The following is a 142295-nucleotide window of genomic DNA, read 5'->3' on the forward strand; positions in this document are numbered from 1 at the left end:
AACTTTCTTTGAAAATCCTTTCTTTCAAATGAACCCCTGCATAAAAATTGGCTTTCCGCAGATAAAACCCTAGCCTTATCCTTGATTTTCCCTATGCATTATATTCTGTTTGTACCACCCCCTCCGTGGGTGTGGTTGGACTTGCTGAGTACATTTGTACTCACCCTATTCTTAATTTTTACAGAGGAAGATCCAGACTTCGTTCCCGAAGACGTTGAGTAGAGGTCCCGTCCAGCACCCAACGTTGCCTGTGGATAGGGTCGCCTACAGGAAGTTCCATATGGCGCAAGACTCTGATGACCCCCTCTTCGTAGTTAATATCGTTATGTGGGTGTTAGTTGTTATCCTCGTGATAGTGGCGCTTCACTGCCCACTCCCGCGTAGAGTTGTACGGTGATGTACCATCTGATGTAATAAAAGTGTTATCAGTCTCCTAGGACTGATATTGTATCACTTTTAAGTCTTCTCTTATGAGGGGACGCTTCAGGTGTTATCAGAGCCATAGGTTGGCTGTAGGACGTGACCCTAGGACCGAGACCCCGTTTTCGATTCTTTCCACATTAGGGCTTTTCCTTTCTCAATCCTTCTTTCACACAAACACTCACCGCTGATTCTTGCCCTGTTCCAGATGGTTGACAATGGATGGAGTGGCGGAATCTGCCACACAGAGCCCGCCCTTCCTAAGTTATTGATACTCAGCCTGGAACGCGTCCTTCCTAAGTTATTGATACTCAGCCTGGAACGCGTCGAAGTTGTGGACCCACTAGAGTATGTCTACCGGGAGTACGACTCCAGGGGGACTCTTCGGTGCGACATGATGATCTTCATGGGAAAAAGCATCCGCTACCCTGACGTGGACCCCTGGTTCATCTCCACCACCGGCTTTTGCTTCCCTGACACCTACCGAAAGGCCGCCCGAAAAGCCCTGCGACGTCTGCGTGTGGTCTACAAGCATCATCTCCAGCGGACTCCTATGGGATTTTTCCCGCCTACTGAAGGAAGAGGACACTCATAGATTGCCCAGATGAGAGGACTCGGGAGAGAAGAAGAAGACCTGGAAGATACGGTCTCCCACCTATCCATCTACCTCACCGGCCTGGATGAACTTTACCGCGAACAGGCGGCACAACTGAAGCACCAAATCCACAGGGCAGAAAAGGCAATCCAAGAAATGGAGGAACAATGGACCAGAGCCGTACGAGCCGAGTATTCCCTAGCCGCTCTCCAAGCCCAATGGCAAGAGTACGAGGCTCGTAGATGAATAGGTGGGTGGATAGAGGAGGAACCCAAAGAGACCCATGGGGATAGGGGTACTCAGACCGAAGATGATGTGATGGAGCAGTGTCTCCCACCAAAGAAGCGCCCTATCTAGATCGAGGAAGAGTCCCCATGATAGGAGTAGCACTCCAAGCTAGAACTCTATCCTAATAATCGTGTATTTATGGAAACTGTACCCCACCATGTTGTTATAATAAATACCATCTATCCCCTTTGTACCCAAATAATTGTGCAAAACTTGTTCACTCTATTTTTGTTTTCAGATGGGTGAGGAAGGATGGACCCAGGGCTTTTGCCAAGCTGCACCTGGCTTCCCCAGCCTCTTGATTAATGTCCTGGAAAGCCTTCATGTTACGGAATGCCCAAGGTACTACAGCAGAGAATACGAGCATCATGGTACCCTCCGCTGCAGGGCGATCCTGGTCATCGCCAGAAGTGACCGCTACCCCCGACATTCAGCCATGGCGAGTGACCGCTACAGGGTTTAGGCACCAAGACACCTATCCCTTGGCTGTCAGGAAGGTACTCCGTTATCTGTGCCGGATTTTTGAAGGACACCTCGCTCCCACACCAATAGGGGGGTGAATTGGGCAATTTTCAAATTTCTAAAACAATTAAAGCAATCTTAACCTATGCAATACTAGTAAGGCTCAATTCACCAACCGGCTAACTAAGCAAACTACACAAGCTATCAAAGATACAACAAGATAACAAACTAAGCAAGGTAGAGCTAAGTTATGATCTCTAAGGTCAAGCACATGAATAATTGCATGAAAGTAAGTGCTTGAAAAGAAGGAGTGGGCAAGAGACAACCGGATTTTTTTCCCGTGGTGTCGATGTGTTGGCACACACCCCTAATCCACATTGTGACACTCACTAAGAGTCTTGTCACCTCCCATGTCACCGAGACTTGGGCGCCCACTAAGAGTCTCCGTTCACCATCCTGGTGTGGTGGAGCTCAAGCCACGTACAAACTTCTTCGGGCTCCCATAATCTTTGGCAAGCTCCGGAAGAAACACCTTCAATCACCAAGATCGCCTAGGTGCTGCCAATCACCAAGAGTAACAAGCTAGGGCCTTCACTTGAGCAAGAACCAATCACCAAGAACGGATGCACACAAGCTTCTCTCTACTCAAGTCCTTAGTCTTGCTTCTTGAATGATTGAATGAACAAATGTGTGGAAGATGAAGCTCAAGGTGGCTCTCAACAATATATGAGTGTATGAATGTTGCCTGGTGTCAAGAGAGTGCAAAATGACCCATTGGAGGGGTATATATAGGCAGCTCACACGAATAGAGCCGTTGGAGAAAAGCTGCCAGAAAACTGCTTAACGCCGGTTAATCCGACGTACCTCCAATAGCCAGTGTCGGTTTAACCGATAAATGTAAACTGCCTATTCTGAAAACTAGCCGTTACAACTCAGGCAGATTAACCGATGTATCATCGGTTTAACCGGTGAGTGTAGTTGTCCACTGATCAACTGAAAAACCAAGTCTCTAGACAACTGCACCGACGTTAACTCAAATCCATCGTCGGTTTAACTGGTGAGTACAATTTCTGAAATCCCTGGAAAAACCATCTCACTGGTCAATTGCACCGACATTTCATTTCAAACATCGTCGGTTTAACTAGTGTATAGAACTTGAAATACCCTGGAAAAACCAACTCTGGACTAATGCACCAACGTTAATTCAAACATCATCGGTTTAACCGGTGTATAGAACATGTCCAGACTCTGATAACTGCGTTTAACCGATGTATAGAAAAATGGAAGCGTCGGTTAAACCGGTGTATAGACTTTTTCTGATTTTGCCTTTTCTGATTTGAATCTTGAGTGAAATCCAAATATTATTGAGATATAAGTTGAAAACCACTTATTTGAACTTCTTTAGAACCTGAGTGACCATAGTGTGCATCCATCTTTGATTGATCATGTCCATGCTCAAGTTACTTGACCTTAACCCCTCTTAATAGTGCGATCACTACAAAACTATAAAACCTATACTAACCTAAGTGTCCTTCTCGACCTTACGACACTTAGGACTAGAAAGATCCTAAGTCTTGTTATATATTTGAGTTGATTACTAAGATCGCCTTTTTGAATAACGAAAATGAGGGGCCTCTTTTGACATATGACCAAATGAGCGGTAATGATTCATTAAGCTGCACAAACTCATTAGTCACAATAATGGTTGTCATTAATCACCGAAACATACCTTGAGGGCCTAGATGCTTACAATCTCCCCCTTTTTGGTGATTGATGACAACACAAACATAAATATAATGAGAGAGCGAGAAAGATAAACATGATAAACTCAAGCAAACTCGAAAGAGAACCAAGGAGCTCAACGGCTCAAACGAAATCCATAGATATGTCTCAAAGCACGGCATACTCAAGAGTCAAATGTACATATCCATGAACTAACATCAAATGAGATATAACATCAAAGGTCCTGCAACTACGAGTTCTCTCTCTATCTCTACCCTCCCCCTGACTCCAACTCCCCCTCCAACTCCCCCTAACTCTCTCCCCCTTTGGCATCAAAGCACCAAAAGGCGAGCTACTCATCCGGCTGTCGTGGCACGGCGAGGAAGCGGTCCGGGTCATCGTCGTCGTCGGATGGAGAACCCTCGGTGACGGACGGGAGCTGAGGGTCTGAGCTGACTGGAGGTGTAGCTATCGTGGAGGCTCTCGTGCTGGCACTGCCTGGAAGAGGGTCCGTAGAAGTGGTAGCCGGCTCAGCAGAAGATGTGTCAACATCTGAAGTAGTAAGTGCTGAAGCTGCCGGCTGTGTCGACTGTGGAACTATAGACTCCTCTCCTCCTCCCCCTGAAGGTAGTGTCTGTGGTACAACGGGGAGGCGACTGTCTGAACTGCCGACGGTGAGTCCTGGAAGAGTGTAGTCGCTGACAGTGGTGAGAAGAGCGGACGACCGGCAGACCCAAGGAGTGCGGACATCGAGAACGTGGTCTCTAGTGTCGCTGTAGTAGCTGGAGCTGCAGTGGGCGCTGGAGCTGGAGTGACTGCAAGCTGAGGTGCTCCAACACCCTGAAGGCCTGGCTGCTGCGAGGCGAGTCCGGTGTGAGTGTACAGCTATGTGATCATCCCGAACATCGCCATCATGCCCTGCTGCATCTGCTGGAACTGAGCGTCTGTCCTCTGAGAGACTCTGTCGATAAGCCCGACAAATCGCTCCTCGCCTGCAACACGCTCTCGGGCAGCCTCCCTCTGAATCACTGCAAGCTGAGCCTCATGGGCTCTCCTGGCCTCCTCCTGTGCGATCTGATCCTCTCTCTGCTGAGTGACAAGCTGCTGTAGAAGAGAGGTGAGCTCGGAAGGCTGGGTCACCTGGGACTCTGTGACTGTGGCAGCTGTTGGAGACTCTGGAGCTGGCTCTCTGGACCCCCTCCTGCCTCGTGGTCGTGACTAGCTGGGGCTGCAGGAAAGTACTCGACGTCCTCAGAGGAGTCTGACTCAAGCTCAGACCAGTGTATCTCATCATCTCCTCCGGGAAGCTGTGCCTCTGCTGCCAGAAATGCCTCATCCTCCTTTGCTACTCGAGTCTGTGCCTCAGGTGACAACTATGTCATGGCAGCTCTCTCTGCCTGTCTGCCCCTCCTCCGGTCCTGGGGTGCTGTCGGACGGTAAACTGGGAACCGGGGAGCCTCATCCTGACGGTAGACACTGCTGACAGGTGACTCTGTTGGTACAATCATAGAACAAATATAGCTGATCCAGTGAGCATAAGGGAACTGTCTCACAACCCCCATCCCGTCAGTGATCACATCCTCGATCTCAGCCAAAATAAAGTCAACTATATCAAACGGCTCGTGAGTGAGGATGTGAAGTAGTAGCATCTGCTATAAGCCAGTAAACCCCTCTGGGTAGCCACTCCTCAGTAGCAAAGTCCTTCAGAGGGCCATGTGAACTGCGAACGCCACTGGGGTCAGTAAGCTGTGTACTCTGGCATACGATGCTAGAAACGGCTGGCGGAAGCACTGAGAGATCGCATCGTGAGAAGGTGCAATCCCGCCAATCATAGCTCTGCGTGGTGGGTCTGCGTCTCTGTATACCATCTCGCGTAGGAAGACATCAACCAAATCAACTCCGAGTATCCCTGCAATCTTCGCCCTGGATAAACCAAAGACTTGGCCTCCAAACATGAAGTGTACGGCTCTGCGCTCGGGAGCGATCCAGGCTGTGGCATAAAACACTCTGACCCAGTCCTCTATGTACCTGTTCTACTCCATCTGAAGTAGCCTGGGTAGACCTCTGAAGTGGGCAAAGTGCTCTCTAATATCAGCTCCCCCTGCAGCTGTCCTCAAAGAAACCTAGTCAAGCACCCTGTGCGGAAAGATCCTGTGCCCTCGCCTCTGGTAGGTCTCGTAGAAGCTGGCCTAAAGAAGTGTCCAGAATCTACGGTTGACCCTGCTGTCACGGGTCACGGGGAACCAATCCTCCTCTCCAACACTCCACCTGAGCCTCTTGACCTTTGCCGCATTGGCCTTGGTCAAGTTCTGGAGCAGCACACCTGGCTCCAGACGCACAACAGTGTCCATACGGAACACTGCGCGCTCGGCCTCTAGGGCCTCGGCTCTACGGGCTGCTGCTGCTGCGGACCTGCGAGGCTCCTGTGGCTGGTGACCTCCTCGCGTCCTCGGTCCAATGCGATGCTCGGTCGCCGAAGAAGACTCTGCTGCTGGGGACATCTGCCGAGTGTGGCCAGAACGTCGTAGAGTCGGTGACCCTTGTGTGCTCTGCCCCTGAGACTGCTCAGACTGCTCTGCCTCTGAATCTGCATATGAATCTGTAGCTGTATCTGAGCGATCTGACTCTGCTGCTGCCTCAGTCGTGGCTCTGGTGGCCCTGGCACCTCTGACCCTGCCCATACCTCGACCTCTGCCTCTGCCCCTGACTGGCTGCTCCCTGATCGCGAACGGGCGAGCACGGACTGACGCCTGCTCCTCGACGGCCTTGGCCTTCATCTCGGCCCTCTCGGCCTCTCTCTCTCTCTCTCTCTGCGTGGGTCCGCTTGCGGACGGGCTTCTCGACAACAACCTCGTTTACCTTTCTCTTCTCGCGACCCATCTCGACTGGCGGTGGCTAGAACGTGGCGCGGGAGTGTGCGAAACTCGAACGCGGTGCGAAAACAGCGCAAGAAGCAGCTTGGGCAAAACGTCGAGCACCCTGCGAGCACTGAGTGTGAGGGCTGCGCGGGCGAGGTGAAAGGCGTGCAAGTACTGCTGCACAGGCGGCGTGGAGTGTATGCAGAGGCGTTTCTGAGCGCGTGGCTGCGGCGTGGAAGCGCACGGCGGCGCTTGGCGGCGGCGGTGGCGGCGCGAGCGCAAGGCGGCGGCGGTGCACAACGGCAGCACACGCGGGCGGCAGTGGCAGCGCGTGGATGGAGCGGCGCCGGCTGTGTGGAAGACGCGCGGTGGTGGTGTCGCGGTCCGGCGGCGTGCAGGCGAGCGCGGGCGAGATCGTGGGCGAGCTGCGGCGGCTTGAGTCGGGAGAAATCGGGCGAAACAGGGGAGGAAAAGAGAACGGCAGCACGAGCAAGACACATATATGACAAGTGGGTCCCGCATTTTTCCTTAACGCCGGTTAAACCGATGTCTAGGTCTTGAGCGTCGGTTGATTGCATCGGTTCGGTTCACCCGAGACTCCAGCAGAAATTCATCTGAATGCCGGATGATCCGACGATATGCAATTTGAACTCGCCGGTTGAACGCTGCTAACACCGGTTGATTGCTGGGTCAGATCTGAGTTACGTTCACCGGTTGATCCGATGCTGTGACTTTTATATACGCCGTTTGAACGCCTGGTTTTGACTGAGCTGAGACAGAAACTAGTAACGCCGGTTAAACCGATGAGTATAGATTCATTAAGCGTCGGTTTAACCGGTGAACCCGAAAACCCTTCACTCAGCTCACTCTTCTATGCTAAGTCCAATAAACTTATAAAATTCAACTAAACTCAAGTTAATGTACTTGCATAGGCGACTTTACCCCTCAAAATAAATAGGGTAGCACACTAGCTTAATAGTTTTTCTTTTTAACACAAGGAAAAGCCGCAAAGCGAGACAAAGCGTCAAATAGAATGTATGAGCCTTGTCATAGGAATATTGAAGATAGAGAGCTTCAAACTCATTATGACATGACTCACTAGGCAATAACGCACCTAACACTTTGCTCTTTTCACTTTTCATGAATTAAGATCTTGCATATGAAACAAGTCTCATTTTCATCAAGTGATCTCCTTTGTGACCCTTACGCATGCAATGATGATGCAAGCTACAACCACATGCGAAGGAAGAGTAAATATGAAGTGCACATCTATATGACAAGGAATGCATAACAAGAATTTAAGTTCTACTTGTCAAGTTTGAACCCATGGGAAGCTTCTTCATGATGAGCCTTTCTACAAGCCTAGTGGAAAACAAGTGGACCACCACCTCTAGCTAAACCCTTGCTCATCACTATCTTACCATGGTTAGACAAGTGTCCTATATGTATGCATTTTTCTATATGACACGGCAACTTACATGACGTTTGCCGCATCTAATACATTAAGCTCATTCCTTAGCCTAACAAATGTACTCTCGTCTAATGGTTTTGTGAAAATATCCGCCAATTGCTCCTCGGATCTCACACCTTGAAGAGATATGTCTCCTTTAGCTTCGTGATCACGCAAGAAGTGATGGCGAATATCAATGTGCTTTGTGCGAGAGTGTTGAACCGGATTTTTGGCAATTTTTACGGCACTTTCATTGTCACAAAGGAGTGGTATCCTATCTAGTTTCACACCAAAGTCTAAAAGGGTTTGCTTCATATATAGAATTTGGGCACAACATGCACCGGCCGCTATATATTCCGCTTCTGCGGTGGACAAAGCCACGGAATTTTGCTTCTTACTCGACCAAGAAACTAGAGAACGCCCAAGCAAGTGGCAACCCCCGGAGGTACTCTTACGATCCACACGGCTTCTGGCAAAATTCGAATCCGAGTATCCCAAGAGATCTAAGCTAGCGCCTTTGGGGTACCACAAGCCTATGCTAGGGGTGTGCTTGAGATACCGAAGGATCCTATTCACAGCCGAGAGGTGTGATTCCTTTGGGTTTGCTTGAAAGCAGGCACACAAGCACACACTAAACATTATATCGGGCCTAGATGCGGTAAGGTAAAGCAAAGACCCTATCATAGAGCGATAGAGGGATTGATCAACCGGTTTACCATCCACATCCAAGTTGAGATGCCCATTGGTTGCCATGGGAGTCTTGATCAGCTTGCACTTATCCATCTTGAACTTCTTCAAGATATCTTTAGTATATTTTTCTTGATGGATGAATGTCCCTTCCTTCAATTGTTTGACTTGAAAACCAAGGAAGAAGGTCAATTCGCCGATCATGGACATCTCGAATTCCCTAGACATCATGGTAGCAAACTCATGGCTTAGTGAATCATTAGTTGAGCCAAAGATAATATCGTCAACATAAATTTGACAAATGAAAAGATCCCCGTTGACGTCTTTTGTGAACAATGTGGTGTCCACCCTCCCGATCTTGAAGCCTTGCATGATTAGGAAGTCACGAAGCCTCTCATACCAAGCCCTTGGAGCTTGTTTGAGCCCATAGAGTGCCTTGTGCAACCTATAAACATGGTTAGGATTCCTCGGATCTTCAAACCCGGGAGGTTGCTCAATATAAACAAGTTCGTTAATAACACCATTTAAGAAAGCACTTTTCACATCCATTTGATATAACTTGATATTGTGATGTGAAGAGTAAGCAAGAAGGATGCGGATAGCTTCAAGTCTTGCGACCGGAGCAAAAGTTTCACCAAAATTCAAACCTTCGACTTGAGAAAACCCTTTTGCCACAAGTCTTGCTTTGTTGCGTATCACCACCCCATGTTCATCTTGCTTGTTCCGAAAGACCCACTTAGTGCCGATGATGTTCTTGTCTTTCGGAGGAGCTTTGAGGACCCAAACTTCATTGCGGGTGAAGTTGTTCAATTCTTCTTGCATGGCCATCACCCAATCCGAGTCCTCAAGTGCTTCCTCTATGCTAGTGGGTTCAATACAAGAAACAAACGAGTAATATTCGCAAAATGAAGCATGCTTAGAGCGAGTTCTTACTCCCTTGGAAGGACTACCAATGATTTGACCAATTGGATGATCCTTGGAGATGCGACCATGCTTCACTAGCGGTACTTGCGTGGATGCTTGTTGGGGTGGATCATGGGTGACTTGTGCTTGTGGTGGAACATTTTGCTCTTCTTGTTCTTGGACTTGGGGTGTTGGCGTTGGCACATTTTCTTGAGATTGTGGATCATCTTTTTCTTGATCTTCATCCACTTGGGGTGCCATGGAGGTGCTTGGTGTAGACGAGGAAGGTCCTCCCCCTTGATCATTGCCTACATGCACCTCTTCCGGCTTGATATCCCCAATGGACATCTTCTTCAAAGCTTCATCAATCTCCTCATCACCTACATGGTCATAGCCAACAACCTCCTCTTGGGAGCCATTAGATTCATCAAACTCCACATCACATGTTTCTTCAACTAACCCGGAGGTTTGATTCAATACTCTATATGCTTTGGAGTTTGATGTATAACCAAGAAAGAAACCCTCATCATATCTACTTTCAAACTTACCGAGCCTTTTCTTCTTATAGATGAAGCATTTGCAACCAAAGACTCGAAAGTAGGATATATTTGGTTTCTTCTCGGTGATGAGCTCATATGGAGTTTTCTTGAGGAGTCGGTGGGGATACACTCAGTTGGATGCATGACACGCCGTATTGATTGCTTCCGCCCAAAACTTCTCGGACGTGCCATAATCATCCAACATTGCTCTTGCTAGAGTGATGAGTGTCTTGTTCTTTCTTTCCACCACTCTATTTTGTTGAGGCGTGTAGGTGGCGGAGAACTCATGCTTGATGCCCTCTTCATCGCACCATTCTTCAATCTTCATATTTTTGAACTCGATGCCGTTGTCACTCCGGATCTTCACAATTGGGGAATTGTACTCCCTTTGAGCTCTTATTGCAAATGTCTTGAAGACTTCCGGAGTTTCACCCTTATCGCCTAGAAACATGACCCAAGTATAACGTGAAAAATCATCAACAATTATTAGGCAATAGAGGTTACCACCAATGCTCTTGTATGTAGTTGGACCAAAAAGATCCATGTGTAGTAGTTCGAGCGGCTTGGAGGTAGACAACATCATCTTTTTGGGATGATGTGTTGCAACTTGCTTTCCGGCTTGACATGCTTTACATAACTTGTTCTTGTCAAATGTGACGTCCTTCAAGCCGGTGATCATCCCTCTCTTGTGGGCTTTCTTGAGGTTGCTCATGCCAATATGAGCAATTCTTCTATGCCAAAGCCACCCAAGAGACGACTTGGTGAAGAGGCATGTCATAGAGCTTGTTTGCTTTGAAGAGAAATCCACCAAGTAAATATTGCCATGCCTAAACCCCGTGAATACCAATGACTTGTCTTCTTCAAGAGTTACTACAACACCATTCTTGTCAAAGGTACACGTTAGTCCAAGATCACATAATTGAGCAATTGATATAACATTAAAACTAAGTGCTTCTACAAACAAGACATTAGAAATAGATAAATCTTTTAAAATTACTATTCTACTCAAACCTAAAACCTTTCCCCTTGAGTTATCACCATAGGTGACATGTTCATGATCGTCGGGGTCTTCAAGAGAGGTGAACATGCTATCATTGCCGGTCATGTGTTGAGAGCAACCGCTATCAAGTACCCAATGTTTTCCACCGGCTTTGTAGTTCACCTACACACATGAGAATTCACTTTTGAGTTTTAGGAACCCAAACAAGCTTTGGGCCTTGCACATGTGTGACAAGAGCTTTTGGGACCCAAAGTTGCTTGGGGAGCTTCTTCTTTGACTCCTTAGCAATTTTGCCAATGAATTTGGCCTTCACCTTGCCCTTCACTTTACTCAAAAGAAAATGGTTATTTTGAAACATTGATGAGTAATTCTTTGGTAAGTTTGGAAGAGGGCGTGATGGTAAGGTGCACTCCCTAGTGTGGTACCTGGTGACTTGGCAATGTTGGCAATATGAACCAACTTCCTTGATGAAGCTAGTCTTGATCTCCGGAGAAGGAGTGGTGCCTTGATTTGGCTCCGGAAATGAACCAAGACCTCTCTTGCCATAGTCACGTGCATTGTTGAAGAGAATTTTCTTGTGGATGTATTCTCCTCTTGAGAGCTTCTCCACACTACTCTTGAGGCTTGCCACTTGATCCATCAATTCCTTTTCCCTAGAAGGAGCAAGCTTGGGCACAATATTAGTGGTATTTGCATCAATGAGTAGGTCATCACATGAAGTAGAAGCATTGACCTTTTCAATGGTTTCATTGACAAAGTTCTCAAGACTTGGGTCAATTGCTTCATAGGCAAATTCAAGTTCTTGATACTTGTGAGCCAACTCCCTATGCTCTTGCTTAAGCTTTTTGTGGCTCTCTTCAACTTGCTTAGCAAGTACAAGTGACTCATTGTGCTTTTTGAGCAAGTCATTGTACTTGCCAAGCAAATCGGAGTGGGCAAGCTCTAACTTGGCATGAGTGCTCTCAAGAACCTCGACTTTGCCCTTTTCCCACTTGATAACGGATGTATACTCATTAATGAGGTTAGTAAACTCATAAGGGTCAAGCTCGTCATCACTATCATTATCACTATCACAATCCTCCTCACATACCTTTGTTTTACCTTTTGCCATGAGGCACATGGGAGGTGGAGGTAGCGATGATTCTTCATTGGTGAGGGCGATGGTGACGATGTCTTCTTCCTCATCACTTGACTCTTCGCTTGATGAGACATCGGTCACCCACTCTTATTTTTCTACCAAGAAGCTTCTCTTGGCGTTGCCCTTTTTCTTTGGGAAGAGCTTGGTCTTCTTGTCATGGCTCTTCTTCTTCCCAAGTTTCTTATTTTTGTTCTTCTTTTCATCTTCACCATCATCGCTCGAATCATGGCGATGCTTGCTCTTGTTGTCCTTCTTTCTCTTGTCCGGCTTGGGGCAATTTGGAGAGATGTGACCTTTTTCTCCACAATTGTAGCAAGTTTTGTTCTTGATATCTTTCCTTGGCTGGAACATTCTTCTTTTAGGGTCAAAGTTGTAACCCTTCTTATTGATCTTGTCACTCAAGTGTGTGAACTTTCTCATCATGAGAGCAAGTTCTCCATCTTCTTCATCATCGGATGAGCTTTCATGATGATCTTCTTCTTCATTGCTTGAGCTTGATTCTTGCTTGATCATCTTGAGCTTGCGGGACTTGTTGGCCTTGGTTTTGAGAGCAATTGACTTGCTTGTAGTTGGCTCTTCGGACATACCAAGGATACCCATTTCATGAGCGCGAATTTCGCACACAAGCTCTCCCACTTCCATAGTGTCAAGATTCTCCTTTTGAAGCATAGCATTGATGATGTTGTACTTGGGCTTCGGAAGGAGCATGAACTTTACCGCGAACAGGAGGCACAACTGAAGCACCAAATCCACAGGGCATAAAAGGCAATCCAAGAAATGGAGGAACAATGGACCAGAGCCGTACGAGCCGAGTATTCCCTAGCCGCTCTCCAAGCCCAATGGCAAGAGTACGAGGCTCGCAGATGAATAGGTGGGTGGATAGAGGAGGAACCCGAAGAGACCCATTGGGATAGGGGTACTCAGACCGAAGATGATGTGATGGAGCAGTGTCTCCCACCAAAGAAGCGCCCTATCTAGATCGATGAAGAGTCCCCATGATAGGAGTAGCACTCCAAGCTAGAACTCTATCCTAATAATCGTGTTTCTATGGAAACTGTACCCCACCATGTTGTAATAATAAATACCATCTATCCCCTTTGTACCCAAATAATTGTGCAAAACTTGTTCACTCTATCTTTGTTTACAGATGGCTGAGGAAGGATGGACCCAGGGCTTTTGCCAAGCTGCACCTGGCTTCCCCAGCCTCTTGATCAATGTCCTGGAAAGCCTTGGTGTTACGGAATGCCCAAGGTACTACAGCAGAGAATACGAGCATCATGGTACCCTCCGCTGCAGGGTGATCCTGGTCATCGCCAGAAGTGACCGCTACCCCAACATTCAGCCATGGCGAGTGACCGCTACAGGGTTTAGGCGCCAAGACACCTATCCCTTGGCCGTCAGGAAGGCACTCCGTTATCTGTGCCGGATTTTTGAAGGACACCTCGCTCTCACACTAATGAGGTTCTTCCCTCCGGCCATCAGAACCCCATGTAAGGATCGATGGACCAAGAGGGGGGTGAATTGGGTAATTTTCAAATTTCTAAAACAATTAAAGCAACCTTAACCTATGCAATGCTAGTAAGGCTCAATTCACCAACCGGCTAACTAAGCAAACTACACAAGCTATCAAAGATACAACAAGATAACAAACTAAGCAAGGTAGAGCTAAGTTATGATCTCTAAGGTCAAGCACATGAATAATTGCATGAAAGTAAGTGCTTGAAAAGAAGGAGTGGGCAAGAGACAACCGGATTTTTTTCCCGTGGTGTCGATGTGTTGGCACACACCCCTAATCCACGTTGTGACACTCACTAAGAGTCTTGTCACCTCCCATGTCACCGAGACTTGGGCGCTCACTAAGAGTCTCCGTTCACCATCCTGGCGTGGTGGAGCTCAAGCCACGTACAAACTTCTTCGGGCTCCCACAATCTTTGGCAAGCTCCGGAAGAAACACCTTCAATCACCAAGATCGCCTAGGTGCTGCCAATCACCAAGAGTAACAAGCTAGGGCCTTCACTTGAGCAAGAACCGTTCACCAAGAACGGATGCACACAAGCTTCTCTCTACTCAAGTCCTTAGTCTTGCTTCTTGAATGATTGAATGAACAAATGTGTGGAAGATGAAGCTCAAGGTGGCTCTCAACAATATATGAGTGTATGAATGTTGCCTGGTGTCAAGAGAGTGCAAAATGACCCATTGGAGGGGTATATATAGGCAGCTCACACGAATAGAGCCGTTGGAGAAAAGCTGCCAGAAAACTGCTTAGCGCCGGTTAATCCGACGTACCTCCAATAGCCAGCGTCGGTTTAACCGATGAATGTAAACTGCCCATTCTGAAAACTAGCCGTTACAACTTGGGCAGATTAACCGACGTATCATCGGTTTAACCGGTGAGTGTAGTTGTCCACTGATCAACTGAAAAACCAAGTCTCTGGACAACTGCACCGACGTTAACTCAAATCCATCGCCGGTTTAACCGGTGAGAACAACTTCTGAAATCCCTAGAAAAACCATCTCACTGGTCAATTGCACCGACGTTTCATTTCAAACATCGTCGGTTTAACCGGTGTATAGAACTTTAAATACCCTGGAAAAACCAACTCTGGACTAATGCACCGACGTTAATTCAAACATCGTCGGTTTAACCGGTGTATAGAACCTGTCCAGACTCTGATAACTGCATTTAACCGACGTATAGAAAAATGGAAGCGTCGGTTAAACCGGTGTATAGACTTTTTCTGATTTTGCCTTTTCTGATTTGAATCTTGAGTGAAATCCAAATATTCTTGAGATATAAGTTGAAAACCACTTATTTGAACTTCTTTAGAACCTGAGTGACCATAGTGTGCATCCATTTTTGATTGATCATGTCCGTGCTCAAGTTACTTGACCTTAACCCCTCTTAATAGTGCGATCACTACAAAACTATAAAACCTATACTAACCTAAGTGTCCTTCTCAACCTTACGACACTTAGGACTAGAAAGATCCTTAGTCTTGTTATATATTTGAGTTGATTACCGAGATCGCCTTTTTGAATAATGAAAATGAGGGGCCTCTTTTGACATATGACCAAATGAGCGGTAATGATTCATTAAGCTGCACAAACTCATTAGTCACAATAATGGTTGTCATTAATCACTGAAACATACCTTGAGGGCCTAGATGCTTACACCCCAGTTTGGGAAGCCCGTATGAGAAGCCTGGAACGGCGCCGCCATGAAGAAGACCCTTTGTACCAAGTGGCTACCTACCTAGCCTCCTTGGATCAGCTCTTTGACGAGCAAGCCAGCATCCTGAGGGAGCAGACCCATCGAGCCGAGCAAGCAGAGCTCGCGGTAAGACTGCAACAGATCCGGGAAGCCCAAGCTGAGGCAAGAGCCGCAGTCGTGGTCAGCAGCGAAGCGGTTGCCCAGGAGAGCCTCAGGCAGGCCCGAGACCGGCGTATGCAAGAATGGACCAGAAGTGGAACACCAGTCCCGGCAATTGGAGAAGACCATGTCCTACTTGGGACGCCCGTCATAGGATTGGGACCACTCTTGAAAACCCCACAAGCTCCACCCGAGAACCCTGAAGGGTCTACTGCCGCCGTTGAAAGAGAAGCTGCCGCGCAACCCTTGGAAAATGGAAACCTAGATGACGACGAGCAAGGACTACTCGCACACTACGCCCCGGAAGAAGGCTCGCCCCGCGAGTAGAATGCCCGATGCCACCCTAGTGTTGTACCCTCCCAGCCCCTTTGGTTTAAGTTGTAACCTTAAGTGTGAACCTGTACCCGGACGTGTAGTACGTGTTTTAGTCTTGCCCCGTGTTGTACCCTCCCTTGCAGTAATAAAGTTGTGTGTGCTTGTTGTTTGCTTGTTTGTGTGCATGTTGGTAGACTGTGTGCTTTTCGGTGGAAGCTAGATTCTGCCTTTTCAAAAATATGAATTAAATAACTTAAATATCACTTAATCCTAATCCCAATCTCACAAAAACTCTACTCAATCTACATATGGCTTCCCGAAGCGGTACGAGGGCCTCCCACAACCGGACCCCTGCAGCCGCTAATGCAGGAGTACAGCCTAATGGACAGAACCCTCCTCAGGAAGAACAGGAAGTGAGCTAGAATGGAGGAGGAAATCAAGGAGAAGTGCCACTACCACCACCACCACCCCTCAGGGACCTGGCACAGATAATACACAACCAGACCCTCATACTGGAAACACTGGCCAATGCCCTCGTCAACAAACGGCCATGAGAGCAGACCATGAATGATAAGTTGACAGCTTTTCTGAGGACCAAGCCACCCACCTTTGCTAGATCCAGCAACCCCTTGGATGCAGACGACTGGCTACGTGTAATCCAGAGGAAGCTCGAGCCGTTCGAATGCCAGGATCGAGACAAAGTCCTTCTGGCAGCCCACCAACTCACCGGGACTGCCTTAGCCTGGTGGGAGAATTACTGTGCTGCTGCCGAAGATGCTTCCACCATCACTTGGAAGCAATTTGTGAAGGAGTTCCACCACTATCATATCCCCTCGGCCACCATGAAGCACAAGATGGATGAGTTCCGCGCACTACAGCAAGGAAGCATGTCAGTAGAAGAGTACACCCACCAGTTCATGGAGCTGGCCCGATATGCACCAGAGGAAGTGGACTATGATGAAAAGAAGCAGGACATGTTTAAGAAGGGATTGAACCCAGAACTCCGGACCCTGCTTACCCCTCAGATCTACCCGGACTTCAACACTCTGATGAACAAGGCCATTCTCACAGAAATGGCCAAAGCTGAAGAAAGGAAGGATAACAAGCACAAGTTTCTGGAAAGCAAGGCCCGCCAGCAGGATCGCTTCCAGAAACCAAGGAATTTCAGCTATATGGCACCAAGATATCAGGCCCCAATACAGTATAGAACCCAGTCACAAGTGACAGGATCACAAGCCCCTAACACAAAGCTCAGAAGCCAGAACACCATGAAGGCCCCGCAGAGCAATGCCAGCCAAGTCACCACCACCAACAGCAATGCTAGGGCCTGTTTCAACTGCCGAGAGACAGGGCATTTCATTGCTAACTGCCCATACGCCAAGAACAAGCCTGCGACATCAGCCTTCTCCAACACGGTGAATGGACCAAGGCCAGTTCTGTCAGGTGCCAACCGAGTGCCCATCCGCAACACCAACAACAACAGTCAGCAGATGAGGCAGCCCCAACAGTCATTTGGACGAGCCCGCTTCAACCACATCAACGAGCAGGAGGCTCAAAGAGCTTAGGGCGTGGTGCTCGGTGAGTACCTAGTCAGCTCAGCTCTTGCAACAGTACTATTTGATTCTAGAGAGTCACACTCGTTCATATCTTCAAGTTTTATGGAAAAGCACAATATACCTACAGTACTACTAAAAACACCCCTATTAACCCGGACGCCTGGAGGTGACATCAAGTGTCAACTAGGTTGTCTACGAGTAAGGATCAATTTAAGTGGGGTAGAATTTCTAGTAGACCTAGTAGTACTTAAGTCTAAGGGAATAGACGTGAACCTTGGAATGGACTGGTTAAGCAGACACAATGGTCTCATAGGTTGTACTGACAAGGTGGTACACCTAACAAACCCGGAAGGAGTACGAGTGACTTGTCATACCCGGGTAAGTGGATCAGACCCAATGGTGTTTAGCATGGAAGCCAAGTCCTTGGAAGAAGTCCCGGTAGTAAATGAATACCCAAATGTTTTTCCCGAAGAACTTCCCGGAATGCCACCAGATAGGGATATAGAATTTGTCATCGACCTTGTCCCTGGAACCTCTCCTATAGCCAAGAGACCCTATAGGATGGCAGCCTCTGAATCGGCAGAATTAAAGAAGCAACTGGAAGAACTACAATAAATTGGCTTCATCAGACCAAGCTCGTCACCTTGGGGAGCCCCAGTCCTATTTGTCAAGAAGAAAGATGGGAGTATGAGGTTGTGTGTAGATTACCGGGCACTGAACGAAGTTACCATTAAGAACAAGTACCCCCTCCCCAGGATTGATGATCTTTTTGATCAGCTAAAAGGAGACAAGTACTTCTCCAAGATTGATCTGAGGTCAGGATATTTTCAGCTCAAGATTAGAGAAAGCGACATCCCAAAAACAGCATTTGTCACCCGTTACGGGCAGTTTGAGTTCACCGTGATGTCTTTTGGACTCACCAATGCACCTGCTTATTTTATGAATCTCATGAACAAGGTGTTTATGGACAAGTTAGATAAGTTTGTCGTAGTCTTTATCGACGACATACTTATTTACTCCAAGAGTGTCCAGGAACACGAGCAACATCTGCGGGTAGTGTTGGAAAAGCTAAGGGAACATAAACTATATGCTAAAATTAGCAAGTGTGAATTCTGGCTTGAGAAAGTAGCTTTCCTTGGTCATATTCTGACCGCAGAAGGAGTAGCAGTGGACCCTGAGAAAGTCGAAGCAGTCTCCAACTGGCAGTAACTGACTAATGTTAGTGAAATCAGAAGCTTTCTTAGATTAGCTGGGTATTATCAGAGGTTCATCGAAGGATTTTCCAAGATAGCCCAGCCCATGACAGAGCTGCTCAAGAAGGATAAGAAATTCACCTGGACAGAGTCATGTGAAAGAAGTTTTCAAGAATTAAAGAGTAAGTTGACAACCGCCCCAGTGCTGACCCTACCGGATATTCATCGAGATTTTATCATTTATTGTGATGCATCCCGACAAGGATTGGGTTGCGTACTCATGCAAGACGGGAAGGTAGTAGCTTATGCTTCCCGACAGCTCAGGCCTCATGAGACGAATTACCCAACCCATGATCTGGAGTTCGCAGCTGTAGTGCATGCCCTCAAGATTTGGAGACACTACCTGATTGGAAACAAGTGTGAGATATACACGGATCATAAGAGCCTGAAGTATATCTTTAGCCAACCAGACCTGAACCTCAGGCAAAGAAGATGGCTAGAACTGGTTAAGGATTATAATGTGGAAATTCATTAGCACCCTGGCAAAGCAAATGTGGTAGCCGATGCCTTAAGCCGGAAATCTTATGGACCCAAGGATGCCCATTTGCAGGAAGAAATGACACGATTGAATATGCACATTGTCCCTCGAGGTTCCATTTGCAAGATGAGCATTCAACCCACTCTGGAGGACAAAATAAGAAGAGCCCAAAGTTCGGACAAGGACTTGACGGAAATCCGAATGCGGACTGGAGAGAATAAGGCACCGGACTTTAGAGTGGATAATGAGGGAACTTTATGGTATAAAAATAGAATTTGTGTGCCCCAGGAGGGAGACTTCCGACGGATAATTATGGATGAAGCCCATAACTCAGCCTACTCCATCCACCCAGTAGGGGTGGGCAAATTTAACCGAAACCGAAGAACCGAACCGAAAGAACCGGAACCGAAACCGAAATAACCGGAACCGAAAAATTCGGTTCCTTGTTCGGTTCCAGATATTGAAGAACCGAAATAACCGAAAAAAAATCGGTTCCTACCCTCGGGTAACCGAATTAACCGAAAGAACCGAATTACATAAACTTTGCATTTTGTAAGAGTATATTTAGTTTACATGTGATGTATCATACTTCAATTGCCATGTATTTCTCTTACTATATTGTTATTGTTCTCTTCTCAATTATTATTCTCTAAAGTAGAGGAAGTATTGTCTAAATTTGCTATAGAGCATGTATATTTTTCTTGTTATCTTAGCTTTCGGTAAAAAAATTCGGTTAGTTCGGTTAGAACCGAAACCGAACCGAAATAACCGAGAACCGAAATACTCGGTTCCTGAAATTTCTTGGAACCGATCGGTTCCTATTTTCTAGGAACCGAATTTCTTCGAAAACCGAGGAGCCGAACCGAACCAAACCGAAGAACCGAATGCCCACCCCTACCACCCAGGATCCACCAAGTTGTATATGGATTTAAAACAAAAGTATTGGTGGAAAGGTATGAAGGCAGATATTGCACGATTTGTCGCCCATTGTGATACTTGTCAAAGGATCAAGGCTGAACATCAGAAGCTAGCAGGATTGTTGCAACCCCTACCCATCCCGGTTTGGAAATAGGACAAGATAGGAATGGACTTTGTAGTGGGTTTGCCCAGAACACAGAAAGAACATGACTCCATATGGGTAATAGTGGACCGACTCACTAAAGCGGCTCATTTCATACCCATACGGACCAATTATGGTGGAGAAAAGCTAGCTAAGCTTTATGTGGAAAATATAGTAAAGTTGCATGGTATGCCTAGCAGAATCGTTTCAGATAGAGGGACCCAATTCACCTCTAGGTTTTGGAAAAGCTTGCATAAAGCCGTGGGCACCAAATTGGATTTCAGCTCCGCTTATCACCCACAAACAGATGGCCAGATAGAAAGGGTGAATCGGATTATGCAGGATATGCTGAGAGCATGTGTCCTTACCTATGGCAAGGATTGGGAGCAAACCCTATGTGGAATTTTCATACAACAACGGTTATCAAGCAAGTTTAGGCATGTCTCTATTTGAAGCTCTTTATGGGAGAAAATGCAGAACTCCTCTGATGTGGTTAGAAGTTGGAGAACGTGCCCTAGTTGGACCCGCACTCATAAAGGAAGCTGAAGAAAGAGTGGCCGAGATTAGAGAAAAACTGAAGACCGCCCAGTCTCGACAGAAGGGCTACGCAGACAAGAAGAGACGAGAAATAAACTTCAACCCGGGAGAGTTCGCCTACCTTAAAGTTTCACCTATTCGGGGAACTCGAAGATTTCAAGTACAAGGAAAGCTGGCCCCTTGGTACATTGGACCGTACCAAGTTCTGAAGAAAGTCGGAGCCGTAGCATACCGACTAGAGCTACCAGAAGGAATGTCAGATATGCACTCGGTGTTCCATGTGTCCCAGCTAAGGAGATGCTTGAGAGTACCAGAGAAAGAGCATGTACCAAAAGAAGAGATAGATCTACAGACAGACCTTCGGTACCAGGAAGTACCTGTCAAGATTTTGGACACTGTCACTAGGAGGACAAGAAACTCTGAAGTATGGATTTGCAGAGTTCAGTGGATCAGACATGGAGTAGAAGCTACGTGGGAGCGTGAAGATGCTCTGAAGAAAAAATTTCCCCATCTATTTAGGAGCCAGCCGAATCTTGAGGACGAGATTCATTTTAAGTGGGGTAGGTTTGTGACATCCCGAAAAATCTACCAAAATAAAACACGCGCTAAAAATAATTTTTTTAAAACTTTTTCATCGTTGAGCTTATTTAACCCTAAACCCAATTTCCTTCCCAGAAATTTTTCGCCGTACCGACACCCGATTTCAAGCGTCGCTCCATCTTTTCTTCTCCTTTTTCCGCCGACCATACCCCTTCCTCTTTTTCCTCGCCGCCATCCCTTCCCGTGCCGCTCGGCTGCCTATCGCCCACGCACGACCGCCGACCGCGAATATAGCCGGCGCTAGCTCGCTTTCCCTCCCTCTCCCTCTCTCTCTCTCTCTCTCTCTCTCTCTCCTTTTCTTTTTCTTTTTCTTTTTTCCTCCCTCACTCTCTCTCCTTCCTCCCTCTCCTCTGCCGCGCACCCCCGAGCGCCGCTTAGCTCGCCGCTGCCTTTGCCCACGCGCTGCCGCGCGCACCCCCGCTCCCGTCCACGTGCGCGTGTGCGTGCCCCTGCACGCCGAGCCCCTCCCGCCTCGACGTGCGTGCCCTGCCCGCCTGCCCATGCACCGTCGCGCGCGCAGCACGCATTCCACATGCCCCCGAGACTCGCCACGCCGCCCGTCGTCTAGTACCGCCACCGCCTTCCTGTGCTTCGCATAGCCGCACAACGCCACCGCCTCGCCACCCGAGCCGCACAAGCCGCGTGCAGTGACGCCGCCGGCCGCACAGCGCCCCGCCTCGCTGCCGAGCCACACTGCTCGCGAACAGCGGCCTGCCCTCCCCCACGTGCACCTGCCTGAGCCGTCTTGTCATCCTCGCCGCCCACGCGCCGCTCTGCGACACTCACAAGAGGCCGAACGCCATTAAAGGCGCTCCGCCGAGCTCGCCGGGCCGCCACCAACGCGACCACCGCCCCACCGCCTTCCCACGCCTATAAGTAGGCCCCTACGCCGCTTCCCCACCACCACAGCCATCCCAGCCGCCGCTCGCCTCCTCCCTAGCTCCGCAGCGCCACCGCCACGAGCTCCTTTGCTCGCCGCCGTCGGCCCCTGTGGACAGCCCACCTCGCTACGTCCTAGCCCGAGCCAAGGTAGGGAACAGGGTCGCCGCCGCCTGCTGCCACCCGCCCGCCGCCATGGCTCCCCTCCCTACGGGCCTCTTCCCTGAAATCGAGGGGGGAGTCGACCCCACGAGCCTCCCTCTCTCTTTCCCCCATGGCCCCGGCCGCCGCTGTGCCCTGGGCCGCCGGCGAGGACCGCCGCCGGTGCCCAGGCGTGCCTCCTCTATTCTGCGGGAAGGGAGAAGAGAGAAGAAAGGGCTTTTTGCCCAAAAGTCCCTCCCTTTCTCATTATTTCTTAAAGAGCCCCCCACTCTTTAACCTTTTTGCAAATTAAACCCTCTCTTTTATCATATTCCAAAATAAACCCTTTCACCATAAAACTTAACTCTAAATAAACACCTGACCTTTTTTAGAATAGCCCAGTTATTTTCTAAAATTACAACCAAGCCTTGCCCCTCAAAAATATTTACAAAAAGGCCATCGAACCCTCGTTCAACCCCTAGACTTCTCTGTAACCTATCATTTCATGCGCCAAAAATCCTCCGATCGACCTGAAACTTTACCATGCCATTCCTAATATAATTTTGACTATTCCATTAGAAAACCACCCAAAAATATTATCCCTATCCCCATATTTTAATTGTTTCTGATTCGAGCTCAGCGATAAAGCCTTTATTTCTTTTCCTTGATTGTGCGCTTGCTTTTGTGCGTCGTAGATCACGGTGTGAATGAAGGAGAATCCATCGATGAGCAGTAATGCGAGCAAGCGAACGAAGATCAATTCCATGACCCCGAAACCGAAGGATAGTACCTCGAACAGGACTTCCCGGAAGACTTTGAGAACGGCAAGATCAATCTCATCCTTTGATGCATGTTTTGTCCCAGTTTTTATAAACACAACCTATTAGCCTATTTTATAAAATTGCATGTGTTTTGCCTGCTGAAAACATGGTTGGATAGCCACCCCTTGATTTGTTATAACCATTCCTTGACCACCTAGATTAATGTCTGAATGTGATTTGTTTGGACGTTAATCGCTGCTAGAACGCTTAGGACCTTGAACACAATACAACTTGTTTTATAAAAGAAAAAATGTGTGAGTGTGTGGGAAGGGAAAAATGTGGAATTTCGAAAGATGAGATTAGACGAGATGGATGGCACTTCTGTGTGAATTGCCGAATGGTGTGCTCGTGCCTGTGCGGCAGAGCAAGGAAGGGAGATATCCATCTTGTCACAACTAAGGACCGAGTTGGTGTGTCATCTCACCTAACTCCACTATCGTGCAAATCACTCCACCGTTGTATGGGCAACGGCTTAGCATAAACCCCACTAATTAGTCTGATAGCCATCAGGAGAGCTCAGAGCAACGGGTGATCAAGGAAAAGGGATTAGCTCTGTGTGACTTATGCCCCGGTTAAAACCTCTGTGATAGGTCAATGACCCCTTGGTGGATCCTGTGATGGCTAGTCAGGTCTAGCTAAGGTGGGTAATGGCTTTGTTGGGATCTGCACCGACACTACGGTGATCGAGCTGTGGTATCCCGCTTGTGGGTAAAGTTGCACACCTCTGCAGAGTTAAAATCTGTTCGAATAGTCGTGCCCACGGTACTGGGCGAGTTACGGTGTGGTCACATAACTAGTGTATCCTCTGGGAATGGATGGGTTGGTGTGAGTTGTTTTGGAAAGGTGTCCGGCAGTTGTGTCGTGTGCTACGGCGGATGAGGAGTCCGGTAGCAACTTAAAACTTGGATCCTGTGTGGATCAACACTACGTGTTACTTGGTACAAGAAAACTTGCTTTGAAAATCCTTTCTTTCAGATGAACCCCTGCATAAAAATTAGCTTTCTGCAGATAAAACCCTAGCCTTATCCTTGATTTACCCTATGCATTATATTCTGTTTGTACCCCCTCCATGGGTGTGGTTAGACTTGCTGAGTACGTTTGTACTCACCCTATTCTTAATTTTTACAGAGGAAGATCCAGACTTCGTTCTCGAAGACGTTGAGTAGAGGTCCCGTCCTGCACCCAACTTTGCCTGTGGATAGGGTCACCCGCAGGAAGTTCCGTATGGCGCAAGACTCTGATGACCCCCTCTTCGTAGTTAATATCGTTGTGTGGGTGTTAGTTGTTATCCTCGCGATAGTGGCGCTTCACTGCCCACTCCCGCATAGAGTTGTACGGTGATGTACCATCTGATGTAATAAAAGTGTTATCAGCCTCTTGTGACTGATATTGTATCACTTTTAAGTCATCTCTTATGAGGGGATGCTTCACAACCTCTCTTTGTGAGATTGTGTGATTAGAGTATATCCTTGAGTTGGGTTGAGAGAGTGAATGCTAGAGAGCACTAAAGAGCACAGCAAACCTTGAGCACTTGAGCTTAGCCGCGATTTGTGTGTTTCACATTTGTTAACTTTTGGAGGTGAAGCCTCCTAGACGGCTAGGCGTCGCCGGCTAGCTCCCAAGGATTGTGGTGAGCAACGGCAAATTTGTTACAGCACCGATCTTGTGCCACGAGGGCGCATGGTCATATAGTGGAAGGAGGAGATAGCATGACCTTGGCATCGGCATAAGCTTCCTCAACGGAGACTAGGATTCACACGTGGGTGCACAGGGTGAATCTGAACTTCAGTAAAATAAATCCTTGTGTTCATTGCATTTACATTTGTTTTGTGGATTTGAGGAGCTCTCCATTAGACACTTGTGTCTTGAAGAGAATGTTGTTTTGTGTGTGCAGGATCTGTGTGAACCTGCTTAAGGAACTTCACTGAGCAGACTCTACAATTGGGGTTTGAATTTATATTCATTTACTAGCACTACTTTTATTGTGTTCACTCTGTTTTGAGTGAACTCAGAAGTTCCGGATTGACAAACCCGGAAGTCCCGAGTTCACCTACTGTCTTGCCCAAATCCGGACATTCCGGATTTGAAACCCGGAAGTTCCGAGTTTCGCAGACAGTGTGTTTAATCCGATGCGTTTGAGTGAAAATCTGTAGGTGCGCCTATTCACCCCCCCCCCTCTAGGCGACATCAAGGTCCTCTCAGGGACGAGCAAAGTTCAACTTGGGGGATCTTGTTGACGCTCATTACTGACCAATTCTGAGCGTCAATAATGTCCAAATAAATGGATGAGCTTGCATTTCTTACACTCATGTTGCTAATAAATCACCGAATTCCACTTGTCCTTGTAGCATTTTTGTGAGTGCAAGTTTTTGGCTGAAAATAAAGGGCAATCACACCCTTTGATCCAAGGAGCAAACATGCCATCCAATCACGCATCGCCACACAGGCATCACATGGATTGGAGGGCCCACCAGAGCATCAAACCGACATAACAAAAGATCAGGCACGTGGAAAAACAATAGGAAGCTTCGTGGGAGACTACAAAGCAAAGGCGGTGGCCAGTGGGCAGGCCCACTGGTCGGCCGACCATAGTAATCGTTAATGCAGACGTGGTGTTTGGGTTAAAATTTATGTTTGAATGTCATCATTTCCAACGGTTTGTAGAGGTAGCCTGCGGGTGGCCTCTAAAAGGATTCGAGTCTCCTGTGTCAGACGGTCATTAGTGGCCATTACCTAATGCTTACCCCCACTAAGTTAGTTGGTTGATATAATTAGTAAAGTTTGTCATTCGATTCTTCGATACTCTTTATCCATAGTGTTTCCCTGAGGAAATTTATGATACCTTGGAATACTCCATGGTGAAGTGCTACAGGAGTGATTCCGTGCGCTTGCAGAATATATATTCTATTGGGCATAAAAAACGCCAACAAGCACTAGCTTTATTACACCGGTACTTGTTCCAATATTTTTGTATGTTTGCTCTAGTGTGATGTCTGTCCATCCAAAGGGTGGGAGCTCCACGTGGGATACTAGAGTATCGCTTATTAGCGCAGCTGTGGTGTCTGGGTAAATTAAGTGTTGCTGGATGTCGCCCTTTACCACGTTTTGTAGAGGTAGCATGCACGTGGTGACAATCCTTTTTAATGCTAGAGAAATCCTCTATGTTCGGAATGGGGGTAGGAGGTCCATAAACCACCGTGATGGCTTGATCAGTTTATCTGATAGTCATGAGCGGTCTCCTAGTAGTACTAGATTGACTAGAGCTAGTTTAATTGTGTGTATGGTGGTAAAGTAAGATATAAACTATATAATTAACCTAAGTACTTGTGTGTCACACCACCTCTTATCCACTGTTTATGTAATTGAATCCAATCAAGATTAGTTCATCAACTTACCTATGCATTAACCGCCGTCTTCCCAGCAGAAATATAAATGACACCCCGAAATACGCCCATGTAAAATACTACAGTGGTATTCCGTGCACTTGCGGATTCATTCATAGTTTACAAAATACCCATCCCCCCCTTGGCATCTGTGGGCACCGCTGCCTAGGCACATCCAACCTAGCGGTGGTGCTGGTAGACGCCAACATCGGTCATGGCAAGAATGCGAGGTGTAGTCAATGGTATAATGGCTTTCGTGAAGGAGAGGTTTGCATTGCACCTAGGCACACTATACACAAATAAAATATGTAATGTATATAATAGATCTTTATCAGACCTTCATGAAATTTATTATTAGCTTTGTACACTTATTTGCATCTGGGTTTGTGACACATGCAACGAATCTTGACCAACGACACAATGAAACAGTCGCGTCATCGTAGTTCTCCTGGATGCACTCATTCTTGCATGCTTGTCTCTCCTCCTTTGAATCAGAACAAGGTATCTGCTTGTTTGGTGGCGTATAACATTTCGGATTAATATAAGCAGTGGTGGTAGCCTCCAAATCTAAAAAAAAGTAGGGGAGAACCATAAATAATAACCAATCAAAATTAAAAAGTATGGTATATAAACACATTTTTTTTGTAAATGACCACACACACACACAGAGAGAGAGAGAGAGAGAGAGAGAGAGAGAGTACTTGATGATCCCGCCAGCATCAGTATGAGAATGACGGAGCACATCACTTGATTGGTGGTTGCCATCTTAATTTCTGATGGCACTGAGTTGGGTGCACTACGTTGTTGGTCGTGATTGAGAGGTCTCCAATTTATAATGGTGCGAGCCATTACTTATTTCTTTGTATACCCTTTTACTTCAAGAAAGGGATACATCTCTAGCCTAAAGATAATGATACATCTATATCTTAAAGATAATGATGCATCTACAAAGTGATGCCATCGTATCTTGTTCTATCTCTATCCTCTAACTTTCAAAATGCAATAGTATTTACTTTCTAGATCAACCTCAACAATTAAGCAACCAGATTTGCTTTTGTTTCAAGGATTATTAAGATCAGATTATTAAGACCAATCTCATACTATCTCGATTATGTCCGATCTTCTATGTTGTTTTTGGTGATCGAAATCTTGTTAAGTCCAAGTGCTGGCCGATAAATTATCTTTGCATCGAAGCTCCAACCAATGTATTCCCTCCTGCCAATTTTATAAGGTGCACATGCATATCAAGATTCAAACTTTGCAATCTTTGACCAGTAATTTTTTATTTTTATAATGTAAACTTTATATGATTGGATTGGTAATTAAATACACTTTACCATGAATATAAGTTTATAACTATAAGTAATATAATATATGATAAATGAGTGGCCAAAATGTTATTTGGAAGACTGTGCCTTGTTATCCTATGCCTTATAAACATAGGAGGGAGTATGCTTTAACCAATCGAGCCTATATTTAATATTATGTATGAATATCAGCCGATTGGTTCATATCATTATTTGCTTGTTGTTGATGTTTCATAGCATTACGAATAGAATCCACAAGCGCACGGATATCATCGTAGGCTTTCACCCAAGAGTATTCTGGGGTATCATATCCACAGGGGAACGTGAGTATACTATCTGAGTCTGATTCGTCCAAGGACACCACACTACTGAAGAGGCAAGGGGTTGAGAGGATTCCTAAGGCTCAGAACCTAAGTTAATAAAAGTCTAGCTTCGCCGTTTACATCGGGCTAACGGGTTCCCCTGGCTAAAAGCCAGACGCTCCAAAAACTGTGCACTGTTATGTACCCGAACATGATAGGCTCTAACAGGGTTGTCACCACCTGCAGGCTATCTCTACAAACCGTTGGCTATAAAACAACCAAATGGTAAACTCTAGCGTAGACACCACGTCTACGCTATACCTCTATACCGTACTAACTCTAGAGCGATCAGGATTATTCTTCTCTATCAGGAGTCCTCCTCTAAAGTCATCTGCTATTCACTAGTGAACACTCGATCCAGTAGAAACTACAACTTGAACTTAAACTCTATTTTTGAGGAACATAAGAAATCACGAATACTTATTATGATTGATAAGCATCCGTCGAGGTACAAGCTGAGACGAGTGCCATCAGACCCGGCACTTCCCTAACTCTCCCTCACTCGCGAAGAGGTACATTTGGAGTAGAGCGCCAAAAGACCAGCAACCCTCCTGAGTACCTCTACTCCTAACCTTTGCAAGGTAACTCCACACTCTATAGGTGAGTGAAGAGTGAAGTGTGAGATGTGTTGTCTCTAATTCTCACCCTCCTCTAGTATTTATAGGAGGGAACCAGGGTGCTTCGGTTAGCAAGGAAGCTTGGGGCGCCTAGAACCGCCTTCTACAACCAATCAGGGACCAACATGTGGAAGCTGGGGACGAGCAGCCCCACTGGTCGGTCGGCCAACCAAGGTAGTCGTCTGACCGCCACGTGGCCCCAACCGCCTCCAGCTTTTACTGTGAGGTTGCCACGTGGTCCATAATGTCGGTTCTTGATGAATGGGCACTTGCACGTGTTTGTTTCCTGCCCTGGAGGGCCCATGGATCTTCGAGATTGCATTTGATTGGTCTAGAAGATGTTGCCTCGGATTGATGATGTGTCAGTTGCTCATGGCCTGTATCTCCTTCTCATGTGAGCCTGTCAAGTGGGCCATTTGTACCTTGGATCACACTTGCTAGTTTTCTGCATTTTTTGTCCAAATTCACCCGCACACATTTTTAGACCAGCATCTGTTATCAATAAATAATCTTATGCTAACATTTATTCCCTTTGATGCTCATATTTTGCGCGATATTTGACAGTCGAAATGGGTCAAAATGGACCATCAACAAGATCTCCCATACTTAGTTCTTTGCTCATCCTCAAGTAAAGGCTAGAACTAAGACAGGCCCGGCTTCTATATGGTTTGACACCTGCATACAGATTATTCTAAGCTTCACCTTTACCTGTGAATATTGATGTGTCTACCATAATTGTTTGGGAAGTTGAAGAGTGGAACGGTGCTGACTTTGGTTTCCTCCACTTTCCTGTCATATGACTCGGGGTTTTGAAAATATTTTTGCAAAGACTAACCATAGATTTACTTCTCCATAAGATTTCTCATGTCGCTCAGTGTGTATATATATCCTCACCAAAGTATTGCTTTTTTTCATCCTACTTCTAAAGATAGCTTATGTGGAGCTCATGGTAGTTGAAATGGAAGCATGCACTTGTGTCACATATATTGCAAAATCAAACAGTGGATCCATGGAGATGACAAATTATACAAGTTGATCAAGATTTTGCACATATGTGGAAGGTGGATGGTCAAAATAAAAGACTCCAATTATGAATCTCTCTTTCCTTTATTTGGATAACATGAGGACATGGCTATATTTATTATTATTGTTTTTCATGGGCATTCATGTGTCCATTTTTTTCTCTTTTTTGACACTAGGACCTTCATAGGTCCTCTCTCCCTTTTTTTTCTTTCTTTTTTCTATATCCCATGCCTCTTTTGGGGGATACCAGAGAGAGTGTCGGTGTTTTACCGCCAAGCTCTCTGAGGGATACCCCTCGGATGGAGACTTGGTCAAGATTGCAGTTACATCGAAATTGGGTTGTTTCCATACTTCCTTGACGTGAACCGAAAGCGAAATTTTTTCGAGTTGGTCGACGAACTCGTCGACCGCACGTCGTCGAGCAGCTTCAGAAGTCTTCGGTGCTCTTGGATCGATCAAGTGACTATCAAAGCCGCCCGATCCGTATGCAACGAAAACCCAGGAGCCGACGAAGAAGGTGGTGGCCCTTGGGGGGCACAGAGTTGTTGTTGGAAGATGCCATCGAATTCTTCCGTTGATCGTTGGCGAAACCCCCTACCTAGCACGCTAGCTGTTGGTGTTTTACCGCCAAACTCTCTGAGGGATACCCCAAGAAGATTGATTGTAGGCATGAACTCGCCGAGATCAGAGCGCGATGGTCCAAGGAACACAAAGGTTTAGAAAGATTCGGGCCACCGGAGCGTAATACCCTACGGCCTGTGTGGCGGATTGTATTACCTTAGGTGTTGCGTATGTTTTGGAGGGGTTCCTCCCCACCCTTATATAGTTTGGGGGTCAGGGTTACATGGAAAGTCCTAGCCGAGTACTAACAGAGTCCTACCCCAATGAGGTCAGGTAGTTTCCTTGTACATCAACTAGTCCTACTATTGTACAAGTAGTTATAAAGAGGTAAGGTATATTCCATGTGCTATCCCTTACTCTAGAATATTCCATGCCTGTGAGCAGTCCCGCTACCCCAGGTCTGACAGAGAGATCATTAAACATGGAGTTTTCATTTTGTGGATGGATGGAATGGATCCAGTGTAGAAGTTTAGCTTGTGGAGTCTATGTGATCTTGATCAAGCAAGTATGAAAGACAACTCACTAGGGTCACAAAGTTTGATGAAGCTCAATGTAACAACAAGGCACATATGTGTAAAGTTTATTCATGAAGATGAACATATGGCTTTGGTAGGATAAACACGTGGAGTTGTAAAGCTATGGAGGTTTCTCTTTTTGAAATAAAATTTCCCAGACATAAAAGCAGAGAAAGTAAGGATTCTTCCATCAAACCAAATCTCACTTTTTAACATCCTAACAATTATGGGTTCCCTAAGATATTATTCACAATCTTAGGATTAGCAAAGAATAAAAAGTATGCAAGCCAATCATAAAGAAGCACAAAACCAGAGGGTATCCTTGAGTTTAATTTTACTGATTGACAATGAATTCATTTAAACTTATAGGTTGGGGAGAATGAGGGGTAGAGTGCACAAACCGTCGCAATGGAGAATGAACGGGGCTATTTCTTGTTGACCAAATCTGAGTTTTTGCTAACCAATGCTGGCACCAGTTCCTCTTGACCTTTTCCTTGCCGGTTCAATCGGTGTTGTGCACGTGTTGAGGGTGATCTCGAGTGTATATGCGTCAAAGCCCCGAGAGATCTACCCCACACCTGTTCTTGTACCTGGTGCTTATTTTAAAAAATGTGGAAACAAAACAAAGGCTCTAGTGGTTTTAAGAACCAAGGAGCTCCTAGAATTTATTTGAAACTAAATTTACTCTCACCATGAAACTTACTCAAGCAAGGCTGAATTAAGGCTGCCTCATATATGTCCCCAGAGGACTTTGTATGCTAAATCCAAAAGAAAATCGCAATACATACAAGTCACTCTATGACTTGAGATAGTCAAGTTGATTGTGGTATAACTGACTAGATGAGTATCTCTCATAAAAGGATTACTCTAGTTACTATGAATGCATATGTGTGTCCGGGAATAAATTCCGAATGGAATTTTCATCATCTCAACACACAAACAAGCATTCATTTATTGACGGAATTCGAGATGAAACTTGGGTAAAACCTAAGGACGTCTAAGTTTTCAACTTAAAGATAAATATCAATTTGTCAATATTCAATTAATATTGGACAATCGTATCCATCAACACTTGTGTTCATTCCATCCCTAAAAATGGATCAGTATCCATTTAGACACTAGTATCCATTTAGACCCTAGGATAAGAAACTGGATGCCAAAAGCACTTTTGTATCATACAGATTGCAACAGGCCTGATATTGCTTTTGTAGATACCTTACTAGCTCAAACTAGCTCAACTCCAACAATACCATACAGGTCAGAGTCAAATCAGATAACCACAAATATCTAAATGCATAAAAATATCTTGATTTGTTATTATCAAATCAGAACACATCAAAAGTGAGATATCGAAATACTAGCTATCTAATCCCTATTTTGCCCGAATATAAACTGATATCAAAGTATTAAAGTTTCGTATGAATCCTCGAAATAGATTCTAATGAAAAACTTAGTCTATCATTCTGAAGCATCACATCAATACATGACTTCTATGAATGATTAAATTATGATTCATCAAATCATTTAACATTATCTATAAATGATAATTGAGCTTGTAAATTTACTTGCAAAGACATACAGCATAGCTACAACAAAATGCCATTGGACGTGAATTGAGTATATCTTCAGATATTTCCAAGGCACAATTGATCTTAGCTTTAGCTAAGACAAGACTATTGTTGGTTACACTGACGCTGACTAGATGTCTGATCCCCATAATACTAGACCTTAAACAGGTTTTTATAATTTTCCAAAGTGGAACAACTACATTTTGAAAGTCATCAAAGCTGACTCTTGTAGTTATATCCACGAATCATTCTAAAATAATTACATTATATAAAGCTTCATGTGAATACATATGGCTTCACAGAATGATCAACCACATATAATAGTCATGGGGCATTGTTTCAATCATAAACCAACAATATCTATGAAGATAATTCTACTTGCATTTGTGCGAAAGAATGCAAGGAGTATTACGAAGCAAATAAATTAGTGATCAATTCTATAATTAGTTAATTACTTAAAAGATTAATGACATCATTAGCCATTACATTACATGAAAGAGTCAACCCGAAGGGGCATATGTCCCTTCGGGCACCCTTGCCCCTTGGGTTTGTATATAAACCAAAATCCTCTATCAATGGAATTTGTTGTTCAATCCATTTCTCTCTTTCACTTTCATTTCCAACAATGGATACCGGTCAGCGGTTGGTGGATCGGATGCCTAGCAATAGGGACGTAAATGGTATGGATATTTTCCGACTGTATTCGAATTCAATCCGGTCTGGAAGGGTTTTTATCCGTCTGTATCCGATTCCGAGTATTCAATATCCGTAACCGATCTGTATTCGAATACTCAAAAGTTATATTTTTATGATGTCGACATCCATTGCAATCTTATCCGGCAAAAACTAGCACTATCCGTATTCGACTCCGTATTCGAACAAAAATATGAAAATAAATACGATATCAGGAATATCCGATCCGTTTACATCCCTACCTAGCAACCCAAAGAAAATGGCATTTATTAGCATATGGGAGAGGGGTGGTGATGGGCCATGGCCCTAATACTCTCTTCACAATTCTATTTGGCCCTTCATTTTTTTAGTTTAAAATTGAATAAAATTATGGCCCTATCCTTTTAGGGCCCGGCCCTTAGATTATCTAGGCAAAAATTTAAGGTCCTTTACCACCCCTGCGTGCCATTAATTTATAACCTCTTGATTGGGGCATTAATTTGTAATATCTTGATTGGGGCTACTCAGTTACATGTTTTGTCTCCTGTACCTCCATTTACACCAACCTTCCCTTTCATTTCAGGTTCAAGGTTCCTCTACGCCCAGAGCTATGATCCTCTTATGCAATGGGTTATGGGTGGTGGCACTCTGCCGCCTTTACACCAGCAATCCAACCCCCCTGCTCGCCGAAGTAGGATAGTAGAAGCCCCTACTGTGGTAAATAGCTGTCAGCACTCAGCACAACCTAATTTGTCATTGTGTTGGTATTTACTGGTAAATAACTTTTGGCATTTGATGTTCTCATTGTGTTACGTTACCATGTTCAGTTACTCTCTTCATCCCGAGAAGTCAAATGCTTGACATGTTGTTAGAACCTTAGGTGGCATTGCATTAATTAAGAAGAAATAGTCGCCCAAATTTAAGTTGAGAAATACTCTAACGTGGGATTCCAAAACTGTATGATATATATTGTTCGACTCATAATTATATATCAATATTAGTTTGTTTGTAAAAACTTTATTTCTCATGATATTTTTTCATGAATATGAAATATCTTTTTGAAACAGTAAATATGTTCCTATTTCATAACACGTTCCATCCTTATAAACACATGTTCCTTCAAGTGTGACATTATTTTGAAAATCTTGTACTAAGACATATAATAGAGTAATCAAAATTTTATTCGAACCTCTCGATTATGAGTTGTTTTTTTAACTCAATTTAGCTATTGTTATCATATTTATTCCACTACATCAAGCATTGTACTTTTTTTTTGAAAGCATGTAAGAACTCAAGTGGGCACCCGCGCCGACCATGCGCTCAAATGCAGGTGGACTGCCGAGAAATCTAAGACGCGCCTAGGGCTCACACACGCACCCATACACCCGCACACAGGAGCCCCGCTACCCCTCTAGAATTAATCCCCAGTGCGACACCCAAAATCGTCCCCGACGGGGGTCGCCTGGCCACTGCCGGCGCCCACCAACCGAGCTAACGCTGGTTCGCATCAAGCATTGTACTTCCTTATGCATATGGACGTAGGGACCAATTGCTATTCCTAGAGAAAAATAGTGCGGGCGTGGGGCACGATAGTGGTCATGGGTCAAATAGCTTGCATGTGATCAGGCCACCGCAACTCTCTAATTTTTCTGGGTTGAGCCTTCGGGCCTTGAGTTGGCCCAACACAACAGGAAGTGTTTATTGTTTCGGCGTTTCAGTTTTATCGATTTTCCTTACGGAATGTTAAAAAAAAAGTTTGTGAAAACCAACCGAGCGACTGAATGATGATAGCATGAAACATATCAGTAATGACCAAATAATAATGACCTGCAACACAAATTACTACTCGACTTGTGGAAATAACACTTCAATTTACAGTAACACGTGACATGAGTGACATTTTTATGCGTTCTCGAACGAACTGCAAACATTGGCTGGTAGTTCACGTCGCCACATTAGAAAGTGATCGCCCAACAATTTCTCCTACTTAAAAACTAAGCCATACCTCCGTAGCAGTGGATTTCAGGTTCCCAATTGGTAAGTTGTGTATCTCGATCCCCGATAAAGCCATACCTCGGCGAATGCCATCACGGACCGGCATTGGGCGCTGCTAATGTAACCGGAGGCCTCGGCGCGCCAAGAAGCATCTTCGTTCCAGTAACGCGCTCGCGCACGGCCGTGCCGTACGGCGGGGCAACCTAGAGGAACTCTGGCATGGCTTCGGAGCTGTAACGAACCAAGCAATGCCTGGCGCTCTTTCTCCGCCACACTAGTGGACACAGTTGATGATTTTCCCAAGGAACTCTATCGCAGCTTAAGCTTAGTAAACAATCACAATACTTTCAATTTACAGTAAAACATCAACCACCAAAACGACAGGAGGCACTCATGATCGTGATATCTTTATGCGTTCTGGTACAAAGTACAAAAAGTGGCGGGCGGAACGTGAAGGACTGAAGGTATCTCCAACCAGCACGGCCGGCAACCACGAAACATGTGGGTTCTGTACATGCTTGAAGAGAGACAAGAAACATGTTTCGTCTCCTGATGTTGGGGTGTACATCGTCATATCTCTAACATAGGGTGAGTATTACACTGAAGAAAAAGCAGGAGGAACCTACTACTGACCTCAACCAGTTGCCTTCGACAATGGAAATTTCTCCGAGCAGGAGTTCTGCTACGTCGCAAAAGACACCACAAAGATGTAAGGGGTGGCAGCAAACTTGGTCTGCTCTCAAAGCTGAAAGCAGGGGGCAGTCACTCAAATGCTGCCATGGCCCGATGATTGAGCAGCGGCTTCCCCTACCGGGAAGCCGAAGGTTTTGTCGGGCATTTGGTGATGCGATGGCATCGCGAAGCAGCTTCATGCCAACCTTGTGTTGGCATCATTGTCACACTACTGACAGTGGTAGATCGTCGCCGTTATTGGGGATGCGCTTTTGTGCAGCCTTCACAGCAGCCACCCTGGCTGCGTTGGCTGCTTTATTAGCTGCTGCAACAGCCCTGTTCACCTTATCATCTACTCTTGGGATATCATAGGCCTTCTCTGCAGCTCTTCTCGCTTCCTGCATAGTGCAACAAGATCAGGAATTAACAAAAACAGTTATACCATACGTCATGAGAGTCTTAACTAATAAGGTGATCGTCAAGCACATTACCTGCACTGCATTGAGGACCTTGGAATGATTCACAGCAATAGGCAATCCAGAGATAAAGTTCTGAGTGCTTAAAGTATCGAGAACTCCATTTTGCCAGTGTCCAGCTTGCGTCTCTCCATTCCTGAAACTATACATGCCTAAACCCTGTCTTCTGCCCTCATGCCATGCTCCCTCATATCTATGGCCATTGGCAAAACTGTAGACTCCAAAGCCATGCATCCTATCAGCAAAGTACTCTCCAGCGTAGGTGTCACCATTCCTACAAGAGTTCACAAAACATTAGTTCAAATCTCCTTTATAGTTGTGGTTTTACCTATATGATATATGCAACAGCATGGACATACAGATAACAAATACACTGGACCAGGCCAAACAACAATGAAGGCAAGATGATAACATACTGCAAATCCTACCATGCAAGATTTTTTATTTTTAGCTACAACTAATTAATATTATAGAGCACAAACACAATGGATGTCTTTAGTTTCTGTTGTCACTAATCAAAGCAAAAGGAGAATTCATAGTGAAAGAAAGAAGTATGAAGAACTGCCAAAGAAAAAGTAAATCAAGATAAACTACAACAACAAAGCCTTTAGTCCCAAGCAAGTCAGGGCAGGCTATCATGAGTTTAAAAGCAGAAGCTGGTTGCATTGGAAAGATGTACCAGTAACTAGCACACATCATGTTCGATTTAATATAATACATCCCGAAAGATGCCAAATCAAAAATACAATTATTTTAGCAGCTTCTAAATGAAATCAGTAGAGTTAAATAAGTATAAATTTGCCATACTTGGATGCAGCCAATCCACAGATACCAACAAAATATGACATCCAAATCCATACATGCCATGATGTGGCTAATATAGCCCATACTCAATCAGATAACAAGATATAATACGATATAAATTTCAAACACATGTCTACGTTTTTATATTCAGAGAGAACGTGGACAGGAGACTCTAAACAATGGGCCTCAATGATGTGGCAATGTCCTAACTCTGTGGGTATAGAAACTTTATTGAACTAATTCTAATAAAAGAGAATGCGGGATGACATAACTACATGACACATAAAGTTTAGAGGAACAACACAGAAGCAACATAACCAAAAATCCAAAATGACTAGCTATCAAACCAAATGATGAGCTATTAGTGTTTATTAGTGCTATACGGTACCAAAGACCACTTGTGTGAGAAGCTGAAAACAGGGAGTTGTCTCCTTTTTGAAGAGAGGGAAGATTTCTACTAGTTGATTAACTATCTTGCAGGAGAAACTAGGCACATAGTATATGAATATAAAATGTTCATATAAGCGTTATAAACTATTGTCTATTCATAATTGCAAATTGATATCAGTACAAAGAAATATAGCAGACCATCAATATGTTTTCAGAATCACCACAAACAGAAAATGACAAAAGCCAAATTGGGTTTTCAGTAACTGGCCGTCTCTTAACTCCTTAGAAACAACCATCTAATCGAAGCCTCGCTTTAGTCAAAGGAAGCATTATATTCAACAGAAAACAATGCAACAAACTAATGCAGCTAAATACATCACATAATAAAGGCATGGTGTGCTGATAGCATACAAGTGCATAGTGCCTGCCCAGTATGCAACAGTAATAACAATTCATAGTTATCATAATAAAGGCAACTACACTAGAGATCTGTTTAGGGTGGATACACACATTCCACTTCCCACAACCACAAAAGAGACCAAATGTTTAACTATCAGGAAGTAAAGCGCACACAATTTAGTTTAGTAATCATATGTTGTCACCAAAAAACACATCAGCAAAATTCAAAGCAGCAAAACATTTCATAGAAACTGCATATCTGTATAGTGAAATGATCATTTACTCCTTACTAACATGTAGCACAACAGTCAGTCGCACATTTAACTTGCTTCCACAACAATCACAAAATCTCGAGCAGCAGAGGAAATACACGTTCAATTTCACACCTGAAATGGTAGTGGCCGAGGCCATGCTTGACGCCCCTCTTGAACTCTCCCATGTACCGGCTGCCATCCTCACAGGTGTGGACGCCATACCCATGGCTCTGGCCGTTGGACCACTCACCGGCATACACATCCCCGGTGTAGAACCTGTACACTCCGTAGCCATGCCTGAGCCCCTTGCGGTACTGGCCCCTGTACCGGCTCCCCCTAGCCCAGGTCTCGACGCCAAAGCCGTCGTACTTGCCGTCGACCCAGTCCCCCTCGTACCTCCCGCTCATGTAGTAGTAGTAGACGCCGCTGCCCGTGCAGCGGCCGCGGTGGAACTGGCCCTCGTAGACGTCGCCGTTGCTGTACACCTGGACGAAATGACCAGTGGTAGGGGTGGTCGCCGACGCGGAGGGCGAGGAGCCGATGGACCAGAGGATCGGGGAGCGGCGCGCGCGGCGGAGCGGGAGCGGCAGCGCGAAGGGTAGGCGGGGCAGGGAGAGGCAGAGGAGGAGGAGGAGCGCGCAGGAGAAGGCCGCGGCGGAGAGGAAGTCGGCGAGGAGGGAGCGCGGGAGGATGGCGGGGGTCGGGGAGAGGAAGTAGAGGGTGGGGAGAGAGATGAGGAGGAGGATGCGCAGGCGGAGGTGCAGGCAGCGGAGGAGGTGCCTGGCCGCGGCCGCCCCCGCGGGGGGCGCGGGCGCGGGGACCTTGCGCCTCCGCGGCGGGGTGAAGGGCGACGGCGAGGGGCGAGTGGGGGTGGACGAGGAGGTGGAGGAGGTCATGACGACGGGGCGCTTGTGCGGGGTGGAGGGCAGCGCGTGGTGCGGGCTCGACGGGATGTGGATGCGGAGGGAGGAGGGATCGGGGACCGGCGGGGGCGGGGGGTCCGCCGCCGCGGCCGCCGGCTCCGGCGCGGAGGCGGCGGCGGTGGGGAGGTGGTGGTGGTGTTGCATCTAATCGGAAGTGGGGTTCGGGGTTGGTCGGGTCGGGAGGGGGTGGTGGCCGGCGGAGGAGAGAGACATGGGCCGATGCGGGCGTGGCGAGGCGAGGCGGAGATGGGCGGGGAAGGGAGGGAGGGGAGGAGAGGGGGGATGGTGGTGGGGGGGGCGGCCGCCTTACGCTTTTCTTCCGCCCTTTTCCTGCACCGATTTTTACGGGTCTTCTACCCCGTCCTCCCTCTCTTCTCGCTGGTTTCTTCTTTTCATTTCTTGTTTGTGTTTCTTCAAAAAAAAATCTTGTTTGTGCAAATCAACCTTCAAAACTGTCAATGCAAGGCAGATCAATGATCTGGTAAATCCTCTCAATACAAATTTACGGTGTGATTGCTTTGACCACGACGTATGGAAAGATCAAACGTTCAAATTTCAAACTTACTGTAAAAACCAATAGTTTCAAGTTATAATTGTAGCCACGAAGGAATTTCCGGTGGCCTAGTTATAACTTAGTAGATCAAGTTCTAGTTATCGACGTTTTCTACTAATCTTTGGTAATAAATGAAAGAGTGTTGCACACGGGTGTGTGATTTTGGTCACAATGCTGAAGGGAAACATTTTTATTTCGGGACATGTAACGCTGAAGTCCAGCCCCATTGGCGCAACCATTACCAAATCAATGTTCAATGTAGGCGGACCATCAATCGATAGACTTTGTGAAACAGCGGAGCTAGCATTTATTTAGGGGCAGAGCAGTCGCTAGCAAGAATTAATCCTGCTCAGCTTTTCCATTTTCTTTTCGCTCACAAGTCTAAATTGAGGCTCTTTGTTTCTGCCGAGCTGCCCTTTTTTCGTGTCAAGGCTCTAACGACCTTCCTCTATGTGCTGACGTGTTTCATACAATCCAGTTTAGCTGAATGATTTAGAACGCTTATCGCATGGTTGGTATATAACGCTCGAAAAAACGTGAACAGAACACACTGGTACTACATCACATACCCTGCGAGATACTATCGTGCCAATTATATCAGCATATATTCGAGAAAAAATTATACCATCATATAAATTTTATTTTTGCACCGATCTATTTTTAAATAAAACACGCAAACTAAAAGGCAAAATTAGAAACATGAACACTAGTATTACAATCACAAATATAACTTGCAAGACAGCACAGTGGCACGGCGCACGGGAAGTGGCATCCGGGGAGGCAGACAGACAAGCAGACATGCACGGCTGATGCAGTTGGTCACCGGTGTTGTGTGCCGCGCTCTGTTCTGAGTGCCCGTTTCATTTGCTTGAGCGAATATTCGGATTTCGGAAACATATCTCCTGGGAAACGATAACGCTCCTTGCATTTTCGCCCATAATTTCGTTTGAACATCTTGGCTTCTTCTTCCATCGCGTCAAGCGTAAGGAAGGCATGCCTGTGGCCTGTGCGTCGACAGGGACGCCGCCGCCGGGAGCGAAGAAAATTCGCCGCGCGCCTGATGGCCTGATGGCTGATGGGCAAGGTGCTGCGTCGATTCCATGGGCGGGCCGTGCTTATCCGCGGGGCCTTTTGACGGCGACATGGTCCGACGTGTAGTCAAGGAAGATTGGGCTAGTTTAATGGGTGTGCAAAGGATAGAGTAATGCTGCATAATTGGGTTGTCAGACAAAACAAATAGTGTACGAGTGTATCATACGCTTGGCATTATCCCCCCGGTGCGTGCTAAACTTGTTCTGCAGAAAATCGGCAGGGCACCACGCTGGCTAGCTGATTTTCGATCAACCTTTGCGCCCGAATCCGCCATGGCAACGCTGAGCCGTGAAGCGTGGATGAAAGAAAAGGAAAAGGAAAGAAAAGGAAAATATGGTGCGCCGAACTGAACACTCCCTTGAATCACACCTGCACTGCAGGCAGTTTGGCTAGGGTGCAGGGGAAACGGCGGCGAGCCTTCCCAGCGCAAACGCGTGCAGAGCCGTCCGCTGCCGCCGGCGCATGATGTCGAATTGTCGATCAATGGCTCATGCCGACGCCCAAAGTTGAAAACTGATAAAAGTAGTCGTACGTAACATAGAACCAAGGTCAAAAACTGAATAGAGGGCACACAGCAAGAGCATGTGTTTCATATGTTGGGGCTACACTTAGCATGCGTTTCATGTGTTCGTTCCTGCCAAGGCCACCGTTATCGGGGCTGCTTCCAATAGCAAGATTCAGATGCCGGCGCAGCAAGTACATGCCAACAGTCGCCATGTATGCATGCCTGATGGTATCGGCACTCGCTAGACTGGTAACCCCAATCACAACTCCAAACATGGACACAATGACCTGACTGTAAATCTTGCTTACCTGGGACGGATAGATGAAACCATCCAAACATAAACAACAGTAGGTGAAATACTTCGTGTAAAATTACCCGAAACCATGCATAAGACATACTGAGATCAAGTGAGCGAGCGAGAGCGAGAGAGAGAGCGAGAGAGAGAGAGAGAGAGCCTAAAGTTACAGAATAGTAATATCAGAAAACAGGTACAATTCCACATCAGTTTACAGCAAGACCCAAGCTCGCGAATTGGTACATGAAAAGGCCACAACATTTGGGGGCCACGGTGCTCTCCCTAAAACCTAGGTAAAAGGGTGCTTCTGCTGGACGTATAGCTTTGTCATGACTTCTTGTGGAGTTTGAAGCCGAAGACTCTTGGGGTGTATTGCTGCGATGGCTTCTGCGGCTTCAAGTGTGGGTATGTCATTAGGAAAAGATGAGGGAATGTTGTCCCGAAGTACGCTCCATCTATGTCTGCGTAAAGTAAAGGATGTTCAAGGGCAAGCAATTGCAACTGAATGACAAAAATCTACCAAGGAATTTTTACCGAGAAGAGTTTGCAAAAAAAAAAACAGGAATGGAGGCAAGTAATAATGGGGGAGAAATGCTCAATGTGATACTAGGCTGTTGGCATGGAGATTATAGAAAACATAAATGCCATTGCAAAGAAATATATATCAGTAGTTTAAATGGGTGGTCAAAATATAAATCATTTGGGAAGAACAGCATAAAAGGGCCACTCTTCACTCAGCAGGTGTAAATGGAATTATGGAAATATCATACCAAAATAATGACAAAATTAATCAAAAGGATACTGCCTTGGTACTTGGATCTTGGATAGTGAAGTTCTTCACACTTTGGACAATATATTTTCACTGTGCTCGATCTAGGAATATCTGACTGTCCTGCTGGAAGGCAGGGCTGACCACAGCAGTACACTCTGGGGCATCTACCAAAGTCATAGTTCTTGAACTTTTCCAACTGCAGCAAATGAAAGCAGGACAGTTCAATATCACACTGAGTCTGAGATAAGAGAGCACAACATATCATGATGTCATCCATAGGATCAAATGACAGATTACCATTGCAGCTAGACCCTTGCTTGTTAAGATGTATCGTGCATGAATTAATCCATACAGCATCTCTGCAGATGATTCGATCAATTCATTTTGCTCCTCAGTGAACACATCGCCTGTACATAAATGGTCCCATTTCATGAGTACAATAACATAAATAATCTATACCTATTTGTGGAATTTATTATACAAGGGCCATATCCACTGGTTGATGGAATCGACTCTTTAGGAAGATATTTATTAACACAAATAAAGAATGTAGACAAGATAAGGTCAGGTGGTGTGAAAATAAGACAAGAATATCTACAGCCTACAGTAGATATTAAACCAGTAGCTTTCTTAAGTTAAAACAATCTCACCATTAGAAGACTCAATGTCTAAGATGAGATCAAGTGCATAATCATAATATGGCACTTGATTACTCAAACCACACAGGTTGAAATCATCCTGTATGTAATCATCGTCAATCTCGCAGAAGAATTCATTGCCTCGCAAGCTACAGAACCATGCGATCCAGGATGTGTCCTCGCCCTCAGAACCACTGACATCAGAATCTTCACTATCAGATTCGAATTCCTCTGCAGTCCCAATGGGAAAAAGAAGGTTAAGGGGTGCCTAGTGATGCAAAATCAAACATACCCATAATCGCTGCTAATGTGGATACGGAACAACAATCATAAGCAAAATATATACAGATGCTAGAAAAATCTTTTAAAGCATGTCCTAACAAACAAATGTATATTATTCATATGTTTCATATCGATCCACAAAACAAAAGGCAAAGCATACCACATCACATATAAATTGTAAAGAATATTTCTTTTTTGTGCTCAGGATTTAGGAAGAGGTATGAAGTTGTTCCTAAAGTTTGATTAGAGGTGCAGCCAAGGCATGATTTTGCCCACCATTACGAGAGATGAGAAGAACAACAAAGGAAAACCAGATGGAAACTCTGCAGATTGAATACAAACTACACAACAATTTATCCTTTTGTCCTTACCCAGTCCCGTTCAGCCATTCGACAAGTTCATCGCTCCACCCTGGATATATATAAAGGCTAGCAAAGAGTGAAAAAGGGAATCAAACAGAACGGGAACTTTTTTGGTCAAGTGCCTCAGTGGCACATGTCCCCTGTGTTCGACACAGAGAACAAATAATGTGACTACGAATCATTCAGTTTGTTGATCAGTCCCACATGCGCCAACATCGATCCAACCACAATTAACAAAATGCATCCAATAGAACACATCAAAGTGAAGTGCCAATGCTTCCCACAACATAATATGCTAAAACAGAACTTTAACTCCACATCACCACTATGTTCATTTCCTGCTGTCTCCCATCATATTACCTTTCCTCTTGTTCATCATGATTCTCCCCATATCATCTAAAACATTTGACGGTAAATATAATTTTTTTAGTGCTCCAAAACACCTACTTTTATCCTCATTTCAAACATTCTTCATAAGGATGTGTATACCGCTAGTTCTTTTTCATGGCCGATAAAGTACCCCATGCAGAGATATAATCCTATACAAGTCTACAACCTCATGCTGCAGCAAGTGCTTTGTTGCCTACAATACCATATTAAAGATATTCAAACATAACAAAAACTTGAGAATCCACCCCGACTAACAGATCGGTAAGCAAGCAAAAGAAAATAATCACACATTCTCCAGCAAATAAGGTATTACACTATTTGTAAGACCTGGGGCCATGAGATACCTGACGTGGCACGGATCTGTACGAGAGAAGGGATGGGGCATGTCCCATACCCATACATCATGTAAAGAACTCGGATAGATCTAGAACTAGTCGGTATAGAAGGAAACTACTTGATTAGTACTCAAGAAGGATTACTAAGCTAATATTGATCTAGGGTTTCATGTAACCATGTTCCCCCATGCTATATAAGGGCGGTTAGGGACACTTCCAAAGCATATACTCACCTAGGCAATACCAACCACCAAACAAGGTGTTACGCACCTCGCGACCTAAACCTGTTTAAACCCTTGTGTTGCTTGCACTATCAATGTTCTTGATCTCGGCGACTCCCTGCCTAAACCCTACCACCTTAGGGTATCCCTAGGTGCGCTTGCTGGTGAAACACTGACAGCTGGCGCGCTAGGTAGAGGAGATCACCGACGATCCCGTGACGAACTCGATGGCGATCATCAACCCCTCCACGGTGCCCGCAGAGGGCACCACCTTCATCTTCGGCTTTTGGATCTGCGTCACCGACGGTCTCGGTGGTTTCAACAGCCACCTAGCCCACTTCAAGGAAATGGAGGCACCCGTGTCGACTCCTTCCAGCGATGTCGACAATCTCACTGAACACCTCAGCGAGATCCAATTTTCCAATATAATCAGAGAACAGTCAACTAGCCTAAAGGCTAATCCCATCACAGCCACTGTTAATCAGGAGGCGATCTAATCCCATCAAAGCCTTTTGATTCATCTCATCCTTCCAGCAATACAAGTTATTTGCAATTAATAAAGTTACACTTACATTTGGCTCCTTATTATTGCTGGTTTCCAGACACATCTCAGCTTCTGAAACCTATTCCATTTGGTTCATTAACTCTTTAGTCTTTACTCGTTTTCACCGATTTCCTAGTTTGCTTAACAACTTTGTGCAAAAGCATCAACACACAAACAGGAAGCAGACCATCTTCAGGGATGGCAATGAAGTGAGCATCTCATTCAAAGGGGCACAAAATACGAAGCCACGACACCTAAATCCAGCGCACTAAATTTCATCATAAGATTCTGTCCCCAAAAAACAGAAAAGTCGCATCCTCCAAACAAAGCATGCAATGCGGCAGTTTACCCACAATGATGAAGGTAATCCGAACAGGTAAAGAACAACGAAGATTCGCGAGTGGTCTAGGTTCTTACCACCATCGGACACCTTCCCGGCCTTGCCGAGCGACGCCGGCAGCTTCCCGGGACCAAGGCGCTCCCTCTCCTTGGCCGCGACGCCCCTGGAGGTCGACGGCGACGACTTCTCGAGGTGCTTCTCGAGCGCGTCCTTGATGCGCTTCCGGTCCATCCCCGCGCCGCCGCCGCCGAGCAACCACGATCCACGTAAGGCGCCGCTGCTCCCGCTCTTTCGATCCTTGCGCGGCAGCTCCAACCTCCGCTCCCAGGGAACCTCGGGGAGTCGGGGTTCGCAGGTGGGCGCTTGCGGGCTAGGGTTTGCTGGCTGCGCAGGCGGGGGAAACGAGATGGAGAGAGAAGAGAGAGATCGGAGAGGTGACGAGGCGCGGGGCGAGGTGGGGAGAGAAGAGAGCCCGTGGCCGTGGGCGGGCGGCGGCTGAAATTCGGACAGGTACCGGGGGTTCTCCGCAAAAAAGGACATCCCACACCTGCAGATATTTTATTCCATGTGCGCGTACCTCGGTGTCGGCTCTTGGGCTTAGAGAGTGAGAGGTGGCCCAAATGGTACTTGTCCAGCATGCACCATGCGGGCCGAACACCTTTCCTATCAGTTTTTTTAGATTACGATTAAATCCCCTCACAAACATTACGTAGATCATATTCCAGTAAATAATCATACTTCCTCCTGTTCTTTTTATAAGACCCACACGCATATTTGAGATTCAAAATTTCTAACCTTTATCCAGGAATTAGGTTAGAAGGGTGTCCAGTGAGATATAGACCTGGCATCATTCGTATTCGAATTGAAAGTGACGCCAAATTTATATTCATAAGCTATATCTGTTCAAACCGTGCCTTACGTTCTCACATGAAGGCATTACCATCTACTCCGTAAATAAGAAGTATGTGAGCTATACTGTCACCACTCAAGGCAGCAATTTTCATGATGCTCTTGGGGTGGTAGCTTGTACGATTTGTAGCAAAACATCACTTTTTTTTATGGAAAGCATTCGTTAAATCAAGCTGACCTCAACTCGCCAGCAACCAGTTCAGTTACATGAGGAGGCAACAACTCAAGCCAAATCTTTCAAAAAAAAAACAACTCAAGCCAAAGCATGACACCGGCCGGCATAAACCTCGCCCGGTCGCCCCCAACCCCAGCGAGGTGGAGCGCTACCGCATCCGCATTACAAGCCCAATGCGTGTGCTTAACCTTTACATCAACAAAATTTAATCTTCTTAAGTCTTAACTAGTAGTACAGCAGAACAAGGCTTGTCGAACTAGGAGCTAGCCATAAATGTCACATTCTTAATCCTTGTAAAGTTGTCATGTTCTAGTCAATCACTCCATCAGAACTTTGCTGCATATCGGCATAACAAAAACTAGACGGTTCTACGAGATGATGCTTGGCGATCGTTCAGATTCAGATGGCATAAGAAAATGGGAGATGATTCATCACCATGACAGTATGTTCTATGACGTGTTAACAGCACATTACAGCAGTCATCTGGTCCACGTCAAATGCACATACACAGCAAGATTGCAACAAGTTGATCTCGAGATCTTTGCTGCAGTTTGCTAAAAGCTATCACATGTAGCAATGCAGGAAATGGTTGCTTATAACGGCGAAAAGTATGCAATTGTACAAAAAAGAGAACATTTCATCCGTTCCAAATTATAGGTCATTTTGACAAATCTAGATACATAGCTTTTGCTGCGAAAAGTATGCAATTGTACAAAAAAAAAGAACATTTCATCCGTTCCAAATTATAGGTCATTTTGACAAATCTAGATACATAGCTTTTGTTATGCACCTAGATATACACTTTGTCTAAATATATAGCAAAAATTATGTATCTAGATTTGTCAAAACAACCTACAATTTGAAACAGAGGGAGTAGAATGCAGTACTACTTTGACATGAATAAATGAGATCAGCACAAGTAAACCACAAACTTCCCACTGGTAAAAGAACATGTAAAATGTTCAATCTCTGAATACTGCTACTAATTCGCAATCACCAACACAAAAGCACCAGCATCGTGTGTTAAAACTACAATACCACACTTGTCGAGCAAGTTTGTGGCTCCTGATTTGACACGCCTTCCTTGGCAGTCGCATAAATAAACCCTCCCTCATACTAAGCTAGAAATTTTCATGTCCAGTACCAAGCTTCTGCTTTTTGCGCTTTAAGGAAAGCAAAACCTTTCGTTAACTATACATCTATGGAAGAATTGTGGTCATGTGACAAGATCGTCGACCTCAGAGTTAAACACAAAGCTGGGGAATGTTGTTGTTATGTCCCTGAAATATTGACCAAGCAAAACAGTTAGCAGGTATCTTTGTTGCTTCAATCAAAGTTCATGCAAAACATGAAGCAAGTATTTTAGGCCCTGTTTGGGGGAGCTTAAGCTTCTCCAAAAGCGCTTCCTGGAAAAGCTCCCCTCGCTTCTCCAACTTGGCGCTTCCTGGAAAAGCTCCCTACGCTTGTTTGGCGTTCTTGCTTTTGGCCTTTCAGCTTCTATGGCTGTGGCGGCGCCGGCCGTCGGGACCGGCGCGGAGAGGAGGTGAGGGGCAGATCTGAAGGCCGGAGCGATGGAGGGAGCTTGGGGCGGCGCCGGACATCGACGCCGTGGGAGAGAACTCGGGGCGGCAGGGCCATGGGGGGAGCTCGGGGCGGAGCCGACCGTCGAGGGAGGGAACTCCGGGTGGTGCGGCCATGGGGGGAGCTCCGGGCGGCGCCGACCGTCGAGGGAGGGAGCTCCGGGCGGCGCGGCCATGGGGGGAGCTCCGGGCGGCGCCGACCGTCGAGGGAGGGAGCTCCGGGCGGCGCGGCCATGGGGGGAGCTCCGGGCGGCGCCGACCGTCGAGGGAGGGAGCTCAGGGTGGCGCGGCCATGGGAGAGCTCGGGGCGGTCCCGGCAAGGGGGAGGGGGCCACGCGCGGAGACCGGCAAGGGAAGGACTCAGGGGGCGGCGGGCGGCGAGGGGCCTGGGCGCGGCCAGCGGAGAGGGGCTGAGTGGTCGGCACGAAGGAGAGAAAGGAGGCGGAGGCCAAAAGCTCGAGAAGCACGTCTTGACTAGCTTCTCAGCTTGCAGTGTAAAATGAACTTTTGGAGCTTCTCGTTGGTGGGAGAAGCAACCCCGTTTGGAGCAGCTTCTTGCTTCTGGAGCTTCCCGCAGACGCAGAAGCTGGGAAACGCTCCCCCAAACAGGGCCTTAAGCGGGCCAGTGGTGCTTCCAGTTAAATATAACACAACTATGACGGTACCACCAATTCTCTAAACAAAGAGTATTGAGGCAGAAGAGCTTCAAACGTAAATACGTTGTTTTAGTTTCAGGTGCCAGAAAAACAGCTGCAGATCAAGTAAACATTGAGAACTCCTGTTGGCAATTAAACTGTGCTAGTTAGTGTGATGCTCATGGTATTAACAATCATATTCTGCTGGAAGAGTCATCAATTAAGCTTTAAAGTGATGCAGTCGTAACTTATTTAGGCATGAGGAGATAAAAACTGGCATGCTTCCGAATTTCTATATTCTATCATACTCGTTATAGTTTCCACAAACTGCTTACTTGAGGTATGGCAGAGTCATTATCTTCATCAAGGAAGGATTTCTTGTGACAAAACTCTCCCACTCGGCTCTATCTATTTTCCCATCCTGATTCGCATCAGCATCCGAAAATGTCTGTCATCACCACATAATTCTAATAAGTCTTAACTCCAGTATTGGTCACAACTCAGAAGAACGAACTATATTCTACAATCCAAGAAACTATATAGTTTCTAATGAAATGTTAAAAAAACCTTGTCCAGGATTGTCTCAATGATCTCATCAGATAACCTCATCTCTGATTCCCCTAGAAGAGCAATTAACATCTGCTTAACCTGCACAGGAGGATTACAATACAAGTTTTAGTTAGCCAATAAATGGCAGGAAGCTTTCCTCAGGTTAGCAGTACGTGTCTATACCACTAGTTTATTGATTGCACATAACCAAATATCTTGTTTATGGCTATAAGTTCTCATGTAGAAGTTAACATTAAGAAAAAATGCGCATAAGCATAGATCCAGAAACAGTCCAGCAATTACCTCCTTCCGTTCAATAAACCCTGTACCATCCATATCATATAGCTTGAACGAGACTGTAAGGTAGTTCAAGCTTAGAAAGATAGCACATGAGAAGAAATAAAGTTGAAATAAAAGATAAGAACTTACAATCATTTTTTTCTTCCATTGGTATGTTTGGATGAAATACATTTAGAGCTCGAACAAAATCGCCAAAATCAATGACTCCCCTTTTCTTGACATCGAAGAGGTCAAATATCTGCAAGGCCATTTTCGAGTAAATTTAACCAATGGCAATAGTTCTTGAAAGCACAACACAATAGCGGAACTCAAATGAGAATAAGTCAAGGAAATGCATACCCGATTAGCAAATAGATTTTCCTTCCTCTGATTTTTAAATAATGCTAGCTGGAATTCTTCCTGTACCGTAAAATGATGGCAAAGATTAAACACTCTAGGTTTTTATGTTCACAAATTTAGTTTCCAATGGCATGAAGATTTTAAATCTTTTTTGAAAGAAGATGGCATCAAGATTTCATCTGTTTTTCTGTATCTGTATGAGTGCTTACATGACAGTTCATAAACATTGTATAACATGATGTGCCAAGTAGATCTGGCCATCTGGGATATAAATGCATTACTTCTAATTGTGTGGCACAAAATTGGCTTAGCTGAAATATGAATTACATGGCATGCAAGAGCTTATTTTAACAGATATATCCTTGTTGTAAGTCCATAACCTGGGTGGGTATGGCATCTCACTTTCGGGCTACACCGATAACTTAGGACAAGTTTAGCCTATTCCATGCTCAATTGTAAAACATAATAATAAGTGTGACAATTTCGTGTAACAAAAGTAAAGTTCTTTATTAAGACGTAGTATCATTTTGAGCTGCCTTGTCAGGAAGGTTTTGGAGGAACCACAATTTGTAGAAAAAAATGCATATTGTAATATAAATCTTGGAGGTTTTTCCACTAGTTAGGGGAGGTAACGGATCATGGCCCTAATACTATTCACAATCCAACTTGGCACTTATATAAGATAAGAGCCAGCCCTTCGGTTAGCTAGGCTAAAATTTGAGGCCCTTTACCACCCCTAACAATAGTACATAAAAATAGCATTCCTGCATAAGTTCTGCAGCGGATGACAAAATGTATGATTACAAGGTTCAACTTCTAGTCTCGCAATCAGCAATTAAAGGTAAATAGCTATATGATGTTCATCCGTGCAAACCTGACTATAAGATATGGTATTACACAACATACCTTGTTGATCAGGCCATCATCGATGACCGAACCACTTATGTTCTTGAACAGCTCAAACAGGGCCTCAACTTCACTAACGCTGACTGCATGTAAAAAAAATGCACGGATTTAAGCAAGATCTAGTAAGGGCAATGAAGCAAATCCATAAATCAAAAGGATGATGCGGCATTGAACTCCTGCACAGATATCAAAGATACCCTAGAATTCTACACCGATATATAGGCCGAAACATTTGGTATTTGTAATCCAAGTCCAACAACAGCAATCGTTCAAAAATGAAATCAAAGCTCGAAGAAGAACACGCGAGTGGCTCGCACGCACAGGCAAGTCGGCGAGGGATGGAGGATCGGCGTACTCACAGGCGGTCTGGGAGGCGAGGCGGACGGGATCCTCGTAGCCAGGGTGCTGCCGCTTCGCCGTGGAAGCGAAGCACCCCATCGCTGCGCCGCGACGGGACCGACCGAGAACCCGAACCAACCAACCAGCTCAAATCAGCCAATCTGCTAGGCCCCGCCCCGCGCAACAACACCGCCGCCCGCGGCCCGACTAGAAATGGGCCCCGCAGTGGCAGCTGCCTTCGCCGCAGAGCGGCGGCGAGTGAGAGTTAGGGGTACGAGCGCGGCAGGGCGAGCGGATCTGGGCTGGCGGCGCGGGGTCGGAGGGACGGAGGCTGAGGGGCTTCGAAGGCTCCGGCTGCAGCCTTGGCTTCTTCTGGCGACGAGGAGCGAGACGCCGAGGCGAGGCGAGGCCGGGCGGGCGGGGGAAAGGAGGCGACGCGGCGGCGATTGGTTGGTGGGTGCGGGCAGCGGAACGGGCTAGACAGTGTGGGGCGCGCACCGGTCGCGCCCACGCGTCGGGGCGGAGACGAACCGACCAGGGCGGACGAGGGAGACGGGGACGGGGCAGCTGAACCCTGGCTGGCCCCCGGCGGGCAGGGGCGCGGGCTCCTGCTCTTCCCCGTACCTCTTGCCCCCGTTCGGCCTCGGCCCTCGGGTCAGTTGGCTGTCTCCGCCACGGCGTCGCATGTGCCGCGTCCCTGTCGACGCTTCTTCTACTGGGAAACGGGCCAAAACGTGCGGCGAAAAGGGGTGCCGAGACGAAGCCGCGCGACGGCACGATCGACTCGGGCACGCGACAGCGCTGCGCCCGCGCGGGTCGGCTATTCTCGGACCCGCCCGTCGCTGGCCGCGCCCGGAATAACGGGAACGAGAGGGTGGGCGGTGGCGCACTGGCACGGCACCGGTGCACGTACGCGCCGACCTGGAAGGCCACTCGGCCAGCACACGATGCCGCGGCCGGCGGGGCCGGCGGCGCTGACGGTGTCTTCTCCGCACCCTGGTCGGTTATTCTGGTCGGTCGGTCGCGTCTGGTTAGCTCCAGTCTGGGGACGGAATTCGCGAGACCGTGCGTTATTTGTAGACCATTTTATACCTTTTCTTTTGGGGGAGAATCAGAGGATTCTTGAACTCGAATATTCTGTTCTGGCCACTTTTGATGTCGCATGGAGTAGTGCTACGACTTCTTGACAACGTTATGGGCATCGGCACGATACCGCTTCAAGATTGCTGCTCATGTGCTATCCTACTAGGTGTGACTTGATGCTCTTCTTTAATCTGGGGGTGGATAAGCTCGGCTCGGCTCGCTTCGCCTCGTTATCTTACGACCTCGGCTCGGCTCGTAAACGTAATTAGAAAAAGATGAGCTCGGCTCAGCTCGTTTAAAGCTCGAGCTGGCTCTCGTTCCAGCTCGTGAGCCTATGCCACTCACGATCGCACATGCAATGGAATTAGAACAATGCAATGTTCACACCCAGCGTACATCAGTTCAACAAAATTCTTCAATCTCAGCTCATAGCATCAATCGTAGGAGGAAGAGAAACATGGATTGGACCAAAATTAATGGAGCTGGGACGATGTGCTTAGACGAAGGGGTTGGCAACCTGGCACCCGTGAGTCTGCAATGTGTGATGACGAGATCCCGAGACGCTTGAGCCGGTCCATCTGCTTGTGCAGCAGCATCTCCTACGCCGCCACCATCACGTGCCCTCACCGGCTTCGAAGTCTGCAGGTGCAGGCCGAAGGGCTCGAAGGGGAGCTGGGCACTACCGAGGGGAGCTGGGCATCAAGAGGCTCCCTCCTCCGCTGCTCTCTTTGACTTTGTGGCTCGAGAAATCGATATTGCGCCGCACGCAGGGAACTGAGCAGGAGCGGCGGCGGCGACGGTCGATACTGATCTGACGACGCGAGTTTGGGATGGGCGAATGGAAGGTTCCTACCGAATGGACAAGTTCAGCGTGGGCTTTGTTTGGGCTCCAGCTATTTTGCTCCTCGGTAGTCAACTAGTCATTGGCTTCTGGTCTGTTGTACTTTCTCGGCTCATTAAGTTGCTCGAGCCAACTCGTTATAATTGCCAAGCTAAAAATATACCTCGGCTCGTTAAGAAATATAACGAGCTGGGCCGAGCCGTCCTGAGCTAGTTGGGAATTAAGCGAGCTAACTAGTCGTAAGTTTTTTAGCCCTAATTTGGTCCCACCCAAAAGAGCAAATATAATAAGGTGACATTGACGGTCTAAATAAATTGTCACTTCATATTTATGCTAAATTGGAGGGAGAGACACAGAGAAAGAAGAGAAACAGGCTACAAGCAGTTTATTGCTTTCAAGCGGCTGTAACACGTAGCTCAATAAACTAGATAAGAGATGAATCATATATTAATGGTGCAACCCACATATATAGCTAACTATTACATTGGTTGTCTATTAGATTGGTTTAGGATGATATGCAATGAGATATACTTCACCTGCAAAGGCTGCTGTTTGGTTGCTCTTAGCTTTGGCTGCCATAGGTTTTATGTAGATTTTCTCGCCATGACTTAGAGCAACTATTATAACAAGTTGTAAGGAGGCAAAATGCTGAGGTGGAGAAGAGAGAAGAGGAGAGAGAGGAGAAGCGGGCCGCAAACTTGTAGCCGGTTTCAACACAAGAACTAAGAAATGGTGTGAGCGTGAAAGGATCGAGGCCCAAAAAAGATTGAATTGGGACTTTTTTAAATTCTTTCGAGTCCTTAATAGACTAGTGTTGTCCAATCTACAAAGGTTGATCCTATCAACTAGAGCACACTAGCATCATCAATCTAGGTAGGATAACACACTAACATGTTCATTTTTCTTAGAGAGGATCACACTAATAAATATGCAACTTAGTCAATAGAAACAAACTAGCATGATAACTTCTAGGCAAGAGCAATCAAGCAAGAGACTTAACAAATACAAGAGATATAAAATACTAGTAAAGTAAATGAGAGGTACACGGGACAACCGGATTTTTTCCCGTGGTATCGATGAGTTGACGCTCCTCCCTAATCTATGTTGGAGCACCCACTAAGAGTATCGCTCTCTTGCATCACTAAGAAGCAAGTCTTCACTAAGAATGCTCTTTCTCCATCTCCGGAATGGTGAGCTTCACACCATGTACAATCTCCTTCTCTTGGGGCTCCCACAATCTCCAAGAGCTCACCAAGAATCACCCGATCACAAAGATCGTCTAGGTGTCGTCAAACACCAAGAGTAACAAGCTCTCAAGGCTTCACTTGACCCTCACTGAAATGACCCTAAGCACTAGCTGAAAGCATCTAGGCCCCTAATTTGAGTTTTGGTAATTAATGACAACGGTTTATGGATTAACGATTTCATTTGAGATAATGAGTATAGGTTGATCCACGGATGAAAGAGATTTGGTTGTGAACGTGTGGAGTTTTGGAGATGATGAACAAAGTTCGGGCTCAAGGCAAAGGTATAAAATAGGGGTTTTGTATTTTACCGGTCACAAGGTGTTTAGTGGATGAAAAGTGACCGGATTTGTTGGATAGATAGCCGTACTATCAAGAGGGGTCGAGTACTCGTGCTTGACGGGTCTTTAGTGCCATTTTGCTCAAAATGTCTAGGTGCATGCATGAGGGCTAACGACGTTTTGAAAAGATTTGAAAAAGATCATGTTTGAGAGCTGACTGCACAAGCGCGGACAGTCCGCTCCCTGGAGCGTGGACGGTCCGCACACGTACCAGAGAGCATGTTTGGCTCTTTCAACCGCCGAAGCGGAATATATTTCGGCCGGAAGTTGTTGTGCACAATTGTTGTGGATGAAGCAAACTCTTCTTGACTATGGTGTGAAATTTGGTGAAATTCTCTTGTTGTGTGATAATGAAAGTGCCGTGAAGATTGCTACTAATCCGGTTCAACATTCAAGAACCAAACATATTGATATCCGCCATCATTTTCTTATAGATCATGTAAACAAAGGTGATATCAAAATTGATGGAATTGGTACGGATAATCAATTAGCCGATATATTTACCAAGCCATTGGATGAATCTCGGTTTTGCAAGTTGAGAAATGAGTTAAATATCATTGACTTCTCAAATGTGGCTTGAAAACTAGCACATGTGGCATATGGTTCTTTCATGCATTCTTTGTTTTATTTTTCTGAATTTTTGAGGCATTTTTGAGCCATTTATGAGTTTTCATGATTTTACTCGATTTATTTTTGAATTCTTGTTGTAACTTGCTCATATGAGTCTTTGGAAGGTTTTCATGCAAGATTTGAGATTTTTAGATTTTTATATGAGCAATGATCACAAATTAAAGTTGGAATTGAAAAAGTTGGCAAAATTCTGTGTTGTCTGAAATTTGGTACAGCGGACGGTCCGCGGGTAATGGGCGGACAATCCGCCGTTCATGAGACTTGTTCACCAGAGGCTCTGCAGAGAAGTTTTCAACTGCAAAATTACACTGCGGACGGTCCGCCAAAGGACCGCGGACGGTCTGCTTATCATCGGTTCATCCGGCAAGCTTTGGATACACCGGTGGTTTGCTACTGAGCAAGGCGCGGACGGTCCAGCATAGGTCTGCGGACAGTCCGCCTGTGTTGGGAAGAATTTACCAGAGACAGTTTCAGTCGGGTGTCAGTGTGAAAATTTTCATAGGCGGACGGTCCGCCTGGATATCGCGGACAGTCCGTGACTGGACAGAATGGTGGGGTCGGCCTGACTTGGCTTATATTTGGATGTCGCTTTCTCTCCCTCCACCAAACTGACCACAACCCTCCATAGCTCTCTCTTTTTCTCTCTCAAGCACGTGGGGGAGACTTCAAGGTCAAGGATTTTTGGCGTGGTTCTCGGACGGTCCGAGTACATCCCCGGACTCTTCTCAAGATTCTACATCATGTCCTCTCGGTATTTTGACGAATCTCTAACTCTTGTTCTTGGATTTCTTCATTGGAAAGAGTTAGGGTTAGGTGCTCCGATCTGTTTTTTGACCATGGATTCTTGAAAATACTTGGGGGATCTTGTTCCTAGTGATGATGAGATGCTATGGTTAAAATTTGGTTGGTGGATTTGAATCAAAACTCAAATTGTGGGTGAATTAAAGTTGGGGGCGATTCTTGTGTTCCTGCGCAGAACAGATGGGTCGCGGACGGTCCGCCTGCTGACCGCGGATGATCCGCCATTGCGTTTCAGTAAACCGTGGACAGTCCGCGTTCAGAAGCGCGAATGTTTGATCATGAATTTTGAGGAGTCTCCTTTCACATTTCCTATGAGACTTAACTTGAAAATAATAAAAACACACGCTAGTTGCAAAATGGTTGTCATTAATCACCGAAATTTACCGATTGCATCTATGGACCCAGATGCGCTTCAGAGCGAGACAAGCGGGATCTTATATTAATAGTGAAAGATTAACTACTATATAAGTAGGTTGAGAGATAGGCTGCAAGAATTTTTACAACCAACAGCTGGCCGAATTATTAACCTTGCTACGAGACTTCAACTTTTGTGCCACACCTCACCCGCTGGGTCCGCAACATGGTAGGATGCAGCTTGTGTCCAAACACACTCTTAAATCAGTCATAATTTATTTCACAATTATTAAAATTAAGAAATTGGTAACTATGCTAGATGTATTTTATAGGATGAAACTCCTCACTCATCTTTTGATGCAATGATACTTTCAAGTTAGCAAAATTGATAATTCAACATATTTTTTTAATCCTCGCATAAAACCGTGACGAAACTTCCATCGAGACTAAGCTTAATATCAATCCAGCATTCGTCAAATATAAGATCAGGGCCGGCCAGATTATTATACTACAATCATTGCTCCTGCACGTGATTGTGATTGATTGATATCCGATTTGTCACAAACTTTTTTTTATTTGTCTCAAGTCGCATGATATACCGTGCGCGTCATTGCCCACGCTTCTAAATAACGAAAACCGACTACGGGAACGGTCCGGTTGGAACGACCATGGCCCTGTTCAGTTTCCAAAATTTTTTGCACAGTATCCGTCACATCCAATTTTCGGACACATATATAGTATGTATTAAATACAGTTGAAAAATAACTAATTACACAATCTAACTAATTAGTACGACCTGAATCTTTTAAATCTAATTAATCCATAATTGGATATTATTTGTCAAGTAACAATAAAATGTGCTACAATGCTAAAATCCGAACTTTTTCACCAACTAAACACACCCATGGGGACCATATGTTGTTTGTGCTCGCTTTTCAGCCGCCACGTATGAGACAATGACCATCACAATTCAGTTTTAATTTAATTAGTGGACGAAGTACTGGCTTGCCGCAAATGGTGTTGGACGAACGATGGATTGGGGCTTCAAGAGCAATAGAGCATAATAATGTTGGATCACAGATAGCTTAACTTTTTGTGAATCTGTGGAGCAGCTAAAGATACCCAGATCTGAATTGATGGGTTGCTTTTCTGAAATAGTGGGGCTTAGTGCCTTAGTACTACTTGGAGGGGTTTAAAGTTTGCTATGACATTCTAATTTGGGAGCTTATCTTTGTGCTCGGCAAGCGCCATCAAGAAAGAACAGTTGGCAACGAGTAGGAAGAGCATCGGGTTTCCTTGTCCAAGTGTCCAGTTGTAAGTTTGACATTGGCAAAATAGTCAAAATGATTCATAAACTCTTGCTAAAGGGTCAATTTTGTTTCTGTACTTTCGTTTAGACCAATTTGATCCTCCAACTATTAAACTTGGGATCAGTTACATCCTTCATCCAAATTGATGTTACTAACACAGTTAAAGCAGCTGACGCCCATTAGGAAAAGACTCAATTGCCCTTCTGTTCCTGCATTCCTCTTCCGCCCCTTCTTCCAGCGTCAAAAAAAAGAAAAAAACGGCAGCATACCCGTCCGCTGCCTTATCTGCTAATTCACCTATGCAGATGAGGGGCTGCAGCCTGGAGGGGGGGGGGTCTATTTTGCCTTTGACATTTATGCCGAACCAAATATTCGGCATGCTACAGTTATTACGCGAGGGTCCATTTTTATGTCATAAACTGATAAACGTCAAATATGTCCTGTCATACTTTTTCCTATCTCGCCACATCTCTTTTCCACCTGCCGGTCACAACTCTCTTTCTTCAATGACCGTGTTTGGATCTAAGGTCTAGAACTATTTGGGTTAGAATTAATTATCTCAACCAAATAGCCCTCCAATAAAATAGTCATTGACATGTTTGGATCCAAGAGCTATTTAGCCTTTGAAACAAATTTTTCCAATCACTGGAGCACTATTACATCTCTTGCTATGGTGGGCCCCACCTCAAATAGACAATCACCCCTTGAGTTGGATAGTTTTTTGAGGTAGTCTATTTACAAATAGCCAAGAATTAACCCTCATGTTTGGAGATTTTGAGCTATTTTGAATTATTTTAAACTAAAAATATGTTTTTTTAAACGATATGGGCAAGTCAAAAGCTTTACTGAGAAACAAACCTCAACAAATGGAGCCCGTACTAGGCCATAAATTCAGTCCGTGCAATTGCAGCAATGCAAGTAAACTGGGCCTGCACGCGTCTCCGTTGCACGGCCCCGAGCCTATTCCACGAGCCTGTTCGGCTGGTTTAGATTTGGTTTGGCTTGGTTTGGTTTATTACGGCTTATTTCCTTTCATGCAATAATATTTAATCTACCAATCAAATACTATTTATTCTACTAGCCGAACAGGCTCCACGTCGCATTCAGAAGGGACGCGCCACCTAATTAGCAGCCCCCCTAAAAAAACAAATTAGCAGCCATCGGGCTTGCCGGCCGCCGAGCCGGGTCCTTCAAACAGCGACGCCACTCCGGGCTGTAGGGTCGAGATGGCGGACTAGAGGGGGGGTGAATAGTCCTTTCTAAAAACTAATTACGCCGGCTAACCGAAACTTATGCGGAATTGAAACTATTCGCTTAGCCAAGACTTCACCCCTCTAACTATGACTCTAAGGCACCTCCAAAAAGATCCTACACAAAGCAAATGGAGTGCCAAGCTAGTAAGAGCTCTCCTAATAATTCTAATGACAAGTCATACAAGGCTAAGCACTAGTACTATACAAACCGGGGGGGTTCCTACACAATTCTAATGAGCAAAAGCACAAAGCCAAAACCTAAGCTCACTAGATGCTTCAAAGACAAGGATACACAATCCAAATCCAAGAGCTCAACTTGCTTAACAACACAATCTAAGCAAGAGCAACTAATTAAGCTACACAAACTAACTAGTTACATTAGAATCTCTATTTCTAGCTACACAAGCAAGAAGATGATTTGCAAGCTACACAAGCTAACTAATCACTAGAGAGCAACTACACAAGCACAAGATATATATGAATGTAAATACAATGCTTGTGATTTGGAGAATGCAAACCACCGAGAAGAGTAGACAAAGTTGACATGGTGATTTTTATCCCGAGGTTCACTTGGTTACCACCAAGCTAATCCCCGTTGAGACAAGCTCCAAGGTTGCCGCCGATCCTCTTGCTAGTGGTGACTCTCAAGTCACACTCTCCCACGTGGAGTGCTCACACCGAGCTCTAGCACATGATCCGGCCGAACCACTTGTTGCTCTTCACGTCTCGCTCAACTAGAGTTGCTCTTCGCGGCTCCCGCGGGGTGAGCACAATACCCCTCACAATCTCTTCTCCGGAGCACCGCACAATCTTCTTGCGGGCTTCAACGGAGCCTCTTGCCTCCAAGCCGTCTAGGAGGTGGCAACCTCCAAGAGTAACAATCACACCGGCTTGCAACACGATCACCTAGTGCCACTCGATGCAATCTCTCAAAGCAATCGCATTAGAATCGCTCTCTCACTCGATCGGATGATTACTATCAAGTTAGAGTGAGTAGAGGGCTCTCAAGCACTCTCACACATGGACACTAAATCCCCAAGGTGCTAAAAAAAACCCCAAATGGCCGGCCACACCCTCTATTTATAGAGGGAGGCCCCAAACTAGTCGTTACACTCAAAACCCGTGAAAACAGAGTTTTCGCGGACTGTCCGCCTCACAAAAACCGGACTGTCCGCCATTCAAAACCAACGGCTAGAACAGCAATGATTATGTGTCAGAGTCGACCGTTAGAGCCCCGAGCGGACTGTCCGTGCCCTTGGGGCGGACTGTCCGCGGTTCAAAACTTCGAACCAACCGATTTGCAAACGTCTCTGACTAAATCTGTAAGTTACCGGCGGACTGTCCGCTCCCCAGGGGCGGACTGTCCGCTCCCCAGGGGCGGACTGTCCGCAGTTCAAAAGGTGAGCACACACAGAAACCGCAGTGTTTCTATCCCAGAAATTTCAGTAGGAGGCGGACTGTCCGCCCCCAAGGACCGGACGGTCCGCAGGTCATTTTGGGCACCCAAGACAGAACAACCAAGTTTCTGCGCCCGTTTCAGCTTTTAAAGGCGGACCGTCCGCCCCCATGGACCGGACGGTCCGCAGGTCATTTTGGACCACCCACAGAGCCAAAAACGGTTCTGTTTGAGCTCAACCGAGATAACGGCGGACCGTCCGCCCCTCAAGGGCGGACCGTCCGCAGGTCTATTTCTAACAGAAATGAACCTCGGTAAAACGGCCATAACTCTTAACTCCGATGTCCAAATTAGGTGATCTTGGACTCTATGGAAAGCTAATTCATAGGGCTACACAACCCAACTGAATACTTGATCCAAACCACAATAGATCAAAGCAGTATTCCACTCCAAGAGACCACCTAATTTCCGGAGAACACCGAAAAACCTTTCTTGCTTCCCAAAGTTGATCAACATCAACTCCAACTCTTTCTCCTTTGCAAATGTGCCAACACCACCACGTGAACAACACCATGTGCATGTGTGTTAGCATTTCACAATCATTTTCAAAGGATTTTCACTTGATCTCACCACGCCACTCGATCCTAGCAACATCGCAATGTTAGATCGCTCAAGTGGCACTAGATGACCGATATGCAAACAAGTTTGCCCTCTTGATAGTACGGCCATCTATCCTAAATCCGGTCATGCACTTCTCTACAAAACCTTTGACCGGTGAAATGAAATGCCCTACAAGTCATACCTTTGCCTTGCACATTTCATTTCATCTTCCCAAATGTTGATGCCACACAAGCACCAAACTCCATCAAGCCTTTTGATCATCATCATGAGTCAATACTTGGCTTGATCTTTCTTAAATGATATGATCCACTCCATATCATCACATGACCTCTTTGGTCCATCGATCTTGACCTTGCTCGCTCTTCACCGTTGCCTCGGTCCATCGGCGCCAAATCTTGCCCAAACTTCACCGCCTCGCGGTCCCTCGCTTCAAGGCCTTGACTTGCCCTTCTCCATTGCAACCGGTCCATCAAGCAAAGCCTTGTCTTGATCTTCTCCACTTTGGTCACATAACTCCATGTCATGTCTCATATGCAATGAGCTCCTCGATCACACTATATGAGCATAGCATCAACACTTAGTCATTTCTCCTCCATGGCACATGTTGCTCATACTAGTGTCTTTGTGTGGACTAATCTCCTGTGTATCTCAACATAAACACTTATTAGTCCACATAAGTTGTCACTCAATTACCAAAACCAAACAAGGGCCTTTCACGGGCCCACGTCCGGCCTCAAAAGAACACCGCTGCTGTATCATCATCCACCTGTTGAGCATCCGGGCGACCGCCTCGCCGCGTTGCTCCAAGCCGTCGCGTCGCTTGGCCTCCAAGTCCAACATCCCCTTCTACCGGGACCTGCTGGAGGTAACGCGCGTTACTGGGATCCGACCCATCGCAGAAGCGCCGCGCACATCCTGTTTTTTTATCGTGGGCCTTCCTTCCGTCAATTTCGGCCCGTGTGACCCCGATCCGGCCCGTCACGTCACAGAAGCACGGGGTGAGCTGGGCTGCAGGGGAGCTAGGCCGCGAGGGGGAGCTGGTCTGATACTTCTTGGGCCGCCGCTCCCTCCATAACTAAAATAAATTGTTCCACTGGAAAAAAAAGTTCCAACAAATTGTTATGTCGGAACAAAATGTTTCGTTGGAAGAAAAAAAAGTTCAATCAAAACAAAAAATAAAAAAAATTCGGTTGAATCTAATCTTACGCTTGAAAACAAAAAATGATCCACTTGAACAAATGTTTCGTTGGAAAAAAATAAAAAATGTTTTGTTGGAACTTACAGAAAAAAAGAAAAAATCACAAATTGGGCTGCGGACCGTTAGTGGGCCGCCTCTGCGAGCCATCAGTGGGCCGCGACGGGGCACAAAAAGCGTTCGTGGGCCGCGCGCGGGGCTTGTGCGACGCGCGGGCTCCCACCCGCGCGCGCGACCCCGAACATCGTCGCTTCTGCCTTCTTCACTTCGTCGCTTTCGCGTCGACGCCGCGACTGCGACCGAGGAATTCTCTATTCGATGGGTTTGGTTAGAGTTCGCGAGCTTCCAATTGGGGGTTTGGTCGCTTCGCTTGGTTCTTCTCCGGGAGATTCCTTTGCTCTGGAGTCGCCATTTCCGGGAGGTCCTGGTCAGGTGTGTCTGCTGCAGCCGTTTGATTTTGAAGGTCCTTGGTCCTTGGAAAATGGAGGAGAGGTACGAGGCGCTCAAGGAGCTGGGCGCCGGTAACTTCGGGGTAGCGAGGCTGGTCAGGGACAAGCGGACCAAGGAGCTCGTAGCCGTCAAGTACATCGAGAGGGGCAAAAAGGTACGCAGCAGTCTCGCGGGCTTTGGGCTTTCGTTTCCCGTTCGTGCTTGATTTTGGGGATTGGCGCTTCGGAATTAGGATTGGTAGGGTGTTGGAGGGTCGTTTCGTGGTGAGAAAAGAGGTCTTTCACTCTCGAAACTGCCTCCGACCTGAGGATTTTTTTTTTAAGTTTGTGTGGTGTTTCTTTGATAGTGTTTTGAGCTGTGTATCTGTGCAGATTGATGAGAATGTGCAGAGGGAGATCATCAATCACCAGTCACTCCGGCACCCTAACATCGTACGGTTCAAGGAGGTAATTCAGCAAAAAAAAAAGAACTCATCGATTGATTGATTATCTGTATTTGTTGATTTTGTCCAATTGATGACGTTTGATGGTTATGAAGTCTGAACCGAGAATAAGTATGTCCACAAAGTAGAACTGGTACTCTTTTTGGGAGATAAATTCAAGAACAGCGAGTCATTTTTGGCTTTTCGCATCTACCCTATGCTTAGTCGAACTGCACACAGCCTCAAACTATATCAACTGATAGTTGTCAGTGTTATTTCAGAGGCATCCTGTTTATTCTGAAGTATGAGCCTAGCTTAATTGTTTTCAAACATTGAGCTATTTTATCATCTTAGGACCACATTGCATCACAAGCTCATAGTTTGTTCTGCGAATCAATCAATACCAGGTTTGTTTAACACCCACACATCTCGCCATAGTAATGGAATATGCTGCTGGTGGAGAGCTCTTCGAGAAAATCTGCTCTGCAGGGCGATTCAGTGAAGATGAGGTTCCTTTTGGCCCTAATTGTCCTATCCTGAGCTTATGTTCCTCGCCCCAAACGGCAAACCATGTCTGACTAATATTATGTGTTTCCTATGTTGTTAATGTCAATAGTCCAGGTATTTCTTTCAGCAGCTAATATCAGGGGTCAGCTACTGTCATTCCATGGTATGGTTTTGCTTCAAACAATCTACAAAGTTCATAAATAGCACTCACAGCAGCGCACAAGAGTTGATGAACTACAAACGTGGATGCAGGAAATTTGCCACCGTGATCTTAAACTTGAGAACACCCTCCTTGATGGGAGTCCAACACCTCGTGTGAAAATTTGTGACTTTGGTTACTCAAAGGTGCTATATATGGATATTGCACTGGCTCTGTTCTGCATCTTAACTTTACCTATAACTGACTTCTCTTGTGTCGTTGAATCAGTTATAAACTTCGCTTGTGTGCTTTTCAGTCTGCCTTGCTGCATTCAAAACCAAAATCAACAGTTGGCACTCCAGCTTACATAGCGCCTGAGGTTCTTTCAAGAAAAGAGTATGATGGCAAGGTGAATGACAACCGCAAGCTCTCCACCATATTATGTGTATTGATTATTCCACTATCTACAGAAAATTCTGGATTCTTTTTCTTACCTTCAGTTTTCATATCCATATGAGCTAAAGGAGGTTGGTTAGTTTAGTACCTTCAGTTTTCATATCTATATTTTGGTTGAGGACTTGAATTTCGAATCCTTCACAGAATATTGTTTTGTCACTGGAAGCAAGCAGAGCAGCTATGCAGCTCTGAAAATACATGGACAGTATTCTTTTTCTAATGTTGAGTGACCACAGTAATATAGCATTTAGGTACTAATTATTCATTGGGTCACTACCACTTAAAATGCTTACATTGAAGACAAGAAGGGATATGAAGTTGTTTTGTGCTTCCATGAGCGTTTAGACTTCTGAACTTTCTGAAACATTACATAAAACCTTTCAACTCTGCATGTTGTTACAAAACTCCTTCAATTCATCCAGGTAGCAGATGTTTGGTCCTGCGGCGTGACACTGTATGTAATGCTCGTGGGATCATATCCATTTGAAGATCCCGAGGATCCAAGGAACTTCCGCAAGACAATCAGCGTAATCATCTCATTCATCTCCTTTTCCCTTCTGATGGTCATCACAGCTTGCTTCAATTGTTTTGTTTGGTGAATCTGAAAGCATGGAACTCTGAAAGCGATGCAAAATGTGCACGTTGTGCCTGACAGAGAATTCTTGGCGTGCAATACTCCATCCCGGATTATGTGAGAGTGTCTTCAGACTGCAGACGCCTTCTGTCTCAAATTTTCGTCTCCGATCCTTCAAAGGTACTTCCACTTTCTGTGTTCAGGAAAGCCAAGTTACCCTCAGATTGTTCCGAGAGGTACGTGAGACGGACTGACGAAGTGAATCCTTCTGAAACTCTTGTCTTGCTGAAGAGGATCACGATCCCGGAGATAAAGAAGCACCCGTGGTTCCTGAAGAACCTGCCACAGGAGATCTCGGAGAGGGAGAAGGCCAACTACAAGGACACGGAGCCCGCCGAGCTGGCGCAGGCCGTGGACGAGATCATGCGGATCGTCCAGGAGGCCAAGACCCCCGGCGACATGTCCAAGGTGGTGGACCCGGCGCTGCTCGCCGAGATGGCCGCGCTGGAGAGCGACGAGGAAGAGGCCGACGCCGAGGACACCTACTGATCAGTGATCAGTGATCAGCTCTTCCATGCAGCTCATCAGGGACGGAGCTTCGTGCTGCAGAGACACCATATGGCCGGGCATGATCGAGGAACGGGGATACGGTGCCGCTGGCGCTGTACCTAACCAACAATAAGGAATGTTGAGTGTGCGTGTGATAAGGAATGTTGCATTGTTACTCTGTGTAGCAGCTGTATAATTGTACATTGCATGGCACGGGATGATTAACTAGGGTGCAGTGGTAAATAAAATAAAAAAAAGTTGGGTTTGTGTACGGTACGTGCCGAGCGCTGACGGGCGGTCTAGCTGGGGCCATGCTAATTTACAGTCAACTGTACGGGAGGCGTCCGTACGGTCGATTTTCCGACAACATTTTTTTCCCATTTTTAGAAACTTTTTTGTCGTTTTCTGAGAAAAATAAATTCAGACATTTTTTTATGAGTCAAAAAAATTTTCAAGTGAAAATTTGGTGGGTAGAAAAAATTTCAAGAAACAAATTGGTGAGATAAAAAAATTTCACGAGAAAAATTTTGACAGAGAGAAATTTATCAAATGGAAGAAACAAAAAATGTACATCCAAATAAAAAAACTCGGCTAATATTTTTTTTTTAAAAAAATTGTATGAAAAAAAAACAAACCGGCGGCGGCGCATCCTCCCCGTCGCCGGCTCGCGGCGCCTCCCGCCGTGCCGCTTCCCAGCGCCGCCGCCGCTCGCCCTGGGGGGCGGAGCTCCCCAGAGCCGCCACCGCGCCGCTCGCCTGGGGGGCGGAGCTCCCCCAGCGCCGCCGGCCCCAGCGCTCGCTGGATCTAGAGAAGAGAAGACTCGCTGGGGGGCGGAGCTCCAGCGCCGCAGGGGCGCCCGTCGTCGCCGCCGCACCTCCCTGCCGCGTTGCTCCCTTGAGATCGGAGCCCGGCGTCGGGCCGCTCGCCCTGGGGTCGGATCTAGGGAAGAACGAGAAAGTGAGGGGAAACAGAGAGAGAGAGGAGGGCTGGGGACTGGAGTCACGTGGGTGGGCTCAGAAAATTGACCGTGAGTTTCCTTCGCTACGGTCACCCGTGAAACCAGTATTGCGGTCTAGCTGCCCGCCGTCGTTTAAGTTTTGCACGATATTTTGGCAAAACGTGTACGAATCTCAAAGCAACCCTTGCGCCCCTTTGTGCAGTGCGAAAATCTCCAACCCCAACCTGCCTAAAAATTGAAGTGCCAGCGAAAGCGAAATGGTAAAAACCCTACAAACTACCGAGAAGCCGCCGGTGCTCCAGACTTCCAGAATCCAGATCCAATGGTCCATAATCCTTGTGCTGCTGTGCCCTCTGCCCCGCCCACGCGCCGCCACGTGACGCGTTCCATGCAAAGCGTTTCGCGGCAACAGACTTCGCCGCGCCCGCCTCTCCTTCCCTCTCGCCGCGACGCCGCCTCGCTCCCTCGATTCGATCTCCACTCCATCGCCATGGCCACCGCCACAATGGCGTCCCTGCCCATTGCGCCGCCGGCTCCCGCCGTTGCCCCGCGCTCCCTCGTCCCGCGGACGAGGCCGCGGCGGCGGGGCCCCACGATGGCGCGCGCGGCCGCTGCGGGGCCGGGCGAGTGGGCGCCGGGCAGCTGGCGCGCGCGCCCCGCGCGGCAGATCCCAGAGTACCCCGACCGGGCCGCGCTGGAGGCCAAAGAGCGCGCGCTGGCGGCTTCCCCGCCGCTGGTGTTCGCGGGAGAGGTGCGGAAGCTGGAGGAGCGGCTCGGGGAGGCGGCCATGGGACGGGCGTTCCTCCTGCAGGGCGGCGACTGCGCCGAGAGCTTCAAGGATTTCGGCGCCAACAACATCCGCGACACGTTCCGGCTCATGCTGCAGATGGCCGTCGTCCTCACCTTCGGCGGCCAGATGCCCACCATCAAGGTTGTTATTATTCCTTCATGGTCCACCAATCACCGGTCACCACCTCTTGTCCTCTCTCCCCTCCCCTGATTCAATCCGAGCATCGTTTCTTCTTTCTAAATGATCGTTCTTCCGTTTGGAAAAATCCGCGCCTAAATGCATGATTTGCACTGCCCTAATGAGAATTTATGACTTGTTTGGAATGTTGTGGATATTTGACTTCTACGCACCTCCATATCAATCATCATTTAGAATTTGCCACGTTCGTGACATTCAAATTTCTAGATTTGATAATATGCAATACGTTTTCAATTAATCTGTTTCAGGGTCCCTTTTGTCATCCTCCCAAGTCCCAGTTTCTCTTTTAAATTAGATGACATTACAAATGTCATCGTATTAAATTTCTGTGCTGTATAGTTCACTGTTCGGTAGTTAATGATTGTTTTCTGGTAAGGTGAATTGGTTTTAAGTCATTGGCAAACTATAAGCGAAATGAAGCTGAAAATATGTTGAACAACTATTAGAAGCTGAAAAGAGGACTCAGGTTATCATAAAGATCAGAGTTAAGTGTCTGACTCTGGAGACTATAACAAGATGAAGATTGGACATTTGCAAAAGGTTAAGTAAAAATAAGGAAAAACGAAATCCAACACAGTATTGAGAGTAGGATTACATTTGCTTAGCATAACTGGTGTGACGTTCGCCAAAAATAACTGGTGTGGATATTTACATATGGGAAAATACATTCATGATGTTCTGAAAGCAATAATCTGTATCTCAATCTCTTAACCTGCTCTTCTGTTACGTTTGAAACAAAAAAAGGGCCACCATTAAAACATTTTGATTTTGTCCATTCGTGATTTATCAATCTGCATGAGCAAAATGCGACACTAGCATGTTGTTTGAGCTGGCAGATTATAGAGTAGTTTATTATATAAGAAGAGCACTCTTGAGTAGCTTATAAAAGGTGTAGATGATGTATTTCAGGTTGGGAGGATGGCTGGTCAATTTGCAAAGCCACGATCGAACCCAACTGAGACTAGAGATGGGGTAACACTTCCCTCCTACAGAGGGGATATCATCAACGGTGACGCTTTTGATGAAAAATCGCGCATACCGGATCCTGAAAGGTTGACTCAGGCCTACGGCCAGTCCGCGAGCACCCTAAATCTTCTCAGAGGATTTGCCCATGGAGGGTTCGCAGATCTTCAAAGAGTCACCCAGTGGAATCTCGATTTCCTGAGGCACAGCACACAAGGAGACAGGTATTAGCCAGTGTCATCGAGTGACTATGCCTTCTGCAATTAATTTTATGCTACTCTTTTCACTTTTCTTTTCTCAATGAAAATTTTTCGTGTTATGGATTTGCTTCAGGCAGAAAATCCAGTGTGAAAAACAACAAATATAACAGAGTAGTTTGTTTATCCGACTGTCATGTCTTTCGTGTTATGTCACCAGACCCTTTTAGCACAGTGCTTGCATTGTATATACCATATTTAATGGTATCATTCTTATTTACTCCCTCCGTTCCAAATTATAAATCATTCTAAGAATCTTGGAGAGTCAAATCATCTCGAAATTTGACTAAAATTATAGAGATAAACACAAAGGTTTATGACATCAAATAGGTATACTATGAAAATATAGTTAACAAAGAATCTAATGATACTTAATTTGTATCATAAATGTTATTATCTTGTTATATAGATTTGGTCAAACTTGAAAAACTTTGACTCTCCAAGATTCTTGGAATGACTTTTAATTTGGAACGGAGGGAGTATATAATTACTGATCATATATGATAACTTCTTGTTCTAGCAGGTATCTGGAGCTTGCACAAAGGGTTCAGGATGCCATTGGGTTTATGACTGCTGCTGGTATGACTCCTCAACACCCCAGCATGACCACAGCAGAGTTATGGACATCCCATGAGTGCCTTCATTTACCATATGAGCAAGCACTGACTAGGGAGGACTCCATTACTGGCATGTACTATGACTGTTCTGCACACATGCTTTGGGTTGGTGAGAGGACTAGGCAGCTGGATGGTGCTCATGTTGAATTCGTTCGTGGTATTTCGAATCCTCTGGGTGTAAAGGTAATAACCATTCTACTAGAGTAGACTGTGTGGGATAAAATCTCCAGTTAACATCTTTCCATATAATATGTTTGTATAAATCCTGAAGCTATGCGTCTTATTGTTATTGATTGATGGATTTCTCATATATGGTCATAAGTAAGAATTGAAAATCCATTTCATATGTGATCCATTAGTAATCTTAGCTATCAGATCTCATCTTTTTTTTCTTCTGAAAAAAGCTATGAGAGTTGCAGTCTTGTAGCATTGAGTAAGGCTAATAGTCAGTGCAATGTCCCGTTTTCAGCAGTTATAGACAGAATCATATTAGTTACTGTTTTATTGTTATCTTCCTCTGGCCCGTATTAACTTGTATATGCTATATAGGTAAGTGATAAGCTTGATCCATCAGAGCTTGTGAAATTGTGTGAGATTCTGAACCCTCACAATAAGCCCGGGAGATTGACACTTATCACAAGAATGGGGGCTGAGAACATGCGTGTCAAGCTTCCACATATGATCAGAGCAGTACGCCAAGCTGGGATGATTGTTACTTGGGTTAGCGATCCAATGCATGGGAACACCATTAGTGCACCGTGTGGGCTGAAGACAAGGTCATTCGATGCGATCAGGGTAAGAACAGGCCTTGTGCTTTCATTTGGTAATAAGCAACCTCCTAACTGTCTGTAGTTTCATACCACTTGGCACTTGTATGTGCAGGCTGAGCTCAGGGCTTTCTTTGATGTTCATGAGCAAGAGGGAAGCTACCCCGGAGGTATTCACTTGGAGATGACGGGGCAGAACGTTACAGAATGTATTGGTGGATCCAAGGCGGTGACATTTGATGATCTCAGTGATCGCTACCACACGCAATGTGACCCCAGGCTGAACGCGTCGCAGTCCCTCGAGCTGGCTTTCGCCATTGCTGACAGGCTAAGGAAGAAGAGAAACAGGGCATGGAACAATTTGATTTCCAGGATTGTTGCTTAAGAGAATAAGGGACGAAGCTTGAATTTTGCCACCTACAAGCTATTCAAAGCCGCTAGAGAAGATAGATTCACATCCTTTAGTTCTTGTTTGAGTAATAATAGTTGCCAATTGATTTTTGGCCGTACAGATATAAAATGTTATCATCCTTAACTAGCTATTCTCAAAATAATACGCTACCATTTTGTTATCAAAATAATGTCTTCCCCCTTAACTAGCGGTTCATTAATCAGTCTAAAGCGAACGTAATGAGGTGTCTTCCCCGTCTTATTCATGAAGAATGTGTTGGTGGATGCTGTTATCATCTTAATTGAAAAGGGTAAATTGATTCGTGAATCTAATAGTTAGATTTCTGAATATGACCGGCAGTGCTTACGCTTTCTGGATTGACTGTGGTTAAGTGATATCTGTCCATGTACGTTTCAGGATTTAGAGTTTAGGATTAAGTGATATATCATCTTTGTGTATATGATGTGGACCTCCCTGTCTTTATACCCTCTAGCTCTTTGCCAGCCTCGTTCAGCTTGGCGTCCATAGCCAAAATACACCTTTGGCAGAAGATTGGCAGCCTCACTAGGATGCAGGAGTGCTTCGTTATGTGTCTTCCATATCGTCTTGGTCTTCAATGTGCTACTGTTCTTGGTATGTTTCCTCTGTATGGTGTGCCCCTGCTCCACCTTGATCTGCAAGGTCTTTATATACACGTTTGTCATGGTGAATTCACCTGCATCTCCATCATGATGCTGATGAACGTTCTTCGGTAGCATCTCGATCTTGGTCCTTTGGATCTTACGGAGTTAGGGAGCATCTATTCAAAGCGCGCGCCATGGCTGTTGTCCTGTCGCATAAGATCAGCGGCCCAGGCGCCCAGCAAGGCTTCCCACCGCTACTTCACGCATTAAAAAACAAAAATTAGCACATCCACTCGTTAGAAAAGCATATATTATGAACTACACGTATAAATAATTTTGATTGCATCATTGTATTTCTCATGATAAAATCTTTAAAATAACACCATACTTAAATATATTTAGATGATTTTTTAATCAAAATAATTTAATGGTAAAGCTAGAACAAATTTTATAACTGAAAATATAAATGGTTCTAGAACAAATAATAATGTTCCGTATATTGTTTATAAAATAAAAATTATTCCAAGGACAAAATAAGATAAATGGAACAAATAAAAATATTTTAAAAACCTATATGAACATAATCAGGTGTGGTATATTTTTGAAGATCTCACCTTAAGAAACACAACGATGCAATTAAAATTTAGTTTGAATAATCAGTTTGTGAGATAAAGCAATTTTTTGGTTAGAATGAATGTACTGTACGCAAATTGAGGCATGTGAGCTGCGGTAGTTTGTTTCTGCAACACGTCCGCGCCAGCTCGTGCGCGATAAATAGAAATCGCCCATTGTTACGGTGTCCCCTTTCACTTTTGATGCACGTGAAATCCATTAAACGTGGTCCTTGTATGTTGCTTCATCTCGTTTGCAACACGCCAACGCCCCTTTGTCACTCTCAACCTGCACGCCATCACCAGCATTTCAGACTTCACCTCTAGTCGCAGCTAGCACAACTTGTGTCTTGGCATATGGTCCAACTCTGCCAGTATGTGTGAACACCCTTCGTCCTTGCGATAGATCTACACCCTCATAATTTGAAGAAATGCCAAATTTGACAGAGCACGTTTTCTCATGTTCTCACAACTAACGTCTAAATTTCTAGGCACTAAGAGTGGATCAAGTGATGCATTGATGGATGAAACTAGATTTTCTTATTGCATTAACTCAGAATTTAGTTATCCTTTGTATAGTCACTTTGTATAGTATTTTCCTTCCTATTTGAATAAAATGATTTTTTTTATTTTTAACCCAAGTTTTAGCTTTCAGATAATTATATTTAAGCAGGGTTTTTATTTAGGCAGTTTGGTTCCCAAACCAATGAGAACTGAAATCTATTTTATTTTGAATTGAGCTAGACTCTTATTAAGGTACTTTGCATTCCAATTAGTATGGAACACAAAATACTATTTGTCCTAGTTTCTTCATTTTCAGTTTAAGCTCTATAAAAATGTACTCCCTCCGTCCCACAAAGAATATTTGTTTAGCCTTCAAATTTATCCCATAAAGATATTTGTTTAGATTGTAGTAAAATATATCTAATTAAAGTAATATCAACTATCAAAAAATAATTGCATCAAGAAGGGCATGAAGCCAATCAAATGCTTAAGTAGATGTTACCTTTTTTTGTTCCAATGCATTATACATTTATTGAGGATCTATGGAGCCGAATAAACAATACAGTTTTCAATCACAACTGCTATTAATAATTGAGGGTAATATGGTCATTTTTCACTACTAGTTATATGTCTAAAAATTGCTAAACGAATAGTCTTTGTGGGACGGAGGGAGTATATGATATGGATATTTGGTTTATATACATCGCTGGATTATATAATCCAATAGTATGGTTTCTTTTTCATTTTCTATTAAATCTGTAATTTATAGCTATTGAGCGAAATTAAGCCATCGCCATCAACGATATACATTCTTGTTTTATTTTCACAACTAACATGTTGATTTTTTTTTGGCAATTAAGCAAAATATGTGACTCATTGCGTTATTAAGATTATGAGTTCATAAAATTGAAGTGCTTATTTTTTATTATTGTAAAACAAATTTTAGTTTTAAACTATTTGTATTTTTCATGGGCTCTTTATTTAGGTGTTTTACCCTCAATTGAAATGTGTTTTACCCCTCAATTGAAATGGAATAAATATTCTTATTTTAACTAAACTTTAGCTATAACTAAAGTATATATTAAGTAGGCTAGTTAAATATTTTTCTTTCCAATGCAAATAAAAATTGAGATACTATTTTTTTCACTTTGATTCTGAGTTTAGCTATCTTATATTTAGGTATTTGCTTTCTAACTCATGTGGAACTCAAACTACTATTATTCTTGATTTTTTATTTCAGATTTAAGCTATAGTTGATATATATGACATGGATCTTTGGTTTAATATGGATTGTTAGATCACCGTAAAATCTAATGATGTAGGTTTTTTCTTTCTTTTGCTCAATAATATGGTAATAGCTAGCCCTAGCGAGCTAGCATGGTGGTTTTCTTAGCACTAGGGTTTTAAGATAATAAAATAGATTTTCCTTTTGGTTTCATAATAAGTTTCATTTTGTAATTAGGGTGAAGATATTCTCGACTGAATTTCGTTATTTGCTTGACTCAATGATGGGGGTGTAAACCCGGGACCCCTGACGGGCCTGACTCGTGCAGGGACAGCCCAACAAGTCTCCTGGGCCGGACGCGGCGCGGCCCACCAACCAGTGTAGGTAGTTGCCTTCGCTGGTAAGCCAACACGGCTGGGAGCCCGACCTCACGTGGAGGCTCCCTGACCTAGCGCCCCGGGTCAGAGCCGTACCGGACGACCCGGGCCGTGCTCTCCAAGATTGCCGCCCCGCTTGACAAGCGTGCCAGTCAAGACAGGCCCCCGTACAGGCTCCACGACGTCTGCTCCCCTTATCTTGCGGCGTAGACATAGGCTACAGGGCTCTCTGACAGAGGGACAGTGCAGCAAGCGCGGGCCCTGCGACACTACAAGAGAGGGCGTCAACGGACGTCGCCTCCCGCGCCGTAATGATGGTTGCCCTTGCGCACCACTCCATTACGCCAGCGAGCGTGACCGGGCATCCCCCGCCGGACCTCGGTAAGGCATCCCTCACCCGATGCGCTGCCCTATGTGCAGGGGCTACGCAAGGAGGAGGTGAGGTAGCCCTGCGGATAAGGGGCGTAGGCCCAGGCGGACAAGACCGGAGATGATCCCCGAGCGACCATCCGAATGACCAGACTGTCCCGACTGGTTGAGGATGGGACAGCGCTTGGACAACCCGTTGCCCAAGAAAACAAGCTAGCCTCAAGCCTCCCCACTCCCGACTGACCGAGTGGGCCTCGACGACTGACGAGGACGAAGGACTCCCAGACAGGGCCAAGATACAGCGCTAGATATATGTAAATGGGGCCCCCACCTTAGACTATAAAAGGGAAAGCCCCCCACGTAGGAAAGGGTTAGACTCCTAGAGGTTCGACACTGCTTGACACCGCTTGTAAGCTCCCCTCAGAACTTTGAGCACCCGGGCTCGAGAGAAATAGAGCAAGAACACCACCCCCCATACTGGACGTAGGGCATTTTCGGCCGAACCAGTCTAAATCCTCGAGTCTTTGCATGCTAGACCATATCCGATCAAGCGCACAACAAACGAGCAATCAAGTAGTTTAGCAGTCGTTCATTTCCCGCAGCGACACTCAATGAACATGATGCTCATTATCTTACTTGATGTATCTCAACGTGTAGCACTATATATGATAGTCTGATGTTTGCAGCTGTATCATCTTGTCTTCTCCGCCGGCGTAAGCGTCACCACCTACAGGATGACGACTCATGTGCCTTATGCTCCAAGTCTTAAGAGACAATTGACCACTTACTGGTCGTCTGCCCCTTCTCCAGAGAAATCTGGTACCGTTTGCTCCGCACTGTGGGGTGGGAGGTGGTTACTCCTATGGCGCATGAACACACACGGGCGGATTGGTGGGTCGCTGCAAGAAAGAGAATCCAGAAAGAAGTGTGTGGCTCCTTCGATTCTTTGGTCGTCTTGACCTGCTGGATACTATGGAAGGAGAGGAACAATAGGACGTTTGATAGATGTGTAAAAACTATAGATGAGGTCCTAGTTTGGGTCGTTGATGAGATTTTGTTTTGGATCCAGGCGGGGCATAGGCGCCTGGAATGTTGTTTGTCATCCTTAGGCAGGTCTATAGGTCGCGCCTCTGAGACCGTGTAGCGTCGTGACAAGTGAAGGGTTGGTTTCACTTCTCCGAAACCACCCTGTAATTTGTATTTCATTCTCTTTCCCTTTTAATGGAAAACATGCTCAGGCACGGTCGCGAAAAATCTTGTCTTCTCTGTTAGCTATTCCAGTGTCCAAATCATCCACCAACACCCTAACATCTCAATTAACCACTACCGCCAAGTCCATACTGATGAAGTGCACAAAATGGAGCTCAAAAGCCGATCGTTGAAGGCAGCACCACTAAACCACTCATTGAAATTTAGGACACGAGTTACATTTAGTCCCTCTATTACATAAATAGTGTAATTGTAGTTTTTTTCCAGACAGATTAGTGGTGATGTAAAAAAACTCTCATATCCTCATTTGTTGGCCACACACAGTTAGTTTTGGCATACAAATTAAATCTGACCACTCAATCGATAGATAGTTGAAATCCAATTCCTATGATGGCCTTTTTATGGGATGAAGTATACCATCAAAGGTGGCCGTTTAAATTGAGCTTATGCGGAGAGTTTTGCTTGTGCGCTTAACAACCGAGTAAGCACTTGATCCATGTTTGATGCCAAGACTATTCATCCTATCACAATCTTATGAAATCTATTCCGGAAGAAATGCATGATTATTCGGGCAATGTTTGCTTCCTTCCTGCCAGCTTATGATGTATCATCGCGAGTCACGAGTTTTTGGGCTGATCCGAGCCGTCCGAGCTGTCACCTGTACATTCGCGACCGTCAGATCCGTTCGGTGGCCTTTTGCACACTTGCTTTCCGGCCTTCCCAGATCCCAAAGCAAAAGAGAAAAAGGAAGCAACAGAACTGCAGAAGCATCTCCGGACCCGGGACCAACCAAAACCGCACCACGTCGTCCGCCACCCTCACGCAGAGTCGCAGACACGGCAAGCGAGCGAAAAGAGTGGGGAGTTGGGACTTGGGACTTGGGAGCGGACGCACCGAAGCGAAGCAGCACTTGCGGCGGTGGCGATGGCGACGACGATGACGGCGAAGCGAGGCCCAAGCGGCGGCGAGATGCGCGGCTCCGGCGGCCGCGCGCCTGCCTGCCCCGTCGGGGACGGAGAGACGGGGCACCCTTCCGCCGCCGCGCTCCGCGCCAGCCTCTCCACCAGGGATCAGGTGCGCGCGTGTGGTGTGTGCCTGCGCCTGCGCGCGCGCGCGTTTGCAATGCCGCCTCCTGCTTACGTGGAGGGTTGGAGCGATGATGGTTTTGCTTTTGGTATGGTTTGGTGGCGTGTGGTGCTCATGCGTGTTAGGGTATTGTGGGCTGCAGGAGATTGAGGAAATGCGGAGGCGGCTGCGGGAGTTGGAGAAGCTAGACTTCGAGATACCACCCGCCGCATCGCATGGTAATCCGGTCGCTAACACAACCATCTCCGTTTGCCTTGTTGGCGGCTTGTTTCCTCTCTGCGAGTCAGCGCTGAATTGAAATGTGGAGGCAGGAGGTTGGCTGGATACTGGAGTACAGCATCCTAATTTAGCCATTTAGGTGATAGAACTTGCGGTGCTGTGTGTTTGGAGCATGTCGGTCCTTCTGGTGCTATGTAGTTGGCTTCAGTTTTCTGCGAATAATTGCTATTGACTATTCTATTTGATCATATTTGAGGAGATGTTGTGTTGTCTGGTTGCAGTAAACTACATATATTAGTTAGAGTGGATTGATGAATACTGGAGGGAGTGGAGGTCGTGCTTTTAGCGTTCTCAGGTGTTATGTGGATTGATGAGCATTATATATGTGTCCTGCCATTATTTACTCTTTTGGTCAGTGATAGTATTCCGTATTGAAATTGAACCGCTTGTGGTGAGGACTAAATGGTTGATATATTGTGGTAGAAGTCAAATCGTGCCTAGTATAGTTACAATTCAGTAGGTAAGCTATCACAGATGCTTTAAGCAAGCACATTCTGTCATTGAACATCTTGAGAATCCTGCATTCCATAGGAGCCCTTAGAATGTTACTTTCTGTGGTTAACAATTGTGTTTCTAGACAGAATCACCAGTTCATCAGACCATGGCTGCATTTCGATTTTCGTCTAATGGTACATTTGTGTCTCCTAGGAATCGATTATGAGCACAGTACAGCTAGGAAATATGTGCATCAGGCTTCTTGTTCCGTGATGAAAGCATTCAAGTAAACACAAAAAGATAATTGTGATGCATCATATCCCCTAGCTAGAATTTATCGGTGTGATAATGGAGATTCCAGATGCATAACATTCTTTTCAGGTTACACAGCACATCTGTGCTTGCATAGGGCACCATGATGATGCCAACACTCTATTCCATAGAAAGCACAATTTGTACTCATATACCCAGCTTAATTGCTTATAGCCATCTCTTTCACCCCATCGGCACTTCTGCTTCTAAAAATTTATTGGCAGCAAAGACAACCTTTCACATGACCTTATTTAGAAAAAAACAGTTTATTCTGCAATATTTTGACGGTGTCAAAAGTAAGATATGTGTCATACCATATACCTCTGCTTATTTACTTAATTTGTAAAACCAACTATACTTTATACAATCATAGTATTAAAAGGGTTCATTGCTGTATCAAGTGCCTTTTTCTTATTACACGCTTCATAATTCTGATTGCAGGTGCTGCGCAGTAATTGTTTTCCCCCACCCCAATGCTTCAATGGTGCACTGGTTCAATTTTCCATTGAGTTCTATAGTTTCTTTACCACTATTTTTCTTTTTATTTGTATTTTCAGAAGAAGAATCTGAAGCAGCAGCAGCAGCAGCAACAGCTGAAAAGGCAGAGGTGGATGCTCGCTCCATCTATATCGGGAATGTGAGTTGTCTTCTCCTTTTGTGCTGCTTATCCTAGTGTAATTCAAGATGTCCTAAATACTGGGGCAGCAGGCCTTGAGCAATGATTATGTATTCAAAGGGAGAACTTCAATAAACTTCAATTGTTTCTTCCTATGGCTGGGATTAGGGGCGAAGCCAGCACAAAAAACTTGCCAGGTCAACTCTTTTAAATGATGGGGTCAAGGCTATTTAGATTAATGATGAACAGTAATTTAGTTAAGGAATTTTGACATTTAATCAGGGTTGGCTGACCCCGATAAGAAAGGCTAGCTCCGCCCCTGGCTGGGATTCACGGTGTACTGTGTCTACATGTAAAAATGTATTAAAATGACGTTATATAGATCTTAGTCTGCTATGATTGTGAGTAAGATGTAAAACATGTGTCACCTTGCTTCAGGTTGACTATGCTTGCTTGCCAGAGGAAGTTCAGCAGCATTTTCAGTTTTGTGGAACTATCAACAGAGTGACAATCTTGACAGACAGCTTTGGTCAACCAAAAGGATTTGCTTATGTGGAGTTTGATGAAGTTGAGGCTGTCCAGAATGCTCTTCTTTTAAATGAAACAGATCTTCATGGCCGTCCTTTGAAGGTCCAAAAGAACTTGCTGTAATATTTGCACGTGATTTGTTTTCAACTTCCTAACATTTCTTGACTGCTTCTTTTTAAATGTAGGTTTGTCCAAAAAGAACCAACATTCCAGGAATGAAGCAATCTAGGGGAAGGCATCCTTTCTATCCATCATATGGGTAAGGACATTTCTTCATGAAGATACATTACACATGGATGTGGAAAGATGCTACACATGAAGGTGCTATGTTGATTAGGTGTAATCTTCACATTATCACTTTTGAGCTTTGAGGTGCCCTGAGTCCTCGTTTGGCAACTAGCTCCACTTGAGCTTCTCCAGCATGGAACCTGAATCTGGTTCAAGTTAGTGGCTTGTATGCCTAGCTTGTCCAGAAGCTAAGCTCATATGTTGAAAGGGGATAGAATGTGTTTGGAGTGTCATTTATGGCTTCTCGAACTTGTGCCCATCCACCTCCATATCTCTCACTCTCACCTTTCCAAGCTAACATTTACCAAAGGCAAAATAGCCTAATTCAGCCCTGAACTATCGTGCTTGGCTCAATTTCGTCCCTCAACTGTAAAAACGTCCGGTTTAGTCCCTAAACTATCCAAACCGGCCTAACTTTGTTCATTCGCCTACGTGGCACGACACGTTGGCTTGTCTTGTCACCGCCTAGTCAGCGAGGGTGAGGATAGACTTGCCGGTCGTGCAGGGAGGGTCGCAGCTCGAGTTTGACAGCAGACAAGGTCAAGATAAGCAGTTTCAAGACGCGTGATACTGCCATCTGCAAGTACTCCTGAGCACAACATCTGACTCTGCTCGACGAGTGTGATGTCCCTGGGAGCCACGGTTCTGCTGAATGAGCCCATCACATTGTAGTTTCCATCTTGACTGTATTATGCCCCCAGCATGTATCTCTTCCTCTTGTCAGGTGGAACGAGCTGAGCTATATACAACAATGTTATGTCTGAAAAACCTGGAACTACACCACATATCTTTTTGTTTGGGGGTACGGGGTATTTTATCTATCACTTCAAAACCAGTTTCACCATTTCATAAGACATGACAGTACGAGGTATTTTACATTCTAAGCTGACTGGACGTTGACAAGGCAAGTCCAACGTGGCGTGCCACGTAGGCAAATGGATGAAGTTGAGCCGATTTAGAAAGTTTGGGGGGGCTGAATTGGACGTTTTCATAGTTAAGGGACAAAATTGAGCCAAACATGATAGTTCAGTGATGAAATTGGCTATTTTGCCTTTACCAAACGAGTTCTCCATCTTCTCTGTGAAGCTAACCTTTTCGTTATTGGCTTCTCCTGGGGAAAAAACATGACTGAAATGTTCTTAGTGCAGAAGATGATCTGGAAAACAAGCCTTATGATTCATGAAATGTGGTGAATTTCCTGATTCATTCCGAATAATATCTCTAACTTTTGTTTTTATCTTCTCTTCAGGAAGGTACCAAGGTTCAGGAGGTTCCTGGGGTACGGCTACAGCCCTTACTACTGATCCTACTGGGCTGATGTGATTCACAGATACATTTAGTTTTCTAGAGCTAGCAAATCTCCCCAACATATCGTGGTATAGAGGTATAGTTCCAGTGTTGTGCATCCCGGATAGGCAGGAATCGGAAGAGTCAGCCCTTGCATAATTTCTTCATTGTCGTACCCCCCCCCCCCCCCCCCCCTTGAAGATCAAACTGTAATAACATCCTTCTACTTAGAAAATTTGTTTTCTGCAATTATCTGAAATCAACCGGATTGGCAGATGTTCAGGAACTATAGTTTTGTTCGGAGCCCTCGTTTTGACCAGAAAGTTGCCATGGAGTAACTCTAGTTATGTGATGTATGCGTTTTGATTTTCAGTTAATCTGGATGTTCTTTTGCTGCCTTTTGATCTTCAGTTAATCTGAATGTTCTGTTGTTCTGAGCGGAAGGGCTGTATTGCGTCATGTACTCACATTTACCTGGGTCTGGGTGACATATTTGTTCCTATCTGTCTCCACGATTTGCAAGGTTACTTTCATGTGTTCCAATCTGACATACTATAGTGAGAAGCTTTGTGGTTTGTACTTTGTTATTATCTTAGTTCTGTGTTATCCTAATGCATCGGTTTCGACGGCGGTGTTCTGCTTCCGTAGTAGGGGTGCAAATGGGTGATCTTTAGGTACATCTCCAACCTTCTTTAGTTTAAAATTTTATACTAATTTTTCAAATTGATACATGGTTTTGGAGATTTAGTACTAGAGAGGGTTGGAGGGGCACCTAATGAATACCAATTGGCACCCCTACTCCGTAGCTTACTACTCCATTAATCAGTTAACACAGAAAAAAAAAAGCAAGCTGAACAATCGTTGTGGTACTCGACAAATCAGCAGGGTTCCCCGCAATGCTTCAGCTTAGGAAACATTCCTGACGGATTGACTGCAACATTCCTGGTTGCAGTTAACACAGAAAACACAGCTTCAGTGAAGTTGATATGCCACATGCTTGCTCAACACACACACGGATTCTTATAACAAAATCAAGCAAAACTCAATAACAAGATCTACAACGGGCAGATGACATCCGAACAAGCTTGCAGCGTTTCAACATAACACCGGCAGCTCATCGTAACTTACTTAACAAGTAGTTCGCTGATTACAACTGAGACTTTTCTAATTCTGATTCAAACCTCCTCCTTCCCTCCATATCCATATCCATATCCTACACCTACATCCTTTGCCCCAAACCCCTCGTTGAGTTCAATTCACCATCCATACACAAGAAGAGTAAACCGCTACTAATAACATCGCAAGTCAACGACTACTAAGAACTACTATCATGAACAGCAGTTAACACCGGAGCAAGCATAAACACATTGTCCACAGGAGAAGCGGAGCAGCTGTCATCAGTCCTCTTCCATAGCCGTGGAGGCTGGGGAGAGCCTCGCCTTCTTGTGCTGTTGCTGCTTGCCGAGGAAGGCCTCGAGGAAGAGCTGCTGCGCGTCGAGCATCGACTGGGTGCGCTTCATCTCAGATTCCATCCGCTCCTTCTCCATCTGGAGGGACAGCTCCAGCCTGCGCTCCTCCATCCGCAGGAACCTCTCCCCGACGGCCCGCAGCGCGTCGGCCACCTCCGCCATGGCCTCTGACTCGGCGGCGTCCTCTCCGTGGTTCCTCTCCGGATTGAAAGCAGCCACCGCGGCGGGTCTGGAGCGGGAGGCCTTGGGGATGGTGAAGCGCAGCCCGCTCCCGGCCCCGCCGTTGGAGATGAGCCCGTGCAGGCTCCTGCTCCGCACGGCCTCCTCGGAGGAAGGGGAGGACACGGGGGAAGGCGTGGACGCCGGCGGCACGGGGCCCTTGGTCTTGATCTTGACGATGGCGTTGGGGCTCGGGTCCGGCACGCCGCCGCCGGCGAGGTCGTGGAGGAGCGGGAAGAACGGCCACTTGGGCCCCTTGGACCGGCCGGCGGAGCGCGACCGCTCGGCGCGGTACCGCTTCCGGAGCTTCTCGATCTTGTGGCGGCACTGCACGCCGGACTTGGGCGTGGCGGTGGGGAACCGCCCGCAGCGCGCGGTGACGGCGTTGGCGACGTCGTCCCAGTCCGCGGCCCGCAGGTTGCCCTTGCGCAGCGCCTCCCACCTGTCGCGGTACGCCTCGATGAGCGCGAGGGTCTCCTCGTGCGTCCAGCACGGCGGCGGCAGCCTCCGCCCGGAGGCCCCGGCGCCGAGCCCCATGCCTCCCATCGAGGAGGCCGCGGCCGCGGCCGCAGCGGCGGCGGCGGCGACGGGCGCGGCTAGCGGAGGGAGGTCCGGGGAGGAGACATCGTCCCGGGCCGCGTCGGAGGACGAAGAAGACATGGCCGGTCAGCGGCGGCGGCGGCGAAGGGAGGCGGCTAGGGTTTGGTGGTGGAGGAGATGGGGAACGGAGGCGGAGGTGGGGAGCCGGTCATAAAAGGAGGAGGCGGTGCGGTGCGGTGCGGTGCGGTGGGGGGCCGCTGGGCGTGGGCCGCGCCCTCGCGGTGAAATGACCGGCTGGGGAGGGCATCATCGCCCACCGCTGCGGCCGCGTGGGCGGGCGGAGCGGTGCGGTGGTTTTGCCGGGTTTGTCGCGTACCCTCGCGGCGCGCGGCGGACGGGTGCGGCCGTGAGGAGAAGGGAAGGGGTGGGGGGAGGAGGGCCGGAGGGGGCGTGATGGCACGGGCGCCGCGCCCGGTCACACGGCGCCGCATCGTGCGGAGCCCGTGCCGCGGTGGGCGCGGGCCGCCTCCGCAGCCGCAGCCGCAGCCGCGCGGCGTGGCGGTGTGCCGTGTCGGATCGGGATGGGTGGTGGTTGGGTGGGTGGCGAGCGGCGGCCGCCCCCCGCCTTTCCTCCCCGGTTCCGCCCGTCCCCGGCCTGATTTTTCCCCCACGCGGCCCCGCCTTTCCGAAATCCAGCTCCAGCCGCGGAGGCGGCGGCTGTTCGGTCCGCGTGACGCCGTGAGCGGCCACGCCGATGGATCCGGTGAGCCGCTCCTCCGCTTGATTGTTCTTCCGCGCGGCGGGGCGGCGGCCGCGCCCACGCGCGTGACGTGCCGGCGTGACTGGGGCAGCTAGGCCGCACTGATGGCGTTTGGCTCCGGCAGTTGGCCCGCGCCCCGCGCGAGAGTGATAGGATTATAGGAAGGTCGCGGATTTTTTAAAGGAAAAACGTTTTAGTTTTATTTTAATGAAATTATTTGATTAATATAAAGATAATATATCATACTACTACAAAATTCCAAATAAACGTATTCTTAAGGAATATTTTGGGTGTGTTCAATAAAAAAATAATTAGATATATACATGTCGTTTTATTTTTTATAAACTTGATCAAAGATAGAGAAATTTGAATTAGGAGACAACCAAAACGTTTTTTTATTTTGAAATGAAGTACATCTTTTGGTTGTAGCGTGAATTGTTGTCGCTAGTTTAGAGTGGATTATACGCCGATGGATCCGGTGAGCCGCTCCTCCGCTTGATTGTTCTTTCCGCGCGGCGGGGCGGCGGGCCGCGCCCACGCGCGTGCGTGCCGGCGTGACTGGGGCAGCTAGGCCGCACTGATGGCGTTTGGCTCCGGCAGTTGGCCCGCGCCCCGCGCGAGAGTGATAGGATTATAGGAAGGTCGCGGATTTTTTAAAGGGAAAAACGTTTTAGTTTTATTTTAATGAAATTATTTGATTAATATATAAAGATATATATCATACTACTACAAAATTCCAAATAAACGTATTCTTAAGGAATATTTTGGGTGTGTTCAATAAAAATAATAATTAGATATATACATGTCGTTTTATTTTTTATAAACTTGATCAAAGATAGAGAAATTTGAATTAGGAGACAACCAAAACGTTTTTTTATTTTGAAATGAAGTACATCTTTTGGTTGTAGCGTGAATTGTTGTCGCTAGTTTAGAGTGGATTATTTTGATTGTGCTCTTTCATGTCTTTAGAGTGGATTATGCCAGTGTACTTACATTCTTGAGTGAAATATGTTGGATTACATTATATGAATGGATGACATAAAATTTTATATAAAATAGCTTCAGACGCTAGGAGTATGTTGTCGATGCAATCGATAAAAACACTTGCGATGTCAATTTTTTGGTCGAAGCCTGAATCTTTAGATATCATTAGCAAAGTCTTAGCCACTAAATGCAAAGAAATGTAGAAGCATCTTTTTCAAAGGCTACATGTAATTCACACTGCACTTGCAAACCTACAAAACATCATAATTTTAAAAAGGTACCATAAAGACCACGGCTCAAGGAAATAGCTCCGAAAGAACAAACTATTGTAGAGTCAAGCACTTCATGGTTAATGCGCACTATGCTCACCATTTTATCCTAGACATGTATGTGAATCAATATTTTTACCCTTTTTGTGGTCATTGAACTAAAATGTGTTAACGCTTTTTTTGCACTACGAGGGACTTAGCACTTTTGGTTGGGATCAAGATGTGCTTGTCTGGAGCAACTGATGCCTTGGAGCTCGCTGATGCACACATAAGCATGTAGGAGGAGAGTATGTCCTTGGAGAAATAGCCATCTGATTTTAACTTTTCGGCCTGGTGCATGCTCATCTGCATGTTGCTGGTTTTCTAGTTGGTAAAAGTAGCGGGGAGATGCAAATCTAGCCAGCGAAAAGAGGTGATGCTACACCACATCATCATCCTCACGCTACTCGGTGTCGATTCAAATGGTGGCATCTAATGAAGCAAAAGACTCATAAGTTCATCAACTATGACACCTAAAACAGAAAGGAGTTTGATGCTTGAATTTTATTATGATGTTAATATTGGTGGTGTAACGAGTAAAGACTTCTACGTATTTACCGATTATATTTTAAAGATAAAAATACATGCATTAGCACAATACGGAGAAGATGGTTGGTTAATATATAGGTCAACTATTCAGAGTCTCACATACCAAGAATGATAAAAGATAAAAAGAATATACTAAATGAGCACATACTCTCCTCCTAAATTGCATAACAAACAAGCTAAATTCTGCTTATGTGTTATGAAATCGTTTGAATTGGAACTGATCAATCGGGATTGGTGGGATTAATTCCCCCCTTGAGCCTTGGATTAACCAAACATGGCCCTTGGCCATCGTAGGCTCGTCTGACCTTCTGAGTTGTATCCCGCAGCTCTTCGGGGGCAAAACTGAAAATTGGCTTATTCCGTCCCCGCCTCCGCGGTGTCTGGTTTCCTTCTCCCTTCTCCCCCTCTCCGCCGACACCAGAGCTCGTTTCTCCTCATGGTCGGTAACCTCGCCGGCTGCGACGCTAGCCATCAAACCAGGATCCTTCGACACGAAGCTTCGCTATTCGCACCCTGCTCTTCCCCGCCCTTTACTGCTGGTATTCTGTGGGGTGGAGGTCCGACCGCGATCGGATCGATTGTTTGGGCGGTGGGGTTCAACGGATTGAACCCCCATGGCCGACGTCGAGTCCGCTCCTGGCGCGGGCGCGAAGGCTCCGCCTTACAAGGAAACCGACCGGTTCCTACTCGAGTTGGAGTTCGTGCAGTGCCTCGCTAACCCTACCTACATTCACTGTACTGTACTCCTCACAATTCCCTCGTTTCATCTCACCTGTTTAGGGTTAGCTGCTTAGATGTTGCACGCTTCGTGGAAGCAATATTAGATTGTAATCTGTAGCTGTTGGTTTGAGGTAACCAATTTGGAGTTGGGTTGTGCTGCAAGTAATTAGCAATTCGTAGAAAATGCAGAGAAAACTGTAAAACTGTAATTCTAGTGTTATGTTTGTTAGCAAGTTCCTGTTTAAAAGGGAGGGATGATTCTCTAGGAATTTAGGCCTAAATATGATGGTCTTGGGAGCAAGTTCCTGTTTAAAAGGGAGGGATGATGCTCTAGGAATTTAGGCCTAAATGTGATGGTCTTGGGAGCAATCTCCCACCAATAAGGCACGACTGCTATGTTAAGGCTGTGATATTTTTAATGGTATTGCTTGAATCTCAATCTCACCATTATGTGTGCTTCACCTTTCATTTCTGTTCCTTTTTCACTTGAGTTTACTTGTTCCGTGAGTATTATGTTTCGTACCACATCCACAAGATTGGTAATCCTTTTTTTCCCCTTGAGCAGATCTAGCACAGAATAGATATTTTGAGGATGAGGCATTCATCGGATACCTTAAGTACCTAAAATATTGGCAGCGCCCGGAGTATATCATGTACATAATGTGGGTGAGATCATCTTCTTTATATTTGTCTGCAACTGAGAAAATAACTTGCTCATACCTTTTCCTAATGATGCAGTTATCCACACTGCCTTTTCTTTCTTGAGCTCCTCCAAAACGCCAATTTCCGTAATGCCATGGCACATCCAGCAAACAAGGTGACCTTTTGGCCCCATATGCCTAGAATCACGCTCAGTCACAAGTCTTTTAGCTTTTGTTTTGCTGTTATGCATCATTATTAGTCATTTCAAAACCTAGCTGGAATTGCTCCTTTGGACATATTATCTTTATTGTAGCTTGTTCCCAGCTTGGTCTGTTAAGACCACTTTTTAAGACCACTGGATGAAACTAACACAGTCATCTTAATGTTTGACAGGAGCTTGCTCACAGGCAGCAATATTTCTTCTGGAAAAACTACAGGAATAATAGACTGAAGCACATCCTACCACGCCCTCCACCCGAGCCAGCTCTGGCGCTTGCACCTTCACAAGGACCTGCAACGATGCCCCTACCACCATCAGTACCGACACCTGTGGCCCCACCTGTTCCTGCACCGGCATCATCTATGCCACCTGTGGCAGCAGGTGGTGCATCTGCAATGTCTCCTATGCAGTTTGTAGGAACTCCAGGCACCAATATGCCGAAGACTGACATGAGAAATGCTATGGGCAACAGAAAGAGGAAGTACGCACCTCCATTTGCAATCATTCAACAAATTGTTTCATGAAATTGTTATTTGTCCATGCATGTATTTTCCTTGCTGCTTCAGTTTAGATAAAATCATTCAACAAATTGTTTCATGAAGTTGTTTTGTCAATAAAATCATTAGTGAACTATTATTTTGTTAGAATATGATCCAGTTTAGATAAATTTATGGCTACTCTTCCAATTTTGATTACGAATTTCCAACTTCGTGCTAAATCCTTTTCCCAAAGGGGAACCCCATGAGCTAAATTAGCATAGGAAATTGGTATCCTTTTACTTTTACATGAGAGATGATGGATGCTCTCAACATGCTTTGCAGGAGAGATCTATCCTCTTTCACCATAGAAGTTGTCATTTGAAGATTGGGCGGAGCAATCTTTTTATTATTTCTATTTTTAATCTGTTGCCTATTTTGCAAATAAATTTATTTGAAATTTTGTTGGCACATGCAATTGTTACAACAGCTTGTTTGGTAGTCAATTGGAATATCTAATTTGGAAAGGTGCCATTCTTAACTTCGCATTGAGCTGTGAGTCTGAGACTGTTTTTTTTCCTCGAGTGCTTTTTTAGTTTGAGCTCTGGAGTGTGGTGCCAATGTTAAATATAGTGACCATATGATTACTGACTATACCATTCACGTCTTTGCTACAGGATGGGCTAGTTGAACATGTTGGGCAGTTCAATAGTCGACAAATGGGATGCAAGCCAGAAGTCGCTGCCTATGGAGCCTTTTCAATGTTCGGTAGGCCTTGTAGTTGAGAAGTCATGTTTGATACTGCTCTGTGGGAGCTGCAGATGTAACTTTAGATGTCAATATGCTCCTGAATGACTAATCATTTGTGTTGGCGTTGTTCAGAATTTTGTCACGGATTAAACACCAGCAACTGGAAATGTACATTCAGCGCTTATTCATGATCCTGAATGAGTAATCATTTATGTTGGAGTTGTTCTAGTTGATTTTTATCACGGAGGACATGCCATCAGCTGGAAATGCACATTCAGCGACTATTCATGAATCGTAACATATATGCTGACTACTGGCCTACTATATCACGGCGTGATAGCTTGCAGGCACAGATAGGCACAGTTTTTATCATTCGTTGCACAAAATGTGGTCATCTCATTGCAGTTCACCAAAAACAGGCACCGTTAAACCACGGGAAGCCAGTACAGATTTCAATTCCATCGACGAGAACCTACTGTCTGTTTGTCACTCTAACAGAGCATAGCATACCCTGAAATGCGTACAGAGATACAATACGATCTACCGGATTCCCACCCGGAAGCACAGGGTCAGCAGGAAACTTGCCAACTTGTACTGATCATTCAGGAACAAATACAGGATGCATTCCTAACGATGAACTGCTACTAGTACCGGTAACTTGACCCATAGCCACCCATGCCTGAAGATGGATATCTACCATCATCAATGCTAGAATAAGATGGCAGTGATGACGACGAATAAGTGGAGCTGCCATATTGTGAGTAGCTGGGCCTGTACACTGGATCTAATCCTGCTCCCACATAGCTGCTTCTGACAGGTTCTCGGTGTGCAGCTAAGGAGTCCTGAAGGAAGATATGGTGTAAAAATATATACACTCGAGAAATCTAAATTTCGAAGGAATATCATACATGCAAGTACCTGGATGAGCTGTTGGGCAGCTTGTACTTGTGAAGACGTCCCCTTTATTTCAACAGTAATATCATCAGGGCTGCCCAAACTCTCCTGAATTGTCACAACAGCCCCACTATTAGCTCGTATGTACGCAATATTTGCTCCTTTGACTCCTATAATGTCCTCTGCATAGGTAAGTGGGATTTGCATGGTTTGAGTTATCTGCAAAAAGATTTCTTGTAAGCAACAGTTCAAGGTCAAAACAAAAGGCTCTGCTTCCAAGTAAGAATCATTAGTAACTCGTAAAAGGGTCAGTGCATGTAATGCATAGTCAGAAAGAGACCCATACAACATTTAAGTGAAAACAAAGCCGTGAATTGCATTTAATCCACCAAAAATCTTATGGAGAGAAATGAAGATGAAAAAGCAACCCAGACCTGTGTAAGTAGAGGCCCAGCACCATGCATCCCAGAGGGTCGTAATGTTGACAAGGCAGGATCACGCCCATAAAGTGACACTCCTGAGCGATGAATGCTATGATCTACTAGAGGTTCTCGTTCAAGATACAAAGTGTCCCTCTTCGCTGGAAGAATATATTCGTCAACTACCGGAGGTGGTTGATTTACTTGTGCAGAACCAATAGGAGGATGTGACATATCACTCCAACCATCACCGCTGCGATCTTGGCTCACTGTAGTATTCTGAAAGAAAAAAAAACGGGAGAAAACAGTGAACTAAGAATGATATGAAGGGTGGACTAGTGAAGCTTAGCATGAGTTAAACTTTGCGCTTACAGTCTTTTCAAATAATGGGAGTACACTATGGTCAACCAAAAACTTCCGAAGATGGTTAGAAACTGCTTGAAGTGCTTTTAGAACTTTCTTTGTTTCACCTTGTATCTCAACTATCCTTTCATCATCAGTTACATAAAATGGCCGCTCTCGTTCATCTACAAATATTTATAAGCCAAGAACAATCATCACTCATTTTTATGAACGTTTAATAAAACATTGTTTTCAATCCTTAAAGTACATATCATCTACGCACACTAGAAAAAGTGAGCCTTGCCATAATGTTCTAAGCTAGTGCTATTTAAATAACCAAATCAACTTAAACTTTTGTGACCATGAGTGCAAACTAGTTCACCGAATCATAGTAAAGCTCCAAGCATTTTGGAGAAGGGAATAGACAAGCAAAATGTGGGTTATAATGATTGTGATTCTTAAGCACAGCCCAAATGTCAAAAAGTCTAAAAAGGGTGAGAAACTTTTGTGCTAACATTGTGCAAATTGGAATTATAAAAAGTTAAAGCTTGCCAGAAAATCAGCCTGCCAGAACCATTAATACAGGGTTTGCAGTAAATTTGTAGGATATGAAGATAACAGGATGAGAATCAACTACTGTACCAGATTAACAGCATATTAACACACTATACATCAGCCAAGAATACTTTACCTACTGATATAACCCGGATTGTAGCACCAGTGCTCTCCTGAATTGACTTGATTGTGGCACCTTGCTTCCCAATTAGGTTAATAGCTTGAGCTCCAGGAACCAGCAGTCGGGCAGCACATACACCAGGTGCAGCAGCTGCCTGAGTGCCATCAGCAGCTCCATCTGCTATTCCAATGACACGTTAAAAACTCTCACTAGAGCATCGATAGCTGGAGGAAGCTCCAAGCTTGGATCTTCTTTTCCAGACCCAGGACCTGCAGAGATTCGTGATTCAGTTAAGTATAGACAAGAGAGCAAGTACAACTATTTTAGTAAGATAGCTAAACAAGAACAATCAAAAGAGCTATCCAATATCTATTTAAATTCATTTGGGGCACCAAACATCATACATAGATAATTTAGCTTGGTTAACTATACCAAACAAAAAAACAACTACCACCACTGTTGTCATCCACATAGCCATATGTCACAACTCTACGTGCAGCACACTAGAGTAGAATAAAAAGCATAATCAAAGCCAACTATTCAGATAATCGTGCCCAGCCCTCATGTATTTATAGATATCTTGTTACAGACACGGCACATCCATCCTATGTTCAGCTGCCTGAGTGCCATCAGCAGCTCCATCTGCTATTCCAATGACACGTTTAAAAACTCTCACTAGAGCTCGATAGCTGGAGGAAGCTCCAAGCTTGGATCTTCTTTTCCAGACACCAGGACCTGCAGAGATTCGTGATTCAGTTAAGTATAGACAAGAGAGCAAGTACAATTATTTAGTAAGATAGCTAAACAAGAACAATCAAAAGAGCTATCCAATATCTATTTAAATCATTTTGGGGCACCAAACATCATACATAGATAATTTAGCTTGGTTAACTATACCAAACAAAAAACAACTACCACCACTGTTGTCATCCACATAGCCATATGTCAAACTCTACGTGCAGCACACTAGAGTAGAATAAAAGCATAATCAAAGCCAACTATTCAGATAATCGTGCCCAGCCCTCATGTATTTATAGATATCTTGTTACAGACACGGCACATCCATCCTATGTTGAATTAGGATTAGGATAACAAACACTTTAATTTATGTCATTAGCGTAAAGCTAAATCAAGTAAGAGATCATCCCACAGTGAACTCATGTCACAGCCTAATGAACCCCTAATCTTTGTTTTTCATCACAAAACGTACAACCTTATCTCATACTACTCACCACCACCTCGACAGGTGAAACCGTCAACCAAAAAAAAAAATCCTGGACCATACTACAACTGAGGCCGTGTTTAGTTCTTTACATGTAAAAGTTTTGCGTTGGAATCTTGCTAATTTGAAGTACTAAATGAAGTCTATTTACAAAACTTTTTGCATAGATGGGTTGTAAATCGCGAGACGAATCTAATGATGCTAATTAATCTATGATTAATCCATAATTAGCGGATGGTTACTGTAGATTCACTGTTGCAAATCATAAATTACGTAGGCTCATTAGATTCGTCTCGCGATTTACAGCCCATCCATGCAAAAAGTTTTGTAAATAAATTTCATTTAGTACTCCATTCATGTGTCCCAACATTCGACGTGACTTTTTTTTGCGTTTACGGGGTTTACGGGTAAAGATCTAAACAGGGCCTGAAACTAGCAATTCTACCAGGAATTTTAATAGCTTAACATCAATTCGATTTTTGATAACTAATAATGGTGTACTCACAATGCGCTCGGTTGCTCCGACGGGCCCCTCCAGGATGCGGACCCTGGCCTTAGTCTCCTCGACGAGGCGCTTGATGAGCTCGCCCTTACGCCCGATGATGCTCCCGACCTTGAGCACCGGAACCACGAGCCGGAACACGCTGTCCCCGGGCCAACCTGGCCACTTCTTCGCGGCCGCCGCGGCCTCCTCCGCCGCGGCGGCATCAGCCTCCTCTGCGACCGGCGGGGGCAGCGAATCGGGCTCCCCGACCTCCACGGCGGTGACGGCGGCAGCGGATAAGTCGGCCATGGCGGTGGCGGTGGAGGGGGCTAGGGTTTGGGGCGTGGGGCTGCGGTAGCAGTTGCAGAGGCGTCGCGAGCCTCGGCAGGGTGGAGTGGGGGACTTTGGGAGGAGGAGCACGGGATCTGGCTGGTTGGGATGGTTCACGATTTGATTTCCCACGGGCTCCGGTTAACTGGGTCAAAAGATTAGTGAGACGGGCTCTGTATTTAACTTATTCGTGGGCTGAATATTATGATTAGGCCCATGTGATATTTTCACCCTTTTGCTCATGCTCAAATAAAGAAATGATCATCTCAGAAACTGCAGTTCATTTCAGTTTGAGGAGACTATTTTTCAGTATATAGAAAAAGCATTTGATTCCCGCACTTTGAAACACAAGTATGTTTTTGTCCTCTCTTTTTTTCTTCACTATCCATCAGGTTAGAAGGCTAGAAGCCAACTGAATTTGGCTGATTCAATAATATTCTGCGAGGGAAAATAGCTGGAATAAGTCGAAAATAGACAAGCTAAACAGTGTTTCCACTGCACCTACCTACTAGGCTACTACTCCGTTTGCACCTATATCTATATGTTGAGACTCGAGAGGCTAAAACACAACGCAAGCCATAAATAGTGATGCCACCCAAATCAAGTGCGATCGCCACTCGAACCATCAGCTTGGGGTGTAGGCGCTCACGTGCGAGTGTTTCCCTCCCTCAAGTAACGTGATGGTGCCCCTTGACCCCTGTTCCATCGCTAATTCGCTAGCAGCTAGTAGTAACAAGACCCGTCCCCCTCCGTTCCAAATTATAAGTCATTCTAAAAATTTTAGAGAGTCAAAGTTTTTCAAATTTGATCAAATTTATATAATAAGATAATAATATTTATGATACCAATTAAGTATCATTAGATTTTTTGTTAGTTATATTTTCATAATATATCTATTTGATGTCATAAATCTTTGTATTTCTCTTTATAATTTTGGTCAAACTTCGAGATAGTTTGATCCTCCAAAATTCTTGGAATGACTTATAATTTGGAACGGAGAGAGTAATTAACTTACACCGCTGCTTGGTGGTCAACTCCTCCTGCGAAGAAACAGTACTGAAGGGTGGTTGTTAAACAGCGGATTTATGGGCCTTCACCTTTTGGCCGCGCATGTGGCCTGCCTACCTTAAATTGCAACCAAATTTTGAAATGATTTGTCGCTCTAAAACTGAGGCTATTTAAGGTTGGCGCCAATTTAACGCGCGCCCAAATTAAAACCGAGGTTCTAGTTACCTGCGAGATCTTCGTTACAGTGGTAAAGAGTAAAGAGTGATGTCATCTTTCCGATTTTCTTGTGCCTCAGGGCACTTGTTGAATACTGGCCACTGTTTTCTTTTTCTTTCCTTTTGAGCTAATCTAGCCACTATTCTAGATATGTGATAAGAATAAAAAAAGCCAGTGAATGGCGAAACATGTATCGGCGACTCAACAGGAATGTTTAAAGGCACACACATGGGTACCAAAAGTACATGGGGAAAGGTGGCTCCAACCAAAATTCTCCCATCTCCATCTTACTATTACTAATTGGAGGCTCCTCCACGTGAAGCCATCTAAGATCTTAGGTGTACACTCTAAAAAAAATAGAAAAATCCTATAAATTCTCACAAAAATTAGAAACATCCAGCCATCAATCCAACAACTATAATTATAATTACCATCGGATCTATTATCTTTCCTAATAAATTACCCACATATGCCATTATAAAAATAGACTAAAGTAACCCCCTAAACATGTATCTAAATTACCCACCTCTGCCATTATAAAAAAATCTAAAGTAACCCCCTAATCTTTATGAAAATTACCCACCTATGTCATTATAAAAATAATACAAATACCCCTCTAAATTTGCATATAAATTATTCAATTATGTCATTATTATTACAAGTTAAATTACTTATAAATCTGAATCTAAATTATATAATTATAATAATATATTAAAGTGCAGCAATATAAAATTCTAAAATTACTATTTCTCTCATTATTATTATATTATTTATATTATTGTTTACATAAAAAAATACTACCCACCATATATGTCACCATATATTCATGCATGATGAAAGAGATGAGAATATCAATTCACAAACAAATAGTTAAACTAAACATATATTGAATACATATGGATGTGCACACAAAATGAAATCTATTGTAATTAGATGATGATAAATATATATTTTATAGTATGTGTTAGAATATTTAATAGATGAAAAGGGCGTGAGATAGATAATTATAATTATTGATTTTATTTTTATATTAATTCTAATTAGCCCGTGCGGGAGCACGAGTTGATAGCCTAGTTTCACAAGGAGAACACAGGCAGAGCAATTGAACGAGAACCTTTTACTTGAAGAGAGGGAGAAAGCAACACCCAGAGAATCATCACTGTCCCCAACTCGTTTACTTCTTCCCGTGATTCCATTGGGCTTTAGATTCCCCTGCATGGGATAGGAATCACAAGGTTCATAGGCCCCCTGGCTTTACGTTGGCACCACTTGATTGAGTGCCCACATGCCAATTCCCAACCCATCTGGAAGTTCAGAGCTACCTTCAGACCTGTTCCAAGCTCAAGCAGGTATTCTATGGAGGTAGACTAAAACTACCAACCCCAAAAATTTCATGACCTCCAGCTGCTTAAAATCCATACAGTATACGCTTGTTACTTCCTGCCAACATCTGGCCTTTTCATCCTGAAATTTCCAAATGCGTGGAGAGGGATTCATTTGCCGGTTCTCATCTGACTTCTGCAAGTCCACTCTCCCTCCCTCGTGCTCGCTTATTATCCTGCCTCACCGGCCGGTCACTCACCATTGGCAGCCAGCTGCCTGCCGAATTTCCCGTGGCCACCACCCATCCATTCCACGGCTCCATGTTCGCGTCCAGGCTCCAGCTCACCGCATTAGTGGCCGGGGCGTTGTATATTGCGACGCTACAGCGCAAAAGGTGGCAGGGTGCTTGCCCTCCGCAACCGCAACCAGCCCTACATCTACATGCACACCACGTTCCCCACCCTTGTTCTTTACTGGCATCCCTCCGCCGCGTTCGCATCTAGCCATCTACTGTTCCGGATCACGTCCCGGCACCTGTTCACCCCACCTCCAGCTGCGACCAATCTGAAAAAAAAATCTCAAGCATGATCCGCCAGCCAGATTTTACTTTTATACCCCTCTTTCGACAGGCACCAGAGACAGAAGATTATCTGCATTCCACAATCCAGGTACTTCTGCTCCTGCAGCTATCAGAGGCAAAGTTTGTCATCATTTACTAGACCAAATAAATCCTGTGTATGGTGGCTGATACATCGCAGTAACTTCACTGCATAACTACTACTGCTTGTCGTGGTCTGGAGGTAACTGAATTTCTGAAAGAAAAACGAACAAGAGGCCAAAAGTGTGATGCTTTCCTTTTGGCTTGGGTGATGCACCAAACAAACACCATGGTGCTGCTTGCTTGTTCTAGCAAATCTTTCCACGATGGTGTACCGGTAGCTCGATCCACTGACATTTCTGACTGACTGACTGAAGCTTTTAACTGACATCCTGCAGCTTCAACGGCTGCTCTGTGCATTCAGAGCTTGCAGGCACCTGGACAGCCCGTTTCTGTCCCAGCGACGCACACACAGTTTGGGATCGACAGCCCGGGAACACGCCATGTTCTGACCAATAATCACCCGGCTGCCTAGTCCTCCGCCATCCCACGACGCCCTACCCGAATTCAAGTCGTGCCCTCCCGCGGCGGCGAATAATCTCCGGAAGCGGGGGAAGGGGGAAAAAGAACAGAGACGACAGGAGACAAGCAGTGTGCTGTGAGTCTGTGACTCACATGCGCACGCACAGGCGAGAGTGAGAGCATCCACCGGAATAACAATGGCCAAATCGAATCGGATCCCAAGCCGATCCATCCATTTCATTGATCCACGATCCGTCGAACAATGGCAAAAATCCACCTAACCGACTACCCCCCAGAGCTCACTAGGAATGACCAACACCTATGTACCAAGAAGAAGAAGAGGAGGACGAGGAGGAGGAAGAAGCCGAGTTGACACCACCAGGACAAAAAAAAAAAAAGAAACGACTCCATCTATCGGCCGGTCGGTCGATCAGACGGTGAGCTGCGGCTGCTGCTGACTGTGACGGTGGCAGCCGGCAGCCGTGGCGGCGGCGGCGGCGGGGTCGTCGTGGTGGTGATCTGACGTTCCGGCGGAGTAGCAGTGCAGCCGTGGGGCGTCCACGGGTGCCGGCGGGTCGAGGTAGGCCATCTCGCTCTGGAGCACGGAGCAGTAGGAGGCGAAGGCGGCGGGCGTGACGTTGAGGTCGAAGGCGATGCCGAAGAGGAAGTCCACCTCCAGGTAGTTCATCTCCACCAGGCTGATGCCGCCCACACGCGCGAAGTAGGCGTTGTTGTAGCATCTGCACACCAACAGCACCAGCAGCAAAGTTCAGATGACTGACCAAATTCATGGCGCGTGCTTCGTTTCAAAAAAAAAAAATCATGTCATACACAACTTTTTTTTTTGTTTTGTAAAACTGAATAACAGTACCCCAGCTGCTACATCCGGATGCACAAGCTAAAATTCAAATCCATGGCGCATTAGGAGCACACGCATGACACATTTTTTTATTAAAAAATTGGATAACTCTCGTCTTTCTTTCAGCTGTAGAATTTGTAGCTTGTTTTTGAAGGCGATGCAAGAGAGGTGGGTAGGACAAGGCGCTGTGCTTTGGTAAGAATGGTGGATCGGCAGGCACTAGCAGTGCAGTGCGGTGGCTGTGGGCGCATCAGCCTCGGGTTCGACAACTGTCCTTGTGACCAACCCAGTGGCTTGTCTTTGATGCAATGCCAGTTGGAAATAATGACAGGAAAAAGGGTTACCCAGATCGATCTGGGGCCCATGTGCACACAGTCATACGAGTGTGCTAATCACGCCAACGCCAGAGGGGATCACAAAGTCCGATCCGAGGCCAAGTAAACACAAGCGCCAAGCAACAAAGCTCTGAATCACCTGATCATTTTGAAAGTTCAGGTATCTGACCATGACCCTGAGTTTTACTACTACTGCGATATATACCCAGTATAAAAAAGGCCAATTTGGTAATTATGCAAGCTTTCTTAGCTTTATAATATGCTCTATAGTTTGAACATAATGCACATTTCTGAAAGTGTGTGTGTGTTTTTTTAAGAATTTTGTCTTCTTCAACATTTTGAATTCTACAATTCAGCAGAATTGAACTTTTTCATCGACCGTTTCTCCACATCTCAATGGAAATTAGCCTTATAGTCCGCGCATTTGCGCGACTAGTACTAAAAATTCAAAAATTCACATGTTGTTATGTCCTTACTTAAATATTATACTATTTTTTACCATACATCACCCTGTTCATTATCGTAAATTATGTGTTATTGTTGGTTAAAACAATTCAAATATGATCTACCTATAATAACAATTTGATTTGTTGAGCTTTAATAATATTATACATATAATTATTCTTATTTTCATTTTATTTTAATTGATTGTTGTTAGCTTTAGTTTGTATTAATAGTATCTGTTTGTAACTGATACATAGCTAAATGATATTTCATATTTAATTTTTCATAATGGCATTGGTGGGTGATTTTTAATTAGGCACAGGGGTATTTTAAGCTAATTTTTTATAATGGTAGTGGTGGGTAATTTTAATTTTTTTCCGATTAACGTCGGAATTTCTAGACCTTGAGAGCGAATGTGAATGCTTCGTTTGTTAGCCAAATAATAAGATAATAGATTGAAATATGTTTTCATGCATGCCCAAGCTAAGCATATGCTAATTTTCAGTTTAGTCGACAATTGACGTAGAATTTCGGTGTTTTCTGACGATAGATCATCAGCAATTCATCGCGGAAGGATGTGAATATGCAAAGAGACAGCACGTACATGTCGTCGACGAACTTGACGGCGGTGAGGACGGAGGTGATGAGGAGGCGGTGGACGTTGAAGGAGTCGACGGCGAGCGCGGGTCGTCGGCGCAGGAAGCGGTCGAGGTAGATGTATGCGACGACGTAGCAGGACGGGCTGCAGCTGGCGAAGCGGAAGATGCGCTCCAGGTACCCGCCGATGGAGATGGCCGGCTTCGTGAGCCCCTGGAACGCCGACACCGGCCGCCGCCGCCCCTCCGCCGCCGCCGCCAGCGCCCCCTCCGCCGCCGCGGCGTCGTTGCGCTCCGCCACCCGCTGCAGCAGCGCCGACAGGATCGAGACCACCCGCGGCACGGCCGCCGCCTCCACCACCTCCCCCGTCGTCATCGGCCGGCCGATCTCGATCAGTTAAGGATAGTTCTTGGCCTCTTCTTCCTTGCTAGCTAGTGGCTGCTGCCGTGGGACTTGGGAGGAGGAGAAAGGCTCGGCAGCGGGAGGGGTGGTGGTGGTGGTGGTTATAAAGGGAGGGAAAACTCGAGGAAAGGGGCGTCGTAAAAAAAGAAAAGAAAAGATTTGAGCTCTGCAAGTTGGCATGTAGCCAGCCAGCACTCCTCTCTGCATTGGTGTTGGATGGAAATGGAAGGTCACTTTGTTTTTCACCTCTGCAGATGGAGGATTTGTCGGCTGCCAGTGCCAGGCCAGACGAGCCGGCCGGCACCAACAATGCACAAGTGCTGCTGCAGTCAGTCTGTAGTAGCCTGGCAGCATCAGTTTTCTGGCGATGGAGCAAATAAAGCTGGATCGCGCGTCAGGTTCACGGGAAAAGGGCAGCAGGTCTCGTGGCCTCCACGACCCGGCGCTCTCCTTCAGAAACCCCGGTAGGGACGTCCGGGCGACGGCGTTGGAGCGGCTCGTTTTTGCGGAGAGAACGGAGGATAGCAGCGCACCACCCTCTCTCAGAGAGTACGTCGGCTGTCGCTGGCCTGACGATGTCGATTTTTTTTATTTTTAATCTTTTTTTAATAATATTTTAAATTTAATTCGTATTGGTTTTTATTTGCAGGGCGTAGCCCGTTTGGTCGCGCCAGCCCGCATGGCGCGACAGATAGCCTCTGTCGCGCCAGTGCATGTGGCGCGACAGTGTGGCCACGCTAGCGGCCCGAGCCAGCGCTGCGCCGCGACGGTGATGACGTGGCCCTCGCTGTCGCGCCACATGCACTGGCGCGACAAGCCTGTCGCGCTATGCGGGCTGGCACGACAAGACCAATATCCTGGCCCGTGCCGGCCTCTTCTCCCCCACCCTCCCTTTCTTTCCCTCGCTCCTTCCCGACCAAAGCAACAGCAGGTCGTCGCCGCCAGCCGCCCCACCCCCCAGATCCCTCCAAATCCGGCCTGGGAGGGGGGAGTTGGGGGGAAATGTTCCCCACTCTTCCCCGAAGGTATTGCTCCCATTTTTTCATTCTTTAATCGTGCACATTTGTAGATATTAGGGATTCTTGGTGATTAGTGTTTGGTTCTTGATTTGAAAAATAATATCGTAGTTGATAGTTTTCTCATGATTAGGGTTTTCTTATGATTAGGGCTTTGGATGATTAATATGATTTCTATGATTGAGTAGTGGGGATGTTAATATGGCTTTCACTCATGGATACTAGGCACCGTGACGAATTGTTTTTGTAGTTCATCTAGATTGGTGTTACCAAAGCCATCTATTAGCATTGCTACGTGGTCCAAATCTTAGTATGAGGACAAGTAGAGTTTTGAGAGAGAAACAATCCTAGTTCGTAAAAATCTGATCATCTTGTTTTATGATTTCAATTACTGAATAATTGCATAATAAGGACAAAGGCAAAGCGCCACAAAGACACATTCAAGCACCGTAGGAAGCCCATGACACAATATAGCTGTAAAGTCGTTTATTTAAGCATTCCTATGCCACCCAGCACAGCTAGGCAAACAAAAGTCTAGATCCAAGATGGAAGATTTAGAGGGTAAATGCAAAACAAATAAAATGACTAATATCTGAATCGAGATATATTAGAAATTGTCCTTACAGATACGAGGAGGACAAAATACGGCAACAAATGAAAAAGATAGAAATGACTATATAGTCCCACAAGCAGTAAGCAAGGTGATACTGAATCACCGAACTTGCTTCCACAAACAAAACCACATATTTAGACTTCATAGCACACTGATTCAGAAGAAAGGGGGTGAAACAAACTAGTGAAATACAACAGCAGGCTTCAGTATTTAATTTCATATTTTTCAAGTGTACAGGTGCTTTACCTAATAGGATTGCTTAGAAATTCGGCTTCTACATGCAGTTCCATTTTTTTTGAAAACTGCCATGCAGTTCCATTTCTTTTAAAACTGTCATGCAATTCCATTATACAAAACTTCAATAATTAATTTGTGCCAGTTATTCTCCCAACTCAGTTATTTTATTCTTGGGACTCGGTTATCCTTGTCTGACCACTCAGTTATTCTGGTATGCGGCCTCAGCTATCCCCCTCCCAGGCGCCTCCTCCAAATCCAAGACCGCGGGGAGGCCACCTCCACCACCTCCTCCACATCGGGCGAATCCGGTACCCCAAATCTGTACATGCATTTCTAATCATCGCATTCTACCTACAACAACATCAGCAAACCCAGATCCACAGGTGAAATTTGTCTGTGTTTGCTTTGGTGGAGCCATTCAAATATCAAAGTTCTCACCAAATCCTATGACATTACGGAAGAAGTTCTCCAAGATGATTAGCTGGTTAGGTGGGTGTCTGCCCTGTAGCAACTGTGCGACCCATGTCAGCTGTTTCTCCAGCACCAACCACGACAACCCCGTCGTCACCATCAACTACTATGGCAATACTCCAAGGGAAGGAGAAAGTAGTGGTCACGGTAGCCAGCTGGAAGGAGGAAGCCAAGGTCGCGGTAGCCAGCAAGATGCTTTGCCGGATCTTATATCGATGTAATTGCTGGAAAGGTATTGTGAGATGGATTTCTGTTGCCTGATCTGTATGCATGTACATCTAGAGTATCGGTTTGCATGCTACAGAGTATGTGATTTGTTATGGAATTGTTTGGTGATACTTGTGAGCTTGGTGGTGGATTTGGTTTGATTTGTGGACTTGTGATGATATCTGTGTACTATATGTATGATATGTGGACTTGTTTGGTGATATATGTGATATTTGAGACATTTGTGTGATATATGTGATATTTGAGCGATATGTGTGATATGTGAGGTGTTTGATTTGCAGGAGCTGAAACTAAAAACAAAAATAAAATTGAATTTTAGACAGTTTTGCCGAGTGTTTTAGGCAAGCAGGCTCTTTGCCGAGTGTTTTGGCCAAAACACTCGGCAAATCTGGGTGCCGAGTGCCATCACTTTGAATTTATTTTTATTTTAAACCTGGGCCCCAACCAGGACTCCGCCGTGTGTCAAAATCTAGGCTCACGCCAAATCTCTCCCCTTCGCCGTGTGCCCAGGGCCCGCGGCGCACGGCGAAGTTTCTAATCTTCGCCGTGTGTCACCAGTGCACGCAGTCGTTGTGCAGACAGAGTAGGCTTGTCGCACCAACACCACTGGCGCGACAGATGCCCGCTGTCGCGCCATTGTGTGCCCAAGCCCAGTAAGGACTGCATTTTTCACTTTGTGGCGTGGCAGCTCCCTTTGGTCGTGCCACTCCCAATGTCGCGACAGAGTAGCTTTGTAGCGCCACCCGGAGTGGCGCAACAAGCACAGAATTCGGCCAGCTAACTACCTTGCTGCTCTGCCTTGCTGCTCCCTCTCGCTGCATGCTATTTAAAAAAAGATTTCAAATTCAAAGTATTTTTGTAATTTGTTCGCATAAATGCTTATCGACATCTGTTGCACCTATGATTCGGACACCGAAACATATTCTAATTAAAAAACATTGAGCATGGACGTCGCTCAAAACTTCAAAACCAACAAATTCGCAATAGAGCAGTCTTGAACAAATGTTGCTCCAAATTTTGAAATCTATAACTTTCATACACAGCTAACACAATTCAATGCTATTTTCTAATTCTCTTGCATATTTTTTCAAAGATGAACAGAAGATATACTTAAAAGAAGTACTCAATATTCAAAAGATCTAAAATATTTTCACTTTCAAATTCAACGTGCTTTGGCATTCATTTTCAAAAAAAATATTTATAAGATCACAGTGCACAATTGTTAAGTTTACACGCGGGTCATGCCACAAAAATTTTTGCATCTGCAGTTGCGATTGTAATCTAAAACAGTTGTTCAATAATGGAGATGACCCATCATTAAATTGCACACGATACAAACTAAATAAATTCCTAATTTCATAACCATACAATGTTCGAAACTACAAATAAAGTCTCATACACATACGACAACCACATGAATAGGTAAAGCACATAAATAGTCCATCAATAAAAAAAGTCCGTCACACACATAGTCCAATCATATATAGAGTCCATACAATTATAAATAAAACAAGATAATCAGAGTCGCCTTCAATCAAAAAGCTCTCACCAACCATCATCATCATCATCTTCATCATCTTGGACTACAACTTTCCCCTTTCTTATCTCAATTTGGGACACTATGACTTCTACTTCATCTGCATTCATTGACCACCACTCGTCATCATCTCCATCATCAGGAATGTGGTCATGCTCAGAAGCACTCTTCCTTTTGTCCTGCACTGCACTGTTCCCTTGGTTATCGACTACAGGTGTGTCCACTACTTTTCCTTTTCTATCAGACGGGTGATCCTAGGCAGGTAAGTCTCTTACAAGTGCCTTCATTTCCTCCATTTGAGTAGCTCTAACACCAAAAACCTCCGTGCTCGCGGATGACACATCCTTCTCAATGTTGGGCACCTTGTGTGGCAGATCGGCAACTAGGGCCTGCATTGCCTCCATCTGAGCCTCCTGAGCTAAATCCTCCATCTTTTCTATTTCTTCCATCCTCTTGTTAGCCTCCAATTTCTGAAAATATTCTTCCCATGAACCCTTTGGGTATTTAGCTTCCGGATCAACAGTAAAACCTTTCTTTGCTCTTTCCTCCCTTAACCTCTGCCTCTCCATCTCCTCATCCTTCTCATTCTTCTCATAATTTGCCAAAAGCTCCCTATTTGTGAGGGGCCGTGGGTACTTGCTTCGGTTCCTCCTCCAATAAACAATGCATCTTTTCTGCTGCCTTCTTTCCATACTCACGCCGTAGGTCTTGGAGTACAGGCCCTGACAGAAATGACTCAAGGGGCAAAGTAACTTGGTAATCCTTCCTTATCTTCAATTTTCTATTTAAAGTGTCTCGAGATTTCCAAGGCTCTTTTGTTCTGCCCAATTGCAACATTAGCTCATACCGGCCTTCGAACCACTCCCAATCACATGTCCTTCCCTCCTGAAAAATTATTGAGAGCCAAACATTCAGAAATGTTAATATACCAAATATTAGCACAATGACAGAATCATAAGGAGTTTCAACTTTGTGGTTAATATATGAACCCGATACTCTCCGTAGCTATTGCCACAGTAATATCCGTAGCCAAGCTCAGAAGGAACTACGCCTTTTGTGGCCAGAATACCACACTTGCATCGAAGACTAGGAGTAGTTGTACATGGCCATGGCTTCTTCCCACTCTTAAATTCTCGCACTTCCTCTTCTGTCGGCCAATGAGATCTATGACCATAAATATACTCATTGAAGTCACATGCCGGCCATCCATCCTGCATGACACATAACATTAGCGAGCATCTATTCCTGCAAAATTAAAGAATCAATGCTACACTACATGACACTTACTCTAGTCTTTAGCGAGCATCTAAAAAAGGGAGTGAACTTTGGAGGGACACCAATATTAGGCCTTTGAAGTTTGGCACGAACACCGCAATGACATTTGGGAGGATTGTTCACACGATATATAGCAGCTTCTTGCTTCTCTTCCTCTGTCATAGGTGGTGGATTTGGTGGGGGAGGGACCCATCGTCTAAACTCATTGTACGCCCACGACTCTGACCGATAATAAGGGAACAGCCGAATTCTAGGATCGAACTTATCCATACCATCGATCCACTGAAAGAAAAAGCAGTGGCAAGGATTCAATGAATCATTCCACTTGCATATGTAGAATGCACTACCGGCCGTCTTGGGATGCCTCGATTGCTTCACCTCTGCCAACTGATTGTCCGGTTCACAACAACAGAATGGAACTGGAAGGGCAGGAGGGACTGGGGCATCCTCATCACACTCGGATGGGTACTGTCCACCACCAAGCAGTTTGTACCGGGCATCGCTCATTGCCATGTGCACTACAGATACATAAATTCAATTGCCATGTGAAATAAAAAAATACTTATGGAAACAAAAATAAAATAATTATGGAAACAAAGTATATACTAATTAAGCACAATATACCAGCGCTCAAAATATAATATGTACATTCCTAAAACTATGGAATAAAATTACATGTAACTCATATTAACATCCCCACCACTCAATCCTAGAAATCATATTAATCGATGCATGCACGTACTACCTCACGTCCAAATCTTGAGCAGAATACCATCTAAGTATCATCTAAAATCCTAATCATGAGAAAACTATCAACAACACTACCATTTCTCATATCAGGAACCTAACCCTAATAAAAAAACCACCAATAACTACTAATGCACATGGTTAAACGATGAGATATTAGGGGCAATACCTTCGGGGAAGGGTGGGGAACGATTTCCCGTACTTTTTCCCCTAAAAAAATCCGATTTGGGGGGGGGGGATCTGGGGGGTGGCTGCGGCCGGCGGCGTCGCCTTTCCTTCAGCTCTAGTTGGGGAGGAATGAGGGAAAGAAAGAGAGGGTTGGGGAGAAGAGGTCGGCGCGGGCCCAGGACATTGGCCTTATCGCGCCAGCCCGCATGGCGCGACAGTCTTGTCGCGCCAGTGCATGTGGTGCGACAGGGAGGGCCACGTCATCGCCGTCGCGGCGCAGCGCTGGCTCGGGCCGCCAGCGTGGCCACACTGTCGCGCCACATGCACTGGCGCGACAGAGGCTACCTGTCGCGCCATGCGGGCTGGCGCGACCAAACGGGCTACGCCCTGTAAATAAAAATCAATACGGGTTAAACTTAAAATATTATTAAAAAAAGGTTAAAAAAACCGACGATGTCCGGGTCATTTTCGCGGGCCGTTATCTCGACGCCCGGGTCTCAGGTTCAGCGAGAATTAGGAGCTTCGCAGCCAGGTGCGGTGCCACACGCCGATTGATCTCATGGGGGGTGGTGCGTGCCAGGTATCCCTCCGTGCGCAGCTGCTTTGTCACCGTCACGACGAAGTTTTTCGAACGGTAACTATTAACTAGGCATTTTTTACTAGCTTTCCTAGTCTTTGTTTAGTTGCCTTCAAAATTTCAAAACTTTATATGATTCTCCGTCACATCAAATCTTTGAACACATGCATGAAGTATTAAATATAGCTAAATAAAATAACTAATTACACAGTTTGTCTATAATTTGCGCGAGATAAATCTTTTAAGCCTAGTTAACTCATGATCAGATAATAATTACTAAATACAAATGAAAGTGCTACAATATTTTACATCCAAAACTTTATGCATCTAAACAAGGGCCTAGTGGTTTTCGTGGCCACCAACATTCTCTCAGTCAGTCCGCCGGCGTGTCATTTTCAGCTTCAGCGTACGGTGTTCCCAGTCAGACAAGATCATCCGAGCAAAGTTACTCTGCAGAACAGGACAGGAACCATGAGCAAAAAATTTGAAATGGCAGGCGGTTGAGACTTGGGAGTAGTAATTGGTTAATCATTCACACATCAGGGAGAGCAAAGCAAAGGGAAGGGAGCATGTGAATATGACATGCCTGTGTAGACATCTGATTCGGTCAGTCAGTCACGCTGCGAGGCGACGACGACGCACAGGTACACCCCCCCACCCCCCTTTGGCCCGGCGGCGGGGAACCAGATCCTCTGCAGTAGAGGATTCTACCTCCGAGGGACGTCCAACTGCGCATCGCCGTTGCATGCACATCCAACGAGGAGGAAGCTAGCGCCCACGCAGTCATCGGCCCACAAACAACTATGCGGCCCAATTCGACCTCCGAGCAACACAAAGACCGGGAATCCCCAAATTCCCCATGGCCATCGGCTGCTTGCTGCGACTCGTCACCCTCGGCTTCCAAAGCTCCTGGTTCAAGGTCACCGTCGAATCCGCAACCGTGCGCAGCCTTGTTGATGATGATGGTCGCGTCCTCGCCAAGATCTGGAGGGGCCACGGCCACACGGGCTTATACAGGAGGGGGCACCAGTGTAACACCCGGATACTCCGGCCATTGGCCCGGATACTCCGGGCGTGGAGTTTCTATTTTCCTAATTTAATTATTTGGGTCCCACAAAGATAATAAATATTCTATTTTTTCTCTCTCACCCTCACCAGCACTCTCTCCCTCTCCCTCTCACTCCCTCACCGTGGCCTCCCTCTCCCTCACAAGCTCTCCCTCTCCCCAAATCCCAAACTCCAAATCCCCCACCCCGAATCGATCCCAAGACCAAGGAGACTTCGAATCCGCGTGGAGGGCCATCTTCCCCACGTATTCCTTCCCGGGGTGCCCTCGGTTTAAGTTCTTCGCGCGGAGAAAATCTCGTTCAAGGTACTCCAACTTGTGCCGCCCCGATCTATCTTTTTAGGAGGTTCTAGGTGATTTCCTTTGGTCAATCATCTCTATATGCATCCTTGAACTAGGATTCAAGAGGGTGTCAAATTTTGTGGGTTGGTTTTGCCAAAAATCAAGATTTCAGTTTTTGGGGCGAAAATGCTGTCGGGCCCGGAGACTCCGGGTATAAGCCAAGATACTCCGGGTTTTGGAAAACTCCGGGTGAAACTCCGGGTATAAGCCCGGATACTCCGGGTTTGGGACACTCCCGGGGAAACTCCGGGTATAGCCCCGGAAACTCCGGACTTCGGAGTCCGGATACTCCGGTTATTCGTCCGGATACTCCGGATTTTTGGGGAATGTTTTGGGCTAGGGAGTGCAGTTTTTTGTGTAAATTAATAGTAGTTGCATCTAGTCATTGGCTATTTTAAGGTTGCAACCCATTTATGCATTTCTCGTGGCAATTGCATACGTGTAGAAACCGCAGCCGAGGAGGTCGTGTACGAGGTGGTTGCAGAGCCACCGGAGCCGCTGGAGCACGCCCAGCAGGAGGAGAGGCGTGAGAACCCGGCCCAAGGCCCAGTTCACCCCAGTACCCAGCAGCAACCCGAAGGCAAGCCCCGGTGCATATCCTACTATTTAAAATTATGTCACCTATATATGTCTCTAATAATTGTGCATTATATTTAGGAATTGTTTGAAACTTTAGCTGCATGATCCCTAGGTTTTCCTGGGCTTTATACTAGTATGAATAGGTCGTTAGCACTGCTATGCTTAATAGGGCTCGATAGAAGTCGAGTGATAATTCTGTCACTCGCGAGATATAGGATGTCTCTATATTGCAGTATATGAATTATTATATTCAAGATGGAAGGTATGGTATGAGAGACCGGATGGGGGAAGGTGTAGCTCCATCTGTGTTGATTAAGGACCGTTCTGTTGTCGGCTGTGCTGATCGGGGATTGAATTGTACTAACCGCATGCCGGGAGTAGGAGGCAGTCGAAACCGGTAAGCCGAGTACTGCTTTGCTTCGAAAGTACAGGAACCCGCACCCAACTCCTGGGGCGAGTCGAGTAGTCGCAGAGAATTGGGATGCATATGTTTACTTTTTGTGACATCCCAGATTTTAAAATACTAAGCAAGAAATATTAAACACATAATCATGCTTAATAAGCAAGAGCAATTCAAGTTAAACTTTTCTTTTGGGAAATAATATAAGTGTGTTTTTGTGTATATGAAATTTTGCACATAAAATGACAGGTCAAATGAACTATAGTATTCGAGGTTTTAAACAATATGTCGAATTTTAAACAAATATGCTTTGAAAATAATTTCTAAAATATAGCTCAAATGAACTTTTGCCCAAAACCAAAGTTATAGGTTTTCAAAAGACGAACAACTTTTGTGTTAAAAGTTTTTCGAGTTGCTACACAAAACTGGGACAAAAAGTTGATTTTCGAAGCGTATACGATAATTTCAAATGCATTCAAGTTTCAATTTTTATCTTTCAAACCAGTGTTCAAATGAAAAAGTGCCTAAAACAAAAGTTGTGGATCCCGAAATTTTGAACAACTTTTGTATTCAAGAGTTTTTCATTTGAGTCCATGTAGAAGGAGAAAAATTGAGTTTACAAACTGGAGTTTTAAACTTTGCTTTAATTACGAAATTGCCCCACCACTATCTCCTTTCTCTGTTTCACGTTCACGGCGTTGCCGTCTCACCGCCGGCACGGCCATGCGCCGCGCCCTCGCCGCTTCCCCGTCCCTGGCTTCTCCCGAAGCGTCTCGGTCTCTCCACGCGGCGCCATCTCCCTGCACGCACGCTGAGGATGGACGCTCGACGCGCCACGGCGACGACGCGCCGAGTCGTGCCGTGCGCCAATTCTCCGCTCGCTTGCGCCCTCTGCTGGCTCTCCTCCCTTCCATATGCTTCGCAAACGAGTCTCCTCCCTCCCCCTCTACTTCCATCCCTGCTCCAAGCGCCAAGCCGAGCTCCCCCGGCGTCCAGAGCCGCCCGCCACCGCCATTAGCGCCGCCCCTCTCTAGGCCGCCGCGGAGCTCACCCCTCCGGCCTCCCTTCGCCCAAACTGAGCCCGGGAATCGCTCCACGGCCTCCCCCTGAAGCTCACCGACCCGACCTCCACCGCCCTACGTCGTCGAAATGCCGCAGCCGCGGTACAGGACCGCCGCCGGCCGCCGGCGCCCGCGGACAGCCCGCCACAGGCCACCCCTGCCCCCACCGAGACCATCTACAGGTGCGGCTCGAACTCCTCTCCATTTTCCCCAACCTAGCCCCCACCTCCGGTGCCTCTCCTCGTCGGAAAACGGCCGCCTGACCCTCCCCTGTTCTGTCCAGTTCCGCCAAGGACCTCCCGTGAGAAGAAACAGAAATCCAGGGGCCTAGATGCAAAAGTTTGTTTCCTTTTTCTTTTGTTTTCAAAAACAGCAAACTTGTAAATTCCATATAAAATCGTATAAAAATCAGAAAAATTCAAACTAAAATGTTTTGGAATCCTTAGATCAAAACCTACAACTTTTGTTACAGTCATATGTTAATATTATGCTTCTATTTTAATCTAGGATAAAGATTAGATTTAATAGCACACAAATTTATCTCGTGTTGTAGTCATGAACTAAGGCTAGTTTTTGGACAGTGTGCTACACCCTAGATGGATAGTTTAATGTAAAAAGTTGAGGACATTTTGACAAATATAGCTATAGGTTTCATTAGATCTTGGTTTATGCTTGTGTTAAATACAATTAAATCCACAGTGTTCTATACTAGTTTTCTTGAGCTGAAATTTTTACTACAGCTTTAACTTTGTTTCTAGATGCTACAGAAAAATTTCGGAAATTTTCAGTAATGTATAACTAGTTCTTTTGTTTTAGTCATGAATAAACTTTGTAAATCAAAAACCCTAGTTTCCTTCATTAGAAAAATCTCATAGTTTTACTAGAGCTTGAGTTTGAGTAGATGAAGTTGCATGACAAGTTTGAGAATCAATAACTTCCTACTTTGTCCTGTAAAAATAGATCTTTACCCCAGCAAAAGTTGTTTAACTTATTATTCATGTTTAATCTGCTTCATGAAAATAGCTGAAAATTTTATTGTAAGTTGATACTTAAGTTTTGCTCCTTGCATCAAAATTTCAACCCCATGATCTATGGGTAATTATAGTTTAGGACAAAGCGTGTTATCTTTAGTTTTGTTAGAAGAAATAACTTTTGTATGTTTTGGTATATAATGAAAACCCCACTTTGATTTTATGAACTAAGTTGTGTTAAATAACAACTCTATAAATGACTGCCCAGGAAATGTTAATTAAGAAGTTCACATCCAAACTCACATCATGTTGGACCACAACTTTATCGTGAAGGAAAAATAATAACATCTACATTGTTGAGCAACTCGAAACTGTGCATTCATACATATGCATTGCTGCATTTCATTTAGGTACGATAGATGTACTGCATGAAGGATGTGATGTTGGAACCGAGCCAGAAGACGGTGAATGGTGGACACATCCAGAAGATGGACGGATGGATCCCGATGTACACGACCGAAGGAAGATGTTCGCCGAACAGTTGTTCTCTAACTAACACTGACCTAGTGTTAATTCCAGGCAAGCCCCGGAGCATGTCCTATCTATTTTAAATTTATGTAACTTATTATTGTTTCTATCTACTTGTGCATTTAAGTTTACAGGAGTTGACTGGAACCTTAGTTGCATGATCCTGGGTACCTATGCTTGAACACTAGTATGTGTAGGTCGCTAGTTGGCTAGGCTAATGGTTCGGTAGAAGTCGAGTGATTTCCTGTCACTCGCGAGAACTATAGGAGTTGAATGTCTACTACATACTGCAACTATAAGGCTCACGGGCGGGGTTGTGGTACTTGTGATACCCCGTCTGTTTAGTGAAAATGGATAAGGCCGCAGTGTGTGGTAGTGGTGGTTAAGCTTTTGAACGTACTAACCACATGCCGAGAAATATGGTAATCGGTAAGCTTAAGTACCTGATCGGCCCGGCGAGTGGACTTTTCCCTCACCCTCTTTGAACGTTGTTCTCATGCGGCCACATGCGGGTGCAAGGAGGCTCACGACCCGGTGCCGTACCGTGGCGTGGATCCTTATACTCGAAGTGGGTGACCCTGATCCACAACCCGCAAAGAAAGGGGAAAAGTCGTGTGGGTGACTTGGTTCCCATACGTGTGTGTTAGGTCTGCCTGGCCAGGTTAACAAATTCGATTCGAATCGTCCGCTTCTCACGGTTTGGGACTGCTTAACCCTTTTGCCACATAGAGTAGGAAGTGAAAGATGATGATGATGATGAATATGGTTGGTTGGATGATGAAAGATAATTGTTTCCCACCATGTATGCTATTGGATATTTGCTCACCTAGAATGGTTAATTGAACTAGAACCTGAAAGCTAAAATATGAAATTAAGGATCTACTCTTTATTGCTTTTCGGCAAAACAAACCCCTCAAGCCAAAAGCCTTGCATGTCTAGATAAAGGGCTAAGTATACCCTTAGTCGGGTAAGTCTTGCTGAGTATTAGTATACTCAGCCTTGCTTGTGGCTTTATTTTTCAGGTGGTACATCGGAGGTTACGGTTGACGTCATGTACGGGCTTCATCATGACGTCTGGTTTCGACGCTAGACTATCGTTCGTTTTTCGTCAAACTTGAGCTCTGTTATACTTTTATAAATTCAAACTTGGTTTGTAATAATAATTCAATTTCATACTCTGTGCTGTAAAATTTGTGGAATGTTGCATTCTCTGGACTGCTTTGTCGATCCTGTTTCAAGTGGTTTAATCGGGATTTTACCCGACAGCACTGCCGGATTACTCCGTTTTAAGTGCGTGTTAACCCTAGTTACTCTTTCGGTGATGGTTAGCGTACTTAAGCCGGATTAATTTGGGCGGGGCTGCCATAGCTGGTATCAGAGCTGCAAAGCATACTTCGGAGAGCGTAACAAACCTTAAAAACCTGTTTTCTTAAAATTTGACCACAAAAAAAATCACGTTTGCAAATGCGTTGGTCCGTTAAGGATTGTGCATAGTTCGTAAAGCCCTAGGGGAAATTATGGGAAGTTGCTAGGTGGCTATCTATTTATGGTTTATTTATATCTAACTTCCAGCACTTTACATGCCTGTCAAATCTTACTTTTGTGCACAATCAACCCTTAAATTCTGTAACAACGCACCTACGCTAAGGTAAGAAGGTAAGGATCCTCAGTCAGCTGAGAGAGTCTGACCTTCCCGTCGGTGATGCGAGCCGAACGCTGCCCTCAAGCAGTGGCTTACTTGAGGTGCTGCCAATATACCAACTATCGGTTGACTATATTGGGAGTAAAGTATACTCAGTTAGCTGAGGGAGTCTGACCTTCCCGTCGGTGATGCGAACCGAACATTGTGCTCAAGCAGTGGCCTACTTGAGCTGCTGCCAATATACCGACCATCAGTCGATTATATTGGGAGTAAAGGAACTCGTGAATACGCTATCTCAGTGGCGTAGGTTAACGTTGGCCATACGACGGAAATTGTATGGCTGCCGTTTCTATAGTGAACGGTAATGTATGGGTGAATATGTGGGCAACTGCATATGCGTTCCCCATGCGGCGTAGGACACATGGGGGCCGTTCGTGAGTGCTGGCCAGTCGTGAATATTATATATATTTATATATGCTGTTCATTTCCTGCAGGTACGCTAACCCCAATTTCGATAGGTTAAGAACGAGTAGAATTCGGTTAAATAGATATAGGGAGAGACGTAATTTGTGCCATGCCACCGGCGCTAACCCCGTAAGTCCAAAGCTATTTGGCAGTTGTTTTATTTTGTGAGGACATATAGGACGTGCTTGCATCATGGCATATGTTGGTTTGGTTGATCGCCTTTCTTGTTATGTTGTTTGACTAAAATGTGTTGCTCTTACCTGAATGTCCTCCTAGGTTTTCTGTTGTAGTATTGCGACCGACGTAATATGCTAGTTCAATCTTGAGTTGAGAAGGTTCTTTTGTAAGTTAGTAGCTTTGGGTCTTGCGTGAACTTTACCGTTGATCTTAACCTGTCAATCGATCCAACCCTTGATCAATGCTTGAATCTATTCCTATCAAAACCATTGTTCCTTTTTTCCTTCATGGCTCCCTGGCTAAGCCATGATGTTGTTAATAAAACCCCATAAATAATCATTCTATTCCTCTTGGTGTTATGTCTGATCTTGCTGGCTACCTTGATTCCAATCATTTTAAAACTTGTACCTTCATTCTTGCTCAGTTAATTTTGGATAAATTAAAAAGATTCATGATAATATTAACTTTTGAAATACAGTCCTTGATGCAACAATCATGCATCACATCATTTCATGTCATGCGTCAGTGCATGGTGTTGCATCATGATCGGGAATTTGTAGACTGACTAATGGGTACGCGTTTGAGTATCACTTCGTGGGTTGTCTTCGGTTCCTATCTTGTCGTTGCTGGCGCTATTGGGTTTCCACTCTTGATTTATCTTGTGGTGGTGTTTAGTCACGTGACCTTGATGCCGCGACGGAACCTAGACTCTCGTGTGCGCTGCAGCCACATGATTGAGCTACTAGGAGCGCGCTTGGTGTCTAGATATGTGTGGCGTAACTCACTGCAATCTCCTTCTATGCAACCTTACTAGTGTCCTAACCTCTGGTCCTTACTCAAGCGTATAGGGCTAACGAGTTTTAGTCACGGGAAAATGGGTATGGTATGCGCATTGCGCTATGTGCATCATCAACTTATCCATATGTGCATCATGCTTGTGTATCTCATACATGCATCCGTCAAGAGCATCATCATCATTGTATTAGAGTGTATGCAAAATTGGGTCAGCATCGTGGCAATTGCATCATGTCATATTCACCATTTCATTCGCATGGGAAAAATTTCATCATTATATTGCACTAGCATTGCAATCATACATCTCAAGGGTGCATCATTCTCATGGTCATCGAGCATATGCATCTCGCATCATACCGTTTAATATAATCAACAGTTTGAGCAAGAATGTTTTTGAGCAAAAACTCACCTTGATATCTTTTCTATCTAGATTCACCACCAGATTGAGAAATTGATTCTTCCAGGACTTAGCTCCTCTCTTCTCTGCAAAATCCTGCTATATGTTAGTACTAGAATAGTCCATCGGTCCTTTTCAGCCGACTTTGATGGTGATTGTGATCCCATACATTATCCACAGACTCTTGCTGCAAAAACTGAAGCCCTAGAGCTTTTTAGTGTGGAAAAACAATTGATTAGTTCACACAGTGGCAAGATTAATCTTTATCACTCGTATACCATACCTTGTTTTTGGATCACCTCTTTGCTATCCATCTTTTCATAATGCTAGTCCATACATTATTTCTCTATACTACCCGAGAAATTCTGGTTAGAGATATGCTCGGTAGTGGTGTTATTAGTAGTGACTGGCAATGCTACAACAAAAATGAGAGCCTTCTGTGGACAATCAACATCAGGTTCTATTACTCGGCATGCGCAAGGTGCGAAGAGGATTATCTTCGAAGGAACTAGTAATGGATATGAACATGGGAAGACTCCAAGAGGTGGTAGACAAGGGACTCCGTTTAATCTGCCCAGATGCTCAAGCAATCTATGCCATTACCGTTGGAACAAGAGGGCATAAAACATGCAAAGTTGGACAAGTCACTAATCGGACAAAATTGTAGGAGATATCGTGTTTCCTATACCTTGCTTCTTAAACTTTCTCTACGTTCTCCATTCTTATCTGCAAAGCATTATATCGTTAACATCAACCTTCTCTATTGTGACTTTGTCCTACTGACTTTGATGGTTAGTCTATTCCCCTTCCCTCGAGAATCTTTCGTTCGGAATCTCGGGACGAGATTCTTTTTAAGGGGGGTAGGCTGTGACATCCCAGATTTTAAAATACTAAGCAAGAAATATTAAACACATAATCATGCTTAATAAGCAAGAGCAATTCAAGTTAAACTTTTCTTTTGGGAAATAATATAAGTGTGTTTTTGTGTATATGAAATTTTGCACATAAAATGACAGGTCAAATGAACTATAGTATTCGAGGTTTTAAACAATATGTCGAATTTTAAACAAATATGCTTTGAAAATAATTTCTAAAATATAGCTCAAATGAACTTTTGCCCAAAACCAAAGTTATAGGTTTTCAAAAGACGAACAACTTTTGTGTTAAAAGTTTTTCGAGTTGCTACACAAAACTGGGACAAAAAGTTGATTTTCGAAGCGTATACGATAATTTCAAATGCATTCAAGTTTCAATTTTTATCTTTCAAACCAGTGTTCAAATGAAAAAGTGCCTAAATCAAAAGTTGTAGATCCCGAAATTTTGAACAACTTTGGTATTCAAGAGTTTTTCATTTGAGTCCATGTAGAAGGAGAAAAATTGAGTTTACAAACTGGAGTTTTGAACTTTGCTTTAATTACGAAATTGCCACACCACCATCTCCTTTCTCTGTTTCACGTTCACGGCGTTGCCGTCTCGCCGCCGGCACGGCCACGCGCCGCGCCCTCGCCGCTTCCCCGTCCCTGGCTTCTCCCGAAGCGTCTCGGTCTCTCCACGCGGCGCCATCTCCCTGCATGCACGCTGAGGATGGACGCTCGACGCGCCACGGCGACGACACGCCGAGTCGTGCCGTGCGCCAATTCTCCGCTCGCTTGCGCCCTCTGCTGGCTCTCCTCCCTTCCATGTGCTTCGCAAATGAGTCTCCTCCCTCCCCCTCTACTTCCCTCCCTGCTCCAAGTGCCAAGCCGAGCTCCCCCGGCGTCCAGAGCCGCCCGCCGCCGCCATTAGCGCCGCCCCTCTCTAGGCCGCCGCGGAGCTCACCCCTCCGGCCTCCCTTCGCCCAAACTGAGCCCGGGAATCGCTCCACGGCCTCCCCCTGAAGCTCACCGACCCGACCTCCACCAGCCCTACGTCGTCGGAATGCCGCAGCCGCGGTACAGGACCGCCGCCGGCCGCCGGCGCCCGCGGACAGCCCGCCACAGGCCACCCCAGCCCCCATCGAGACCATCTACAGGTGCGGCTCGAACTCCTCTCCATTTTCCCCAACCTAGCCCCCACCTCCGGTGCCTCTCCTCGCTGGAAAACGGCCGCCCGACCCTCCCCTGTTCTGTCCAGTTCCGCCAAGGACCTCCCGTGAGAAGAAACAGAAATCCAGGGGCCTAGATGCTTCTATTTTAATCTAGGATAAAGATTAGATTAAATAGCACACAAATGTATCTCCTGTTGTAGTCATGAACTAAGGCTAGTTTTTGTACAGTGTGCTACACCCTAGAAGTATAGTTTAATGTAAAAATTTGAGGACATTTTGACAACTCTAGCTATAGGTTTCATTAGATCTTGGTTTATGCTTGTGTTAAATAGAATTAAGTCCACATGGTTCTATACAAGTTTTATTGAGCTAAAATTTTACAACAGCTTTAGCTTTGTTTCTAGATGCTATAGAAAAATTTCGGGAATTTTTAGTAATGTATAACTAGTTCTTTTGTTTTAGTCATGAATAAACTTTGTAAATCAAAAACCCTAGTTTCCTTCATTAGAAAAATCTCATAGTTTTACTAGAGCTTGAGTTTGGGTAGATGAACGTACAAGCCAAGTTTGAGAATCAATAACTTCCTACTTTGTCCTGTAAAAATAGATCTTTACCCCAGCAAAAGTTGTTTAACTTATTATTCATGTTTAATCTGCTTCATGAAAATAGCTGAAAATTTTATCGTAAGTTGATACTTCAGTTTTGCTCCTTGCATCAAAATTTCAACCCCATGACCTATGGGTAATTATAGTTTTGGACAAAGCGTGTTATCTTTAGTTTTGTTAGAAGAAATAACTTTTGTATGTTTTGGTATATAATGAAAACCCCACTTTGATTTTATGAACTAAGTTGTGTTAAATAACTACTCTATAAATGACTGCCCAGGAAATGTTAATTAAGAAGTTCACATCCAAACTCACATCATGTTGGACTACAACTTTATCGTGAAGGAAAAATAATAACATCTACATTGTTGAGCAACTCGAAACTGTGCATTCATACATATGCATTGCTGTATTTCATTTAGGTACGATAGATGTACTGCATGAAGGATGTGATGTTGGAACCGAGCCAGAAGACGGTGAATGGTGGACACATCCAGAAGATGGACGGATGGATCCCGATGTACACGACCGAAGGAAGATGTTCGCCGAGCAGTTGTTCTCTGACTAACACTGACCTAGTGTTAATTCCAGGCAAGCCCCGGAGCATGTCCTATCTATGTTAAATTTATGTAACTTATTATTGTTTCTATCTACTTGTGCATTTAAGTTTACAGGAGTTGACTGGAACCTTAGTTGCATGATCCTAGGTACCTATGCTTGAACACTAGTATGTGTAGGTCACTAGTTGGCTAGGCTAATGATTCGGTAGAAGTCGAGTGATTTCCTGTCACTCGCGAGAACTATAGGAGTTGAATGTCTACTACATACTGCAACTATAAGGCTCACGGGCGGGGTTGTGGTACTTGTGATACCCCGTCTGTTTAGTGAAAATGGATAAGGCCGCAGTGTGTGGTAGTGGTGGTTAAGCTTTTGAACGTACTAACCACATGCCGAGAAATATGGTAATCGGTAAGCTTAAGTACCTGATCGGTCCGGCGAGTGGACTTTTCCCTCACCCTCTTTGAACGTTGTTCTCATGCGGCCACATGCGGGTGCAAGGAGACTCACGACCCGGCACCGTACCGTGGCGTGGATGCTTGTACTCGAAGTGGGTGACCCTGATCCACAACCCGAAAAGAAAGGGGAAAAGTCGTGTGGGTGACTTGGTTCCCTTACGTGTGTGTTAGGTCTGCCTGGCCAGGTTAACAAATTCGATTCGAATCGTCCGCTTCTCACGGTTTGGGACTGCTTAACCCTTTTGCCACATAGAGTAAGAAGTGAAAGATGATGATGATGATGAATATGGTTGGTTGGATAATGAAAGATTATTGTTTCCCACCATGAATGCTATTGGATAGATGCTCACCCAGAATGGTTAATTGAACTAGAACCTGAAAGCTAAAATATGAAATTAAGGATCTACTCTTTATTACTTTTCGGCAAAACAAACCCCTCAAGCCAAAAGCCTTGCATGTCTAGATAAAAGGCTAAGTATACCCTTAGTCGGGTAAGTCTTGCTAAGTATTAGTATACTCAGCCTTGCTTGTGGCTTTATTTTTTAGGTGGTACATCGGAGGTTACGGTTGACATCATGTACGGGCTTCATCATGACGTCTGGTTTCGACGCTAGACTATCGTTCGTTTATCGTCAAACTTGAGCTCTGTTATACTTTTATAAATTTAAACTTGGTTTGTAATAATAATTCAATTTCATATTCTGTGTTGTAAAATTTGTGGAATGTTGCATTCTCTGGACTGCTTTGTCGATCCTGTTTCAAGTGGTTTAATCGGGATTTTACCCGACAGCACTGCCGGATTACTCCGTTTTAAGTGCATGTTAACCCTAGTTACTGTTTCGGTGATGGTTAGCGCACTTAAGCCGGATTAATTTGGGCGGGGCTGCCACACTTTTGGTGGTCACATGTTGAGCTCGGCTGACCATATGTCGTTGGGCTGGTTCCTGTAGTTCGAGGCGGGGAGGGGAAAGGTTGGTGCGTGGGGTCCGACGGGGCTTTTGCGCGCCGTGTTGGTTAGGTCCACCTTGCAAGGTTAAATCGGATCGATTCGCCGTGTCTCGCGGTCTTGAGAGCCTTGATCTCTTGGTCACATCGTAGCAAGGAAATGAATTAAAAGAGATGAGATGCGGGCTGATATTATCTAATTATTGAATTGTTCACCATGATTGTTATAGATTTGCAAAACATAGAGGATTAGTAAATTGATTACTTTATATTGAAGCTAAATCATAGAAAAATAAGGACTCACCTGTAATTGCTTCTTTTTCGCAAAACCAACCACTAGCCAAAAAGCTTGCATGTCTAGAATATGTGGGCTAAGTATACCCAATAGACGGGTAAGACTTGCTGAGTATTAGTATACTCAGGGTTTGTTGCCACAATTATTTTAGGACACCCCGACGTTGACTTCTGCCCCTGCTGTGTTAAGTTCATCCGCCGGGATGCAGAAGGGTTGGAGGTGGAGGAGCGAGAACCTTAGGTTAGGGAATTGTCGGGTTGTACACTTGAGGGCAGAGTGTTCAGCCTTTCTGTTTTGCGCAGACCGATCTGACCGGTGGTGTCGGCAGGGTAGCGGCGACCGGTCCAACCGGTTGGATGAACCGGTCTGATCGATCATGGTTAGTCAGGGCTTTTGCAGGCTAGTGTAGTTGTAGGATCTAGTCTATTCGAAATTCAGTGTAAAGTTTGTAAATTAAGCAACTCTTGTAAATTATATGTATATTTGAACTCGGATTGTAAAGCCTAATGTTTTGTGCTCATATGGTGTTTGTATTTTTAAGCATTATGTTGTGCTTGTACCATCTGCACCCTCCTTCGTGGGGGACTACCGGTGTTGTTTCGATCGGGCTGTAGGTTGAGATAAGATCACCAAATTAAGCCGTTAATCTAATGCGCCCGATGTGTTCAAATGACAGCCATTACGCTTAATTAGAGTTTTAATTTGATGGTTCCGTCACAGCAGGTATCAGAGCCGAAACGCACTGGGGGTGTTACGAGTACGACTATTTTTTTAAAATTTCTTAAGTTAACAGTGAATTTCTGATTTAAAATAAATTGGGTGGGGTTATTCGTACTAAGCCCTATAGAGTTAGTATTAGAGTCGCGTGTAGATGGTTGGTTTGGGCTGAGAGGTTACCGTAGGGAGATTATGCATCATGTCATTCATTATTTTAAAAATTCATGCATTTTGGGGGTGGGAACTGTAACATCCCAAAATCCACCGAAATAATTCACGCGATAAAATGGTTTAAAAAGTTTTTCGTCGTTGGGCTCAAACCTTTTTCCGCCCGATCTCCCGATCATCGAAAGACCCGACCCCGACACCCGTATCCACCACCCTGTTCACCCTTGACCCGCGCACGCACCCGACCGCGCACGCGTGACCGGCGCCGCGCGTGGCCGACCGCGCGCCGCGATTCCGCCGCAAATCTCTCTCCTTTTTTTTTTTTCCTTTTTTTTCTTTTCCCATTTTCTTTCTCCTCCCTTCCTCTCTCCTTCCCTTCTCCTCTGCCGCGCGGCTCGACCGCGCCACCCCTTCCCGCTCCCGGCCCGCTCTGCTCCGCACGCCTCGACCCCTACTCGCCTTCCGCACGCGCGCTCGCTCCGCTCGGCCGCCGTCGCACCCGGCCCACGCGAACGCGCAGCCGGCCGCCTGCTCACACGCACACCCCCCTGCTCCCTTGCCCCCCCGCACGCACGCCCACGCTGCTCGGCCGCACGCGCACCAGCTCGGCGTCGCCTGGCCGTGCGCACCCGCCGCGCCAAGACCGCCGCTGGCGCTCTGCCCCGGCCCCGCGCCACCCGCACCGACGCGGCAAACGCACATGCGCGCGCTGCTCACGCCGCGGTGCCCGCGCACACGCACTCACCGCCCACTGCCGCCGTTGACACCCGCACAGCACCGCCTGCCCGACGCGTCCCATCTCGCCTCGCCGCTAGCGCCGCCGCGTCGCCACACCATTAACTCGGCCGCACCGCTCGCCGGCCTCCGCCCGCGTCCCGCCAAACCTCCACCGCATTGGCTCGCCTTTAAAAGGGCCCCCAGCGCCGCTCCTCCACCCCACTACCACCTCCGCCACCTCCAGCCCTCCTCTTCTTGCTTGCAGCGCCGCCGCTCGCCATTGCCGCCGCCGGCCACCGCGGAGCTCCCCTCTCCACTGCCCCTCGGCCCGAATCGAGGTAGGGGATGACATTCCCGAGGCTCCCCAGTGCTTTCCCCCACCTCCATGACCACCACCACGCCCCTGAATCGCCGGCCCAAAGCCGCAGCCGCCCGCTGCCGCACGCCGTCGCGGCCAAGCCGACCCGAGCCGCCTCCGCCCGAGCTGCGGCCGGGGATCGACCTCGCGGGCTCCCCTCTCCTTTTCCCCTCACTCCGAAGCCACCCCCGAGCCCCTGGCCGCCGGAATCGGCGCCGACGACGACCTATGGCCGCCTCCCCTGTTTCCCAGCACGTGGGGAGGAAGAAGACAGGGCATTTTGCCCATAACCCCCTCCCCTTTCCTCGATTCAATAAAGAGTCCCTCCTCCTTTTGACCATTTTGCAAAAGAAACCCCTTCTTTTATCATATTTCAAAACAACCCTCCTTCCTTATGAAAACATTTATAAATAAGCCCCTGACCCTTTTAGAATGACCCAAGTAGTTTGTAAAATACAAACCAAGCCCCTGCTTTCTAAAATATAATTACAAACAGGTCCCTGGACCATTATTTAACCCCTAAACCTTTGATTAACCTATCATTTCATGCACCAAACGACCTCGGATCGACCTAAAACTTTACCACGCCTCTCATAACATAGTTGTGACCATGCCATTAGGAATCCACCCAACAATATTACTCCAAACTCCGTATCTTAATTATTTCCGATTCGAGCTCAACGATAAAACTCTTATTCCTTTTTCTTGATTGTGTGTTTGTTTGTATGCGTTGTAGATCACGGTGTGAATGAAGGAGAGCCCGTTGATGAGCAGTACTGTGAGCCGGTGAATGAGGACCAATTTCGTGGCCCCGAGCCCGAAGGACAGGACCTCCCCGAAGGCTACGAAGACGACAAGTTCAATCCCATCCTTTGATGCATGTTTTGTCCTAGTTTTTATAAACACAACCTATTGGTCTGTTTTACAAAATTGTATATGTTTTGCTTGCATGAAAACACGGTTGGATAGCCACCCCTTGATTTGTGATAACCATTCCTTGACCACCTAGATTAATGTCTGATTTTGCTTGGACGTTAATCGATACTAGGATGCTTAGGAGCTTATACACATTTCAACTTGTTTTATAAAGAAAATATGTGTGTGTGTGGGAAGGGATAAAAGTGGATTTTCGAAAGATGAGTCTAGACGAGATGGATGACATTTCTGTGTGATTTGCTGTTGGTGTGCTTGTGCCTGTGTGACAGAGCAAAGGAGGGAGATATCCATCTTGTCACCCCTAAGGACCGAGTTGGTGTTACATCTCACCTAACTCCACTTTCGTGCAAACCACTCGACCGTTGTATGGGCAATGGGTTAGCATAAACCCCACTAGTTAGTCTGATAGCCATCAGGAGAGCTGAGAGCAACGGGTGACCAAGGAGAAGGGATATGTTCTGTGTGACTTAGGCCCCGGTTAAACCTCAGAGATAGGTCAATGGCCCCTTGGTGGATCCCGTGGTGGCTAGTCAGGTCTAGTTAAGGTGGGTAAAGGCTTTGTTGGGATCTGCACCGACACTAAGGTGATCGTGTTGTGGTACCCCACTTGTGGGTAAAGTTGCACACCTCTGCAGAGTTGAAACCTATTCGAATAGTCCGTGCCCACGGTACTGGGCGAGTTACGGTGTGGTCTCACAACTAGTGTTTCATCTGGGAATGGATGGGTTGGCGTGAGTTGTTTTGGAAAAGAGTCCGGCAGTTGTGCCGTGTGCTATGGCGGATGAGGAGTTCGGTAGCAGTTTAAAACTTGAACTCCGTGTTACTCAATATAAAAACTGGTTTCTGAAATGTTTTCGGCTAAACGAACCCCTGCATAAAATTTAGCTTTCCGCAAATTAAACCGTAACCTTATCCTTGTTTTACCCGAGCATGTTAATCTGATATAACCCCTTCCGTGGGTGTGATTAGACTTGCTGAGTACGTTTGTACTCACCCCATTCTTACTTTTTACAGAAGAAGACCCAGACTTCGTACCAGACGACGCCAAGTAGGGCTATCGTTCTACACCCAACCTTGCCTGTGGAACTGACCCTGTTCGAGATGATTTCGCTGACGCAGTACTCTGAGCCCGAGCTAGATCCCATGTGGGTCGCGCTCTGGTGTTATGTCGTAGCTTGGTTACTTATTATTATCATCTGTATCGAGTGTCCTCCTCGGAGGTTTGTACGTTAGTGAACCATCTGATGTAATAAATGTGGCATCAGCCTCCTGGGACTGATGTTTGTATCACATTTAAGTTCTCTCTTGTGAGGGGACGCTTCAGGTGGTATCAGAGCCGTAGGTTGGCCGTAGGACGTGACCCTAGGAGCGAAACCCTATTTTAGGCCCTTTCACACTAGGATTATTTGTTCCTTAACCCTTTCTTCACACAAACACTCACCACTAGTTCTTGCTCTGTTCCAGATGGCTGACAATGGATGGATCGGCGGAATCTGTCACGCAGAGCCCGGCCTTCCTAAGTTGTTGATACTCAGCCTGGAACGCATCGGAGTTGTGGACCCACTAGAGTTTCTCTACCGGGAGTACGACTCCAAGGGCACTCTTCGGTGCGACCTGATGATCTTCGTGGCAAGGAGCACCCGCTACCCAGATGTGGACCCTTGGTTCATCTCCACCACTGGTTTTCGCTTCCCGGACACCTATCGAAAAGCCGCCCGTAAAGCCGTGCGACGTCTACGCGCGATCTACAGGCATCACCTCCAGCGGACTCCAATGGGATTTTTCCCGCCGGCTGAAGGAAGAGGACGCACATGGATTACCCGGATGAGAGGACTAGGAAGGGAAGAAGAAGACCTAGAAGACACGGTCTCCCATCTATCCATCTACCTCACCGGCCTGGATGAGCTCTACCGCGAACAAGCGGCACAACTGAAGCAACAAGTCCACAGAGCAGAGAGGGCAACCCAAGAGCTGGATGAACAACGGACAAGAGCCGTACACGCCGAGTATTCCCTAGCTGCTCTCCAAGTCCAAATGCAAGAATGTGAAGCAGAACTGGAAGAACAACGGACAAGGACCGCACGTGCCAAAAATTCCCTAGCCGCTCTCCAAGCTCGAATGCAAGAATACGAGGCTCGCAGAGGAATAGGTGGGTGGATAGAGGAAGAAGAAGAAGAACCCGAAGAAACCCATTGGGACATAGGCACTCAGACTGAGGAGGAAGAACTCGAAGAAACCCACTGGGATAAAGGTACTCAGACCGAAGATGACGCGATGGATCAGTATCTTCCACTGAAGAAGCGCCCTCTTAGGATCGAGGAGGAGTCCCCATGATAGGAGTAGCCCTTAAGCTAGGACCTCTGCTCTAATAATCGTGTACCCATAAAGTATGTATCCCACCATGTTGCAATAATAAATATCATCTACTCCCTTTGTGTACCTCAAATATTTGTGCAAGTTCCTCACCCTATCTTTGTTTTCAGATGGCTAAGGAAGGATGGACCCAGGGCGACTGCCAAGCTGCACCTGGCTTCCCCAGCCTCTTGATCAATGCCCTGGAAAGCCTTGGTGTCACGGAACGCCCAAGGTACTACAGTAGAGAGTACGAGCATCATGGCACTCTCCGCTGCAGGGTAATCCTAGTCATCACCAGAAGTGACCGCTACCCCGACATCCAGCCATGGCGGGTGACTGCTACAGGGTTTAGGCACCAGGACACCTATCCTTTAGCCGTCAGGAAAGCACTCCGTTACCTGTGCTGGATTTTCGAAAGACACCTCGCTCCCACACCAATGAGGTTCTTCCCGCCGGCCATCAGAACCCCAGTTTGGGAAGCTCGAATGAGAAGCCTGGAACGGCGCCGCCATGAAGAAGGCCTCCTGTACCAAGTGGCTACCTACCTAGCCTCCTTGGATCAGCTCTTTGACGAGCAAGCCAACTTGCTGAGGGAATAGACCCATCGAGCCAAGCAAGTAGAACTCGTGGTAAGACTGCAACAGATCCGAGCAGTCCAAGCCGAGGCAAGAACCGCAGCCGCGGTCAGCAGTGAAGCAGTTGCTCAGGAGAGCCTCAGGCAAGCCCGGGACCGGCGTATGCAGGAATGGGCTAGAAGTGGAACCCCAGTCCCGGCAATAGGAGAAGACCATGTTCTACTCGGAACGCCCGTCATAGGATGGGGACCACTCTTTGGAAACCCACAAGCCCCACCCGAGAACCCTGGAAGGTCTACGGCCGCCGCAAGAGAAGCCACTACGCAACCCCGAGAAAACGGAGATCTAGAGGACGGCGAGCAAGGACCGCTCATTCCCCTAGAAGACGTGAGTTCTCTTCCGAGGGAAGAACCCACTCAAGCCGATGAGTTTGCCTGAAGTGCTAGCGACCGTCAAGGGATGAAGCCGTGTGGTCCGAAGAAGATCTGTGCCCCCCCTTTCTTTTGAAGTTGTGTACCCGGACGTGTAGTACGCGTTTGGCCTTGCCCCGTGTTGTACCTCTCTTGCAGTAATAAAGTTGTTTGTGCTTGTTGTTTGATATGTTGTGTGCTTGTTAGTTGTATGCTTATCGGCAGAAGGTAGATACCGCCTTTTCAAAAATACGATTTAAATAACTTAAACATCACTTAAACCTAAATCTCACAAAAACTCTACCCAATTTACAGATGGCTTCCCAAAGCGTTACGAGGGCCTCCCGCATTCGGAACCCTCCAGTCGCTGATGTGGGAGTGCAGCCGAATGGACAGAGCCCTCCTCAGGATGAACAAGAAGTGAGCCAGAACCAAGGAGAAAATCAAGAAGTGCCACTGCCACCACCACCACCCCTCGGGGACCTGGCACAAATAATCCACAATCAGACCCTCATCCTAGAAACACTGGCCAATGCCCTTGTCAATAGGCAGCCACGAGGACAAACCATGAATGACAAGCTGATAGCTTTCCTGAGGACCAAGCCGCCCACATTTGCTGGATCCAGCAACCCTTTGGATGCAGATGACTGGCTGCGTGTGATCTAGAGGAAGCTTGAGCCATTCGAGTGCCAGGATCGAGATAAAGTTCTGCTGGCAGCACATCAACTCACCGGGTCTGCCTTAGCCTGGTGGGAGAATTACTGCGCTGCTGCCAAAGATGCCTCCACCATTACTTGGAATGAATTCGTGAACGAGTTCCGCCGTTATCACATCCCCTCGGCCACCATGAAGCGCAAGGCAGATGAATTCCGCGCACTTCAGCAGGGGAGTATGTCGGTGGAAGAGTATACTCACCAGTTTATGGAGCTGGCCCGCTATGCACCAGAAGAGGTGAACGACGACGAGAAGAAGCAAGATATGTTCAAGAAGGGACTAAACCCAGAACTCAGAACCCTACTCACCCCTCAGATCTATCCGGATTTCAACACCTTGATGAACAAGGCAATCCTCACTGAGAAGGCTAAGATTGATGAAAGGAAAGATAACAAGCGCAAGTTCCTGGAGAGCAAGTCTCACCAGCAGGATCGTTTCCAGAATCCCAGAAGCTTCAGCTACAATGCACCAAGGTCCCAAGCCCCAATGTAGTACAGAACTCAGTCTCAAGTGACAGGACCAAGGATCCCTAACACCCAGCCCAGAAGCCAGAACACCATGAGGGCCCCGCAGAGTAACGCAAGCCAGGTCACCACCAACAACAGCAATGTGAGGGCCTGCTTCAACTGTCGTGAGACGGGGCACTTCATCGCCGACTGCCCCTATGCCAAAAACAAGCCGGCTACGTCAGCCTTTTCCAACACAGTGAACGGACCAAAGCCAGTTCTGACGGGTGCCAACCGAGTACCCATCCGCGGCAACAACAACACCAACAACAATAGTCAGCAGATGAGGCAGCCTCAGTAGTCGTTTGGACGAGCCTGCGTCAACCACATCGACGCACAGGAAGCTCAAGGAGCTCAGGGTGTAGTACTCGGTGAGTACCTAGTCAGCTCAACCCTCGCAACAGTACTGTTTGATTCTGGAGCATCACACTCATTCATATCCTCAAGTTTTGTGGAGAAACATAAAATACCTACAGTACTACTAAAAACACCCCTATTAACCCAAACACCCGGAGGTGACATCAGGTGTCAACTGGGTTGCCTACGGGTAAGGATCAATTTAAGTGGGGTAGAATTTCTAGCGGACCTAGTAGTACTTAAGTCAGAAGAGATAGACGTGATCCTTGGAATGGATTGGTTAAGCCGACATAATGGTCTCATAGGCTGTACTGACAAAGTGGTACACCTAACAAACCCAGAAGGAATACGAGTGACCTGCCATACCCGGGAAAGTGGATCAAACCCAATGGTATTTAGCATGGAAGCCAAGTCCTTGGGAGAAGTCCCAGTAGTGAATGAGTACCCAGATGTTTTCCCCGAAGAACTTCCCTGTATGCCACCAGATAGGGATGTAGAGTTTGTTATTGACCTTGTCCCTGGAACTGCCCCTATAGCCAAGAGACCCTATAGAATAGGCAGCCTCTGAATTGGCAGAACTGAAGAAACAACTAGAAGAACTACAACGAATCGGCTTTATCAGGCCAAGTTCGTCGCCTTGGGGAGCCCCGGTTCTATTTGTCAAGAAGAAGGACGGAAGTATGAGGTTGTTTGTAGATTACCGGACACTAAACGAAGTCACTATCAAGAACAAGTACCCCCTTCCCAGGATCGACGACCTTTTTGATCATTTAAAAGGGGCCAAGTACTTCTCCAAGATCGATCTGAGGTCCGGATATTTTTAGCTCAAGATTAGGGAGAGCGATATCCCGAAGACAGCCTTTGTCACCCGATACGGGCAGTTTGAGTTCACAGTGATGTCTTTTGGTCTGATAAATGCACCTGCTTATTTCATGAACCTCATGAACAAGGTGTTCATGGATGAGTTAGATAAGTTTGGCGTAGTCTTCATCGACGACATACTTATTTACTCGAAGAGCATTCAGGAGCACGAGCAGCACCTGAGGGTAGTTTTGGAAAAGCTGAGAGTGCATAGGCTATACGCCAAATTCAGCAAGTGTGTGTTCTGGCTGAAAAAAGTAGCCTTCCTTGGTCATATTCTAACCGCGGAAGGAGTAGCAGTGGATCCCGAGAAGGTCGAAGCAGTCTCCAACTGGTAGCAACCGACCAACGTCAGTGAGATCAGAAGTTTTCTTGGATTAGCTGGGTATTATCGGAGATTCATTGAAGGATTATCCAAGATAGCCCGACCCATGACAGAACTGCTCAAGAAGGAGAAGAAATTCACCTGGACAGAGTCATGTGAAAGGAGTTTTCATTAACTGAAGCGAAGATTGACTACCGCTCCAGTACTGACCCTACCAAATATTCATCGGGATTTTGTCATCTATTGTGATGCATCCCGACAAGGATTGGGTTGTGTACTGATGCAAGACTGGGAAAGTCGTTGCATATGCTTCCCGCCAGCTCAGGTCTCATGAGCAGAACTATCCAACCCATGATCTGGAACTTGCAGCTGTAGTGCATGCTCTTAAAATTTGGAGGCATTATCTGATTGGAAATAAGTGCGAGATCTATACCGACCACAAGAGCCTGAAGTACATCTTCACCCAGCTAGATTTGAATTTAAGGCAAAGAAGATGGTTGGAGTTGGTTAAGGACTATAATTTGGAAATCCATTACCACCCCGGAAAAGCAAACATAGTAGCCGATGCCCTAAGCCGGAAATCCTATGGACCCAAGGATGACCATCTGCGCGAGGAGATGGCACGATTAAATGTACACATTGTCCCTTGAGGCTCCAACCAAGTGCTGAATATCCAATCCACACTAGAGGACAGAATCAGAAAGGCACAAAGATCAGACAAGAGGCTGATGGAGATACAGAGGCAGACCGGAGAAAATAAGGCACCAGGACTTTAGAGTGGATAATAAGGGGGACGTTATGGTATAAAGATAGGATTTGTGTGCCCCAGAAGGGAGACTTCAGGCAGATAATCATGGACGAAGCCCATAACACGGCCTACTCCATCCACCCAGGGTCCACCAAAATGTACATGGACCTAAGACAAAAATATTGGTGGGATGGAATGAAGACGGATATTGCACGATTTGTCGCCCGCTGTGATACTTGCCAAAGGGTCAAAGCTGAACACCAAAAGCCAGCAGGATTGTTGTAACCCCTACCCATCCCGGTGTGGAAATGGGATGAAATAGGAATGGACTTTGTGGTGGGCTTGCCCAGAACCCAGAAAGGACATGACTCCATATGGGTAATAGTGGACCGACTCACTAAAGCGGCTCACTTCATACCCGTACGGACCAACTACGGCGGAGAGAAGCTAGCCAAGCTCTATGTGGAAAACGTAGTGAAGTTGCATGGTGTGCCCAGCCGAATTGTTTCCGATAGAGGGACCCAGTTCACCTCTAGATTTTGGAAAAGTCTGCATAAAGCCATGGGCACCAAGTTAGATTTTAGCTCCGCTTATCACCCGCAGACAGATGGCCAGACAGAAAGGGTAAACCAGATTATGGAAGATATACTGAGAGAATGTGTCCTCACTTATGGCAAAGATTGGGAGCAGAGTTTACCCTATGACGAATTCTCATACAACAACGGGTACCAAGCAAATTTAGGGATGTCACCGTTCGAAGCCCTCTATGGAAGGAAGTGCAGAACGCCGCTGATGTGGTCAGAAGTTGGAGAACGTGCCCTAGTCGGGCCCGCACTCATAAAAGAAGCAGAAGAAAGAGTTGCCGAGATTAGAGAAAAGCTAAAAGCAGCCCAATCCCGACAGAAGAGCTACGCCGACAAGAAAAGACGGGAAATAAGTTTCAACCCAAGAGATTTCGTATACCTCAAGGTGTCACCCATTCGAGGAACCCGAAGATTCCAGGTACAAGGGAAATTGGCCCCTCGATACATTAGACCATTTCAAGTTCTGAAGAGAGTAGGAGCAGTAGCATACCGTCTGGAGCTACCAGAGGAAATGTCGGATATACACCCAGTGTTTCATGTCGTTGAGCTCAAACCTTTTTCTGCCCGATCTCCCGATCCTCGAAAGACCCGACCCCGACACCCGTATCCACCACCCTGTTCACCCTTGACCCGCGCACGCACCCGACCGCGCACGCGTGACCGGCGCCGCGCGTGGCCAACCGCGCGCCGCGATTCCGGCATAAATCTCTCTCCCTCTCTCTTTCCTCTTCCATCTCTCCCCTTCTTTTTCTTCTTTTTTCTTTTTTTTCTTTTCCCATTTTATTTCTCCTCCCTTCCTCTCTCCTTCCCTTCTCCTCTGCCGCGCGGCTCGACCGCGCCACCCCTTCCCGCTCCCGGCCCGCTCTGCTCCGCACGCCTCGACCCCTGCTCGCCTTCCGCACGCGCGCTCGCTCCGCTCGGCCGCCGCCGCACCCGGCCCACGCGAACGCGCAGCCGGCCGCCTGCTCACACGCACACACCCCCCTGCTCCCTTGCCCCCGCGTGCGCATGCCCACGCTGCTCGGCCGCACTCGCACCAGCTCGGCGTCGCCTGGCCGCACGCACCCGCCGCACCAAGACCGCCGCTGGCGCTCTGCCCCGGCACCGCGCCGCGCGCACCGACGCGGCACACGCACACGCGCACGCTGCTCACGCCGCGGTGCCCGCGCACACGCACACACCACCCACTGCCGCCGTTGACGCCCGCACAGCGCCGCCTGCCCGAGGCATCACGTCGCCAGCGCTCGCCTCGCCACCGCTCGCCGTTGATGCCCGCACAGCACCGCCTGCGCCGCTCGTAGCCTGCCCGACGCGTCCCATCCCGCCTCGCCGCTAGCGGCGCTGCGTCGCCACACCATTAACTCGGCCGCACCGCTCGCCGGCCTCCGCCCTCGTCCCGCCAAACCTCCACCGCCTTGGCTCGCCTTTAAAAGGGGCCCCAGCGCCACTCCTCCACCCCACTACCACCTCCGCCACCTCCAGCCCTCCTCTTCTAGTTTGCAGCGCAACCGCTCGCCATTGCCGCCGCCGGCCACCGCGGAGCTCCCCTCTCCACTGCCCCTCGGCCCGAATCGAGGTAGGGGATGACACTCCCGAGGCTCCCTGGTGCTTTCCCCCACCTCCAAGACCGCCACCACGCCCCTGAATTGACGGCCCAAAGCCGCCGCCGCCCGCTGCCGCACGCCATCGCGGCCAAGCCGACCCGAGCCGCCTCCGCCCGAGCTGCGGCCGGGGATCGACCTCGCGGGCTCCTCTCTCCTTTTCCCCTCACTCCGAAGCCACCCCCGAGCTCCTGGCCGCCGGAATCGGCGCCGACGACGACCCATGGTCGCCTCCCCTGTTTCCCAGCGCGTGGGGAGGAAGAAGACATGGCATTTTGCCCATAACCCCCTCCCCTTTCCTCGATTCTATAAAGAGTCCCTCCTCCTTTTGACCATTTTGCAAAAGAAACCCCTTCTTTTATCATATTTCAAAACAGACCCTCCCACCTTATGAAAACATTTATAAATAAGCCCCTGACCCTTTTAGAATGACCCAAGTAGTTTGTAAAATACAAACCAAGCCCCTGCTTTCTAAAATATAATTACAAACAGGTCCCTGGACCATTATTTAACCCCTAAACCTTTGATTAACCTATCATTTCATGCGCCAAACGACCTCGGATCGACCTAAAACTTTACCACGCCTCTCATAACATAGTTGTGACCATACCATTAGGAATCCACCCAAAAATATTACTCCGAACTCCGTATCTTAATTATTTCCGATTCGAGCTCAACGATAAAACTCTTATTCCTTTTTCTTGATTGTGTGTTTGTTTGTATGCGTCGTAGATCACGGTGTGAATGAAGGAGAGCCCGTTGATGAGCAGTACTGCGAGCCGGTGAATGAGGACCAATTTCGTGGCCCCGAGCCCGAAGGACAGGACCTCCCCGAAGGCTACGAAGACGACAAGTTCAATCCCATCCTTTGATGCATGTTTTGTCCTAGTTTTTATAAACACAACCTATTGGTCTGTTTTACAAAATTGCATATGTTTTGCTTGCATGAAAACACGGTTGGATAGCCACCCCTTGATTTGTGATAACCATTCCTTGACCACCTGGATTAATGTCTGATTTTGCTTGGACATTAATCGATACTAGGACGCTTAGGACCTTATACACATTTCAACTTGTTTTATAAAGAAAATATGTGTGTGTGTGGGAAGGGATAAAAGTGGATTTTCGAAAGATGAGTCTAGACGGGATGGATGGCATTTCTGTGTGATTTGCCATTGGTGTGCTTGTGCCTGTGTGGCAGACCAAAGGAGGGAGATATCCATCTTGTCACCCCTAAGGTCCGAGTTGGTGTTACATCTCACCTAACTCCACTTTCGTGCAAACCACTCGACCGTTGTATGGGCAACGGCTTAGCATAAACCCCACTAGTTAGTCTGATAGCCATCAGGAGAGCTGAGAGCAACGAGTGACCAAGGAGAAGGGATATGTTCTGTGTGACTTAGGCCCCGGTTAAACCTCAGAGATAGGTCAATGGCCCCTTGGTGGATCTCGTGGTGGCTAGTCAGGTCTAGTTAAGGTGGGTAAAGGCTTTGTTGGGATCTGCACCGACACTAAGGTGATCGTGTTGTGGTACCCCACTTGTGGGTAAAGTTGCACACCTCTGCAGAGTTGAAACCTATTCGAATAGTCCGTGCCCACGGTACTGGGCGAGTTACGGTGTGGTCTCACAACTAGTGTTTCATCTGGGAATGGATGGGTTGGCGTGAGTTGTTTTGGAAAAGAGTCCGGCAGTTGTGCCGTGTGCTACGGCGGATGAGGAGTCCGGTAGCAGTTTAAAACTTGAACTCCGTGTTACTCAATATAAAAACTGGTTTCTGAAATGTTTTCGGCTAAACGAACCCCTGCATAAAATTTAGCTTTCCGCAAATTAAACCGTAACCTTATCCTTGTTTTACCTGAGCATGTTAATCTGATATAACCCCTTCCGTGGGTGTGATTGGACTTGCTGAGTACGTTTGTACTCACCCCATTCTTACTTTTTACAGAAGAAGACCCAGACTTCGTACCAGACGACGCCGAGTAGGGCTATCATTCTACACCCAACCTTGCCTGTGGAACCGGCCCTATTCGAGATGATTTCGTTGACGCAGTACTCTGAGCCCGAGCTAGATACCATGTGGGTCGCGCTCTGGTGTTATGTTGTAGCTTGGTTACTTATTATTATCATCTGTATCGAGTGTCCTCCTCGGAGGTTTGTACGGTAGTGAACCATCTGATGTAATAAATGTGGCATCAGCCTCTTGGGACTGATGTTTGTATCACATTTAAGTTCTCTCTTGTGAGGGGACGCTTCAGGAACGAAGTGAAACACCACGGGGGTATCCGGATACTCCGGACAAAGGTCCGGATAGTCCGGGTGTTGTGTCCGGACATTCCGGATGGTAGTCTGGATATTCCGGATGGGGTTATGCAGAACTTCCAGCCTTGTGATGTATCCGGATACTCCGGACATAGGTCCGGATAGTCCGGGTGAGGGTGTCCGGATATTCCGGATTAGAATCCGTATGGTCCGGATTTAGTTGCAAAAATTTCTGGCTTTTTGATTTAATTTATGCTTCCTGCATTCTTCCATGGTTGATTGTTTTGTAATCAAAACTATGGGACTAATCCAACCATGGCGGAATGCAGAATGGGGGACCACCGAACCCTCCGGATTTGGCTCAGGCCATTACGGCCATGCTGACTGGGCGCGACGAGCAGACGGCACTCCTTCGTCAGCTCGTGGAGCTGGGGGCAGCGCCACGGCCAGGACACCACCCACCGCCTGTTCCTGGGTACCAAGAGTTCCTGGGGACCCAGCCGCCGCTCTTTCACAAAGTGGACGAGCCATTGGAAGCCGACAGCTGGTTTAAGACCATCGAGTCCAAATTCATGTTATACCCATACAATGATGGGGACAAAGCTGCCTTTGCGGCACATCAGCTCCGAGGTCCCGCACGTACGTGGTGGGACAACCGCGTGGCTATGTTTCCTGCTGGCACTCAATTCACGTGGGCAGAGTTCAAAGAAGCCTTCAGGGCACATCATGTTCCAGTAGGGGTAATTAGAAGAAAATTGACTGAGTTCTTGGCCCTAAAGCAGGGCAACAACAGTGTGATGCAGTATGCCCAGACGTTCAACACCCTATCCCAATATGCTGGTTATCATGTAGACACTGATGAGAAGAAACAACCTTGCTTTAGGCAGGGGCTTAGCAGCAAGCTCCAGGATCGTCTGGCAATGTTCAAGTTCAACACGTTCAGTGAGCTGGTGAATGGGGCTATCATACAGGAGGATGCCCACTTGGCTCATAAGGTAGAGAAAAAGAGAAAAGCACCGGCAGCAGGATCTTCGAGTAGCGCCCCACAGCGGTTTCGCCTTGTCCAGTCTGGCCCACAGAGAGCCCCCTTTCAGCACCAGCCACAACAGCAGTGGGGGTATCGGCCACCCCAGTATACACAGCCTCAGGGGACGGTCAGGCCTCCTGTTCCTCAGCATAGCGAGCAGAAGGTCTGGGTGCAGCAGCCGGGGGTACGCCCCAATTTGTTTCCGTGTTACAACTGTGGGTAGCTGGGGCACTTTGCACGGAACTGCCCGATGCCACCAAAACAGGGCCAGCAGTCCGGTCAGTAGAGCCAAAAGCAGCACGTGGCTCATTTCAAGCCGGGGCAAGTGCACTACACCACCCTCGAGGGTATTCCTGAGGGCGCTCCAGTGATGGCGGGTACATTCTCAGTAAACGATCGACCCATTACAGTATTATTTGATTCAGGGGCATCCCATACTTTTATTAACAAAGAATGTGCGGTTATATTAGGGCTGAAGATAGAGAGCATACCCAAACCGTATCATATTTACTCACCTGGGGGAAAGTTAATCACTAATCAGTTTGTCAAGCAAGTACCCCTGCAATTGCATGGAAATTTTTTTCCTACAGCCCTGATAATGTTACCAACACAAAGGATAGATATTATATTGGGCATGAATTGGATGGAAGGTCAGGGAGTTAATCTGGACACGACCTCACAATCTGTGCACATCAAATCTTCTATCCATGGTAGTATGACCTTGAACTTGAGGGATCACATGTCAGTGACTCCCACGGTCAATCAGGTTGAGGGCAAAAAGTTAGCAGGCATACCAGTGGTATGTGAGTATCCGGATGTCATTCCGGATGAGTTGCCTGTAATGCCTCCTAATCATGATGTGGAGTTTGCCATTGAGTTGTAACCGGGCACGGCACCCATTTCCCGAAGACCCTACCGTATGCCACCCAATGAGTTAGCCGAGCTAAAGAAACAATTGCAAGAGTTGCTTGATAAGGGTTACATTCGTCCTAGCACTTCACCTTGGGGCTGTCCTGCACTCTTTGTTAAGAAAAAAGATCAAAGCCTCAGGTTGTGCGTGGACTATAGACTTCTGAATGCCGTCACAATCAAGAATAAGTATCCACTTCCCCGGATTGATATCCTGTTTGATCAGCTATTCGGGGCTAAGGTATTTTCTAAGATTGATCTCCGCTCGGGTTATCATCAGAATAAAATCCGAGTTGAAGATATTCCTAAGATGGCCTTTTCTACAAGATACGGGCTTTATGAATATCTGGTCATGTCTTTTGGACTAACTAATGCCCCTGCTCATTTCATGTACCTCATGAATTCGGTATTCATGCCTGAACTGGATAAGTTTGTCGTGGTTTTTATTGATGACATCCTTGTATATTCCAAGAATGATGAGGAGCATGAAGAGCATCTTCGCATTGTGCTTAAACGTCTGCGGGAGCACAAACTGTATGCTAAATTCAGTAAATGCGATTTCTAGCTCAAGGAAGTTCAGTTCTTGGGCCACATCATCTCGGAAAAGGGGATTTCTGTTGATCCTAGCAAGATTCAGGATGTCCTGAATTGGAAGGCTCCTACCTCTGTTCCAGAGATCTGGAGTTTTCTTGGGCTAGCAGGGTATTACCGGCGGTTTGTTCTGGACTTCTCAAAAATTGCTAGGCCCATGACTGAATTACTCAAGAAAGGGGTGAGATTTAATTGGGACGACAAATGTGAGCGGTCTTTTCAGACTTTGAGAAAGCTCTTAACGTCGGCCCCTGTTTTGGTTCAGCCAGACATTACTCGGCCTTTCAATGTTTATTGTGATGCATCAGGTACGAGTTTGGCTGCGCCCTCATCCCTGTTTTAGTTTAGCCGGTATTGCTCGCCCCTTAACACTAATGCAATGCAACAGGCACGGGGCTAGGCTGCGTCTTTATGCAAGAACACCGGGTGATTGCTTATGCTTCCAGAGCTCTCAGGCGGCATGAGAAGAATTACGCTACACATGACTTGGAGCTAGCAGCAGTAATCCATGCGTTAAAAATTTGACGTCATTATCTTCTGGGTAATCCTGTGCATATCTACTCCGACCATAAGAGTCTCAAGTACATCTTTACCCAGAGTGAGCTAAATTTGCGCCAGAGGCGGTGGTTAGAGCTAATTAAAGATTATGATCTGGAGATTCATTATCACCCGGGTAAAGCCAATGTTGTTGCAGATGCATTAAGTAGAAAAGCGAATTGCAATTGCACCTCAGCAACACCAGTGCATGCAACTTTATGCCAAGAAATGGAGAAGATGAACCTTGCCATTCGAGCTGAGGGTACACTTACCAACATTACCCTCACTCCAACACTTCGGGATCAAATTATTGCCGCTCAGAAAAATGATGTGGGCATGGGCAGAATTAGACAGAGGCTTAGTGAGAATGATCCTCAGGTTCAATGTTTTCATCAAGATAGTGAGGAAGTTCTTTGGTTTAAAAATCGATTGGTGGTACCTAAAGATTTGGAGCTTCGAAAGCAGATTCTCGATGAGGCTCACCTCTCTAGGTATTCTATCCACCCTGGTAGTAACAAAATGTACCAAGATCTGAAACAACAATTTTGGTGGACCAGGATGAAATGAGAAATTGCAAAGTATGTATCAGAATGCGACATTTGTCGGAGGGTTAAGGCAAGCCATTTGAGACCTGCCGGGATGCTTCAACCTTTGAATATCCCTTCAGGAAAATGGGAGGATATCAGTATGGATTTTATTGTCGGTCTACCCAACACCTCTAAAGGGTATGATTCTATTTGGGTAATAGTTGATCGACTTACAAAGGTAGCCCATTTTCTTCTGGTAAAGACTTCTTATACGGCAAGGCAATATGCTCAGCTGTACCTGGACCGTATTGTAAGTCTCCATGGAATTCCTAAAACCATTATTTCAGATCGTGGGGCACAATTCATTGCACGGTTCTGGGAACAATTCCATGCCGCTTTGGGTACATAATTGATCCGCAGTTCGGCTTATCATCCACAAACCGATGGTCAAACCGAGAGGATTAATCAGATTCTGGAAGATATGCTGCGGGCCTTTGTGCTTTCTTATAGTAAGAAATGGGATGAGTGTCTGCCACTCGCTGAGTTCTCTAACAACAACAGCTATCAGGAAAGTATCAAAATGGCACCCTTTGAAGCCATGTATGGACGGAGGCGTAGGACTCCATTGAACTAGTCGGAAGCCGGTGAAAGGAATTTCTTTGGGCCCGATATGGTTGGCGAGGCTGAGGACCAAGTTCGTATTATACAGGCAAATTTGAAAGCTGCTCAATCCCGCCAAAAGAGTTATGCAGATAAGAGGCATTGGAATCTGATTTTTGAAGTTGGTGACCATGTTTACCTTCGGGTGTCCCCAATGAAGGGTGTGCAGCGATTTGGCATGAGAGTCAAATTAGCACCCCGATATGTTGGGCCTTTTCCTATCACGGAGCGTTGTGGGCCGATGGCATATCGAGTGGAGCTTCCTTCACATTTATCGGCAGTCCACAATATTTTTCATGTATCCCAGCTTAAGAAGTGCCTTTGTGTTCCCACTGAGGCGGTTGAGATGGAGAACCTCCAGCTGGAACCCGATCTTGTTTATCCGGAGCACCCGGTGAAAATTGTTGATCATAAGACTCGCGTCACTTGAAATCAAACCAGCAGCTTCTATAAGGTTCAATGGAGTAATCACTCTGAACGGGAAGCGACATGGGAAACCGAAGAATTCCTTAAAACCAATTATCCGGAGTTTTTGGCCACTCACCAAGGTACCCAACTAACTCCACCATCTGCTTTTCAATTTAATGTTCGCACCCCAAATCTCGGGATGAGATTTCTTTTAGGGGGAAGGATTGTAACACCCGGATACTCCGGCCATTGGCCCGGATACTCCGGGCGTGGAGTTTCTATTTCCCTAATTTAGTCATCTGGGTCCCACAAATATAATAAATACTCTATTTTTTTCTCTCACCCTCACCAGCACTCTCTCCCTCTCATGGGGGGTGGTGCGTGCCAGGTATCCCTCCGTGCGCAGCTGCTTTGTCACCGTCACGACGAAGTTTTTCGAACAGTAACTATTAACCAGGCATTTTTTACTAGCTTTCCTAGTCTTTGTTTAGTTGCCTTCAAAATTCCAAAACTTTATATGATTCTCCGTCACATCAAATCTTTGAACGCATGCATGAAGTATTAAATATAGCTAAATAAAATAACTAATTACACAGTTTGTCTATAATTTGCACGAGACGAATCTTTTAAGCCTAGTTAACTCATGATCGGATAATAATTACTAAATACAAATGAAAGTGCTACAATATTTTACATCCCAAACTTTATGCATCTAAACAAGGGCCTAGTGGATTTCGTGGCCACCAACATTCTCTCAGTCAGTCCGCCGGCGTGTCATTTTCAGCTTCAGCGTACGGTGTTCCCAGTCAGACAAGATCATCTGAGCAAAGTTACTCTGCAGAACAGGACAGGAACCATGAGCAAAAAATTTGAAATGGCAGGCGGTTGAGACTTGGGAGTAGTAATTGGTTAATCATTCACCCATCAGGGAGAGCAAAGCAAAGGGAAGGGAGCATGTGAATATGACATGCCTGTGTAGACATCTGATTCGGTCAGTCAGTCACGCCGCGAGGCGACGACGACGCACAGGTACACCCCCACCCCCCTTTGGCCCGGCGGCGGGGAACCAGATCCTCTGCAGTAGAGGATTCTACCTCCGTGGGACGTCCAACTGCGCATCGCCGTTGCATGCACATCCAACGAGGAGGAAGCTAGCGCCCACGCAGTCATCGGCCCACAAACAACTATGCGGCCCAATTCGACCTCCGAGCAACACAAAGACCGGGAATCCCCAAATTCCCCATGGCCATCGGCTGCTTGCTGCGACTCGTCACCCTCGGCTTCCAAAGCTCCTGGTTCAAGGTCACTGTCGAATCCGCAACCGTGCGCAGCCTTGTTGATGATGATGGTTGCGTCCTCGCCAAGATCTGGAGGGGCCACGGCCACACGGGCTTATACAGGAGGGGGCACCAGTGTAACACCCGGATACTCCGGCCATTGGCCCGGATACTCCGGGCGTGGAGTTTCTATTTTCCTAATTTAATCATTTGGGTCCCACAAAGATAATAAATATTCTATTTTTTCTCTCTCACCCTCACCAGCACTCTCTCCCTCTCCCTCTCACTCCCTCACCGTGGCCTCCCTCTCCCTCACAAGCTCTCCCTCTCCCCAAATCCCAAACTCCAAATCCCCCACCCCGAATCGATCCCAAGACCAAGGAGACTTCGAATCCGCGTGGAGGGCCATCTTCCCCACGTATTCCTTCCCGGGGTGCCCTCGGTTTAAGTTCTTCGCGCGGAGAAAAGCTCGTTCAAGGTACTCCAACTTGTGCCACCCCGATCTATCTTTTTAGGAGGTTCTAGGTGATTTCCTTTGGTCAATCATCTCTATATGCATCCTTGAACTAGGATTCAAGAAGGTGTCAAATTTTGTGGGTTGGTTTTGCCAAAAATCAAGATTTCAGTTTTTGGGGCGAAAATGCTGTCGGGCCCGGAGACTCCGGGTATAAGCCAGGATACTCCAGGTTTTGGAAAACTCCGGGCGAAACTCCGGGTATAAGCCCGGATACTCCGGGTTTGGGACACTCCCGGGGAAACTCCGGGTATAGGCCCGGAAACTCCGGACTTGGGAATCCGGATACTCCGGGTATTCGTCCGGATACTCCGGATTTTTGGGGAATGTTTTGGGCTAGGGAGTGCAGTTTTTTTTGTAAATTACTAGTAGTTGCATCTAGTCATTGGCTATTTTAAGGTTGCAACCCATTTATGCATTTCTCGTGGCAATTGCATACGTGTAGAAACCGCAGCCGAGGAGGTCGTGTACGAGGTGGTTGCGGAGCCACCGGAGTTGCTGGAGCAGGCCCAGCAGGAGGAGAGGCGTGAGAACCCGGCCCAAGGCCCAGTTCACCCCAGTACCCAGCAGCAACCCGAAGGCAAGCCCCGGTGCATATCCTACTATTTAAAATTGTGTCACCTATATATGTCTCTAATAATTGTGTATTATGTTTAGGAATTGTTTGAAACTTTAGTTGCATGATCCCTAGGTTTTCCTGGGCCTTATACTAGTATGAATAGGTCGTTAGCACTGCTATGCTTAATAGGGCTCGATAGAAGTCGAGTGATAATTTTGTCACTCGCGAGATATAGGATGTCTCTATATTGCAGTATATGAATTATTATATTCAAGATGGAAGGTATGGTATGAGAGACCGGATGGGGGAAGGTGAAGCCCCATCTGTGTTGATTAAGGATCGTTCCGTTGTCGGCTGTGCTGATCGATGATTGAATTGTACTAACCGTATGCCGGGAGTAGGAGGCAGTCGAAACCGGTAAGCCAAGTACTGCTTTGCTTCGAAAGTACATGAACCCGCACCCAACTCCTGGGGCGAGTCGAGTAGTCGCGGAGAATTGGGATGCATATGTTAACTTTTGGTGGTCTCACGTTGAGCTCGGCTGACCATATGTCGTTGGACTGGTTCCTGTAGTTCGAGGCGGGGAGGGGAAAGGTTGGTGCATGGGGTCCGACGGGGCTTTTGCGTGCCGTGTTGGTTAGGTCCACCTTGCAAGGTTAAATCGGATCGATTCGCCATGTCTCGCTGTCATGAGAGCCTTGATCTCTTGGTCACATCGTAGCAAGGAAATGAATTAAAAGAGATGAGATGCGGGCTGATATTATCTAATTATTGAATTGTTCACCATGATTGTTATAGATTTGCAAATCATAGAGGATTAGTAAATTGATTACTTTATATTGAAGCTAAAACATAGAAAAATAAGGACTCACCTGTAATTGCTTCTTTTCCGCAAAACCAACCACTAGCCAAAAAGCTTGCATGTCTAGAATATGTGGGCTAAGTATACCCAATAGACGGGTAAGATTTGCTGAGTATTAGTATACTCAGGGTTTGTTGCCACAATTATTTCAGGACACCCCGACGTTGACTTCTGCCCCTGCTGTGTTAAATTCATCCGCCGGGATGCAGAGGGGTGGGAGGTGGAGGAGCGAGACCCTTAGGTTAGGGAATTGTCGGGTTGTACACTTGAGGGCAGAGTGTTCAGCCTTTCTGTTTTGCGCAGACCGGTCTGACCGGTGGTGTCGGCAGGGTAGCGCCGACCGGTCCAACCGGTTGGATGAACCGGTCTGACCGGTCATGGTTAGTCAGGGTTTTTGCAGGCTAGTGTAGTTGTAGGATGTAGTCTATTCGAAATTCAGTGTAAAGTTTATAAATTATGCAACTCTTGTAAATTATATGTATATTTAAACTCGGGTTGTAAAACCTAATGTTTTGTGCTCATATGGTGTTTGTATTTTTAAGTATTATGTTGTGCTTGTACCATCTGCGCCCTCCTTCGCGGGGGACTACCGGTGTTGTTTCGATCGGGCCGTGGGTTGAGAAAGGATCGCCAAATTAAGCCGTTAAACTAATGCGCCCGATGTGTTCAAATGACGGCCAATACGCTTAATTAGAGTTTTAATTTGGCGGTTCCGTCACAACCAGCAGCTTGAGGAGACTATCTTCATAAGGAGCAGACAACGTGGTGATAGATTGTTGAATTGAGACCAAGAATTGATGTGAGGTGGGATTGTGATTCAATATTGAGTGTCCTTGTCAATTTGAAACTCAGATTGTTGTGACAATTTGAGCTGAGAAGAAAGGTTCACAATACATCTGAGCAGAAATTCCTATCATCTGCTGAAGAAACACTCGCCATGAGTCAACTATGAAATAACACTGATTTTGCAAGGAAGCAAGCTGAGAACAGGGAGAAAATTGCACGCAAGTCTGTAGAATTTAGAACATTCGGCAAAGATCATTCAAGGCAGGATCTGCCATGGCGGTCTCCCTACAAAATCTTCATGGCCATGATCCCTCGGATCCAGCATGAAGAGACTGTCCCCTCGACGCCGAACTTTGCTTCCGCCCCACCCATACACGCGCCCCACCCTTCTGAACAGGAGAGGACCTGCGCAGAGAGCGTGCTGATGTTCGCTGGGCCTGCCGGGGTGGCCAAGCTCATCGCTCCTCCGCGGCGGTGCGAAACTGCTATGGCGGCCGCTATGCGGAGCTGCAAGGATCCGAGCGGAGAGGGATGGAGCTATTTTTTCTTTTTTATATTTAAAAAAAATCAAAATTTCAAAAATATATGTCCGTTTCGAAAAATTTCGCATGTCCCTTTATGCTTATTAGAAGGACGATGTCCCCAGTTCGTTGGATGGACGATCGACGTCCCAAAGCTTCGGATGTCCCTCTGAGGTAGAATCCTCTACTGCAGAGGATCTGGTTACCGGCGGCGGTCGTGCCACGCCGCGCAACAGTACGGCGCGTGCTCCAGTAACATGCACGCTGTTCAGCACGTCGCCGTGCTTGCTAGCTCGTTGGCCAGCGTCCGTCCACGACCCATGCATGTGGCTGCAAGCGCCGTCACTACCCTTGTTCCGTTGTTCGCTTCCTTTAATTTCCTTCCCTTTCGATCCTTTCCCATCTATGTCCAAAGCGAGATATATAGGGAAAATGCTGGCTCGTTCTGAAAGAGAAGCAGCAGATGGAT

At 46.2% G+C, this 142295-nt stretch overlaps 9 protein-coding genes and 1 pseudogene across 13 annotated transcripts; 4 read left to right on the forward strand and 6 right to left on the reverse strand.

Moving 5' to 3' along the window:
- Nucleotides 1–35500: 35500 nt before the first annotated feature.
- Nucleotides 35501–39270, reverse strand: LOC120688144 (phosphatidylinositol 4-phosphate 5-kinase 4-like). The gene is made up of 3 exons (XM_039970318.1): nt 38263–39270; nt 36299–36557; nt 35501–36205 (listed from the first exon to the last, which is right to left on the reverse strand). The coding sequence occupies exons 1-3, from the start codon at nt 39195–39197 to the stop codon at nt 36032–36034; spliced, it is 1368 nt and encodes a 455-aa protein (XP_039826252.1). The 5' UTR covers nt 39198–39270; the 3' UTR covers nt 35501–36031.
- A 2382-nt stretch (nt 39271–41652) lies between these two features.
- LOC120688145 (putative casein kinase II subunit beta-4) lies at nt 41653–45937 on the reverse strand. Its single transcript, XM_039970319.1, has 5 exons — nt 45460–45937; nt 42921–43139; nt 42568–42677; nt 42301–42466; nt 41653–41959 (listed from the first exon to the last, which is right to left on the reverse strand). The coding sequence occupies exons 1-5, from the start codon at nt 45920–45922 to the stop codon at nt 41826–41828; spliced, it is 1092 nt and encodes a 363-aa protein (XP_039826253.1). The 5' UTR covers nt 45923–45937; the 3' UTR covers nt 41653–41825.
- A 1431-nt stretch (nt 45938–47368) lies between these two features.
- LOC120688146 (calcineurin B-like protein 1) lies at nt 47369–51744 on the reverse strand. Its single transcript, XM_039970320.1, has 8 exons — nt 51135–51744; nt 50776–50858; nt 49870–49929; nt 49660–49768; nt 49534–49586; nt 49249–49329; nt 49017–49129; nt 47369–47746 (listed from the first exon to the last, which is right to left on the reverse strand). Exons 1-8 carry the CDS (start codon nt 51211–51213, stop codon nt 47683–47685), a joined length of 642 nt encoding a protein of 213 aa, XP_039826254.1. The 5' UTR covers nt 51214–51744; the 3' UTR covers nt 47369–47682.
- A 10727-nt stretch (nt 51745–62471) lies between these two features.
- LOC120688147 (serine/threonine-protein kinase SAPK3) lies at nt 62472–65555 on the forward strand. The gene is made up of 9 exons (XM_039970321.1): nt 62472–62787; nt 63005–63079; nt 63462–63563; nt 63671–63724; nt 63814–63906; nt 64017–64109; nt 64579–64683; nt 64812–64910; nt 65022–65555. Exons 1-9 carry the CDS (start codon nt 62665–62667, stop codon nt 65277–65279), a joined length of 1002 nt encoding a protein of 333 aa, XP_039826255.1. The 5' UTR covers nt 62472–62664; the 3' UTR covers nt 65280–65555.
- Nucleotides 65556–66832: 1277 nt separating this feature from the next.
- LOC120689101 (phospho-2-dehydro-3-deoxyheptonate aldolase 1, chloroplastic-like) lies at nt 66833–70403 on the forward strand. Its single transcript, XM_039971436.1, has 5 exons — nt 66833–67168; nt 68135–68412; nt 68969–69245; nt 69612–69857; nt 69945–70403. Exons 1-5 carry the CDS (start codon nt 66833–66835, stop codon nt 70212–70214), a joined length of 1407 nt encoding a protein of 468 aa, XP_039827370.1. The 3' UTR covers nt 70215–70403.
- Nucleotides 70404–75963: 5560 nt separating this feature from the next.
- Nucleotides 75964–80364, forward strand: LOC120688148 (polyadenylate-binding protein 1-like). 2 transcript variants are annotated; one of them, XM_039970322.1, is made up of 6 exons: nt 75964–76212; nt 76367–76442; nt 77808–77887; nt 78305–78496; nt 78580–78653; nt 79932–80364. In XM_039970322.1, exons 1-6 carry the CDS (start codon nt 76063–76065, stop codon nt 79984–79986), a joined length of 627 nt encoding a protein of 208 aa, XP_039826256.1. In that variant the 5' UTR covers nt 75964–76062; the 3' UTR covers nt 79987–80364. The 2 variants fall into 2 exon arrangements, 1 of the variants encoding a protein (XP_039826256.1); XR_005680989.1 differs by having other exon boundaries at nt 75969–76212; nt 78580–78715.
- Nucleotides 80365–80963: 599 nt separating this feature from the next.
- Nucleotides 80964–82641, reverse strand: LOC120688149 (trihelix transcription factor ASIL1-like). Its single transcript, XM_039970323.1, has one exon. The coding sequence runs from the start codon at nt 82315–82317 to the stop codon at nt 81367–81369; it is 951 nt and encodes a 316-aa protein (XP_039826257.1). The 5' UTR covers nt 82318–82641; the 3' UTR covers nt 80964–81366.
- A 2480-nt stretch (nt 82642–85121) lies between these two features.
- On the forward strand, nt 85122–87834 carry LOC120688151 (mediator of RNA polymerase II transcription subunit 31-like). 3 transcript variants are annotated; one of them, XR_005680990.1, is made up of 6 exons: nt 85122–85533; nt 86084–86180; nt 86257–86335; nt 86554–86861; nt 87202–87411; nt 87534–87834. XR_005680990.1 is itself a non-coding variant. In XM_039970324.1 (5 exons), exons 1-5 carry the CDS (start codon nt 85413–85415, stop codon nt 86978–86980), a joined length of 648 nt encoding a protein of 215 aa, XP_039826258.1. In that variant the 5' UTR covers nt 85122–85412; the 3' UTR covers nt 86981–87098. The 3 variants fall into 3 exon arrangements, 2 of the variants coding, with proteins under 2 accessions (XP_039826258.1, XP_039826259.1); XM_039970324.1 differs by lacking the exons at nt 87202–87411; nt 87534–87834 and adding an exon at nt 86957–87098 and having other exon boundaries at nt 86554–86880; XM_039970325.1 differs by lacking the exon at nt 87202–87411 and having other exon boundaries at nt 85128–85533.
- A 148-nt stretch (nt 87835–87982) lies between these two features.
- On the reverse strand, nt 87983–92057 carry LOC120688152 (annotated as a pseudogene). Its single transcript, XR_005680991.1, has 7 exons — nt 91665–92057; nt 90596–90672; nt 89953–90140; nt 89292–89446; nt 88935–89198; nt 88525–88719; nt 87983–88448 (listed from the first exon to the last, which is right to left on the reverse strand). The product of XR_005680991.1 is annotated as an RNA-binding KH domain-containing protein PEPPER-like (transcript).
- A 3781-nt stretch (nt 92058–95838) lies between these two features.
- On the reverse strand, nt 95839–98595 carry LOC120688153 (cyclin-P4-1-like). The gene is made up of 2 exons (XM_039970327.1): nt 97883–98595; nt 95839–96380 (listed from the first exon to the last, which is right to left on the reverse strand). Exons 1-2 carry the CDS (start codon nt 98248–98250, stop codon nt 96071–96073), a joined length of 678 nt encoding a protein of 225 aa, XP_039826261.1. The 5' UTR covers nt 98251–98595; the 3' UTR covers nt 95839–96070.
- Nucleotides 98596–142295: the final 43700 nt, after the last annotated feature.

Source organism: Panicum virgatum, chromosome 9N, assembly GCF_016808335.1.
Source record: "Panicum virgatum strain AP13 chromosome 9N, P.virgatum_v5, whole genome shotgun sequence".
Classification (NCBI taxonomy): Eukaryota; Viridiplantae; Streptophyta; class Magnoliopsida; order Poales; family Poaceae; genus Panicum; species Panicum virgatum.

Coding starts and splice junctions, on each gene's coding strand:
- LOC120688149 (XM_039970323.1), bottom strand. CDS start 82,317: ATGTCTTCTTCGTCCTCCGACGCGGCCCGGGACGATGTCTCCTCCCCG.
- LOC120688144 (XM_039970318.1), bottom strand. CDS start 39,197: ATGCAACACCACCACCACCTCCCCACCGCCGCCGCCTCCGCGCCGGAG. Junction 36,558..38,262: donor CTCGGCCACTACCATTTCAG/GTGTGAAATTGA, acceptor GAACTCTTGTAG/GAATGGTGACACCTACGCTG. Junction 36,206..36,298: donor AGGTCCTCAATGCAGTGCAG/GTAATGTGCTTG, acceptor TGCACTATGCAG/GAAGCGAGAAGAGCTGCAGA.
- LOC120688147 (XM_039970321.1), top strand. CDS start 62,665: ATGGAGGAGAGGTACGAGGCGCTCAAGGAGCTGGGCGCCGGTAACTTC. Junction 63,564..63,670: donor GGCGATTCAGTGAAGATGAG/GTTCCTTTTGGC, acceptor TAATGTCAATAG/TCCAGGTATTTCTTTCAGCA. Junction 64,684..64,811: donor ACTTCCGCAAGACAATCAGC/GTAATCATCTCA, acceptor TGTGCCTGACAG/AGAATTCTTGGCGTGCAATA.
- LOC120688153 (XM_039970327.1), bottom strand. CDS start 98,250: ATGACGACGGGGGAGGTGGTGGAGGCGGCGGCCGTGCCGCGGGTGGTC. Junction 96,381..97,882: donor GTCAAGTTCGTCGACGACAT/GTACGTGCTGTC, acceptor GTTGGTGTGCAG/ATGCTACAACAACGCCTACT.
- LOC120689101 (XM_039971436.1), top strand. CDS start 66,833: ATGGCGCGCGCGGCCGCTGCGGGGCCGGGCGAGTGGGCGCCGGGCAGC. Junction 67,169..68,134: donor GCCAGATGCCCACCATCAAG/GTTGTTATTATT, acceptor GATGTATTTCAG/GTTGGGAGGATGGCTGGTCA. Junction 69,858..69,944: donor GGTCATTCGATGCGATCAGG/GTAAGAACAGGC, acceptor TTGTATGTGCAG/GCTGAGCTCAGGGCTTTCTT.
- LOC120688146 (XM_039970320.1), bottom strand. CDS start 51,213: ATGGGGTGCTTCGCTTCCACGGCGAAGCGGCAGCACCCTGGCTACGAG. Junction 50,859..51,134: donor CCTCGCCTCCCAGACCGCCT/GTGAGTACGCCG, acceptor TTTTACATGCAG/TCAGCGTTAGTGAAGTTGAG. Junction 47,747..49,016: donor ATGACTCTGCCATACCTCAA/GTAAGCAGTTTG, acceptor TCAATATTTCAG/GGACATAACAACAACATTCC.
- LOC120688145 (XM_039970319.1), bottom strand. CDS start 45,922: ATGTCCTTTTTTGCGGAGAACCCCCGGTACCTGTCCGAATTTCAGCCG. Junction 42,678..42,920: donor AGACATTGAGTCTTCTAATG/GTGAGATTGTTT, acceptor ATTTATGTACAG/GCGATGTGTTCACTGAGGAG. Junction 41,960..42,300: donor AAGATCCAAGTACCAAGGCA/GTATCCTTTTGA, acceptor TACTTTACGCAG/ACATAGATGGAGCGTACTTC.
- LOC120688151 (XM_039970324.1), top strand. CDS start 85,413: ATGGCCGACGTCGAGTCCGCTCCTGGCGCGGGCGCGAAGGCTCCGCCT. Junction 86,181..86,256: donor GAGTATATCATGTACATAAT/GTGGGTGAGATC, acceptor CTAATGATGCAG/TTATCCACACTGCCTTTTCT. Junction 86,881..86,956: donor AGTACGCACCTCCATTTGCA/ATCATTCAACAA, acceptor AGTTTAGATAAA/ATCATTCAACAAATTGTTTC.
- LOC120688148 (XM_039970322.1), top strand. CDS start 76,063: ATGGCGACGACGATGACGGCGAAGCGAGGCCCAAGCGGCGGCGAGATG. Junction 76,213..76,366: donor GCCTCTCCACCAGGGATCAG/GTGCGCGCGTGT, acceptor TGTGGGCTGCAG/GAGATTGAGGAAATGCGGAG. Junction 78,497..78,579: donor TTCATGGCCGTCCTTTGAAG/GTCCAAAAGAAC, acceptor TTTTAAATGTAG/GTTTGTCCAAAAAGAACCAA.